Source organism: Psittacula echo (assembly GCF_963264785.1).
Source record: "Psittacula echo genome assembly, chromosome: 2".
Lineage (NCBI taxonomy): Eukaryota > Metazoa > Chordata > Aves > Psittaciformes > Psittacidae > Psittacula > Psittacula echo.
Window position 1 is genome coordinate 790,429 of NC_137737.1, and position 143,568 is coordinate 933,996.

A 143,568-nucleotide genomic window follows, 5' to 3' on the forward strand; every position below is an offset into this window, starting at 1 on the left:
ACCCAAGCCCAAAACTTAAAACCCAAGCCCAAAACTTAAAACCCAAGCCCAAAACTTAAAACCCAAGCCCAAAACGTAGAACCCAAGCCCAAAACTTAGAACCCAAGCCCAAAACTTAGAACCCAAGCCCAAAACTTAGAACCCAAGCCCAAAACTTAGAACCCAAGCCCAAAACTTAGAACCCAAGCCCAAAACCTCAGACCCCAAGACCAAACCTCAGACCCCAAGCCCAAAACCTCAGACCCCAAGCCCAAACCTCAGACCCCAAGCCCAAACCTCAGACCCCAAGCCCAAAACTCAGACCCCAAGCCCAAAACTCAGACCCCAAGCCCAAAACTCAGACCCCAAGCCCAAAACTCAGACCCCAAGCCCAAAACTCAAACCCCAAGCCCAAAACTCAAACCCCAAGCCCAAAACTTAAAACCCAAGCCCAAAACCTAAAACCCAAGCCCAAAACTTCAAACCCAAGCCCAAAACTTCAAACCCAAGCCCAAAATTCAGACCCCAAGCGCAGAACTAAAAACTCAAGCCCAAAACTTAAAACCCAAGCCCAAAACTTCAAACCCAAGCCCAAAACTTCAAACCCAAGCCCAAAACTTAAAACCCAAGCCCAAAACTTAAAACCCAAGCCCAAAACTCAGACCCCAAGCCCAAAACTCAGACCCCAAGCCCAAAACTCAGACCCCAAGCCCAAAACTCAAACCCCAAGCCCAAAACTCAAACCCCAAGCCCAAAACTTAAAACCCAAGCCCAAAACCTAAAACCCAAGCCCAAAACTTAAAACCCAAGCCCAAAACTTAAAACCCAAGCCCAAAATTCAGACCCCAAGCGCAGATCTAAAAACCCAAGCCCAAAACTTAAAACCCAAGCCCAAAACTTAAAACCCAAGCCCAAAACCTAAAACCCAAGCCCAAAACTTAAAACCCAAGCCCAAAACTTAAAACCCAAGCCCAAAACTTAAAACCCAAGCCCAAAATTCAGACCCCAAGCGCAGATCTAAAAACCCAAGCCCAAAACTTAAAACCCAACCCCAAAACTTAAACCCCAAGCCCAAAACTTAGAACCCAAGCCTAAAACTTAACCCCAAGCCCAAAACTCAGATCCCAAGCCCAAAACTCAGACCCCAAGCCCAAAACTCAGACCCCAAGCCCAAAACTCAGACCCCAAGCCCAAACCTCAGACCCCAAGCCCAAACCTCAGACCCCAAGCCCAAACCTCAGACCCCAAGCCCAAAACCTAAAACCCAAGCCCAAAACCTAAAACCCAAGCCCAAAACCTAAAACCCAAGCCCAAAACCTAAAACCCAAGCCCAAAACCTAAAACCCAAGCCCAAAACTTAAACCCAAGCCCAAAACTTAAACCCAAGCCCAAAACCTAAAACCCAAGCCCAAAACTTAAACCCAAGCCCAAATCTTCAAACCCAAGCCCAAAACTTCAAACCCAAGCCCAAAACTGAAAACCCAAGCCCAAAACTTCAAACCCAAGCCCAAACCTCAGACCCCAAGCCCAAACCTCAGACCCCAAGCCCAAACCTCAGACCCCAAGCCCAAACCTCAGACCCCAAGCCCAAAACCTAAAACCCAAGCCCAAAACCTAAAACCCAAGCCCAAAACTTAAACCCAAGCCCAAAACTTAAAACCCAAGCCAAAACTTAAAACCCAAGCCCAAAACTTCAAACCCAAGCCCAAAACTTCAAACCCAAGCCCAAAACTTCAAACCCAAGCCCAAAACTCAGACTCCAAGCCCAAAACTTAAAACCCAAGCCCAAAACGTAGACCCCAAGCCCAAAACTTAAAACCCAAGCCCAAAACTCAGACCCCAAGCCCAAAACTAAAAACCCAAGCCCAAAACTCAGACCCCAAGCCCAAAACTCAGACCCCAAGCCCAAACCTCAGACCCCAAGCCCAAACTCAGACCCCAAGCCCAAACCTCAGACCCCAAGCCCAAACCTCAGACCCCAAGCCCAAACCTCAGACCCCAAGCCCAAACCTCAGACCCCAAGCCCAAACCTCAGACCCCAAGCCCAAACCTCAGACCCCAAGCCCAAACCTCAGACCCCAAGCCCAGAACTCAGACCCCAAGCCCAAAACTCAGACCCCAAGCCCAAAACTCAAACCCCAAGCCCAAAACTTAAAACCCAAGCCCAAAACCTAAAACCCAAGCCCAAAACTTAAAACCCAAGCCCAAAATTCAGACCCCAAGCGCAGAACTAAAAACCCAAGCCCAAAACTTAAAACCCAAGCCCAAAACTTAAAACCCAAGCCCAAAACTTAGAACCCAAGCCCAAAACTTAAAACCCAAGCCCAAAACTTAAAACCCAAGCCCAAAACTTCAAACCCAAGCCCAAAACTTCAAACCCAAGCCCAAAACTTCAAACCCAAGCCCAAAACTTCAAACCCAAGCCCAAAACTCAGACCCCAAGCCCAAAACTCAGACCCCAAGCCCAAAACTCAGACCCCAAGCCCAAAACTCAGACCCCAAGCCCAAAACTTAAAACCCAAGCCCAAAACTTAAAACCCAAGCCCAAAACTTAGAACCCAAGCCCAAAACTTAGAACCCAAGCCCAAAACTCAGATCCCAAGCCCAAAACTTAAAACCCAAGCCCAAAACTTAAAACCCAAGCCCAAAACTTAAAACCCAAGCCCAAAACTTAAAACCCAAGCCCAAAACTTAAAACCCAAGCCCAAAACTTAAAACCCAAGCCCAAAACTTAAAACACAAGCCCAAAACTTAGAACCCAAGCTCAAAACTTAGAACCCAAGCCCAAAACTTAGAACCCCAAGCCCAAAACTTAGAACCCAAGATCAAAACGTAGAACCCAAGCCCAAAACGTAGAACCCAAGCCCAAAACGCAGAACCCAAGCCCAAAACGTAGAACCCAAGCCCAAAACTTAGAACCCAAGCCCAAACCTCAGACCCCAAGCCCAAACCTCAGACCCCAAGCCCAAACCTCAGACCCCAAGCCCAAACGTCAGACCCCAAGCCCAAACCTCAGACCCCAAGCCCAAACCTCAGACCCCAAGCCCAAACCTCAGACCCCAAGCCCAAACCTCAGACCCCAAGCCCAAAACTCAGACCTCAAGCCCAAACCTCAAACCCCAAGCCCAAAACTTAAACCCCAAGCCCAAAACTTAAAACCCAAGCCCAAAACTTAAACCCCAAGCCCAAAACTTAGAACCCAAGCTCAAAACGTAGAACCCAAGCCCAAAACGTAGAACCCAAGCCCAAAACGTAGAACCCAAGCCCAAAACGTAGAACCCAAGCCCAAAACGTAGAACCCAAGCCCAAAACGTAGAACCCAAGCCCAAACCTCAGACCCCAAGCCCAAACCTCAGACCCCAAGCCCAAAACTCAGACCCCAAGCCCAAACCTCAGACCCCAAGCCCAAACCTCAGACCCCAAGCCCAAACCTCAGACCCCAAGCCCAAACCTCAGACCTCAAGCCCAAACCTCAGACCCCAAGCCCAAACCTCAGACCCCAAGCCCAAAACTCAGACCCCAAGCCCAAACCTCAAACCCCAAGCCCAAAACTTAAACCCCAAGCCCAAAACTTAAAACCCAAGCCCAAAACTTAAAACCCAAGCCCAAAACTTAAAACCCAAGCCCAAAACTTAGAACCCCAAGCCCAAAACTTAAAACCCAAGCCCAAAACATAGAACCCAAGCCCAAAACGTAGAACCCAAGCCCAAAACTTAGAACCCCAAGCCCAAAACTTAAAACCCAAGCCCAAAACGTAGAACCCAAGCCCAAAACGTAGAACCCAAGCCCAAAACTTAGAACCCAAGCCCAAAACTTAGAACCCAAGCCCAAAACTTAGAACCCAAGCCCAAAACTTAGAACCCAAGCCCAAAACTTAGAACCCAAGCCCAAAACTTAGAACCCAAGCCCAAAACTTAGAACCCAAGCCCAAAACTTAGAACCCAAGCCCAAAACTTAGAACCCAAGCCCAAAACTTAGAACCCAAGCCCAAAACTTAGAACCCAAGCCCAAACCTCAGACCCCAAGCCCAAACCTCAGACCCCAAGCCCAAACCTCAGACCCCAAGCCCAAAACTCAAACCCCAAGCCCAAAAGTTAAAACCCAAGCCCAAAACCTAAAACCCAAGCGCAAAACCTAAAACCCAAGCCCAAAACTTAAAACCCAAGCCCAAAACTTAAAACCCAAGCCCAAAACTCAGACCCCAAGCCCAAAACTCAGACCCCAAGCCCAAAACTCAGACCCCAAGCCCAAAACTCAGACCCCAAGCCCAAAACTCAGACCCCAAGCCCAAAACTCAGACCCCAAGCCCAAACCTCAGACCCCAAGCCCAAACCTCAGACCCCAAGCCCAAACCTCAGACCCCAAGCCCAAACCTCAGACCCCAAGCCCAAAACTCAGACCCCAAGCCCAAAACTCAGACCCCAAGCCCAAAACTCAAACCCCAAGCCCAAAACTTAAACCCCAAGCCCAAAACTTAAACCCCAAGCCCAAAACTTAAACCCCAAGCCAAAACTTAGAACCCAAGCCCAAAACGTAAAACCCAAGCCCAAAACGTAGAACCCAAGCCCAAAACTCAGACCCCAAGCCCAAACCTCAGACCCCAAGCCCAAACCTCAGACCCCAAGCCCAAACCTCAGACCCCAAGCCCAAAACTCAAACCCCAAGCCCAAAAGTTAAAACCCAAGCCCAAAACCTAAAACCCAAGCGCAAAACCTAAAACCCAAGCCCAAAACTTAAAACCCAAGCCCAAAACTTAAAACCCAAGCCCAAAACTCAGACCCCAAGCCCAAAACTCAGACCCCAAGCCCAAAACTCAGACCCCAAGCCCAAAACTCAGACCCCAAGCCCAAAACTCAGACCCCAAGCCCAAAACTCAGACCCCAAGCCCAAACCTCAGACCCCAAGCCCAAACCTCAGACCCCAAGCCCAAACCTCAGACCCCAAGCCCAAACCTCAGACCCCAAGCCCAAACCTCAGACCCCAAGCCCAAACCTCAGACCCCAAGCCCAAAACTCAGACCCCAAGCCCAAAACTCAAACCCCAAGCCCAAAACTTAAACCCCAAGCCCAAAACTTAAACCCCAAGCCCAAAACTTAAACCCCAAGCCCAAAACTTAGAACCCAAGCCCAAAACGTAAAACCCAAGCCCAAAACGTAGAACCCAAGCCCAAAACTTAGACCCCAAGCCCAAACCTCAGACCCCAAGCCCAAACCTCAGACCCCAAGCCCAAACCTCAGACCCCAAGCCCAAACCTCAGACCCCAAGCCCAAACCTCAGACCCCAAGCCCAAACCTCAGACCCCAAGCCCAAAACTCAGACCCCAAGCCCAAAACTCAGACCCCAAGCCCAAAACTCAGACCCCAAGCCCAAAACTCAGACCCCAAGCCCAAAACTTAAAACCCAAGCCCAAAACTTAAAACCCAAGCCCAAAACTTAGAACCCAAGCCCAAAACTCAAACCCCAAGCCCAAAACTTAAAACCCAAGCCCAAAACCTAAAACCCAAGCCCAAAACTTAAAACCCAAGCCCAAAATTCAGACCCCAAGCGCAGAACTAAAAACCCAAGCCCAAAACTTAAAACCCAAGCCCAAAACTTAAAACCCAAGCCCAAAACTTAAAACCCAAGCCCAAAACTTAAAACCCAAGCCCAAAACTTAAAACCCAAGCCCAAAACGTAGAACCCAAGCCCAAAACTTAGAACCCAAGCCCAAAACTTAAAACCCAAGCCCAAAACTTAGAACCCAAGCCCAAAACTTAGAACCCAAGCCCAAAACTTAGAACCCAAGCCCAAAACTTAGAACCCAAGCCCAAAACTTAGAACCCAAGCCCAAAACCTCAGACCCCAAGACCAAACCTCAGACCCCAAGCCCAAAACCTCAGACCCCAAGCCCAAAACTCAGACCCCAAGCCCAAAACTCAGACCCCAAGCCCAAAACTCAGACCCCAAGCCCAAAACTCAGACCCCAAGCCCAAAACTCAGACCCCAAGCCCAAAACTCAGACCCCAAGCCCAAAACTCAGACCCCAAGCCCAAAACTCAAACCCCAAGCCCAAAACTCAAACCCCAAGCCCAAAACTTAAAACCCAAGCCCAAAACCTAAAACCCAAGCCCAAAACTTCAAACCCAAGCCCAAAACTTCAAACCCAAGCCCAAAATTCAGACCCCAAGCGCAGAACTAAAAACTCAAGCCCAAAACTTAAAACCCAAGCCCAAAACTTAAAACCCAAGCCCAAAACTTAAAACCCAAGCCCAAAACTTAAAACCCAAGCCCAAAACTTAAAACCCAAGCCCAAAACTTAAAACCCAAGCCCAAAACTTAAAACCCAAGCCCAAAACTCAGACCCCAAGCCCAAAACTCAGACCCCAAGCCCAAAACTCAGACCCCAAGCCCAAAACTCAGACCCCAAGCCCAAAACTCAGACCTCAAGCCCAAAACTCAGACCCCAAGCCCAAAACTCAGACCCCAAGCCCAAAACTCAGACCCCAAGCCCAAACCTCAGACCCCAAGCCCAAAACTCAGACCCCAAGCCCAAAACTCAGACCCCAAGCCCAAAACTTAAAACCCAAGCCCAAAACTTAAAACCCAAGCCAAAAACTTAAAACCCAAGCCCAAAACTTAAAACCCAAGCCCAAAACTTAAAACCCAAGCCCAAAACATAGAACCCAAGCCCAAAACTTAGAACCCAAGCCCAAAACTTAAAACCCAAGCCCAAAACTTAGAACCCAAGCCCAAAACGTAGAACCCAAGCCCAAAACTTAGAACCCAAGCCCAAAACTTAGAACCCAAGCCCAAAACTTAGAACCCAAGCCCAAAACTCAGACCCCAAGCCCAAAACTCAGACCCCAAGCCCAAAACTCAGACCCCAAGCCCAAAACTCAGACCCCAAGCCCAAAACTCAGACCCCAAGCCCAAAACTCAAACCCCAAGCCCAAAACTTAAAACCCAAGCCCAAAACCTAAAACCCAAGCCCAAAACTTAAAACCCAAGCCCAAAACTTAAAACCCAAGCCCAAAATTCAGACCCCAAGCGCAGAACTAAAAACTCAAGCCCAAAACTTAAAACCCAAGCCCAAAACTTAAAACCCAAACCCAAAACTTAAAACCCAAGCCCAAAACTTAAAACCCAAGCCCAAAACTCAGACCCCAAGCCCAAAACTCAGACCCCAAGCCCAAACCTCAGACCCCAAGCCCAAACCTCAGACCCCAAGCCCAAACCTCAGACCCCAAGCCCAAACCTCAGACCCCAAGCCCAAACCTCAGACCCCAAGCCCAAACCTCAGACCCCAAGCCCAAACCTCAGACCCCAAGCCCAAAACTCAGACCCCAAGCCCAAAACTCAGACCCCAAGCCCAAAACTTAAAACCCAAGCCCAAAACTTAAAACCCAAGCCCAAAACTTAAAACCCAAGCCCAAAACTTAAAACCCAAGCCCAAAACTTAAAACCCAAGCCCAAAACTTAAAACCCAAGCCCAAAACTTAGAACCCAAGCTCAAAACTTAGAACCCAAGCCCAAAACTTAGAACCCAAGCCCAAAACTTAGAACCCAAGCCCAAAACTTAGAACCTAAGCCCAAAACTTAGAACCCAAGCCCAAAACTTAGAACCCAAGCCCAAAACTTAGAACCCAAGCCCAAACCTCAGACCCCAAGCCCAAACCTCAGACCCCAAGCCCAAACCTCAGACCCCAAGCCCAAACCTCAGACCCCAAGCCCAAACCTCAGACCCCAAGCCCAAAACTCAGACCCCAAGCCCAAAACTCAGACCCCAAGCCCAAAACTCAGACCCCAAGCCCAAAACTCAGACCCCAAGCCCAAAACTCAGACCCCAAGCCCAAAACTTAAAACCCAAGCCCAAAACTTAGAACCCAAGCCCAAAACTCAAACCCCAAGCCCAAAACTTAAAACCCAAGCCCAAAACCTAAAACCCAAGCCCAAAACTTAAAACACAAGCCCAAAACTTAAAACCCAAGCCCAAAATTCAGACCCCAAGCGCAGAACTAAAAACCCAAGCCCAAAACTTAGACCCCAAGCCGAAAACTCAGACCCCAAGCCTAAACCTCAGACCCCAAGCCCAAACCTCAGACCCCAAGCCCAAACCTCAGACCCCAAGCCCAAACCTCAGACCCCAAGCCCAAACCTCAGACCCCAAGCCCAAACCTCAGACCCCAAGCCCAAACCTCAGACCCCAAGCCCAAACCTCAGACCCCAAGCCCAAAACTCAGACCCCAAGCCCAAAACTCAGATCCCAAGCCCAAAACTCAGACCCCAAGCCCAAAACTCAAACCCCAAGCCCAAAACTTAAAACCCAAGCCCAAAACTTAAAACCCAAGCCCAAAACTTAAAACCCAAGCTCAAAACTTAAAACCCAAGCCCAAAACTTAGAACCCAAGCTCAAAACGTAGAACCCAAGCCCAAAACCTAGAACCCCAAGCCCAAAACTTAGAACCCAAGCTCAAAACGTAGAACCCAAGCCCAAAACTTAGAACCCAAGCCCAAAACTTAGAACCCAAGCCCAAAACTTAGAACCCAAGCCCAAAACTTAGAACCCAAGCCCAAAACTTAGAACCCAAGCCCAAAACTCAGACCCCAAGCCCAAAACGTAAAACCCAAGCCCAAAACCTAAAACCCAAGCCCAAAACTTAAAACCCAAGCCCAAAACTTAAAACCCAAGCCCAAAACTTAAAACCCAAGCCCAAAACTTAAAACCCAAGCCCAAACCTCAGACCCCAAGCCCAAACCTCAGACCCCAAGCCCAAACCTCAGACCCCAAGCCCAAACCTCAGACCCCAAGCCCAAACGTCAGACCCCAAGCCCAAACCTCAGACCCCAAGCCCAAACCTCAGACCCCAAGCCCAAACCTCAGACCCCAAGCCCAAACCTCAGACCCCAAGCCCAAACCTCAGACCTCAAGCCCAAACCTCAGACCCCAAGCCCAAACCTCAGACCCCAAGCCCAAAACTCAGACCCCAAGCCCAAACCTCAAACCCCAAGCCCAAAACTTAAACCCCAAGCCCAAAACTTAAAACCCAAGCCCAAAACTTAAACCCCAAGCCCAAAACTTAGAACCCCAAGCCCAAAACTTAGAACCCAAGCTCAAAACGTAGAACCCAAGCCCAAAACGTAGAACCCAAGCCCAAAACTTAGAACCCAAGCCCAAAACTTAGAACCCAACCCAAAACTTAGAACCCAAGCCCAAAACTCAGACCCCAAGCCCAAAACTCAGACCTCAAGCCCAAACCTCAGACCCCAAGCCCAAAACTTAAACCCCAAGCCCAAAACTTAAAACCCAAGCCCAAAACTTAAACCCCAAGCCCAAAACTTAGAACCCCAAGCCCAAAACTTAGAACCCAAGCTCAAAACGTAGAACCCAAGCCCAAAACGTAGAACCCAAGCCCAAAACTTAGAACCCAAGCCCAAAACTTAGAACCCAACCCAAAACTTAGAACCCAAGCCCAAACCTCAGACCCCAAGCCCAAACCTCAGACCCCAAGCCCAAACCTCAGACCCCAAGCCCAAACCTCAGACCCCAAGCCCAAACCTCAGACCCCAAGCCCAAACCTCAGACCTCAAGCCCAAACCTCAGACCCCAAGCCCAAACCTCAGACCCCAAGCCCAAAACTCAGACCCCAAGCCCAAACCTCAAACCCCAAGCCCAAAACTTAAACCCCAAGCCCAAAACTTAAACCCCAAGCCCAAAACTTAAAACCCAAGCCCAAAACATAGAACCCAAGCCCAAAACGTAGAACCCAAGCCCAAAACTTAGAACCCCAAGCCCAAAACTTAAAACCCAAGCCCAAAACGTAGAACCCAAGCCCAAAACGTAGAACCCAAGCCCAAAACTTAGAACCCAAGCCCAAAACTTAGAACCCAAGCCCAAAACTTAGAACCCAAGCCCAAAACTTAGAACCCAAGCCCAAAACTTAGAACCCAAGCCCAAAACTTAGAACCCAAGCCCAAAACTTAGAACCCAAGCCCAAAACTTAGAACCCAAGCCCAAAACTTAGAACCCAAGCCCAAAACTTAGAACCCAAGCCCAAAACTTAGAACCCAAGCCCAAACCTCAGACCCCAAGCCCAAACCTCAGACCCCAAGCCCAAACCTCAGACCCCAAGCCCAAAACTCAAACCCCAAGCCCAAAAGTTAAAACCCAAGCCCAAAACCTAAAACCCAAGCGCAAAACCTAAAACCCAAGCCCAAAACTTAAAACCCAAGCCCAAAACTTAAAACCCAAGCCCAAAACTCAGACCCCAAGCCCAAAACTCAGACCCCAAGCCCAAAACTCAGACCCCAAGCCCAAAACTCAGACCCCAAGCCCAAAACTCAGACCCCAAGCCCAAACCTCAGACCCCAAGCCCAAACCTCAGACCCCAAGCCCAAACCTCAGACCCCAAGCCCAAACCTCAGACCCCAAGCCCAAACCTCAGACCCCAAGCCCAAACCTCAGACCCCAAGCCCAAAACTCAGACCCCAAGCCCAAAACTCAGACCCCAAGCCCAAAACTCAAACCCCAAGCCCAAAACTTAAACCCCAAGCCCAAAACTTAAACCCCAAGCCCAAAACTTAAACCCCAAGCCCAAAACTTAGAACCCAAGCCCAAAACGTAAAACCCAAGCCCAAAACGTAGAACCCAAGCCCAAAACTTAGACCCCAAGCCCAAACCTCAGACCCCAAGCCCAAACCTCAGACCCCAAGCCCAAACCTCAGACCCCAAGCCCAAACCTCAGACCCCAAGCCCAAACCTCAGACCCCAAGCCCAAACCTCAGACCCCAAGCCCAAACCTCAGACCCCAAGCCCAAACCTCAGACCCCAAGCCCAAAACTCAGACCCCAAGCCCAAAACTCAGACCCCAAGCCCAAAACTTAAAACCCAAGCCCAAAACTTAAAACCCAAGCCCAAAACTTAGAACCCAAGCCCAAAACTCAAACCCCAAGCCCAAAACTTAAAACCCAAGCCCAAAACCTAAAACCCAAGCCCAAAACTTAAAACCCAAGCCCAAAATTCAGACCCCAAGCGCAGAACTAAAAACCCAAGCCCAAAACTTAAAACCCAAGCCCAAAACTTAAAACCCAAGCCCAAAACTTAAAACCCAAGCCCAAAACTTAGAACCCAAGCCCAAAACTTAGAACCCAAGCCCAAAACTTCAAACCCAAGCCCAAAACTTCAAACCCAAGCCCAAAACTTCAAACCCAAGCCCAAAACTTCAAACCCAAGCCCAAAACTTCAAACCCAAGCCCAAAACTTCAAACCCAAGCCCAAAACTTAAAACCCAAGCCCAAAACTTAAAACCCAAGCCCAAAACTTAAAACCCAAGCCCAAAACTTAAAACCCAAGCCCAAAACGTAGAACCCAAGCCCAAAACTTAGAACCCAAGCCCAAAACTTAAAACCCAAGCCCAAAACTTAGAACCCAAGCCCAAAACTTAGAACCCAAGCCCAAAACTTAGAACCCAAGCCCAAAACTTAGAACCCAAGCCCAAAACTCAGACCCCAAGCCCAAAACTCAGACCCCAAGCCCAAAACTCAGACCCCAAGCCCAAAACTCAGACCCCAAGCCCAAAACTCAGACCCCAAGCCCAAAACTCAAACCCCAAGCCCAAAACTTAAAACCCAAGCCCAAAACCTAAAACCCAAGCCCAAAACTTCAAACCCAAGCCCAAAACTTCAAACCCAAGCCCAAAATTCAGACCCCAAGCGCAGAACTAAAAACTCAAGCCCAAAACTTAAAACCCAAGCCCAAAACTTAAAACCCAAGCCCAAAACTTAAAACCCAAGCCCAAAACTTAAAACCCAAGCCCAAAACTTAAAACCCAAGCCCAAAACTTAAAACCCAAGCCCAAAACTCAGACCCCAAGCCCAAAACTCAGACCCCAAGCCCAAAACTCAGACCCCAAGCCCAAAACTCAGACCCCAAGCCCAAAACTCAGACCTCAAGCCCAAAACTCAGACCCCAAGCCCAAAACTCAGACCCCAAGCCCAAAACTCAGACCCCAAGCCCAAACCTCAGACCCCAAGCCCAAAACTCAGACCCCAAGCCCAAAACTCAGACCCCAAGCCCAAAACTTAAAACCCAAGCCCAAAACTTAAAACCCAAGCCAAAAACTTAAAACCCAAGCCCAAAACTTAAAACCCAAGCCCAAAACTTAAAACCCAAGCCCAAAACATAGAACCCAAGCCCAAAACTTAGAACCCAAGCCCAAAACTTAAAACCCAAGCCCAAAACTTAGAACCCAAGCCCAAAACGTAGAACCCAAGCCCAAAACTTAGAACCCAAGCCCAAAACTTAGAACCCAAGCCCAAAACTTAGAACCCAAGCCCAAAACTCAGACCCCAAGCCCAAAACTCAGACCCCAAGCCCAAAACTCAGACCCCAAGCCCAAAACTCAGACCCCAAGCCCAAAACTCAGACCCCAAGCCCAAAACTCAAACCCCAAGCCCAAAACTTAAAACCCAAGCCCAAAACCTAAAACCCAAGCCCAAAACTTAAAACCCAAGCCCAAAACTTAAAACCCAAGCCCAAAATTCAGACCCCAAGCGCAGAACTAAAAACTCAAGCCCAAAACTTAAAACCCAAGCCCAAAACTTAAAACCCAAACCCAAAACTTAAAACCCAAGCCCAAAACTTAAAACCCAAGCCCAAAACTCAGACCCCAAGCCCAAAACTCAGACCCCAAGCCCAAAACTCAGACCCCAAGCCCAAAACTCAGACCCCAAGCCCAAAACTCAGACCCCAAGCCCAAAACTCAGACCCCAAGCCCAAAACTCAGACCCCAAGCCCAAACCTCAGACCCCAAGCCCAAACCTCAGACCCCAAGCCCAAACCTCAGACCCCAAGCCCAAAACTCAGACCCCAAGCCCAAAACTCAGACCCCAAGCCCAAAACTTAAAACCCAAGCCCAAAACTTAAAACCCAAGCCCAAAACTTAAAACCCAAGCCCAAAACTTAAAACCCAAGCCCAAAACTTAAAACCCAAGCCCAAAACTTAAAACCCAAGCCCAAAACTTAGAACCCAAGCCCAAAACTTAGAACCTAAGCCCAAAACTTAGAACCCAAGCCCAAAACTTAGAACCCAAGCCCAAAACTTAGAACCCAAGCCCAAACCTCAGACCCCAAGCCCAAACCTCAGACCCCAAGCCCAAACCTCAGACCCCAAGCCCAAACCTCAGACCCCAAGCCCAAACCTCAGACCCCAAGCCCAAACCTCAGACCCCAAGCCCAAACCTCAGACCCCAAGCCCAAAACTCAGACCCCAAGCCCAAAACTCAGACCCCAAGCCCAAAACTCAGACCCCAAGCCCAAAACTCAGACCCCAAGCCCAAAACTTAAAACCCAAGCCCAAAACTTAGAACCCAAGCCCAAAACTCAAACCCCAAGCCCAAAACTTAAAACCCAAGCCCAAAACCTAAAACCCAAGCCCAAAACTTAAAACCCAAGCCCAAAATTCAGACCCCAAGCGCAGAACTAAAAACCCAAGCCCAAAACTTAGACCCCAAGCCGAAAACTCAGACCCCAAGCCTAAACCTCAGACCCCAAGCCCAAACCTCAGACCCCAAGCCCAAACCTCAGACCCCAAGCCCAAACCTCAGACCCCAAGCCCAAACCTCAGACCCCAAGCCCAAACCTCAGACCCCAAGCCCAAACCTCAGACCCCAAGCCCAAACCTCAGACCCCAAGCCCAAAACTCAGACCCCAAGCCCAAAACTCAGATCCCAAGCCCAAAACTCAGACCCCAAGCCCAAAACTCAAACCCCAAGCCCAAAACTTAAAACCCAAGCCCAAAACTTAAAACCCAAGCCCAAAACTTAAAACCCAAGCTCAAAACTTAAAACCCAAGCCCAAAACTTAGAACCCAAGCTCAAAACGTAGAACCCAAGCCCAAAACCTAGAACCCCAAGCCCAAAACTTAGAACCCAAGCTCAAAACGTAGAACCCAAGCCCAAAACTTAGAACCCAAGCCCAAAACTTAGAACCCAAGCCCAAAACTTAGAACCCAAGCCCAAAACTTAGAACCCAAGCCCAAAACTTAGAACCCAAGCCCAAAACTCAGACCCCAAGCCCAAAACGTAAAACCCAAGCCCAAAACCTAAAACCCAAGCCCAAAACTTAAAACCCAAGCCCAAAACTTAAAACCCAAGCCCAAAACTTAAAACCCAAGCCCAAAACTTAAAACCCAAGCCCAAAACTCAGACCCCAAGCCCAAACCTCAGACCCCAAGCCCAAACCTCAGACCCCAAGCCCAAACCTCAGACCCCAAGCCCAAACCTCAGACCCCAAGCCCAAACCTCAGACCCCAAGCCCAAACCTCAGACCCCAAGCCCAAACCTCAGACCCCAAGCCCAAAACTCAGACCCCAAGCCCAAAACTCAGACCCCAAGCCCAAAACTCAGACCCCAAGCCCAAAACTCAGACCCCAAGCCCAAAACTCAGACCCCAAGCCCAAACCTCAGACCCCAAGCCCAAACCTCAGACCCCAAGCCCAAACCTCAGACCCCAAGCCCAAAACTCAGACCCCAAGCCCAAAACTCAGACCCCAAGCCCAAAACTTAAAACCCAAGCCCAAAACTTAAAACCCAAGCCCAAAACTTAAAACCCAAGCCCAAAACTTAAAACCCAAGCCCAAAACTTAAAACCCAAGCCCAAAACTTAGAACCCAAGCTCAAAACTTAGAACCCAAGCCCAAAACTTAGAACCCAAGCCCAAAACTTAGAACCCAAGCCCAAAACTTAGAACCTAAGCCCAAAACTTAGAACCCAAGCCCAAAACTTAGAACCCAAGCCCAAAACTTAGAACCCAAGCCCAAACCTCAGACCCCAAGCCCAAACCTCAGACCCCAAGCCCAAACCTCAGACCCCAAGCCCAAACCTCAGACCCCAAGCCCAAACCTCAGACCCCAAGCCCAAACCTCAGACCCCAAGCCCAAACCTCAGACCCCAAGCCCAAAACTCAGACCCCAAGCCCAAAACTCAGACCCCAAGCCCAAAACTCAGACCCCAAGCCCAAAACTCAGACCCCAAGCCCAAAACTTAAAACCCAAGCCCAAAACTTAGAACCCAAGCCCAAAACTCAAACCCCAAGCCCAAAACTCAGACCCCAAGCCCAAAACCTAAAACCCAAGCCCAAAACTTAAAACACAAGCCCAAAACTTAGAACCCAAGCCCAAAATTCAGACCCCAAGCGCAGAACTAAAAACCCAAGCCCAAAACTTAGACCCCAAGCCGAAAACTCAGACCCCAAGCCTAAACCTCAGACCCCAAGCCCAAACCTCAGACCCCAAGCCCAAACCTCAGACCCCAAGCCCAAACCTCAGACCCCAAGCCCAAACCTCAGACCCCAAGCCCAAACCTCAGACCCCAAGCCCAAACCTCAGACCCCAAGCCCAAACCTCAGACCCCAAGCCCAAACCTCAGACCCCAAGCCCAAAACTCAGACCCCAAGCCCAAAACTCAGACCCCAAGCCCAAAACTCAGACCCCAAGCCCAAAACTCAAACCCCAAGCCCAAAACTTAAAACCCAAGCCCAAAACTTAAAACCCAAGCCCAAAACTTAAAACCCAAGCTCAAAACTTAAAACCCAAGCCCAAAACTTAGAACCCAAGCTCAAAACGTAGAACCCAAGCCCAAAACCTAGAACCCCAAGCCCAAAACTTAGAACCCAAGCTCAAAACGTAGAACCCAAGCCCAAAACTTAGAACCCAAGCCCAAAACTTAGAACCCAAGCCCAAAACTTAGAACCCAAGCCCAAAACTTAGAACCCAAGCCCAAAACTTAGAACCCAAGCCCAAAACTCAGACCCCAAGCCCAAAACGTAAAACCCAAGCCCAAAACCTAAAACCCAAGCCCAAAACTTAAAACCCAAGCCCAAAACTTAAAACCCAAGCCCAAAACTTAAAACCCAAGCCCAAAACTCAGACCCCAAGCCCAAACCTCAGACCCCAAGCCCAAACCTCAGACCCCAAGCCCAAACCTCAGACCCCAAGCCCAAACCTCAGACCCCAAGCCCAAACCTCAGACCCCAAGCCCAAACCTCAGACCCCAAGCCCAAACCTCAGACCCCAAGCCCAAACCTCAGACCCCAAGCCCAAAACTCAGACCCCAAGCCCAAAACTCAGACCCCAAGCCCAAAACTCAGACCCCAAGCCCAAAACTCAGACCCCAAGCCCAAAACTCAGACCCCAAGCCCAAAACTCAGACCCCAAGCCCAAAACTCAGACCCCAAGCCCAAAACTCAGACCCCAAGCCCAAAACTTAAAACCCAAGCCCAAAACTTAAAACCCAAGCCCAAAACTTAAAACCCAAGCCCAAAACCTAAAACCCAAGCCCAAAACCTAAAACCCAAGCCCAAAACTTAAAACCCAAGCCCAAAACTCAGACCCCAAGCCCAAAACTCAGACCCCAAGCCCAAAACTCAGACCCCAAGCTCAAAACTTAAAACCCAAGCCCAAAACTTAAAACCCAAGCCCAAAACCTAAAACCCAAGCCCAAAACTTCAAACCCAAGCCCAAAACTTAGAACCCAACCTCAAAACATAGAACCCAAGCCCAAAAATTAGAACCCCAAGCCCAAAACTTAGAACCCAAGCTCAAAACATAGAACCCAAGCCCAAAAATTAGAACCCCAAGCCCAAAACTCAGACCCCAAGCCCAAAACTCAGACCTCAAGCCCAAAACTCAGACCCCAAGCCCAAAACTCAGACCCCAAGCCCAAAACTCAGACCCCAAGCCCAAACCTCAGACCCCAAGCCCAAAACTCAGACCCCAAGCCCAAAACTCAGACCCCAAGCCCAAAACTTAAAACCCAAGCCCAAAACTTAAAACCCAAGCCCAAAACTTAAAACCCAAGCCCAAAACTTAAAACCCAAGCCCAAAACTTAAAACCCAAGCCCAAAACATAGAACCCAAGCCCAAAACTTAGAACCCAAGCCCAAAACTTAAAACCCAAGCCCAAAACTTAGAACCCAAGCCCAAAACTTAGAACCCAAGCCCAAAACTTAGAACCCAAGCCCAAAACTTAGAACCCAAGCCCAAAACTTAGAACCCAAGCCCAAAACTCAGACCCCAAGCCCAAAACTCAGACCCCAAGCCCAAAACTCAGACCCCAAGCCCAAAACTCAGACCCCAAGCCCAAAACTCAAACCCCAAGCCCAAAACTTAAAACCCAAGCCCAAAACCTAAAACCCAAGCCCAAAACTTAAAACCCAAGCCCAAAATTCAGACCCCAAGCGCAGAACTAAAAACTCAAGCCCAAAACTTAAAACCCAAGCCCAAAACTTAAAACCCAAGCCCAAAACTTAGAACCCAAGCCCAAAACTCAGACCCCAAGCCCAAAACTCAGACCCCAAGCCCAAAACTCAGACCCCAAGCCCAAAACTCAGACCCCAAGCCCAAAACTCAGACCCCAAGCCCAAAACTCAGACCCCAAGCCCAAACCTCAGACCCCAAGCCCAAACCTCAGACCCCAAGCCCAAACCTCAGACCCCAAGCCCAAAACTCAGACCCCAAGCCCAAAACTCAGACCCCAAGCCCAAACCTCAGACCCCAAGCCCAAAACTCAGACCCCAAGCCCAAAACTTAAAACCCAAGCCCAAAACTTAAAACCCAAGCCCAAAACTTAAAACCCAAGCCCAAAACTTAAAACCCAAGCCCAAAACTTAGAACCCAAGCTCAAAACTTAGAACCCAAGCCCAAAACTTAGAACCCAAGCCCAAAACGTAGAACCCAAGCCCAAAACGTAGAACCCAAGCCCAAAACTTAGAACCCAAGACCAAAACTTAGAACCCAAGCCCAAACCTCAGACCCCAAGCCCAAACCTCAGACCCCAAGCCCAAACCTCAGACCCCAAGCCCAAACCTCAGACCCCAAGCCCAAACCTCAGACCCCAAGCCCAAACCTCAGACCCCAAGCCCAAAACTCAGACCCCAAGCCCAAAACTCAAAACCCAAGCCCAAAACTTAAAACCCAAGCCCAAAACTTAGAACCCAAGCCCAAAACTCAAACCCCAAGCCCAAAACTTAAAACCCAAGCCCAAAACCTAAAACCCAAGCCCAAAACTTAAAACACAAGCCCAAAATTCAGACCCCAAGCGCAGAACTAAAAACCCAAGCCCAAAACTTAGACCCCAAGCCGAAAACTCAGACCCCAAGCCCAAACCTCAGACCCCAAGCCCAAACCTCAGACCCCAAGCCCAAACCTCAGACCCCAAGCCCAAACCTCAGACCCCAAGCCCAAACCTCAGACCCCAAGCCCAAACCTCAGACCCCAAGCCCAAACCTCAGACCCCAAGCCCAAACCTCAGACCCCAAGCCCAAACCTCAGACCCCAAGCCCAAACCTCAGACCCCAAGCCCAAACCTCAGACCCCAAGCCCAAACCTCAGACCCCAAGCCCAAAACTCAGACCTCAAGCCCAAAACTCAGACCCCAAGCCCAAAACTCAGACCCCAAGCCCAAAACTCAGACCCCAAGCCCAAAACTCAGACCCCAAGCCCAAAACTCAGATCCCAAGCCCAAAACTCAGACCCCAAGCCCAAAACTCAAACCCCAAGCCCAAAACTTAAAACCCAAGCCCAAAACTTAAAACCCAAGCCCAAAACTTAAAACCCAAGCTCAAAACTTAAAACCCAAGCCCAAAACTTAGAACCCAAGCTCAAAACGTAGAACCCAAGCCCAAAACCTAGAACCCCAAGCCCAAAACTTAGAACCCAAGCTCAAAACGTAGAACCCAAGCCCAAAACTTAGAACCCAAGCCCAAAACTTAGAACCCAAGCCCAAAACTTAGAACCCAAGCCCAAACCTCAGACCCCAAGCCCAAACCTCAGACCCCAAGCCCAAACCTCAGACCCCAAGCCCAAACCTCAGACCCCAAGCCCAAACCTCAGACCCCAAGCCCAAACCTCAGACCCCAAGCCCAAACCTCAGACCCCAAGCCCAAACCTCAGACCCCAAGCCCAAACCTCAGACCCCAAGCCCAAAACTCAGACCCCAAGCCCAAAACTCAGACCCCAAGCCCAAAACTTAAAACCCAAGCCCAAAACCTAAAACCCAAGCCCAAAACTTAAAACCCAAGCCCAAAACTTAAAACCCAAGCCCAAAATTCAGACCCCAAGCGTAGAACTAAAAACTCAAGCCCAAAACTTAAAACCCAAGCCCAAAACTTAAAACCCAAGCCCAAAACTTAAAACCCAAGCCCAAAACTTAAAACCCAAGCCCAAAACTCACACCCCAAGCCCAAAACTCAGACCCCAAGCCCAAAACTCAGACCCCAAGCCCAAAACTCAGACCCCAAGCCCAAAACTCAGACCCCAAGCCCAAAACTCAGACCCCAAGCCCAAAACTCAGACCCCAAGCCCAAAACTCAGACCCCAAGCCCAAACCTCAGACCCCAAGCCCAAACCTCAGACCCCAAGCCCAAAACTCAGACCCCAAGCCCAAAACTCAGACCCCAAGCCCAAAACTCAGACCCCAAGCCCAAACCTCAGACCCCAAGCCCAAACCTCAGACCCCAAGCCCAAACCTCAGACCCCAAGCCCAAAACTCAGACCCCAAGCCCAAAACTCAGACCCCAAGCCCAAAACTTAGAACCCAAGCCCAAAACTTAAAACCCAAGCCCAAAACTTAAAACCCAAGCCCAAAACTTAAAACCCAAGCCCAAAACTTAAAACCCAAGCCCAAAACTTAAAACCCAAGCCCAAAACTTAAAACCCAAGCCCAAAACTTAGAACCCAAGCTCAAAACTTAGAACCCAAGCTCAAAACGTAGAACCCAAGCCCAAAACTTAGAACCCAAGCCCAAAACTTAGAACCCAAGCCCAAAACTTAGAACCCAAGCCCAAAACTTAGAACCCAAGCCCAAACCTCAGACCCCAAGCCCAAACCTCAGACCCCAAGCCCAAACCTCAGACCCCAAGCCCAAACCTCAGACCCCAAGCCCAAACCTCAGACCCCAAGCCCAAACCTCAGACCCCAAGCCCAAAACTCAGACCCCAAGCCCAAAACTCAGACCCCAAGCCCAAAACTCAGACCCCAAGCCCAAAACTTAAAACCCAAGCCCAAAACTTAAAACCCAAGCTCAAAACTTAAAACCCAAGCCCAAAACTTAGAACCCAAGCTCAAAACGTAGAACCCAAGCCCAAAACTTAGAACCCCAAGCCCAAAACTTAGAACCCAAGCTCAAAACTTAGAACCCAAGCCCAAAACGTAGAACCCAAGCCCAAAACTTAGAACCCAAGCCCAAAACTTAGAACCCAAGCCCAAAACTTAGAACCCAAGCCCAAAACTTAGAACCCAAGCCCAAACCTCAGACCCCAAGCCCAAACCTCAGACCCCAAGCCCAAACCTCAGACCCCAAGCCCAAACCTCAGACCCCAAGCCCAAACCTCAGACCCCAAGCCCAAACCTCAGACCCCAAGCCCAAACCTCAGACCCCAAGCCCAAACCTCAGACCCCAAGCCCAAACCTCAGACCCCAAGCCCAAACCTCAGACCCCAAGCCCAAACCTCAGACCCCAAGCCCAAACCTCAGACCCCAAGCCCAAACCTCAGACCCCAAGCCCAAACCTCAGACCCCAAGCCCAAACCTCAGACCCCAAGCCCAAACCTCAAACCCCAAGCCCAAAACTCAGACCCCAAGCCCAAAACTTAAAACCCAAGCCCAAAACTTAAAACCCAAGCTCAAAACTTAAAACCCAAGCCCAAAACTTAGAACCCAAGCTCAAAACGTAGAACCCAAGCCCAAAACTTAGAACCCCAAGCCCAAAACTTAGAACCCAAGCCCAAAACTCAGACTCCAAGCCCAAAACTCAGACCCCAAGCCCAAAACTCAGACCCCAAGCCCAAAACTCAGACCCCAAGCCCAAAACTCAGACCCCAAGCCCAAAACTCAGACCCCAAGCCCAAAACTCAGACCCCAAGCCCAAAACTCAGACCCCAAGCCCAAAACTCAGACCCCAAGCCCAAAACTCAGACCCCAAGCCCAAAACTCAGACCCCAAGCCCAAAACTCAGACCCCAAGCCCAAAACTCAGACCCCAAGCCCAAAACTTAAAACCCAAGCCCAAAACTTAAAACCCAAGCCCAAAACTTAAAACCCAAGCCAAAACCTAAAACCCAAGCCCAAAACCTAAAACCCAAGCCCAAAACTTAAAACCCAAGCCCAAAACTCAGACCCCAAGCCCAAAACTCAGACCCCAAGCTCAAAACTTAAAACCCAAGCCCAAAACTTAAAACCCAAGCCCAAAACTTAAAACCCAAGCCCAAAACCTAAAACCCAAGCCCAAAACTTCAAACCCAAGCCCAAAACTTAGAACCCAACCTCAAAACATAGAACCCAAGCCCAAAAATTAGAACCCCAAGCCCAAAACTTAGAACCCAAGCTCAAAACATAGAACCCAAGCCCAAAACTTAGAACCCAAGCCCAAAACTTAGAACCCAAGCCCAAAACTTAGAACCCAAGCCCAAAACTTAGAACCCAAGCCCAAAACTTAGAACCCAAGCCCAAAACTTAGAACCCAAGCCCAAAACTTAGAACCCAAGCCCAAAACTTAGAACCCAAGCCCAAAACTTAGAACCCAAGCCCAAAACCTAAACCCCAAGCCCAAAACCTAAACCCCAAGCCCAAAACCTAAACCCCAAGCCCAAAACCTAAACCCCAAACCCAAAACCTAAACCCCAAGCCCAAAACCTAAACCCCAAGCCCAAAACCTAAACCCCAAGCCCAAAACCTAAACCCCAGGCCCAAAACCTAAAACCCAAGCCCAAAACTTAAAACCCAAGCCCAAAACCTGAAACCCAAGCCCAAAACTCAGTCCTCAGGCCCAAAACCTAAAACCCAAGCCCAAAACCTAAAACCCAAGCCCAAAACCTAAAACCCTAGCCCAAAACCTAAAACCCTAGCCCAAAACCTAAACCCCAAGCCCAAAACCTAAACCCCAAGCCCAAAACCTAAACCCCAAGCCCAAAACCTAAACCCCAAGCCCAAAACCTAAAACCCAAGCCCAAAACTTAAAACCCTAGCCCAAAACCTAAACCCCAAGCCCAAAACCTAAACCCCAAGCCCAAAACCTAAACCCCAAGCCCAAAACCTAAACCCCAAGCCCAAAATCTAAACCCCAAGCCCAAACCTCAAACCCCAAGCCCAAACCTCAGACCCCAAGCCCAAAACTCAGACCCCAAGCCCAAAACTCAGACCTCAAGCCCAAAACTCAGACCTCAAGCCCAAAACTCAGACCTCAAGCCCAAAACTCAGACCTCAAGCCCAAAACTCAGACCTCAAGCCCAAAACTCAGACCTCAAGCCCAAAACTCAGACCTCAAGCCCAAAACTCAGACCTCAAGCCCAAAACTCAGACCTCAAGCCCAAAACTCAGACCTCAAGCCCAAAACCTAAAACCCAAGCCCAAAACTTAAAACCCAAGCCCAAAACTCAGTCCTCAGGCCCAAAACCAAAAACCCAAGCCCAAAACTCAAACCTCAAGCCCAAAACTCAGACCTCAAGCCCAAAACTCAGACCTCAAGCCCAAAACCTAAAACCCAAGCCCAAAACTCAGTCCTCAGGCCCAAAACCAAAAACCCAAGCCCAAACCTCAGACCTCAAGCCCAAACCTCAGACCCCAAGCCCAAACCTCAGACCTCAAGCCCAAACCTCAGACCTCAAGCCCAAACCTCAGACCTCAAGCCCAAACCTCAGACCTCAAGCCCAAACCTCAGACCTCAAGCCCAAACCTCAGACCTCAAGCCCAAACCTCAGACCTCAAGCCCAAACCTCAGACCTCAAGCCCAAAACTCAGACCCCAAGCCCAAAACCTAAAACCCAAGCCCAAAACTCAGACCCCAAGCCCAAAACCTAAAACCGAAGCCCAAAACTCAGACCTCAAGCCCAAAACTCAGACCTCAAGCCCAAAACTCAGACCTCAAGCCCAAAACTCAGACCTCAAGCCCAAAACTCAGACCTCAAGCCCAAAACTCAGACCTCAAGCCCAAAACTCAGACCTCAAGCCCAAAACTCAGACCTCAAGCCCAAAACTCAGACCTCAAGCCCAAAACTCAGACCTCAAGCCCAAAACTCAGACCTCAAGCCCAAAACTCAGACCTCAAGCCCAAAACTCAGACCTCAAGCCCAAAACTCAGACCTCAAGCCCAAAACTCAGACCTCAAGCCCAAAACTCAGACCTCAAGCCCAAAACTCAGACCTCAAGCCCAAAACTCAGACCTCAAGCCCAAAACTCAGACCTCAAGCCCAAAACTCAGACCTCAAGCCCAAAACTCAGACCTCAAGCCCAAAACTCAGACCTCAAGCCCAAAACTCAGACCTCAAGCCCAAAACTCAGACCTCAAGCCCAAACCTCAGACCCCAAGCCCAAACCTCAGACCCCAAGCCCAAACCTCAGACCCCAAGCCCAAAAGCTAAAACCCAAGCCCAAAACCTAAAACCCAAGCCCAAAAGCTAAAACCCAAGCCCAAAAGCTAAAACCCAAGCCCAAAAGCTAAAACCCAAACCCAAAACCTAAAACCCAAGCCCAAAACCTAAAACCCAAGCCCAAAACCTAAAACCCAAGCCCAAAACCTAAAACCCAAGCCCAAACCTCAGACCCCAAGCCCAAACCTCAGACCCCAAGCCCAAACCTCAGACCCCAAGCCCAAACCTCAGACCCCAAGCCCAAACCTCAGACCTCAAGCCCAAAACTCAGACCTCAAGCCCAAAACTCAGACCTCAAGCCCAAAACTCAGACCTCAAGCCCAAAACTCAGACCTCAAGCCCAAACCTCAGACCCCAAGCCCAAAACTCAGACCTCAAGCCCAAAACTCAGACCTCAAGCCCAAAACCTAAACCCCAAGACCAAAACTTAAAACCCAAGCCCAAAACTCAGTCCTCAGGCCCAAAACCAAAAACCCAAGCCCAAAACTCAGACCTCAAGCCCAAAACTCAGACCTCAAGCCCAAAACTCAGACCTCAAGCCCAAAACTCAGACCTCTAGCCCAAAACTCAGACCTCAAGCCCAAAACTCAGACCTCAAGCCCAAAACTCAGACCTCAAGCCCAAAACTCAGACCTCAAGCCCAAAACTCAGACCCCAAGCCCAAAACTCAGACCCCAAGCCCAAAACTCAGACCTCAAGCCCAAAACTCAGACCTCAAGCCCAAAACTCAGACCTCAAGCCCAAAACTCAGACCTCAAGCCCAAAACTCAGACCTCAAGCCCAAAACTCAGACCTCAAGCCCAAAACTCAGACCTCAAGCCCAAAACCTAAAACCCAAGCCCAAAACTTAAAACCCAAGCCCAAAACTCAGTCCTCAGGCCCAAAACCAAAAACCCAAGCCCAAAACTCAGACCTCAAGCCCAAAACTCAGACCTCAAGCCCAAAACTCAGACCTCAAGCCCAAAACTCAGACCTCAAGCCCAAAACTCAGACCTCAAGCCCAAAACTCAGACCTCAAGCCCAAAACTCAGACCTCAAGCCCAAAACTCAGACCTCAAGCCCAAAACTCAGACCTCAAGCCCAAAACTCAGACCTCAAGCCCAAAACTCAGACCTCAAGCCCAAAACTCAGACCTCAAGCCCAAAACTCAGACCTCAAGCCCAAAACTCAGACCTCAAGCCCAAAACTCAGACCTCAAGCCCAAAACTCAGACCTCAAGCCCAAAACTCAGACCTCAAGCCCAAAACTCAGACCTCAAGCCCAAAACTCAGACCTCAAGCCCAAAACTCAGACCCCAAGCCCAAAACTCAGACCCCAAGCCCAAAACTCAGACCTCAAGCCCAAAACTCAGACCTCAAGCCCAAAACTCAGACCTCAAGCCCAAAACTCAGACCTCAAGCCCAAAACTCAGACCTCAAGCCCAAAACTCAGACCTCAAGCCCAAAACTCAGACCTCAAGCCCAAAACCTAAAACCCAAGCCCAAAACTTAAAACCCAAGCCCAAAACTCAGTCCTCAGGCCCAAAACCAAAAACCCAAGCCCAAAACTCAGACCTCAAGCCCAAAACTCAGACCTCAAGCCCAAAACTCAGACCTCAAGCCCAAAACTCAGACCTCAAGCCCAAAACTCAGACCTCAAGCCCAAAACTCAGACCTCAAGCCCAAAACTCAGACCTCAAGCCCAAAACTCAGACCTCAAGCCCAAAACTCAGACCTCAAGCCCAAAACTCAGACCCCAAGCCCAAAACCTAAAACCCAAGCCCAAAACTTAAAACCCAAGCCCAAAACTCAGTCCTCAGGACCAAAACATCAAATCCAGGCCCAAAACCAAAAACCCAAGCCCAAAACTCAGACCTCAAGCCCAAAACTCAGACCTCAAGCCCAAAACTCAGACCTCAAGCCCAAAACTCAGACCTCAAGCCCAAAACTCAGACCTCAAGCCCAAAACTCAGACCTCAAGCCCAAAACTCAGACCTCAAGCCCAAAACTCAGACCTCAAGCCCAAAACTCAGACCTCAAGCCCAAAACTCAGACCTCAAGCCCAAAACTCAGACCTCAAGCCCAAAACTCAGACCTCAAGCCCAAAACTCAGACCTCAAGCCCAAAACTCAGACCTCAAGCCCAAAACTCAGACCTCAAGCCCAAAACTCAGACCTCAAGCCCAAAACTCAGACCTCAAGCCCAAAACTCAGACCTCAAGCCCAAAACTCAGACCTCAAGCCCAAAACTCAGACCTCAAGCCCAAAACTCAGACCTCAAGCCCAAAACTCAGACCTCAGGCCCAAAACCTAAAACCCAAGCCCAAAACTTAAAACCCAAGCCCAAAACTCACTCCTCAGGCCCAAAACCTAAAACCCAAGCCCAAAACTTAAAACCCAAGCCCAAAACTCAGTCCTCAGGCCCAAAACATAAAATCCAGGCCCAAAACCAAAAACCAAAGCCCAAAACTCAGACCTCAAGCCCAAAACTCAGACCCCAAGCCCAAAACTCAGACCTCAAGCCCAAAACTCAGACCTCAAGCCCAAAACTCAGACCCCAAGCCCAAAACCTAAAAAACCCAAGCCCAAAACTTAAAACCCAAGCCCAAAACTCAGTCCTCAGGCCCAAAACCTAAAACCCAAGCCCAAAACTTAAAACCCAAGCCCAAAACTCAGTCCTCAGGCCCAAAACATAAAATCCAGGCCCAAAACCAAAAACCCAAGCCCAAAACTCAGACCTCAAGCCCAAAACTCAGACCTCAAGCCCAAAACTCAGACCTCAAGCCCAAAACTCAGACCTCAAGCCCAAAACTCAGACCTCAAGCCCAAAACTCAGACCTCAAGCCCAAAACTCAGACCTCAAGCCCAAAACTCAGACCTCAAGCCCAAAACTCAGACCTCAAGCCCAAAACTCAGACCTCAAGCCCAAAACTCAGACCTCAAGCCCAAAACTCAGACCTCAAGCCCAAAACTCAGACCTCAAGCCCAAAACTCAGACCTCAAGCCCAAAACTCAGACCTCAAGCCCAAAACTCAGACCTCAAGCCCAAAACTCAGACCTCAAGCCCAAAACTCAGACCTCAAGCCCAAAACTCAGACCTCAAGCCCAAAACTCAGACCTCAAGCCCAAAACTCAGACCTCAAGCCCAAAACTCAGACCTCAAGCCCAAAACTCAGACCTCAAGCCCAAAACTCAGACCTCAAGCCCAAAACTCAGACCTCAAGCCCAAAACTCAGACCCCAAGCCCAAAACTCAGACCCCAAGCCCAAAACTCAGACCCCAAGCCCAAAACTCAGACCTCAAGCCCAAAACTCAGACCTCAAGCCCAAAACTCAGACCTCAAGCCCAAAACTCAGACCTCAAGCCCAAAACTCAGACCTCAAGCCCAAAACTCAGACCTCAAGCCCAAAACCTAAAACCCAAGCCCAAAACTTAAAACCCAAGCCCAAAACTCAGTCCTCAGGCCCAAAACCAAAAACCCAAGCCCAAAACTCAGACCTCAAGCCCAAAACTCAGACCTCAAGCCCAAAACTCAGACCTCAAGCCCAAAACTCAGACCTCAAGCCCAAAACTCAGACCTCAAGCCCAAAACTCAGACCTCAAGCTCAAACCTCAGACCTCAAGCCCAAACCTCAGACCTCAAGCCCAAAACTCAGACCTCAAGCCCAAACCTCAGACCCCAAGCCCAAAACTCAGACCTCAAGCCCAAAACTCAGACCTCAAGCCCAAAACTCAGACCTCAAGCCCAAAACTCAGACCTCAAGCCCAAAACTCAGACCTCAAGCCCAAAACTCAGACCCCAAGCCCAAAACTTAAAACCCAAGCCCAAAACTTAAAACCCAAGCCCAAAACTTAAAACCCAAGCCCAAAACTCAGACCTCAAGCCCAAAACTCAGACCTCAAGCCCAAAACTCAGACCTCAAGCCCAAAACTCAGACCTCAAGCCCAAAACTCAGACCTCAAGCCCAAAACTCAGACCTCAAGCCCAAAACTCAGACCTCAAGCCCAAAACTCAGACCTCAAGCCCAAAACTCAGACCTCAAGCCCAAAACTCAGACCTCAAGCCCAAAACTCAGACCTCAAGCCCAAAACTCAGACCTCAAGCCCAAAACTCAGACCTCAAGCCCAAAACTCAGACCTCAAGCCCAAAACTCAGACCTCAAGCCCAAAACTCAGACCTCAAGCCCAAAACTCAGACCTCAAGCCCAAAACTCAGACCTCAAGCCCAAAACTCAGACCTCAAGCCCAAAACTCAGACCTCAAGCCCAAAACTCAGACCTCAAGCCCAAACCTCAGACCCCAAGCCCAAACCTCAGACCCCAAGCCCAAACCTCAGACCCCAAGCCCAAAAGCTAAAACCCAAGCCCAAAACCTAAAACCCAAGCCCAAAAGCTAAAACCCAAGCCCAAAACCTAAAACCGAAGCCCAAAACTCAGACCTCAAGCCCAAAACTCAGACCTCAAGCCCAAAACTCAGACCTCAAGCCCAAAACTCAGACCTCAAGCCCAAAACTCAGACCTCAAGCCCAAAACTCAGACCTCAAGCCCAAAACTCAGACCTCAAGCCCAAAACTCAGACCTCAAGCCCAAAACTCAGACCTCAAGCCCAAAACTCAGACCTCAAGCCCAAAACTCAGACCTCAAGCCCAAAACTCAGACCTCAAGCCCAAAACTCAGACCTCAAGCCCAAAACTCAGACCTCAAGCCCAAAACTCAGACCTCAAGCCCAAAACTCAGACCTCAAGCCCAAAACTCAGACCTCAAGCCCAAAACTCAGACCTCAAGCCCAAAACTCAGACCTCAAGCCCAAAACTCAGACCTCAAGCCCAAAACTCAGACCTCAAGCCCAAAACTCAGACCTCAAGCCCAAAACTCAGACCTCAAGCCCAAAACTCAGACCTCAAGCCCAAACCTCAGACCCCAAGCCCAAACCTCAGACCCCAAGCCCAAACCTCAGACCCCAAGCCCAAAAGCTAAAACCCAAGCCCAAAACCTAAAACCCAAGCCCAAAAGCTAAAACCCAAGCCCAAAAGCTAAAACCCAAGCCCAAAAGCTAAAACCCAAACCCAAAACCTAAAACCCAAGCCCAAAACCTAAAACCCAAGCCCAAAACCTAAAACCCAAGCCCAAAACCTAAAACCCAAGCCCAAACCTCAGACCCCAAGCCCAAACCTCAGACCCCAAGCCCAAACCTCAGACCCCAAGCCCAAACCTCAGACCCCAAGCCCAAACCTCAGACCTCAAGCCCAAAACTCAGACCTCAAGCCCAAAACTCAGACCTCAAGCCCAAAACTCAGACCTCAAGCCCAAAACTCAGACCTCAAGCCCAAACCTCAGACCCCAAGCCCAAAACTCAGACCTCAAGCCCAAAACTCAGACCTCAAGCCCAAAACCTAAACCCCAAGACCAAAACTTAAAACCCAAGCCCAAAACTCAGTCCTCAGGCCCAAAACCAAAAACCCAAGCCCAAAACTCAGACCTCAAGCCCAAAACTCAGACCTCAAGCCCAAAACTCAGACCTCAAGCCCAAAACTCAGACCTCTAGCCCAAAACTCAGACCTCAAGCCCAAAACTCAGACCTCAAGCCCAAAACTCAGACCTCAAGCCCAAAACTCAGACCTCAAGCCCAAAACTCAGACCCCAAGCCCAAAACTCAGACCCCAAGCCCAAAACTCAGACCTCAAGCCCAAAACTCAGACCTCAAGCCCAAAACTCAGACCTCAAGCCCAAAACTCAGACCTCAAGCCCAAAACTCAGACCTCAAGCCCAAAACTCAGACCTCAAGCCCAAAACTCAGACCTCAAGCCCAAAACCTAAAACCCAAGCCCAAAACTTAAAACCCAAGCCCAAAACTCAGTCCTCAGGCCCAAAACCAAAAACCCAAGCCCAAAACTCAGACCTCAAGCCCAAAACTCAGACCTCAAGCCCAAAACTCAGACCTCAAGCCCAAAACTCAGACCTCAAGCCCAAAACTCAGACCTCAAGCCCAAAACTCAGACCTCAAGCCCAAAACTCAGACCTCAAGCCCAAAACTCAGACCTCAAGCCCAAAACTCAGACCTCAAGCCCAAAACTCAGACCTCAAGCCCAAAACTCAGACCTCAAGCCCAAAACTCAGACCTCAAGCCCAAAACTCAGACCTCAAGCCCAAAACTCAGACCTCAAGCCCAAAACTCAGACCTCAAGCCCAAAACTCAGACCTCAAGCCCAAAACTCAGACCTCAAGCCCAAAACTCAGACCTCAAGCCCAAAACTCAGACCTCAAGCCCAAAACTCAGACCCCAAGCCCAAAACTCAGACCCCAAGCCCAAAACTCAGACCTCAAGCCCAAAACTCAGACCTCAAGCCCAAAACTCAGACCTCAAGCCCAAAACTCAGACCTCAAGCCCAAAACTCAGACCTCAAGCCCAAAACTCAGACCTCAAGCCCAAAACTCAGACCTCAAGCCCAAAACCTAAAACCCAAGCCCAAAACTTAAAACCCAAGCCCAAAACTCAGTCCTCAGGCCCAAAACCAAAAACCCAAGCCCAAAACTCAGACCTCAAGCCCAAAACTCAGACCTCAAGCCCAAAACTCAGACCTCAAGCCCAAAACTCAGACCTCAAGCCCAAAACTCAGACCTCAAGCCCAAAACTCAGACCTCAAGCCCAAAACTCAGACCTCAAGCCCAAAACTCAGACCTCAAGCCCAAAACTCAGACCTCAAGCCCAAAACTCAGACCCCAAGCCCAAAACCTAAAACCCAAGCCCAAAACTTAAAACCCAAGCCCAAAACTCAGTCCTCAGGACCAAAACATCAAATCCAGGCCCAAAACCAAAAACCCAAGCCCAAAACTCAGACCTCAAGCCCAAAACTCAGACCTCAAGCCCAAAACTCAGACCTCAAGCCCAAAACTCAGACCTCAAGCCCAAAACTCAGACCTCAAGCCCAAAACTCAGACCTCAAGCCCAAAACTCAGACCTCAAGCCCAAAACTCAGACCTCAAGCCCAAAACTCAGACCTCAAGCCCAAAACTCAGACCTCAAGCCCAAAACTCAGACCTCAAGCCCAAAACTCAGACCTCAAGCCCAAAACTCAGACCTCAAGCCCAAAACTCAGACCTCAAGCCCAAAACTCAGACCTCAAGCCCAAAACTCAGACCTCAAGCCCAAAACTCAGACCTCAAGCCCAAAACTCAGACCTCAAGCCCAAAACTCAGACCTCAAGCCCAAAACTCAGACCTCAAGCCCAAAACTCAGACCTCAAGCCCAAAACTCAGACCTCAGGCCCAAAACCTAAAACCCAAGCCCAAAACTTAAAACCCAAGCCCAAAACTCACTCCTCAGGCCCAAAACCTAAAACCCAAGCCCAAAACTTAAAACCCAAGCCCAAAACTCAGTCCTCAGGCCCAAAACATAAAATCCAGGCCCAAAACCAAAAACCAAAGCCCAAAACTCAGACCTCAAGCCCAAAACTCAGACCCCAAGCCCAAAACTCAGACCTCAAGCCCAAAACTCAGACCTCAAGCCCAAAACTCAGACCCCAAGCCCAAAACCTAAAAAACCCAAGCCCAAAACTTAAAACCCAAGCCCAAAACTCAGTCCTCAGGCCCAAAACCTAAAACCCAAGCCCAAAACTTAAAACCCAAGCCCAAAACTCAGTCCTCAGGCCCAAAACATAAAATCCAGGCCCAAAACCAAAAACCCAAGCCCAAAACTCAGACCTCAAGCCCAAAACTCAGACCTCAAGCCCAAAACTCAGACCTCAAGCCCAAAACTCAGACCTCAAGCCCAAAACTCAGACCTCAAGCCCAAAACTCAGACCTCAAGCCCAAAACTCAGACCTCAAGCCCAAAACTCAGACCTCAAGCCCAAAACTCAGACCTCAAGCCCAAAACTCAGACCTCAAGCCCAAAACTCAGACCTCAAGCCCAAAACTCAGACCTCAAGCCCAAAACTCAGACCTCAAGCCCAAAACTCAGACCTCAAGCCCAAAACTCAGACCTCAAGCCCAAAACTCAGACCTCAAGCCCAAAACTCAGACCTCAAGCCCAAAACTCAGACCTCAAGCCCAAAACTCAGACCTCAAGCCCAAAACTCAGACCTCAAGCCCAAAACTCAGACCTCAAGCCCAAAACTCAGACCTCAAGCCCAAAACTCAGACCTCAAGCCCAAAACTCAGACCTCAAGCCCAAAACTCAGACCTCAAGCCCAAAACTCAGACCCCAAGCCCAAAACTCAGACCCCAAGCCCAAAACTCAGACCCCAAGCCCAAAACTCAGACCTCAAGCCCAAAACTCAGACCTCAAGCCCAAAACTCAGACCTCAAGCCCAAAACTCAGACCTCAAGCCCAAAACTCAGACCTCAAGCCCAAAACTCAGACCTCAAGCCCAAAACCTAAAACCCAAGCCCAAAACTTAAAACCCAAGCCCAAAACTCAGTCCTCAGGCCCAAAACCAAAAACCCAAGCCCAAAACTCAGACCTCAAGCCCAAAACTCAGACCTCAAGCCCAAAACTCAGACCTCAAGCCCAAAACTCAGACCTCAAGCCCAAAACTCAGACCTCAAGCCCAAAACTCAGACCTCAAGCTCAAACCTCAGACCTCAAGCCCAAACCTCAGACCTCAAGCCCAAAACTCAGACCTCAAGCCCAAACCTCAGACCCCAAGCCCAAAACTCAGACCTCAAGCCCAAAACTCAGACCTCAAGCCCAAAACTCAGACCTCAAGCCCAAAACTCAGACCTCAAGCCCAAAACTCAGACCTCAAGCCCAAAACTCAGACCCCAAGCCCAAAACTTAAAACCCAAGCCCAAAACTTAAAACCCAAGCCCAAAACTTAAAACCCAAGCCCAAAACTCAGACCTCAAGCCCAAAACTCAGACCTCAAGCCCAAAACTCAGACCTCAAGCCCAAAACTCAGACCTCAAGCCCAAAACTCAGACCTCAAGCCCAAAACTCAGACCTCAAGCCCAAAACTCAGACCCCAAGCCCAAAACTCAGACCCCAAGCCCAAAACCTAAAACCCAAGCCCAAAACTTAAAACCCAAGCCCAAAACTCAGTCCTCAGGCCCAAAACATAAAATCCAGGCCCAAAACCAAAAACCCAAGCCCAAAACTCAGACCTCAAGCCCAAAACTCAGACCTCAAGCCCAAAACTCAGACCTCAAGCCCAAAACTCAGACCTCAAGCCCAAAACCTAAAACCCAAGCCCAAAACCTAAAACCCAAGCCCAAAATTTAAAACCCAAGCCCAAAACTCAGTCCTCAGGCCCAAAACCAAAAACCCAAGCCCAAAACTCAGACCTCAAGCCCAAAACTCAGACCTCAAGCCCAAAACTCAGACCTCAAGCCCAAAACTCAGACCTCAAGCCCAAAACTCAGACCTCAAGCCCAAAACTCAGACCTCAAGCCCAAAACTCAGACCTCAAGCCCAAAACTCAGACCTCAAGCCCAAAACTCAGACCTCAAGCCCAAAACTCAGACCTCAAGCCCAAAACTCAGACCTCAAGCCCAAAACTCAGACCTCAAGCCCAAAACTCAGACCTCAAGCCCAAAACTCAGACCTCAAGCCCAAAACTCAGACCTCAAGCCCAAAACCTAAAACCCAAGCCCAAAACTTAAAACCCAAGCCCAAAACTCAGTCCTCAGGCCCAAAACATAAAATCCAGGCCCAAAACCAAAAACCCAAGCCCAAAACTCAGACCTCAAGCCCAAAACTCAGACCTCAAGCCCAAAACTCAGACCTCAAGCCCAAAACTCAGACCTCAAGCCCAAAACTCAGACCTCAAGCCCAAAACTCAGACCTCAAGCCCAAAACTCAGACCTCAAGCCCAAAACTCAGACCTCAAGCCCAAAACTCAGACCCCAAGCCCAAAACCTAAAACCCAAGCCCAAAACTTAAAACCCAAGCCCAAAACTCAGTCCTCAGGCCCAAAACATAAAATCCAGGCCCAAAACCAAAAACCCAAGCCCAAAACTCAGACCTCAAGCCCAAAACTCAGACCTCAAGCCCAAAACTCAGTCCTCAGGCCCAAAACTCAGACCTCAAGCCCAAAACTCAGACCTCAAGCCCAAAACTCAGACCTCAAGCCCAAAACTCAGACCTCAAGCCCAAAACTCAGACCTCAAGCCCAAAACTCAGACCTCAAGCCCAAAACTCAGACCTCAAGCCCAAAACTCAGACCTCAAGCCCAAAACTCAGACCTCAAGCCCAAAACTCAGACCTCAAGCCCAAAACTCAGACCTCAAGCCCAAAACTCAGACCTCAAGCCCAAAACTCAGACCTCAAGCCCAAAACTCAGACCTCAAGCCCAAAACTCAGACCTCAAGCCCAAAACTCAGACCTCAAGCCCAAAACTCAGACCTCAAGCCCAAAACCCAGACCTCAAGCCCAAAACCTAAAACCCAAGCCCAAAACTTAAAACCCAATCCCAAAACTCAGTCCTCAGGCCCAAAACCAAAAACCCAAGCCCAAAACTCAGACCTCAAGCCCAAAACTCAGACCTCAAGCCCAAAACTCAGACCTCAAGCCCAAAACTCAGACCTCAAGCCCAAAACTCAGACCTCAAGCCCAAAACTCAGACCCCAAGCCCAAAACTCAGACCTCAAGCCCAAAACTCAGACCTCAAGCCCAAAACTCAGACCTCAAGCCCAAAACTCAGACCTCAAGCCCAAAACTCAGACCTCAAGCCCAAAACTCAGACCTCAAGCCCAAAACTCAGACCTCAAGCCCAAAACTCAGACCTCAAGCCCAAAACTCAGACCCCAAGCCCAAAACTTAAAACCCAAGCCCAAAACTTAAAACCCAAGCCCAAAACTTAAAACCCAAGCCCAAAACTTAAAACCCAAGCCCAAAACTCAGACCTCAAGCCCAAAACTCAGACCTCAAGCCCAAAACTCAGACCTCAAGCCCAAAACTCAGACCTCAAGCCCAAAACTCAGACCTCAAGCCCAAAACTCAGACCTCAAGCCCAAAACTCAGACCTCAAGCCCAAAACTCAGACCCCAAGCCCAAAACTCAGACCCCAAGCCCAAAACTCAGACCCCAAGCCCAAAACTCAGACCCCAAGCCCAAAACCTAAAACCCAAGCCCAAAACTTAAAACCCAAGCCCAAAACTCAGTCCTCAGGCCCAAAACATAAAATCCAGGCCCAAAACCAAAAACCCAAGCCCAAAACTCAGACCTCAAGCCCAAAACTCAGACCTCAAGCCCAAAACTCAGACCTCAAGCCCAAAACTCAGACCTCAAGCCCAAAACCTAAAACCCAAGCCCAAAACTTAAAACCCAAGCCCAAAACTCAGTCCTCAGGCCCAAAACCAAAAACCCAAGCCCAAAACTCAGACCTCAAGCCCAAAACTCAGTCCTCAGGCCCAAAACTCAGACCTCAAGCCCAAAACTCAGACCCCAAGCCCAAAACTTAAAACCCAAGCCCAAAACTTAAAACCCAAGCCCAAAACTTAAAACCCAAGCCCAAAACTCAGACCTCAAGCCCAAAACTCAGACCTCAAGCCCAAAACTCAGACCTCAAGCCCAAAACTCAGACCTCAAGCCCAAAACTCAGACCTCAAGCCCAAAACTCAGACCCCAAGCCCAAAACTCAGACCCCAAGCCCAAAACTCAGACCCCAAGCCCAAAACCTAAAACCCAAGCCCAAAACTTAAAACCCAAGCCCAAAACTCAGTCCTCAGGCCCAAAACATAAAATCCAGGCCCAAAACCAAAAACCCAAGCCCAAAACTCAGACCTCAAGCCCAAAACTCAGACCTCAAGCCCAAAACTCAGACCTCAAGCCCAAAACTCAGACCTCAAGCCCAAAACCTAAAACCCAAGCCCAAAACTTAAAACCCAAGCCCAAAACTCAGTCCTCAGGCCCAAAACCAAAAACCCAAGCCCAAAACTCAGACCTCAAGCCCAAAACTCAGTCCTCAGGCCCAAAACTCAGACCTCAAGCCCAAAACTCAGACCTCAAGCCCAAAACCTAAAACCCAAGACCAAAACTTAAAACCCAAGCCCAAAACTCAGTCCTCAGGCCCAAAACCAAAAACCCAAGCCCAAAACTCAGACCTCAAGCCCAAAACTCAGACCTCAAGCCCAAAACTCAGACCTCAAGCCCAAAACTCAGACCTCAAGCCCAAAACTCAGACCTCAAGCCCAAAACTCAGACCCCAAGCCCAAAACTCAGACCTCAAGCCCAAAACTCAGACCCCAAGCCCAAAACTCAGACCCCAAGCCCAAAACTCAGACCTCAAGCCCAAAACTCAGACCTCAAGCCCAAAACTCAGACCTCAAGCCCAAAACTCAGACCTCAAGCCCAAAACTCAGACCTCAAGCCCAAAACTCAGACCTCAAGCCCAAAACTCAGACCTCAAGCCCAAAACTCAGACCCCAAGCCCAAAACTCAGACCCCAAGCCCAAAACTCAGACCTCAAGCCCAAAACTCAGACCCCAAGCCCAAAACTCAGACCCCAAGCCCAAAACCTAAAGAACCCAAGCCCAAAACTTAAAACCCAAGCCCAAAACTCAGTCCTCAGGCCCAAAACCTAAAACCCAAGCCCAAAACTCAGTCCTCAGGCCCAAAACATAAAATCCAGGCCCAAAACCAAAAACCAAAGCCCAAAACTCAGACCTCAAGCCCAAAACTCAGACCCCAAGCCCAAAACTCAGACCTCAAGCCCAAAACTCAGACCTCAAGCCCAAAACTCAGACCCCAAGCCCAAAACTCAGACCCCAAGCCCAAAACCTAAAAAACCCAAGCCCAAAACTTAAAACCCAAGCCCAAAACTCAGTCCTCAGGCCCAAAACCTAAAACCCAAGCCCAAAACTTAAAACCCAAGCCCAAAACTCAGTCCTCAGGCCCAAAACATAAAATCCAGGCCCAAAACCAAAAACCAAAGCCCAAAACTCAGACCTCAAGCCCAAAACTCAGACCTCAAGCCCAAAACTCAGACCTCAAGCCCAAAACTCAGACCTCAAGCCCAAAACTCAGACCTCAAGCCCAAAACTCAGACCTCAAGCCCAAAACCTAAAACCCAAGCCCAAAACTTAAAACCCAAGCCCAAAACTCAGTCCTCAGGCCCAAAACATAAAATCCAGGCCCAAAACCAAAAACCCAAGCCCAAAACTCAGACCTCAAGCCCAAAACTCAGACCTCAAGCCCAAAACTCAGACCTCAAGCCCAAAACTCAGACCTCAAGCCCAAAACTCAGACCTCAAGCCCAAAACTCAGACCTCAAGCCCAAAACTCAGACCTCAAGCCCAAAACTCAGACCTCAAGCCCAAAACTCAGACCTCAAGCCCAAAACTCAGACCTCAAGCCCAAAACTCAGACCTCAAGCCCAAAACTCAGACCTCAAGCCCAAAACTCAGACCTCAAGCCCAAAACTCAGACCTCAAGCCCAAAACTCAGACCTCAAGCCCAAAACTCAGACCTCAAGCCCAAAACTCAGACCTCAAGCCCAAAACTCAGACCTCAAGCCCAAAACTCAGACCTCAAGCCCAAAACTCAGACCTCAAGCCCAAAACTCAGACCTCAAGCCCAAAACTCAGACCTCAAGCCCAAAACTCAGACCTCAAGCCCAAAACTCAGACCTCAAGCCCAAAACTCAGACCCCAAGCCCAAAACCTAAAACCCAAGCCCAAAACCTAAAACCCAAGCCCAAAACTCAGACCTCAAGCCCAAAACTCAGACCTCAAGCCCAAAACTCAGACCTCAAGCCCAAAACTCAGACCTCAAGCCCAAAACTCAGACCTCAAGCCCAAAACCAAAAACCCAAGCCCAAAACTCAGACCTCAAGCCCAAAACTCAGACCTCAAGCCCAAAACTCAGACCTCAAGCCCAAAACTCAGACCTCAAGCCCAAAACTCAGACCCCAAGCCCAAAACTCAGACCCCAAGCCCAAAACCTAAAAAACCCAAGCCCAAAACTTAAAACCCAAGCCCAAAACTCAGTCCTCAGGCCCAAAACCTAAAACCCAAGCCCAAAACTTAAAACCCAAGCCCAAAACTCAGTCCTCAGGCCCAAAACATAAAATCCAGGCCCAAAACCAAAAACCAAAGCCCAAAACTCAGACCTCAAGCCCAAAACTCAGACCCCAAGCCCAAAACTCAGACCTCAAGCCCAAAACTCAGACCTCAAGCCCAAAACTCAGACCTCAAGCCCAAAACTCAGACCTCAAGCCCAAAACTCAGACCCCAAGCCCAAAACTCAGACCCCAAGCCCAAAACTCAGACCCCAAGCCCAAAACTCAGACCCCAAGCCCAAAACTCAGACCCCAAGCCCAAAACTCAGACCTCAAGCCCAAAACTCAGACCTCAAGCCCAAAACTCAGACCTCAAGCCCAAAACTCAGACCTCAAGCCCAAAACTCAGACCTCAAGCCCAAAACTCAGACCTCAAGCCCAAAACTCAGACCTCAAGCCCAAAACTCAGACCTCAAGCCCAAAACTCAGACCTCAAGCCCAAAACTCAGACCTCAAGCCCAAAACTCAGACCTCAAGCCCAAAACTCAGACCTCAAGCCCAAAACTCAGACCTCAAGCCCAAAACTCAGACCTCAAGCCCAAAACTCAGACCTCAAGCCCAAAACTCAGACCTCAAGCCCAAAACTCAGACCTCAAGCCCAAAACTCAGACCTCAAGCCCAAAACTCAGACCTCAAGCCCAAAACTCAGACCTCAAGCCCAAAACTCAGACCCCAAGCCCAAAACCTAAAACCCAAGCCCAAAACCTAAAACCCAAGCCCAAAACTTAAAACCCAAGCCCAAAACTCAGACCTCAAGCCCAAAACTCAGACCTCAAGCCCAAAACTCAGACCTCAAGCCCAAAACTCAGACCTCAAGCCCAAAACCAAAAACCCAAGCCCAAAACTCAGACCTCAAGCCCAAAACTCAGACCTCAAGCCCAAAACTCAGACCTCAAGCCCAAAACTCAGACCTCAAGCCCAAAACTCAGACCTCAAGCCCAAAACTCAGACCCCAAGCCCAAAACTCAGACCCCAAGCCCAAAACCTAAAAAACCCAAGCCCAAAACTTAAAACCCAAGCCCAAAACTCAGTCCTCAGGCCCAAAACCTAAAACCCAAGCCCAAAACTTAAAACCCAAGCCCAAAACTCAGTCCTCAGGCCCAAAACATAAAATCCAGGCCCAAAACCAAAAACCAAAGCCCAAAACTCAGACCTCAAGCCCAAAACTCAGACCCCAAGCCCAAAACTCAGACCTCAAGCCCAAAACTCAGACCTCAAGCCCAAAACTCAGACCTCAAGCCCAAAACTCAGACCCCAAGCCCAAAACTCAGACCTCAAGCCCAAAACTCAGACCTCAAGCCCAAAACTCAGACCTCAAGCCCAAAACTCAGACCTCAAGCCCAAAACTCAGACCTCAAGCCCAAAACTCAGACCTCAAGCCCAAAACTCAGACCTCAAGCCCAAAACTCAGACCCCAAGCCCAAAACTCAGACCCCAAGCCCAAAACTCAGACCTCAAGCCCAAAACTCAGACCTCAAGCCCAAAACTCAGACCTCAAGCCCAAAACCTAAAACCCAAGCCCAAAACTTAAAACCCAAGCCCAAAACTCAGTCCTCAGGCCCAAAACATAAAATCCAGGCCCAAAACCAAAAACCCAAGCCCAAAACTCAGACCTCAAGCCCAAAACTCAGACCTCAAGCCCAAAACTCAGACCTCAAGCCCAAAACTCAGACCTCAAGCCCAAAACTCAGACCTCAAGCCCAAAACTCAGACCTCAAGCCCAAAACTCAGACCTCAAGCCCAAAACTCAGACCTCAAGCCCAAAACTCAGACCTCAAGCCCAAAACTCAGACCTCAAGCCCAAAACTCAGACCTCAAGCCCAAAACTCAGACCTCAAGCCCAAAACTCAGACCTCAAGCCCAAAACTCAGACCTCAAGCCCAAAACTCAGACCTCAAGCCCAAAACTCAGACCTCAAGCCCAAAACTCAGACCTCAAGCCCAAAACTCAGACCTCAAGCCCAAAACTCAGACCCCAAGCCCAAAACCTAAAACCCAAGCCCAAAACTTAAAACCCAAGCCCAAAACTCAGTCCTCAGGCCCAAAACATAAAATCCAGGCCCAAAACCAAAAACCCAAGCCCAAAACTCAGACCTCAAGCCCAAAACTCAGACCTCAAGCCCAAAACTCAGTCCTCAGGCCCAAAACTCAGACCTCAAGCCCAAAACTCAGACCTCAAGCCCAAAACTCAGACCTCAAGCCCAAAACTCAGACCTCAAGCCCAAAACTCAGACCTCAAGCCCAAAACTCAGACCTCAAGCCCAAAACTCAGACCTCAAGCCCAAAACTCAGACCTCAAGCCCAAAACTCAGACCTCAAGCCCAAAACTCAGACCTCAAGCCCAAAACTCAGACCTCAAGCCCAAAACTCAGACCTCAAGCCCAAAACTCAGACCTCAAGCCCAAAACTCAGACCTCAAGCCCAAAACTCAGACCTCAAGCCCAAAACTCAGACCTCAAGCCCAAAACTCAGACCTCAAGCCCAAAACTCAGACCTCAAGCCCAAAACTCAGACCTCAAGCCCAAAACCTAAAACCCAAGCCCAAAACTTAAAACCCAAGCCCAAAACTCAGTCCTCAGGCCCAAAACCAAAAACCCAAGCCCAAAACTCAGACCTCAAGCCCAAAACTCAGACCTCAAGCCCAAAACTCAGACCTCAAGCCCAAAACTCAGACCTCAAGCCCAAAACTCAGACCTCAAGCCCAAAACTCAGACCTCAAGCCCAAAACTCAGACCTCAAGCCCAAAACCTAAAACCCAAGCCCAAAACCTAAAACCCAAGCCCAAAACTTAAAACCCAAGCCCAAAACTCAGTCCTCAGGCCCAAAACCAAAAACCCAAGCCCAAAACTCAGACCTCAAGCCCAAAACTCAGACCTCAAGCCCAAAACTCAGACCTCAAGCCCAAAACTCAGACCTCAAGCCCAAAACTCAGACCCCAAGCCCAAAACCTAAAACCCAAGCCCAAAACTTAAAACCCAAGCCCAAAACTCAGTCCTCAGGCCCAAAACATAAAATCCAGGCCCAAAACCAAAAACCCAAGCCCAAAACTCAGACCTCAAGCCCAAAACTCAGACCTCAAGCCCAAAACTCAGACCTCAAGCCCAAAACTCAGTCCTCAGGCCCAAAACTCAGACCTCAAGCCCAAAACTCAGACCTCAAGCCCAAAACTCAGACCTCAAGCCCAAAACTCAGACCTCAAGCCCAAAACTCAGACCTCAAGCCCAAAACTCAGACCTCAAGCCCAAAACTCAGACCTCAAGCCCAAAACTCAGACCTCAAGCCCAAAACTCAGACCTCAAGCCCAAAACTCAGACCTCAAGCCCAAAACTCAGACCTCAAGCCCAAAACTCAGACCTCAAGCCCAAAACTCAGACCTCAAGCCCAAAACTCAGACCTCAAGCCCAAAACTCAGACCTCAAGCCCAAAACTCAGACCCCAAGCCCAAAACCTAAAACCCAAGCCCAAAACCTAAAACCCAAGCCCAAAACCTAAAACCCAAGCCCAAAACCTAAAACCCAAGCCCAAAACTTAAAACCCAAGCCCAAAACTCAGACCTCAAGCCCAAAACTCAGACCTCAAGCCCAAAACTCAGACCTCAAGCCCAAAACTCAGACCTCAAGCCCAAAACTCAGACCTCAAGCCCAAAACTCAGACCTCAAGCCCAAAACTCAGACCTCAAGCCCAAAACTCAGACCTCAAGCCCAAAACTCAGACCTCAAGCCCAAAACTCAGACCCCAAGCCCAAAACTCAGACCCCAAGCCCAAAACTCAGACCCCAAGCCCAAAACTCAGACCTCAAGCCCAAAACTCAGACCTCAAGCCCAAAACTCAGACCTCAAGCCCAAAACTCAGACCTCAAGCCCAAAACTCAGACCTCAAGCCCAAAACTCAGACCTCAAGCCCAAAACTCAGACCTCAAGCCCAAAACTCAGACCTCAAGCCCAAAACTCAGACCTCAAGCCCAAAACTCAGACCTCAAGCCCAAAACTCAGACCTCAAGCCCAAAACTCAGACCTCAAGCCCAAAACTCAGACCTCAGGCCCAAAACATAAAATCCAGGCCCAAAACCAAAAACCCAAGCCCAAAACTCAGACCTCAAGCCCAAAACTCAGACCTCAAGCCCAAAACTCAGACCTCAAGCCCAAAACTCAGACCTCAAGCCCAAAACTCAGACCTCAAGCCCAAAACTCAGACCTCAAGCCCAAAACTCAGACCTCAAGCCCAAAACTCAGACCTCAAGCCCAAAACTCAGACCTCAAGCCCAAAACTCAGACCTCAAGCCCAAAACTCAGACCTCAAGCCCAAAACTCAGACCTCAAGCCCAAAACTCAGACCTCAAGCCCAAAACTCAGACCTCAAGCCCAAAACTCAGACCTCAAGCCCAAAACTCAGACCCCAAGCCCAAAACTCAGACCCCAAGCCCAAAACCTAAAACCCAAGCCCAAAACTTAAAACCCAAGCCCAAAACTCAGTCCTCAGGCCCAAAACCTAAAATCCAGGCCCAAAACCAAAAACCCAAGCCCAAAACTCAGACCTCAAGCCCAAAACTCAGACCTCAAGCCCAAAACTCAGACCTCAAGCCCAAAACTCAGACCTCAAGCCCAAAACTCAGACCTCAAGCCCAAAACTCAGACCTCAAGCCCAAAACTCAGACCTCAAGCCCAAAACTCAGACCTCAAGCCCAAAACTCAGACCTCAAGCCCAAAACTCAGACCTCAAGCCCAAAACTCAGACCTCAAGCCCAAAACTCAGACCTCAAGCCCAAAACTCAGACCTCAAGCCCAAAACTCAGACCTCAAGCCCAAAACTCAGACCTCAAGCCCAAAACTCAGACCTCAAGCCCAAAACTCAGACCTCAAGCCCAAAACTCAGACCTCAAGCCCAAAACTCAGACCTCAAGCCCAAAACTCTGACCTCAAGCCCAAAACTCTGACCTCAAGCCCAAAACTCAGACCCCAAGCCCAAAACTCAGACCCCAAGCCCAAAACCTAAAACCCAAGCCCAAAACTTAAAACTCAAGCCCAAAACTCAGTCCTCAGGCCCAAAACCTAAAATCCAAGCCCAAAACCAAAAACCCAAGCCCAAAACTCAGACCTCAAGCCCAAAACTCAGACCTCAAGCCCAAAACTCAGACCTCAAGCCCAAAACTCAGACCTCAAGCCCAAAACTCAGACCTCAAGCCCAAAACTCAGACCTCAAGCCCAAAACTCAGACCTCAAGCCCAAAACTCAGACCTCAAGCCCAAAACTCAGACCTCAAGCCCAAAACTCAGACCTCAAGCCCAAAACTCAGACCTCAAGCCCAAAACTCAGACCTCAAGCCCAAAACTCAGACCTCAAGCCCAAAACTCAGACCTCAAGCCCAAAACTCAGACCTCAAGCCCAAAACTCAGACCTCAAGCCCAAAACTCAGACCTCAAGCCCAAAACTCAGACCTCAAGCCCAAAACTCAGACCTCAAGCCCAAAACTCAGACCTCAAGCCCAAAACTCAGACCTCAAGCCCAAAACTCAGACCTCAAGCCCAAAACCTAAAACCCAAGCCCAAAACTTAAAACCCAAGCCCAAAACTCAGTCCTCAGGCCCAAAACCTAAAATCCAGGCCCAAAACCAAAAACCCAAGCCCAAAACTCAGACCTCAAGCCCAAAACTCAGACCTCAAGCCCAAAACTCAGACCTCAAGCCCAAAACTCAGACCTCAAGCCCAAAACTCAGACCTCAAGCCCAAAACTCAGACCTCAAGCCCAAAACTCAGACCTCAAGCCCAAAACTCAGACCTCAAGCCCAAAACTCAGACCTCAAGCCCAAAACTCAGACCTCAAGCCCAAAACTCAGACCTCAAGCCCAAAACTCAGACCTCAAGCCCAAAACTCAGACCTCAAGCCCAAAACTCAGACCTCAAGCCCAAAACTCAGACCCCAAGCCCAAAACTCAGACCCCAAGCCCAAAACCTAAAACCCAAGCCCAAAACTTAAAACCCAAGCCCAAAACTCAGTCCTCAGGCCCAAAACCAAAAACCCAAGCCCAAAACTCAGACCTCAAGCCCAAAACTCAGACCTCAAGCCCAAAACTCAGACCTCAAGCCCAAAACTCAGACCTCAAGCCCAAAACTCAGACCTCAAGCCCAAAACTCAGACCTCAAGCCCAAAACTCAGACCTCAAGCCCAAAACTCAGACCTCAAGCCCAAAACTCAGACCTCAAGCCCAAAACTCAGACCTCAAGCCCAAAACTCAGACCTCAAGCCCAAAACTCAGACCTCAAGCCCAAAACTCAGACCTCAAGCCCAAAACTCAGACCTCAAGCCCAAAACTCAGACCTCAAGCCCAAAACTCAGACCTCAAGCCCAAAACTCAGACCCCAAGCCCAAAACTCAGACCTCAAGCCCAAAACTCAGACCTCAAGCCCAAAACTCAGACCTCAAGCCCAAAACTCAGACCCCAAGCCCAAAACCTAAAACCCAAGCCCAAAACTCAGTCCTCAGGCCCAAAACCAAAAACCCAAGCCCAAAACTCAGACCTCAAGCCCAAAACTCAGACCTCAAGCCCAAAACTCAGACCTCAAGCCCAAAACTCAGACCTCAAGCCCAAAACTCAGACCTCAAGCCCAAAACTCAGACCTCAAGCCCAAAACTCAGACCTCAAGCCCAAAACTCAGACCTCAAGCCCAAAACTCAGACCTCAAGCCCAAAACTCAGACCTCAAGCCCAAAACTCAGACCTCAAGCCCAAAACTCAGACCTCAAGCCCAAAACTCAGACCTCAAGCCCAAAACTCAGACCTCAAGCCCAAAACTCAGACCTCAAGCCCAAAACTCAGACCTCAAGCCCAAAACCTAAAACCCAAGCCCAAAACTTAAAACCCAAGCCCAAAACTCAGTCCTCAGGCCCAAAACATAAAATCCAGGCCCAAAACCAAAAACCCAAGCCCAAAACTCAGACCTCAAGCCCAAAACTCAGACCTCAAGCCCAAAACTCAGACCTCAAGCCCAAAACTCAGACCTCAAGCCCAAAACTCAGACCTCAAGCCCAAAACTCAGACCTCAAGCCCAAAACTCAGACCTCAAGCCCAAAACTCAGACCTCAAGCCCAAAACTCAGACCTCAAGCCCAAAACTCAGACCTCAAGCCCAAAACTCAGACCTCAAGCCCAAAACTCAGACCTCAAGCCCAAAACTCAGACCTCAAGCCCAAAACTCAGACCTCAAGCCCAAAACTCAGACCTCAAGCCCAAAACTCAGACCTCAAGCCCAAAACTCAAGACCTCAAGCCCAAAACTCAGACCTCAAGCCCAAAACTCAGACCTCAAGCCCAAAACTCAGACCTCAAGCCCAAAACTCAGACCTCAAGCCCAAAACTCAGACCTCAAGCCCAAAACTCAGACCTCAAGCCCAAAACTCAGACCTCAAGCCCAAAACTCAGACCTCAAGCCCAAAACTCAGACCTCAAGCCCAAAACTCAGACCTCAAGCCCAAAACTCAGACCTCAAGCCCAAAACTCAGACCTCAAGCCCAAAACTCAGACCTCAAGCCCAAAACTCAGACCTCAAGCCCAAAACTCAGACCTCAAGCCCAAAACTCAGACCCCAAGCCCAAAACCTAAAACCCAAGCCCAAAACTTAAAACCCAAGCCCAAAACTCAGTCCTCAGGCCCAAAACATAAAATCCAGGCCCAAAACCAAAAACCCAAGCCCAAAACTCAGACCTCAAGCCCAAAACTCAGTCCTCAGGCCCAAAACTCAGTCCTCAGGCCCAAAACTCAGTCCTCAGGCCCAAAACTCAGTCCTCAGGCCCAAAACTCAGACCTCAAGCCCAAAACTCAGACCTCAAGCCCAAAACTCAGACCTCAAGCCCAAAACTCAGACCTCAAGCCCAAAACTCAGACCTCAAGCCCAAAACTCAGACCTCAAGCCCAAAACTCAGACCTCAAGCCCAAAACTCAGACCTCAAGCCCAAAACTCAGACCCCAAGCCCAAAACCTAAAACCCAAGCCCAAAACTCAGTCCTCAGGCCCAAAACATAAAATCCAGGCCCAAAACCAAAAACCCAAGCCCAAAACTCAGACCTCAAGCCCAAAACTCAGACCTCAAGCCCAAAACTCAGACCTCAAGCCCAAAACTCAGACCTCAAGCCCAAAACTCAGACCTCAAGCCCAAAACTCAGACCTCAAGCCCAAAACTCAGACCTCAAGCCCAAAACTCAGACCTCAAGCCCAAAACTCAGACCTCAAGCCCAAAACTCAGACCTCAAGCCCAAAACTCAGACCTCAAGCCCAAAACCTAAAACCCAAGCCCAAAACTTAAAACCCAAGCCCAAAACTCAGTCCTCAGGCCCAAAACCAAAAACCCAAGCCCAAAACTCAGACCTCAAGCCCAAAACTCAGACCTCAAGCCCAAAACTCAGACCTCAAGCCCAAAACTCAGACCTCAAGCCCAAAACTCAGACCTCAAGCCCAAAACTCAGACCTCAAGCCCAAAACTCAGACCTCAAGCCCAAAACTCAGACCTCAAGCCCAAAACTCAGACCTCAAGCCCAAAACTCAGACCTCAAGCCCAAAACTCAGACCTCAAGCCCAAAACTCAGACCTCAAGCCCAAAACTCAGACCTCAAGCCCAAAACTCAGACCTCAAGCCCAAAACTCAGACCTCAAGCCCAAAACTCAGACCCCAAGCCCAAAACTCAGACCCCAAGCCCAAAACCTAAAACCCAAGCCCAAAACTTAAAACCCAAGCCCAAAACTCAGTCCTCAGGCCCAAAACCTAAAATCCAGGCCCAAAACCAAAAACCCAAGCCCAAAACTCAGACCTCAAGCCCAAAACTCAGACCTCAAGCCCAAAACTCAGACCTCAAGCCCAAAACTCAGACCTCAAGCCCAAAACTCAGACCTCAAGCCCAAAACTCAGACCTCAAGCCCAAAACTCAGACCTCAAGCCCAAAACTCAGACCTCAAGCCCAAAACTCAGACCTCAAGCCCAAAACTCAGACCTCAAGCCCAAAACTCAGACCTCAAGCCCAAAACTCAGACCTCAAGCCCAAAACTCAGACCTCAAGCCCAAAACTCAGACCTCAAGCCCAAAACTCAGACCCCAAGCCCAAAACTCAGACCCCAAGCCCAAAACTCAGACCCCAAGCCCAAAACCTAAAACCCAAGCCCAAAACTTAAAACCCAAGCCCAAAACTCAGTCCTCAGGCCCAAAACATAAAATCCAGGCCCAAAACCAAAAACCCAAGCCCAAAACTCAGACCTCAAGCCCAAAACTCAGACCTCAAGCCCAAAACTCAGACCTCAAGCCCAAAACTCAGACCTCAAGCCCAAAACTCAGACCTCAAGCCCAAAACTCAGACCTCAAGCCCAAAACTCAGACCTCAAGCCCAAAACTCAGACCTCAAGCCCAAAACTCAGACCCCAAGCCCAAAACTCAGACCCCAAGCCCAAAACTCAGACCCCAAGCCCAAAACCTAAAACCCAAGCCCAAAACTTAAAACCCAAGCCCAAAACTCAGTCCTCAGGCCCAAAACCTAAAATCCAGGCCCAAAACCAAAAACCCAAGCCCAAAACTCAGACCTCAAGCCCAAAACTCAGACCTCAAGCCCAAAACTCAGACCTCAAGCCCAAAACTCAGACCTCAAGCCCAAAACTCAGACCTCAAGCCCAAAACTCAGACCTCAAGCCCAAAACTCAGACCTCAAGCCCAAAACTCAGACCTCAAGCCCAAAACTCAGTCCTCAGGCCCAAAACCAAAAACCCAAGCCCAAAACTCAGACCTCAAGCCCAAAACTCAGACCTCAAGCCCAAAACTCAGACCTCAAGCCCAAAACTCAGACCTCAAGCCCAAAACTCAGACCTCAAGCCCAAAACTCAGACCTCAAGCCCAAAACTCAGACCTCAAGCCCAAAACTCAGACCTCAAGCCCAAAACTCAGACCTCAAGCCCAAAACTCAGACCTCAAGCCCAAAACTCAGACCTCAAGCCCAAAACTCAGACCTCAAGCCCAAAACTCAGTCCTCAGGCCCAAAACCAAAAACCCAAGCCCAAAACTCAGACCTCAAGCCCAAAACTCAGACCTCAAGCCCAAAACTCAGACCTCAAGCCCAAAACTCAGACCTCAAGCCCAAAACTCAGACCTCAAGCCCAAAACTCAGACCTCAAGCCCAAAACTCAGACCTCAAGCCCAAAACTCAGACCTCAAGCCCAAAACTCAGACCTCAAGCCCAAAACTCAGACCTCAAGCCCAAAACTCAGACCTCAAGCCCAAAACTCAGACCTCAAGCCCAAAACTCAGACCTCAAGCCCAAAACTCAGACCTCAAGCCCAAAACTCAGACCTCAAGCCCAAAACTCAGACCTCAAGCCCAAAACTCAGACCTCAAGCCCAAAACTCAGACCTCAAGCCCAAAACTCAGACCTCAAGCCCAAAACTCAGACCTCAAGCCCAAAACTCAGACCTCAAGCCCAAAACTCAGACCTCAAGCCCAAAACTCAGACCTCAAGCCCAAAACTCAGACCTCAAGCCCAAAACTCAGACCTCAAGCCCAAAACTCAGACCTCAAGCCCAAAACTCAGACCTCAAGCCCAAAACTCAGACCTCAAGCCCAAAACTCAGACCTCAAGCCCAAAACTCAGACCTCAAGCCCAAAACTCAGACCTCAAGCCCAAAACTCAGACCTCAAGCCCAAAACTCAGACCTCAAGCCCAAAACTCAGACCTCAAGCCCAAAACTCAGACCTCAAGCCCAAAACTCAGACCTCAAGCCCAAAACTCAGACCCCAAGCCCAAAACTCAGACCTCAAGCCCAAAACTCAGACCTCAAGCCCAAAACTCAGACCTCAAGCCCAAAACTCAGACCTCAAGCCCAAAACTCAGACCTCAAGCCCAAAACTCAGACCTCAAGCCCAAAACTCAGACCTCAAGCCCAAAACTCAGACCTCAAGCCCAAAACTCAGACCTCAAGCCCAAAACTCAGACCTCAAGCCCAAAACTCAGACCTCAAGCCCAAAACTCAGACCTCAAGCCCAAAACTCAGACCTCAAGCCCAAAACTCAGACCTCAAGCCCAAAACTCAGACCTCAAGCCCAAAACTCAGACCTCAAGCCCAAAACTCAGACCTCAAGCCCAAAACTCAGACCTCAAGCCCAAAACTCAGACCTCAAGCCCAAAACTCAGACCTCAAGCCCAAAACTCAGACCCCAAGCCCAAAACTCAGACCCCAAGCCCAAAACTCAGACCCCAAGCCCAAAACCTAAAACCCAAGCCCAAAACTTAAAACCCAAGCCCAAAACTCAGTCCTCAGGCCCAAAACATAAAATCCAGGCCCAAAACCAAAAACCCAAGCCCAAAACTCAGACCTCAAGCCCAAAACTCAGACCTCAAGCCCAAAACTCAGACCTCAAGCCCAAAACTCAGACCTCAAGCCCAAAACTCAGACCTCAAGCCCAAAACTCAGACCTCAAGCCCAAAACTCAGACCTCAAGCCCAAAACTCAGACCCCAAGCCCAAAACTCAGACCCCAAGCCCAAAACTCAGACCCCAAGCCCAAAACCTAAAACCCAAGCCCAAAACTTAAAACCCAAGCCCAAAACTCAGTCCTCAGGCCCAAAACCTAAAATCCAGGCCCAAAACCAAAAACCCAAGCCCAAAACTCAGACCTCAAGCCCAAAACTCAGACCTCAAGCCCAAAACTCAGACCTCAAGCCCAAAACTCAGACCTCAAGCCCAAAACTCAGACCTCAAGCCCAAAACTCAGACCTCAAGCCCAAAACTCAGACCTCAAGCCCAAAACTCAGACCTCAAGCCCAAAACTCAGACCTCAAGCCCAAAACTCAGACCTCAAGCCCAAAACTCAGACCTCAAGCCCAAAACTCAGACCTCAAGCCCAAAACTCAGTCCTCAGGCCCAAAACCAAAAACCCAAGCCCAAAACTCAGACCTCAAGCCCAAAACTCAGACCTCAAGCCCAAAACTCAGACCTCAAGCCCAAAACTCAGACCTCAAGCCCAAAACTCAGACCTCAAGCCCAAAACTCAGACCTCAAGCCCAAAACTCAGACCTCAAGCCCAAAACTCAGACCCCAAGCCCAAAACTCAGACCCCAAGCCCAAAACTCAGACCCCAAGCCCAAAACCTAAAACCCAAGCCCAAAACTTAAAACCCAAGCCCAAAACTCAGTCCTCAGGCCCAAAACATAAAATCCAGGCCCAAAACCAAAAACCCAAGCCCAAAACTCAGACCTCAAGCCCAAAACTCAGACCTCAAGCCCAAAACTCAGACCTCAAGCCCAAAACTCAGACCTCAAGCCCAAAACTCAGACCTCAAGCCCAAAACTCAGACCTCAAGCCCAAAACTCAGACCTCAAGCCCAAAACTCAGACCTCAAGCCCAAAACTCAGACCCCAAGCCCAAAACTCAGACCCCAAGCCCAAAACTCAGACCCCAAGCCCAAAACCTAAAACCCAAGCCCAAAACTTAAAACCCAAGCCCAAAACTCAGTCCTCAGGCCCAAAACCTAAAATCCAGGCCCAAAACCAAAAACCCAAGCCCAAAACTCAGACCTCAAGCCCAAAACTCAGACCTCAAGCCCAAAACTCAGACCTCAAGCCCAAAACTCAGACCTCAAGCCCAAAACTCAGACCTCAAGCCCAAAACTCAGACCTCAAGCCCAAAACTCAGACCTCAAGCCCAAAACTCAGACCTCAAGCCCAAAACTCAGTCCTCAGGCCCAAAACCAAAAACCCAAGCCCAAAACTCAGACCTCAAGCCCAAAACTCAGACCTCAAGCCCAAAACTCAGACCTCAAGCCCAAAACTCAGACCTCAAGCCCAAAACTCAGACCTCAAGCCCAAAACTCAGACCTCAAGCCCAAAACTCAGACCTCAAGCCCAAAACTCAGACCTCAAGCCCAAAACTCAGACCTCAAGCCCAAAACTCAGACCTCAAGCCCAAAACTCAGACCTCAAGCCCAAAACTCAGACCTCAAGCCCAAAACTCAGACCTCAAGCCCAAAACTCAGACCTCAAGCCCAAAACTCAGACCTCAAGCCCAAAACTCAGACCTCAAGCCCAAAACTCAGACCTCAAGCCCAAAACTCAGACCTCAAGCCCAAAACTCAGACCTCAAGCCCAAAACTCAGACCTCAAGCCCAAAACTCAGACCTCAAGCCCAAAACTCAGACCTCAAGCCCAAAACTCAGACCTCAAGCCCAAAACTCAGACCTCAAGCCCAAAACTCAGACCTCAAGCCCAAAACTCAGACCTCAAGCCCAAAACTCAGACCTCAAGCCCAAAACTCAGACCTCAAGCCCAAAACTCAGACCTCAAGCCCAAAACTCAGACCTCAAGCCCAAAACTCAGACCTCAAGCCCAAAACTCAGACCTCAAGCCCAAAACTCAGACCTCAAGCCCAAAACTCAGACCTCAAGCCCAAAACTCAGACCTCAAGCCCAAAACTCAGACCTCAAGCCCAAAACTCAGACCTCAAGCCCAAAACTCAGACCTCAAGCCCAAAACTCAGACCTCAAGCCCAAAACTCAGACCTCAAGCCCAAAACTCAGACCTCAAGCCCAAAACTCAGACCTCAAGCCCAAAACTCAGACCTCAAGCCCAAAACTCAGACCTCAAGCCCAAAACTCAGACCTCAAGCCCAAAACTCAGACCTCAAGCCCAAAACTCAGACCTCAAGCCCAAAACTCAGACCTCAAGCCCAAAACTCAGACCTCAAGCCCAAAACTCAGACCCCAAGCCCAAAACTCAGACCTCAAGCCCAAAACTCAGACCTCAAGCCCAAAACTCAGACCTCAAGCCCAAAACTCAGACCTCAAGCCCAAAACTCAGACCTCAAGCCCAAAACTCAGACCTCAAGCCCAAAACTCAGACCTCAAGCCCAAAACTCAGACCTCAAGCCCAAAACTCAGACCTCAAGCCCAAAACTCAGACCTCAAGCCCAAAACTCAGACCTCAAGCCCAAAACTCAGACCTCAAGCCCAAAACTCAGACCTCAAGCCCAAAACTCAGACCTCAAGCCCAAAACTCAGACCTCAAGCCCAAAACTCAGACCTCAAGCCCAAAACTCAGACCTCAAGCCCAAAACTCAGACCTCAAGCCCAAAACTCAGACCTCAAGCCCAAAACTCAGACCTCAAGCCCAAAACTCAGACCTCAAGCCCAAAACTCAGACCCCAAGCCCAAAACTCAGACCCCAAGCCCAAAACTCAGACCCCAAGCCCAAAACCTAAAACCCAAGCCCAAAACTTAAAACCCAAGCCCAAAACTCAGTCCTCAGGCCCAAAACATAAAATCCAGGCCCAAAACCAAAAACCCAAGCCCAAAACTCAGACCTCAAGCCCAAAACTCAGACCTCAAGCCCAAAACTCAGACCTCAAGCCCAAAACTCAGACCTCAAGCCCAAAACTCAGACCTCAAGCCCAAAACTCAGACCTCAAGCCCAAAACTCAGACCTCAAGCCCAAAACTCAGACCTCAAGCCCAAAACTCAGACCCCAAGCCCAAAACTCAGACCCCAAGCCCAAAACTCAGACCCCAAGCCCAAAACCTAAAACCCAAGCCCAAAACTTAAAACCCAAGCCCAAAACTCAGTCCTCAGGCCCAAAACCTAAAATCCAGGCCCAAAACCAAAAACCCAAGCCCAAAACTCAGACCTCAAGCCCAAAACTCAGACCTCAAGCCCAAAACTCAGACCTCAAGCCCAAAACTCAGACCTCAAGCCCAAAACTCAGACCTCAAGCCCAAAACTCAGACCTCAAGCCCAAAACTCAGACCTCAAGCCCAAAACTCAGACCTCAAGCCCAAAACTCAGACCTCAAGCCCAAAACTCAGACCTCAAGCCCAAAACTCAGTCCTCAGGCCCAAAACCAAAAACCCAAGCCCAAAACTCAGACCTCAAGCCCAAAACTCAGACCTCAAGCCCAAAACTCAGACCTCAAGCCCAAAACTCAGACCTCAAGCCCAAAACTCAGACCTCAAGCCCAAAACTCAGACCTCAAGCCCAAAACTCAGACCTCAAGCCCAAAACTCAGACCTCAAGCCCAAAACTCAGACCTCAAGCCCAAAACTCAGACCTCAAGCCCAAAACTCAGACCTCAAGCCCAAAACTCAGACCTCAAGCCCAAAACTCAGACCTCAAGCCCAAAACTCAGACCTCAAGCCCAAAACTCAGTCCTCAGGCCCAAAACCAAAAACCCAAGCCCAAAACTCAGACCTCAAGCCCAAAACTCAGACCTCAAGCCCAAAACTCAGACCTCAAGCCCAAAACTCAGACCTCAAGCCCAAAACTCAGACCTCAAGCCCAAAACTCAGACCTCAAGCCCAAAACTCAGACCTCAAGCCCAAAACTCAGACCTCAAGCCCAAAACTCAGACCTCAAGCCCAAAACTCAGACCTCAAGCCCAAAACTCAGACCTCAAGCCCAAAACTCAGACCTCAAGCCCAAAACTCAGACCTCAAGCCCAAAACTCAGACCTCAAGCCCAAAACTCAGACCTCAAGCCCAAAACTCAGACCTCAAGCCCAAAACTCAGACCTCAAGCCCAAAACTCAGACCTCAAGCCCAAAACTCAGACCTCAAGCCCAAAACTCAGACCTCAAGCCCAAAACTCAGACCTCAAGCCCAAAACTCAGACCTCAAGCCCAAAACTCAGACCTCAAGCCCAAAACTCAGACCTCAAGCCCAAAACTCAGACCTCAAGCCCAAAACTCAGACCTCAAGCCCAAAACTCAGACCTCAAGCCCAAAACTCAGACCTCAAGCCCAAAACTCAGACCTCAAGCCCAAAACTCAGACCTCAAGCCCAAAACTCAGACCTCAAGCCCAAAACTCAGACCCCAAGCCCAAAACTCAGACCTCAAGCCCAAAACTCAGACCTCAAGCCCAAAACTCAGACCTCAAGCCCAAAACTCAGACCTCAAGCCCAAAACTCAGACCTCAAGCCCAAAACTCAGACCCCAAGCCCAAAACCTAAAACCCAAGCCCAAAACTCAGTCCTCAGGCCCAAAACCAAAAACCCAAGCCCAAAACTCAGACCTCAAGCCCAAAACTCAGACCTCAAGCCCAAAACTCAGACCCCAAGCCCAAAACCTAAAACCCAAGCCCAAAACTCAGTCCTCAGGCCCAAAACCAAAAACCCAAGCCCAAAACTCAGACCTCAAGCCCAAAACTCAGACCTCAAGCCCAAAACTCAGACCTCAAGCCCAAAACTCAGACCTCAAGCCCAAAACTCAGACCTCAAGCCCAAAACTCAGACCTCAAGCCCAAAACTCAGACCTCAAGCCCAAAACTCAGACCTCAAGCCCAAAACTCAGACCTCAAGCCCAAAACTCAGACCTCAAGCCCAAAACTCAGACCTCAAGCCCAAAACTCAGACCTCAAGCCCAAAACTCAGACCTCAAGCCCAAAACTCAGACCTCAAGCCCAAAACTCAGACCTCAAGCCCAAAACTCAGACCTCAAGCCCAAAACTCAGACCTCAAGCCCAAAACTCAGACCTCAAGCCCAAAACTCAGACCTCAAGCCCAAAACTCAGACCTCAAGCCCAAAACTCAGACCTCAAGCCCAAAACTCAGACCTCAAGCCCAAAACTCAGACCTCAAGCCCAAAACTCAGACCTCAAGCCCAAAACTCAGACCTCAAGCCCAAAACCTAAAACCCAAGCCCAAAACTTAAAACCCAAGCCCAAAACTCAGTCCTCAGGCCCAAAACATAAAATCCAGGCCCAAAACTCAGACCTCAAGCCCAAAACTCAGACCTCAAGCCCAAAACTCAGACCTCAAGCCCAAAACTCAGACCTCAAGCCCAAAACTCAGACCTCAAGCCCAAAACTCAGACCTCAAGCCCAAAACTCAGACCTCAAGCCCAAAACTCAGACCTCAAGCCCAAAACTCAGACCTCAAGCCCAAAACTCAGACCTCAAGCCCAAAACTCAGACCTCAAGCCCAAAACTCAGACCTCAAGCCCAAAACTCAGACCTCAAGCCCAAAACTCAGACCTCAAGCCCAAAACTCAGACCTCAAGCCCAAAACTCAGACCTCAAGCCCAAAACTCAGACCTCAAGCCCAAAACTCAGACCTCAAGCCCAAAACTCAGACCTCAAGCCCAAAACTCAGACCTCAAGCCCAAAACTCAGACCTCAAGCCCAAAACTCAGACCTCAAGCCCAAAACTCAGACCTCAAGCCCAAAACTCAGACCCCAAGCCCAAAACTCAGACCTCAAGCCCAAAACTCAGACCCCAAGCCCAAAACCTAAAACCCAAGCCCAAAACCTAAAACCCAAGCCCAAAACTCAGACCTCAAGCCCAAAACTCAGACCTCAAGCCCAAAACTCAGACCTCAAGCCCAAAACTCAGACCTCAAGCCCAAAACTCAGACCTCAAGCCCAAAACTCAGACCTCAAGCCCAAAACTCAGACCTCAAGCCCAAAACTCAGACCTCAAGCCCAAAACTCAGACCCCAAGCCCAAAACTCAGACCTCAAGCCCAAAACTCAGACCCCAAGCCCAAAACTCAGACCTCAAGCCCAAAACTCAGACCTCAAGCCCAAAACTCAGACCTCAAGCCCAAAACTCAGACCTCAAGCCCAAAACTCAGACCTCAAGCCCAAAACTCAGACCTCAAGCCCAAAACTCAGACCTCAAGCCCAAAACTCAGACCTCAAGCCCAAAACTCAGACCTCAAGCCCAAAACTCAGACCTCAAGCCCAAAACTCAGACCTCAAGCCCAAAACTCAGACCTCAAGCCCAAAACTCAGACCTCAAGCCCAAAACTCAGACCTCAAGCCCAAAACTCAGACCTCAAGCCCAAAACTCAGACCTCAAGCCCAAAACTCAGACCTCAAGCCCAAAACCTAAAACCCAAGCCCAAAACTTAAAACCCAAGCCCAAAACTCAGTCCTCAGGCCCAAAACCAAAAACCCAAGCCCAAAACTCAGACCTCAAGCCCAAAACTCAGACCTCAAGCCCAAAACTCAGACCTCAAGCCCAAAACTCAGACCTCAAGCCCAAAACTCAGACCTCAAGCCCAAAACTCAGACCTCAAGCCCAAAACTCAGACCTCAAGCCCAAAACTCAGACCTCAAGCCCAAAACTCAGACCCCAAGCCCAAAACTCAGACCCCAAGCCCAAAACCTAAAACCCAAGCCCAAAACTTAAAACCCAAGCCCAAAACTCAGTCCTCAGGCCCAAAACCTAAAATCCAGGCCCAAAACCAAAAACCCAAGCCCAAAACTCAGACCTCAAGCCCAAAACTCAGACCTCAAGCCCAAAACTCAGACCTCAAGCCCAAAACTCAGACCTCAAGCCCAAAACTCAGACCTCAAGCCCAAAACTCAGACCTCAAGCCCAAAACTCAGACCTCAAGCCCAAAACTCAGACCTCAAGCCCAAAACTCAGACCTCAAGCCCAAAACTCAGACCTCAAGCCCAAAACTCAGACCTCAAGCCCAAAACTCAGACCTCAAGCCCAAAACTCAGACCTCAAGCCCAAAACTCAGACCTCAAGCCCAAAACTCAGACCTCAAGCCCAAAACTCAGACCTCAAGCCCAAAACTCAGACCTCAAGCCCAAAACTCAGACCCCAAGCCCAAAACCTAAAACCCAAGCCCAAAACTTAAAACCCAAGCCCAAAACTCAGTCCTCAGGCCCAAAACCAAAAACCCAAGCCCAAAACTCAGACCTCAAGCCCAAAACTCAGTCCTCAGGCCCAAAACTCAGTCCTCAGGCCCAAAACTCAGACCTCAAGCCCAAAACTCAGACCCCAAGCCCAAAACTCAGACCCCAAGCCCAAAACTCAGACCTCAAGCCCAAAACTCAGACCTCAAGCCCAAAACTCAGACCTCAAGCCCAAAACTCAGACCTCAAGCCCAAAACTCAGACCTCAAGCCCAAAACTCAGACCTCAAGCCCAAAACTCAGACCTCAAGCCCAAAACTCAGACCTCAAGCCCAAAACTCAGACCTCAAGCCCAAAACTCAGACCTCAAGCCCAAAACTCAGACCTCAAGCCCAAAACTCAGACCTCAAGCCCAAAACTCAGACCTCAAGCCCAAAACTCAGACCTCAAGCCCAAAACTCAGACCTCAAGCCCAAAACTCAGACCCCAAGCCCAAAACTCAGACCTCAAGCCCAAAACTCAGACCCCAAGCCCAAAACCTAAAACCCAAGCCCAAAACCTAAAACCCAAGCCCAAAACTTAAAACCCAAGCCCAAAACTCAGACCTCAAGCCCAAAACTCAGACCTCAAGCCCAAAACTCAGACCTCAAGCCCAAAACTCAGACCTCAAGCCCAAAACTCAGACCTCAAGCCCAAAACTCAGACCTCAAGCCCAAAACTCAGACCTCAAGCCCAAAACTCAGACCTCAAGCCCAAAACTCAGACCTCAAGCCCAAAACTCAGACCTCAAGCCCAAAACTCAGACCTCAAGCCCAAAACTCAGACCTCAAGCCCAAAACTCAGACCTCAAGCCCAAAACTCAGACCTCAAGCCCAAAACTCAGACCTCAAGCCCAAAACTCAGACCTCAAGCCCAAAACTCAGACCTCAAGCCCAAAACTCAGACCTCAAGCCCAAAACTCAGACCTCAAGCCCAAAACTCAGACCTCAAGCCCAAAACTCAGACCTCAAGCCCAAAACTCAGACCTCAAGCCCAAAACTCAGACCTCAAGCCCAAAACTCAGACCTCAAGCCCAAAACTCAGACCTCAAGCCCAAAACTCAGACCTCAAGCCCAAAACTCAGACCTCAAGCCCAAAACTCAGACCTCAAGCCCAAAACTCAGACCTCAAGCCCAAAACTCAGACCCCAAGCCCAAAACTCAGACCTCAAGCCCAAAACTCAGACCTCAAGCCCAAAACTCAGACCTCAAGCCCAAAACTCAGACCTCAAGCCCAAAACTCAGACCTCAAGCCCAAAACTCAGACCCCAAGCCCAAAACTCAGACCTCAAGCCCAAAACTCAGACCTCAAGCCCAAAACTCAGACCTCAAGCCCAAAACTCAGACCTCAAGCCCAAAACTCAGACCTCAAGCCCAAAACTCAGACCTCAAGCCCAAAACTCAGACCTCAAGCCCAAAACTCAGACCTCAAGCCCAAAACTCAGACCTCAAGCCCAAAACTCAGACCTCAAGCCCAAAACTCAGACCTCAAGCCCAAAACCTAAAACCCAAGCCCAAAACTTAAAACCCAAGCCCAAAACTCAGTCCTCAGGCCCAAAACATAAAATCCAGGCCCAAAACTCAGACCTCAAGCCCAAAACTCAGACCTCAAGCCCAAAACTCAGACCTCAAGCCCAAAACTCAGACCTCAAGCCCAAAACTCAGACCTCAAGCCCAAAACTCAGACCTCAAGCCCAAAACTCAGACCTCAAGCCCAAAACTCAGACCTCAAGCCCAAAACTCAGACCTCAAGCCCAAAACTCAGACCTCAAGCCCAAAACTCAGACCTCAAGCCCAAAACTCAGACCTCAAGCCCAAAACTCAGACCTCAAGCCCAAAACTCAGACCTCAAGCCCAAAACTCAGACCTCAAGCCCAAAACTCAGACCTCAAGCCCAAAACTCAGACCTCAAGCCCAAAACTCAGACCTCAAGCCCAAAACTCAGACCTCAAGCCCAAAACTCAGACCCCAAGCCCAAAACCTAAACCCAAGCCCAAAACATAAAATCCAGGCCCAAAACCAAAAACCCAAGCCCAAAACGCAGACCTCAAGCCCAAAACTCAGTCCTCAGGCCCAAAACTCAGTCCTCAGGCCCAAAACTCAGTCCTCAGGCCCAAAACTCAGACCTCAAGCCCAAAACTCAGACCTCAAGCCCAAAACTCAGACCTCAAGCCCAAAACTCAGACCTCAAGCCCAAAACTCAGACCTCAAGCCCAAAACTCAGACCTCAAGCCCAAAACTCAGACCTCAAGCCCAAAACTCAGACCTCAAGCCCAAAACTCAGACCTCAAGCCCAAAACTCAGACCTCAAGCCCAAAACTCAGACCTCAAGCCCAAAACTCAGACCTCAAGCCCAAAACTCAGACCTCAAGCCCAAAACTCAGACCTCAAGCCCAAAACTCAGACCTCAAGCCCAAAACTCAGACCTCAAGCCCAAAACTCAGACCTCAAGCCCAAAACTCAGACCTCAAGCCCAAAACTCAGACCTCAAGCCCAAAACTCAGACCTCAAGCCCAAAACTCAGACCTCAAGCCCAAAACTCAGACCTCAAGCCCAAAACTCAGACCTCAAGCCCAAAACTCAGACCTCAAGCCCAAAACTCAGACCTCAAGCCCAAAACTCAGACCTCAAGCCCAAAACTCAGACCTCAAGCCCAAAACTCAGACCTCAAGCCCAAAACTCAGACCTCAAGCCCAAAACTCAGACCTCAAGCCCAAAACTCAGACCTCAAGCCCAAAACTCAGACCCCAAGCCCAAAACTCAGACCCCAAGCCCAAAACTCAGACCCCAAGCCCAAAACCTAAAACCCAAGCCCAAAACCTAAAACCCAAGCCCAAAACTCAGACCTCAAGCCCAAAACTCAGACCTCAAGCCCAAAACTCAGACCTCAAGCCCAAAACTCAGACCTCAAGCCCAAAACTCAGACCTCAAGCCCAAAACTCAGACCTCAAGCCCAAAACTCAGACCTCAAGCCCAAAACTCAGACCTCAAGCCCAAAACTCAGACCTCAAGCCCAAAACTCAGACCTCAAGCCCAAAACTCAGACCTCAAGCCCAAAACTCAGACCTCAAGCCCAAAACTCAGACCTCAAGCCCAAAACTCAGACCTCAAGCCCAAAACTCAGACCTCAAGCCCAAAACTCAGACCTCAAGCCCAAAACTCAGACCTCAAGCCCAAAACTCAGACCTCAAGCCCAAAACTCAGACCTCAAGCCCAAAACTCAGACCCCAAGCCCAAAACTCAGACCTCAAGCCCAAAACTCAGACCTCAAGCCCAAAACTCAGACCTCAAGCCCAAAACTCAGACCTCAAGCCCAAAACTCAGACCTCAAGCCCAAAACTCAGACCCCAAGCCCAAAACTCAGACCTCAAGCCCAAAACTCAGACCTCAAGCCCAAAACTCAGACCTCAAGCCCAAAACTCAGACCTCAAGCCCAAAACTCAGACCTCAAGCCCAAAACTCAGACCTCAAGCCCAAAACTCAGACCTCAAGCCCAAAACTCAGACCTCAAGCCCAAAACTCAGACCTCAAGCCCAAAACTCAGACCTCAAGCCCAAAACTCAGACCTCAAGCCCAAAACCTAAAACCCAAGCCCAAAACTTAAAACCCAAGCCCAAAACTCAGTCCTCAGGCCCAAAACATAAAATCCAGGCCCAAAACTCAGACCTCAAGCCCAAAACTCAGACCTCAAGCCCAAAACTCAGACCTCAAGCCCAAAACTCAGACCTCAAGCCCAAAACTCAGACCTCAAGCCCAAAACTCAGACCTCAAGCCCAAAACTCAGACCTCAAGCCCAAAACTCAGACCTCAAGCCCAAAACTCAGACCTCAAGCCCAAAACTCAGACCTCAAGCCCAAAACTCAGACCTCAAGCCCAAAACTCAGACCTCAAGCCCAAAACTCAGACCTCAAGCCCAAAACTCAGACCTCAAGCCCAAAACTCAGACCTCAAGCCCAAAACTCAGACCTCAAGCCCAAAACTCAGACCTCAAGCCCAAAACTCAGACCTCAAGCCCAAAACTCAGACCTCAAGCCCAAAACTCAGACCCCAAGCCCAAAACCTAAACCCAAGCCCAAAACATAAAATCCAGGCCCAAAACCAAAAACCCAAGCCCAAAACGCAGACCTCAAGCCCAAAACTCAGTCCTCAGGCCCAAAACTCAGTCCTCAGGCCCAAAACTCAGTCCTCAGGCCCAAAACTCAGACCTCAAGCCCAAAACTCAGACCTCAAGCCCAAAACTCAGACCTCAAGCCCAAAACTCAGACCTCAAGCCCAAAACTCAGACCTCAAGCCCAAAACTCAGACCTCAAGCCCAAAACTCAGACCTCAAGCCCAAAACTCAGACCTCAAGCCCAAAACTCAGACCTCAAGCCCAAAACTCAGACCTCAAGCCCAAAACTCAGACCTCAAGCCCAAAACTCAGACCTCAAGCCCAAAACTCAGACCTCAAGCCCAAAACTCAGACCTCAAGCCCAAAACTCAGACCTCAAGCCCAAAACTCAGACCTCAAGCCCAAAACTCAGACCTCAAGCCCAAAACTCAGACCTCAAGCCCAAAACTCAGACCTCAAGCCCAAAACTCAGACCTCAAGCCCAAAACTCAGACCTCAAGCCCAAAACTCAGACCTCAAGCCCAAAACTCAGACCTCAAGCCCAAAACTCAGACCTCAAGCCCAAAACTCAGACCTCAAGCCCAAAACTCAGACCTCAAGCCCAAAACTCAGACCTCAAGCCCAAAACTCAGACCTCAAGCCCAAAACTCAGACCCCAAGCCCAAAACTCAGACCCCAAGCCCAAAACTCAGACCCCAAGCCCAAAACCTAAAACCCAAGCCCAAAACCTAAAACCCAAGCCCAAAACTCAGACCTCAAGCCCAAAACTCAGACCTCAAGCCCAAAACTCAGACCTCAAGCCCAAAACTCAGACCTCAAGCCCAAAACTCAGACCTCAAGCCCAAAACTCAGACCTCAAGCCCAAAACTCAGACCTCAAGCCCAAAACTCAGACCTCAAGCCCAAAACTCAGACCTCAAGCCCAAAACTCAGACCTCAAGCCCAAAACTCAGACCTCAAGCCCAAAACTCAGACCTCAAGCCCAAAACTCAGACCTCAAGCCCAAAACTCAGACCTCAAGCCCAAAACTCAGACCTCAAGCCCAAAACTCAGACCTCAAGCCCAAAACTCAGACCTCAAGCCCAAAACTCAGACCTCAAGCCCAAAACTCAGACCTCAAGCCCAAAACTCAGACCTCAAGCCCAAAACTCAGACCTCAAGCCCAAAACTCAGACCTCAAGCCCAAAACTCAGACCTCAAGCCCAAAACTCAGACCTCAAGCCCAAAACTCAGACCTCAAGCCCAAAACTCAGACCTCAAGCCCAAAACTCAGACCTCAAGCCCAAAACTCAGACCCCAAGCCCAAAACTCAGACCCCAAGCCCAAAACTCAGACCTCAAGCCCAAAACTCAGACCTCAAGCCCAAAACTCAGACCTCAAGCCCAAAACTCAGACCTCAAGCCCAAAACTCAGACCTCAAGCCCAAAACTCAGACCTCAAGCCCAAAACTCAGACCTCAAGGCCAAAACTCAGACCTCAAGCCCAAAACTCAGACCTCAAGCCCAAAACTCAGACCTCAAGCCCAAAACTCAGACCTCAAGCCCAAAACTCAGACCTCAAGCCCAAAACTCAGACCTCAAGCCCAAAACTCAGACCTCAAGCCCAAAACTCAGACCTCAAGCCCAAAACTCAGACCTCAAGCCCAAAACCTAAAACCCAAGCCCAAAACTTAAAACCCAAGCCCAAAACTCAGTCCTCAGGCCCAAAACATAAAATCCAGGCCCAAAACTCAGACCTCAAGCCCAAAACTCAGACCTCAAGCCCAAAACTCAGACCTCAAGCCCAAAACTCAGACCTCAAGCCCAAAACTCAGACCTCAAGCCCAAAACTCAGACCTCAAGCCCAAAACTCAGACCTCAAGCCCAAAACTCAGACCTCAAGCCCAAAACTCAGACCTCAAGCCCAAAACTCAGACCTCAAGCCCAAAACTCAGACCTCAAGCCCAAAACTCAGACCTCAAGCCCAAAACTCAGACCTCAAGCCCAAAACTCAGACCTCAAGCCCAAAACTCAGACCTCAAGCCCAAAACTCAGACCTCAAGCCCAAAACTCAGACCTCAAGCCCAAAACTCAGACCCCAAGCCCAAAACCTAAAACCCAAGCCCAAAACTTAAAACCCAAGCCCAAAACTTAAAACCCAAGCCCAAAACTCAGTCCTCAGGCCCAAAACATAAAATCCAGGCCCAAAACCAAAAACCCAAGCCCAAAACTCAGACCTCAAGCCCAAAACTCAGTCCTCAGGCCCAAAACTCAGTCCTCAGGCCCAAAACTCAGTCCTCAGGCCCAAAACTCAGACCTCAAGCCCAAAACTCAGACCTCAAGCCCAAAACTCAGACCTCAAGCCCAAAACTCAGACCTCAAGCCCAAAACTCAGACCTCAAGCCCAAAACTCAGACCTCAAGCCCAAAACTCAGACCTCAAGCCCAAAACTCAGACCTCAAGCCCAAAACTCAGACCTCAAGCCCAAAACTCAGACCTCAAGCCCAAAACTCTGACCTCAAGCCCAAAACTCAGACCTCAAGCCCAAAACTCAGACCTCAAGCCCAAAACTCAGACCTCAAGCCCAAAACTCAGACCTCAAGCCCAAAACTCAGACCTCAAGCCCAAAACTCAGACCTCAAGCCCAAAACTCAGACCTCAAGCCCAAAACTCAGACCTCAAGCCCAAAACTCAGACCTCAAGCCCAAAACTCAGACCCCAAGCCCAAAACCTAAAACCCAAGCCCAAAACCTAAAACCCAAGCCCAAAACTTAAAACCCAAGCCCAAAACTCAGACCTCAAGCCCAAAACTCAGACCTCAAGCCCAAAACTCAGACCTCAAGCCCAAAACTCAGACCTCAAGCCCAAAACTCAGACCTCAAGCCCAAAACTCAGACCTCAAGCCCAAAACTCAGACCTCAAGCCCAAAACTCAGACCTCAAGCCCAAAACTCAGACCTCAAGCCCAAAACTCAGACCCCAAGCCCAAAACTCAGACCTCAAGCCCAAAACTCAGACCCCAAGCCCAAAACTCAGACCTCAAGCCCAAAACTCAGACCCCAAGCCCAAAACTCAGACCTCAAGCCCAAAACTCAGACCTCAAGCCCAAAACTCAGACCTCAAGCCCAAAACTCAGACCTCAAGCCCAAAACTCAGACCTCAAGCCCAAAACTCAGACCTCAAGCCCAAAACTCAGACCTCAAGCCCAAAACTCAGACCTCAAGCCCAAAACTCAGACCTCAAGCCCAAAACTCAGACCTCAAGCCCAAAACTCAGACCTCAAGCCCAAAACTCAGACCTCAAGCCCAAAACTCAGACCTCAAGCCCAAAACTCAGACCTCAAGCCCAAAACTCAGACCTCAAGCCCAAAACTCAGACCTCAAGCCCAAAACTCAGACCCCAAGCCCAAAACTCAGACCTCAAGCCCAAAACTCAGACCCCAAGCCCAAAACTCAGACCTCAAGCCCAAAACTCAGACCTCAAGCCCAAAACTCAGACCTCAAGCCCAAAACTCAGACCTCAAGCCCAAAACTCAGACCTCAAGCCCAAAACTCAGACCTCAAGCCCAAAACCTAAAACCCAAGCCCAAAACTTAAAACCCAAGCCCAAAACTCAGTCCTCAGGCCCAAAACCAAAAACCCAAGCCCAAAACTCAGACCTCAAGCCCAAAACTCAGACCTCAAGCCCAAAACTCAGACCTCAAGCCCAAAACTCAGACCTCAAGCCCAAAACTCAGACCTCAAGCCCAAAACTCAGACCTCAAGCCCAAAACTCAGACCTCAAGCCCAAAACTCAGACCTCAAGCCCAAAACTCAGACCTCAAGCCCAAAACTCAGACCTCAAGCCCAAAACTCAGACCTCAAGCCCAAAACTCAGACCTCAAGCCCAAAACTCAGACCTCAAGCCCAAAACTCAGACCTCAAGCCCAAAACTCAGACCTCAAGCCCAAAACTCAGACCTCAAGCCCAAAACCTAAAACCCAAGCCCAAAACTTAAAACCCAAGCCCAAAACTCAGTCCTCAGGCCCAAAACCAAAAACCCAAGCCCAAAACTCAGACCTCAAGCCCAAAACTCAGACCTCAAGCCCAAAACTCAGACCTCAAGCCCAAAACTCAGACCTCAAGCCCAAAACTCAGACCTCAAGCCCAAAACTCAGACCTCAAGCCCAAAACTCAGACCTCAAGCCCAAAACTCAGACCTCAAGCCCAAAACTCAGACCTCAAGCCCAAAACTCAGACCTCAAGCCCAAAACTCAGACCTCAAGCCCAAAACTCAGACCTCAAGCCCAAAACTCAGACCTCAAGCCCAAAACTCAGACCTCAAGCCCAAAACTCAGACCTCAAGCCCAAAACTCAGACCTCAAGCCCAAAACTCAGACCTCAAGCCCAAAACTCAGACCTCAAGCCCAAAACTCAGACCTCAAGCCCAAAACTCAGACCTCAAGCCCAAAACTCAGACCTCAAGCCCAAAACTCAGACCCCAAGCCCAAAACTCAGACCCCAAGCCCAAAACCTAAAACCCAAGCCCAAAACTTAAAACCCAAGCCCAAAACTCAGTCCTCAGGCCCAAAACCTAAAATCCAGGCCCAAAACCAAAAACCCAAGCCCAAAACTCAGACCTCAAGCCCAAAACTCAGACCTCAAGCCCAAAACTCAGACCTCAAGCCCAAAACTCAGACCTCAAGCCCAAAACTCAGACCTCAAGCCCAAAACTCAGACCTCAAGCCCAAAACTCAGACCTCAAGCCCAAAACTCAGACCTCAAGCCCAAAACTCAGACCTCAAGCCCAAAACTCAGACCTCAAGCCCAAAACTCAGACCTCAAGCCCAAAACTCAGACCTCAAGCCCAAAACTCAGACCTCAAGCCCAAAACTCAGACCTCAAGCCCAAAACTCAGACCTCAAGCCCAAAACTCAGACCTCAAGCCCAAAACTCAGACCCCAAGCCCAAAACCTAAAACCCAAGCCCAAAACTTAAAACCCAAGCCCAAAACTCAGTCCTCAGGCCCAAAACCAAAAACCCAAGCCCAAAACTCAGACCTCAAGCCCAAAACTCAGTCCTCAGGCCCAAAACTCAGTCCTCAGGCCCAAAACTCAGTCCTCAGGCCCAAAACTCAGTCCTCAGGCCCAAAACTCAGACCTCAAGCCCAAAACTCAGACCTCAAGCCCAAAACTCAGACCTCAAGCCCAAAACTCAGACCTCAAGCCCAAAACTCAGACCTCAAGCCCAAAACTCAGACCTCAAGCCCAAAACTCAGACCTCAAGCCCAAAACTCAGACCTCAAGCCCAAAACTCAGACCTCAAGCCCAAAACTCAGACCCCAAGCCCAAAACCTAAAACCCAAGCCCAAAACCTAAAACCCAAGCCCAAAACTTAAAACCCAAGCCCAAAACTCAGACCTCAAGCCCAAAACTCAGACCTCAAGCCCAAAACTCAGACCTCAAGCCCAAAACTCAGACCTCAAGCCCAAAACTCAGACCCCAAGCCCAAAACTCAGACCTCAAGCCCAAAACTCAGACCCCAAGCCCAAAACTCAGACCTCAAGCCCAAAACTCAGACCTCAAGCCCAAAACTCAGACCTCAAGCCCAAAACTCAGACCTCAAGCCCAAAACTCAGACCTCAAGCCCAAAACTCAGACCTCAAGCCCAAAACCTAAAACCCAAGCCCAAAACTTAAAACCCAAGCCCAAAACTCAGTCCTCAGGCCCAAAACCAAAAACCCAAGCCCAAAACTCAGACCTCAAGCCCAAAACTCAGACCTCAAGCCCAAAACTCAGACCTCAAGCCCAAAACTCAGACCTCAAGCCCAAAACTCAGACCTCAAGCCCAAAACTCAGACCTCAAGCCCAAAACTCAGACCTCAAGCCCAAAACTCAGACCTCAAGCCCAAAACTCAGACCTCAAGCCCAAAACTCAGACCTCAAGCCCAAAACTCAGACCTCAAGCCCAAAACTCAGACCCCAAGCCCAAAACCTAAAACCCAAGCCCAAAACCTAAAACCCAAGCCCAAAACTTAAAACCCAAGCCCAAAACTCAGACCTCAAGCCCAAAACTCAGACCTCAAGCCCAAAACTCAGACCTCAAGCCCAAAACTCAGACCTCAAGCCCAAAACTCAGACCTCAAGCCCAAAACTCAGACCTCAAGCCCAAAACTCAGACCTCAAGCCCAAAACTCAGACCTCAAGCCCAAAACTCAGACCTCAAGCCCAAAACTCAGACCTCAAGCCCAAAACTCAGACCTCAAGCCCAAAACTCAGACCTCAAGCCCAAAACTCAGACCTCAAGCCCAAAACTCAGACCTCAAGCCCAAAACTCAGACCTCAAGCCCAAAACCTAAAACCCAAGCCCAAAACTTAAAACCCAAGCCCAAAACTCAGTCCTCAGGCCCAAAACCAAAAACCCAAGCCCAAAACTCAGACCTCAAGCCCAAAACTCAGACCTCAAGCCCAAAACTCAGACCTCAAGCCCAAAACTCAGACCTCAAGCCCAAAACTCAGACCTCAAGCCCAAAACTCAGACCTCAAGCCCAAAACTCAGACCTCAAGCCCAAAACTCAGACCTCAAGCCCAAAACTCAGACCTCAAGCCCAAAACTCAGACCTCAAGCCCAAAACTCAGACCTCAAGCCCAAAACTCAGACCTCAAGCCCAAAACTCAGACCTCAAGCCCAAAACTCAGACCTCAAGCCCAAAACTCAGACCTCAAGCCCAAAACTCAGACCTCAAGCCCAAAACCTAAAACCCAAGCCCAAAACTTAAAACCCAAGCCCAAAACTCAGTCCTCAGGCCCAAAACCAAAAACCCAAGCCCAAAACTCAGACCTCAAGCCCAAAACTCAGACCTCAAGCCCAAAACTCAGACCTCAAGCCCAAAACTCAGACCTCAAGCCCAAAACTCAGACCTCAAGCCCAAAACTCAGACCTCAAGCCCAAAACTCAGACCTCAAGCCCAAAACTCAGACCTCAAGCCCAAAACTCAGACCTCAAGCCCAAAACTCAGACCTCAAGCCCAAAACTCAGACCTCAAGCCCAAAACTCAGACCTCAAGCCCAAAACTCAGACCTCAAGCCCAAAACTCAGACCTCAAGCCCAAAACTCAGACCTCAAGCCCAAAACTCAGACCTCAAGCCCAAAACTCAGACCTCAAGCCCAAAACTCAGACCTCAAGCCCAAAACTCAGACCTCAAGCCCAAAACTCAGACCTCAAGCCCAAAACTCAGACCTCAAGCCCAAAACTCAGACCTCAAGCCCAAAACTCAGACCTCAAGCCCAAAACTCAGACCTCAAGCCCAAAACTCAGACCTCAAGCCCAAAACTCAGACCTCAAGCCCAAAACTCAGACCTCAAGCCCAAAACTCAGACCTCAAGCCCAAAACCTAAAACCCAAGCCCAAAACTTAAAACCCAAGCCCAAAACTCAGTCCTCAGGCCCAAAACATAAAATCCAGGCCCAAAACCAAAAACCCAAGCCCAAAACTCAGACCTCAAGCCCAAAACTCAGACCTCAAGCCCAAAACTCAGACCTCAAGCCCAAAACTCAGACCTCAAGCCCAAAACTCAGACCTCAAGCCCAAAACTCAGACCTCAAGCCCAAAACTCAGACCTCAAGCCCAAAACTCAGACCTCAAGCCCAAAACTCAGACCTCAAGCCCAAAACTCAGACCTCAAGCCCAAAACTCAGACCTCAAGCCCAAAACTCAGACCTCAAGCCCAAAACTCAGACCTCAAGCCCAAAACTCAGACCTCAAGCCCAAAACTCAGACCTCAAGCCCAAAACCTAAAACCCAAGCCCAAAACTTAAAACCCAAGCCCAAAACTCAGTCCTCAGGCCCAAAACCAAAAACCCAAGCCCAAAACTCAGACCTCAAGCCCAAAACTCAGACCTCAAGCCCAAAACTCAGACCTCAAGCCCAAAACTCAGACCTCAAGCCCAAAACTCAGACCTCAAGCCCAAAACTCAGACCTCAAGCCCAAAACTCAGACCTCAAGCCCAAAACTCAGACCTCAAGCCCAAAACTCAGACCTCAAGCCCAAAACTCAGACCTCAATCCCAAAACTCAGACCTCAAGCCCAAAACTCAGACCTCAAGCCCAAAACTCAGACCTCAAGCCCAAAACTCAGACCTCAAGCCCAAAACTCAGACCTCAAGCCCAAAACTCAGACCTCAAGCCCAAAACTCAGACCTCAAGCCCAAAACTCAGACCTCAAGCCCAAAACTCAGACCCCAAGCCCAAAACATAAAACCCAAGCCCAAAACTCAGTCCTCAGGCCCAAAACATAAAATCCAGGCCCAAAACCAAAAACCCAAGCCCAAAACTCAGACCTCAAGCCCAAAACTCAGACCTCAAGCCCAAAACTCAGACCTCAAGCCCAAAACTCAGACCTCAAGCCCAAAACTCAGACCTCAAGCCCAAAACTCAGACCTCAAGCCCAAAACTCAGACCTCAAGCCCAAAACTCAGACCTCAAGCCCAAAACTCAGACCTCAAGCCCAAAACTCAGACCCCAAGCCCAAAACTCAGACCCCAAGCCCAAAACCTAAAACCCAAGCCCAAAACTTAAAACCCAAGCCCAAAACTCAGTCCTCAGGCCCAAAACATAAAATCCAGGCCCAAAACCAAAAACCCAAGCCCAAAACTCAGACCTCAAGCCCAAAACTCAGACCTCAAGCCCAAAACTCAGACCTCAAGCCCAAAACTCAGACCTCAAGCCCAAAACTCAGACCTCAAGCCCAAAACTCAGACCTCAAGCCCAAAACTCAGACCTCAAGCCCAAAACTCAGACCTCAAGCCCAAAACTCAGACCTCAAGCCCAAAACTCAGACCTCAAGCCCAAAACTCAGACCTCAAGCCCAAAACTCAGACCCCAAGCCCAAAACTCAGACCTCAAGCCCAAAACTCAGACCCCAAGCCCAAAACTCAGACCCCAAGCCCAAAACCTAAAAAACCCAAGCCCAAAACTTAAAACCCAAGCCCAAAACTCAGTCCTCAGGCCCAAAACCTAAAACCCAAGCCCAAAACTTAAAACCCAAGCCCAAAACTCAGTCCTCAGGCCCAAAACATAAAATCCAGGCCCAAAACCAAAAACCAAAGCCCAAAACTCAGACCTCAAGCCCAAAACTCAGACCCCAAGCCCAAAACTCAGACCTCAAGCCCAAAACTCAGACCTCAAGCCCAAAACTCAGACCTCAAGCCCAAAACTCAGACCCCAAGCCCAAAACCTAAAAAACCCAAGCCCAAAACTTAAAACCCAAGCCCAAAACTCAGTCCTCAGGCCCAAAACCTAAAACCCAAGCCCAAAACTTAAAACCCAAGCCCAAAACTCAGTCCTCAGGCCCAAAACATAAAATCCAGGCCCAAAACCAAAAACCAAAGCCCAAAACTCAGACCTCAAGCCCAAAACTCAGACCTCAAGCCCAAAACTCAGACCTCAAGCCCAAAACTCAGACCTCAAGCCCAAAACTCAGACCTCAAGCCCAAAACTCAGACCCCAAGCCCAAAACTCAGACCTCAAGCCCAAAACTCAGACCTCAAGCCCAAAACTCAGACCTCAAGCCCAAAACTCAGACCTCAAGCCCAAAACTCAGACCTCAAGCCCAAAACTCAGACCTCAAGCCCAAAACTCAGACCTCAAGCCCAAAACTCAGACCTCAAGCCCAAAACTCAGACCTCAAGCCCAAAACTCAGACCTCAAGCCCAAAACTCAGACCTCAAGCCCAAAACTCAGACCTCAAGCCCAAAACTCAGACCTCAAGCCCAAAACTCAGACCTCAAGCCCAAAACTCAGACCCCAAGCCCAAAACTCAGACCCCAAGCCCAAAACTCAGACCCCAAGCCCAAAACCTAAAACCCAGGCCCAAAACATAAAATCCAGGCCCAAAACCAAAAACCCAAGCCCAAAACTCAGACCTCAAGCCCAAAACTCAGACCTCAAGCCCAAAACTCAGACCTCAAGCCCAAAACTCAGACCTCAAGCCCAAAACTCAGACCTCAAGCCCAAAACTCAGACCTCAAGCCCAAAACTCAGACCTCAAGCCCAAAACTCAGACCTCAAGCCCAAAACTCAGACCTCAAGCCCAAAACTCAGACCTCAAGCCCAAAACTCAGACCTCAAGCCCAAAACTCAGACCTCAAGCCCAAAACTCAGACCCCAAGCCCAAAACCTAAAACCCAAGCCCAAAACCTAAAACCCAAGCCCAAAACCTAAAACCCAAGCCCAAAACTCAGACCTCAAGCCCAAAACTCAGACCTCAAGCCCAAAACTCAGACCTCAAGCCCAAAACTCAGACCTCAAGCCCAAAACTCAGACCTCAAGCCCAAAACTCAGACCTCAAGCCCAAAACTCAGACCTCAAGCCCAAAACTCAGACCTCAAGCCCAAAACTCAGACCTCAAGCCCAAAACTCAGACCTCAAGCCCAAAACTCAGACCTCAAGCCCAAAACTCAGACCTCAAGCCCAAAACTCAGACCTCAAGCCCAAAACTCAGACCTCAAGCCCAAAACTCAGACCTCAAGCCCAAAACTCAGACCTCAAGCCCAAAACCTAAAACCCAAGCCCAAAACTTAAAACCCAAGCCCAAAACTCAGTCCTCAGGCCCAAAACCAAAAACCCAAGCCCAAAACTCAGACCTCAAGCCCAAAACTCAGACCTCAAGCCCAAAACTCAGACCTCAAGCCCAAAACTCAGACCTCAAGCCCAAAACTCAGACCTCAAGCCCAAAACTCAGACCTCAAGCCCAAAACTCAGACCTCAAGCCCAAAACTCAGACCTCAAGCCCAAAACTCAGACCTCAAGCCCAAAACTCAGACCTCAAGCCCAAAACTCAGACCTCAAGCCCAAAACTCAGACCTCAAGCCCAAAACTCAGACCTCAAGCCCAAAACTCAGACCTCAAGCCCAAAACTCAGACCTCAAGCCCAAAACTCAGACCTCAAGCCCAAAACTCAGACCTCAAGCCCAAAACTCAGACCTCAAGCCCAAAACTCAGACCTCAAGCCCAAAACTCAGACCTCAAGCCCAAAACTCAGACCTCAAGCCCAAAACTCAGACCTCAAGCCCAAAACCTAAAACCCAAGCCCAAAACTTAAAACCCAAGCCCAAAACTCAGACCTCAAGCCCAAAACTCAGACCTCAAGCCCAAAACTCAGACCTCAAGCCCAAAACTCAGACCTCAAGCCCAAAACTCAGACCTCAAGCCCAAAACTCAGACCTCAAGCCCAAAACTCAGACCTCAAGCCCAAAACTCAGACCTCAAGCCCAAAACTCAGACCTCAAGCCCAAAACTCAGACCTCAAGCCCAAAACTCAGACCTCAAGCCCAAAACTCAGACCTCAAGCCCAAAACTCAGACCTCAAGCCCAAAACTCAGACCTCAAGCCCAAAACTCAGACCTCAAGCCCAAAACTCAGACCTCAAGCCCAAAACTCAGACCTCAAGCCCAAAACTCAGACCTCAAGCCCAAAACTCAGACCTCAAGCCCAAAACTCAGACCCCAAGCCCAAAACCTAAAACCCAAGCCCAAAACTTAAAACCCAAGCCCAAAACTCAGTCCTCAGGCCCAAAACTCAGACCTCAAGCCCAAAACTCAGACCTCAAGCCCAAAACTCAGACCTCAAGCCCAAAACTCAGACCTCAAGCCCAAAACTCAGACCCCAAGCCCAAAACCTAAAACCCAAGCCCAAAACTTAAAACCCAAGCCCAAAACTCAGTCCTCAGGCCCAAAACATCAAATCCAGGCCCAAAACCAAAAACCCAAGCCCAAAACTCAGACCTCAAGCCCAAAACTCAGACCTCAAGCCCAAAACTCAGACCTCAAGCCCAAAACTCAGACCTCAAGCCCAAAACTCAGACCTCAAGCCCAAAACTCAGACCTCAAGCCCAAAACTCAGACCTCAAGCCCAAAACTCAGACCTCAAGCCCAAAACTCAGACCTCAAGCCCAAAACTCAGACCTCAAGCCCAAAACTCAGACCTCAAGCCCAAAACTCAGACCTCAAGCCCAAAACTCAGACCTCAAGCCCAAAACTCAGACCTCAAGCCCAAAACTCAGACCTCAAGCCCAAAACTCAGACCTCAAGCCCAAAACTCAGACCTCAAGCCCAAAACTCAGACCCCAAGCCCAAAACCTAAAACCCAAGCCCAAAACTTAAAACCCAAGCCCAAAACTCAGTCCTCAGGCCCAAAACATCAAATCCAGGCCCAAAACCAAAAACCCAAGCCCAAAACTCAGACCTCAAGCCCAAAACTCAGACCTCAAGCCCAAAACTCAGACCTCAAGCCCAAAACTCAGACCTCAAGCCCAAAACTCAGACCTCAAGCCCAAAACTCAGACCTCAAGCCCAAAACTCAGACCTCAAGCCCAAAACTCAGACCTCAAGCCCAAAACCTAAAACCCAAGCCCAAAACTTAAAACCCAAGCCCAAAACTCAGTCCTCAGGCCCAAAACCAAAAACCCAAGCCCAAAACTCAGACCTCAAGCCCAAAACTCAGACCTCAAGCCCAAAACTCAGACCTCAAGCCCAAAACTCAGACCTCAAGCCCAAAACCTAAAACCCAAGACCAAAACTTAAAACCGAAGCCCAAAACTCAGTCCTCAGGCCCAAAACCAAAAACCCAAGCCCAAAACTCAGACCTCAAGCCCAAAACTCAGACCTCAAGCCCAAAACTCAGACCTCAAGCCCAAAACTCAGACCTCAAGCCCAAAACTCAGACCTCAAGCCCAAAACTCAGACCTCAAGCCCAAAACTCAGACCTCAAGCCCAAAACTCAGACCTCAAGCCCAAAACTCAGACCTCAAGCCCAAAACTCAGACCTCAAGCCCAAAACTCAGACCTCAAGCCCAAAACTCAGACCTCAAGCCCAAAACTCAGACCTCAAGCCCAAAACTCAGACCTCAAGCCCAAAACTCAGACCTCAAGCCCAAAACTCAGACCTCAAGCCCAAAACTCAGACCTCAAGCCCAAAACTCAGACCTCAAGCCCAAAACTCAGACCCCAAGCCCAAAACTCAGACCCCAAGCCCAAAACCTAAAACCCAAGCCCAAAACTTAAAACCCAAGCCCAAAACTCAGTCCTCAGGCCCAAAACCTAAAATCCAGGCCCAAAACCAAAAACCCAAGCCCAAAACTCAGACCTCAAGCCCAAAACTCAGACCTCAAGCCCAAAACTCAGACCTCAAGCCCAAAACTCAGACCTCAAGCCCAAAACTCAGACCTCAAGCCCAAAACTCAGACCTCAAGCCCAAAACTCAGACCTCAAGCCCAAAACTCAGACCTCAAGCCCAAAACTCAGACCTCAAGCCCAAAACTCAGACCTCAAGCCCAAAACTCAGACCTCAAGCCCAAAACTCAGACCTCAAGCCCAAAACTCAGACCTCAAGCCCAAAACTCAGACCTCAAGCCCAAAACTCAGACCTCAAGCCCAAAACTCAGACCTCAAGCCCAAAACTTAAAACCCAAGCCCAAAACTTAAAACCCAAGCCCAAAACTCAGTCCTCAGGCCCAAAACCAAAAACCCAAGCCCAAAACTCAGACCTCAAGCCCAAAACTCAGACCTCAAGCCCAAAACTCAGACCTCAAGCCCAAAACTCAGACCTCAAGCCCAAAACTCAGACCTCAAGCCCAAAACTCAGACCTCAAGCCCAAAACTCAGACCTCAAGCCCAAAACTCAGACCTCAAGCCCAAAACTCAGACCTCAAGCCCAAAACTCAGACCTCAAGCCCAAAACTCAGACCTCAAGCCCAAAACTCAGACCTCAAGCCCAAAACTCAGACCTCAAGCCCAAAACTCAGACCTCAAGCCCAAAACTCAGACCTCAAGCCCAAAACTCAGACCTCAAGCCCAAAACTCAGACCTCAAGCCCAAAACTCAGACCTCAAGCCCAAAACTCAGACCTCAAGCCCAAAACTCAGACCTCAAGCCCAAAACTCAGACCTCAAGCCCAAAACTCAGACCTCAAGCCCAAAACTCAGACCTCAAGCCCAAAACTCAGACCTCAAGCCCAAAACTCAGACCTCAAGCCCAAAACTCAGACCTCAAGCCCAAAACTCAGACCTCAAGCCCAAAACTCAGACCTCAAGCCCAAAACTCAGACCTCAAGCCCAAAACTCAGACCTCAAGCCCAAAACTCAGACCTCAAGCCCAAAACTCAGACCTCAAGCCCAAAACTCAGACCTCAAGCCCAAAACTCAGACCTCAAGCCCAAAACTCAGACCTCAAGCCCAAAACTCAGACCTCAAGCCCAAAACTCAGACCTCAAGCCCAAAACTCAGACCTCAAGCCCAAAACTCAGACCTCAAGCCCAAAACTCAGACCCCAAGCCCAAAACTCAGACCTCAAGCCCAAAACTCAGACCTCAAGCCCAAAACTCAGACCTCAAGCCCAAAACTCAGACCTCAAGCCCAAAACTCAGACCTCAAGCCCAAAACTCAGACCTCAAGCCCAAAACTCAGACCTCAAGCCCAAAACTCAGACCCCAAGCCCAAAACCTAAAACCCAAGCCCAAAACTCAGTCCTCAGGCCCAAAACCAAAAACCCAAGCCCAAAACTCAGACCTCAAGCCCAAAACTCAGACCTCAAGCCCAAAATTCAGACCTCAAGCCCAAAACTCAGACCTCAAGCCCAAAACTCAGACCTCAAGCCCAAAACTCAGACCTCAAGCCCAAAACTCAGACCTCAAGCCCAAAACTCAGACCTCAAGCCCAAAACTCAGACCTCAAGCCCAAAACTCAGACCTCAAGCCCAAAACTCAGACCTCAAGCCCAAAACTCAGACCTCAAGCCCAAAACTCAGACCTCAAGCCCAAAACTCAGACCTCAAGCCCAAAACTCAGACCTCAAGCCCAAAACTCAGACCTCAAGCCCAAAACTCAGACCTCAAGCCCAAAACTCAGACCTCAAGCCCAAAACTCAGACCTCAAGCCCAAAACTCAGACCTCAAGCCCAAAACTCAGACCTCAAGCCCAAAACTCAGACCTCAAGCCCAAAACTCAGACCTCAAGCCCAAAACTCAGACCTCAAGCCCAAAACTCAGACCTCAAGCCCAAAACTCAGACCTCAAGCCCAAAACTCAGACCTCAAGCCCAAAACTCAGACCTCAAGCCCAAAACTCAGACCTCAAGGCCAAAACTCAGACCTCAAGGCCAAAACTCAGACCTCAAGCCCAAAACTCAGACCTCAAGCCCAAAACTCAGACCCCAAGCCCAAAACTTAAAACCCAAGCCCAAAACTCAGTCCTCAGGCCCAAAACCAAAAACCCAAGCCCAAAACTCAGACCTCAAGCCCAAAACTCAGTCCTCAGGCCCAAAACTCAGTCCTCAGGCCCAAAACTCAGTCCTCAGGCCCAAAACTCAGTCCTCAGGCCCAAAACTCAGTCCTCAGGCCCAAAACTCAGACCTCAGGCCCAAAACTCAGACCTCAAGCCCAAAACTCAGACCTCAAGCCCAAAACTCAGACCTCAAGCCCAAAACTCAGACCTCAAGCCCAAAACTCAGACCTCAAGCCCAAAACTCAGACCTCAAGCCCAAAACTCAGACCTCAAGCCCAAAACTCAGACCTCAAGCCCAAAACTCAGACCTCAAGCCCAAAACTCAGACCTCAAGCCCAAAACTCAGACCTCAAGCCCAAAACTCAGACCTCAAGCCCAAAACTCAGACCTCAAGCCCAAAACTCAGACCTCAAGCCCAAAACTCAGACCTCAAGCCCAAAACTCAGACCTCAAGCCCAAAACTCAGACCTCAAGCCCAAAACTCAGACCTCAAGCCCAAAACTCAGACCTCAAGCCCAAAACTCAGACCCCAAGCCCAAAACTCAGACCCCAAGCCCAAAACCTAAAACCCAAGCCCAAAACCTAAAACCCAAGCCCAAAACGTAAAACCCAAGCCCAAAACCTAAAACCCAAGCCCAAAACTTAAAACCCAAGCCCAAAACTCAGACCTCAAGCCCAAAACTCAGACCTCAAGCCCAAAACTCAGACCTCAAGCCCAAAACTCAGACCTCAAGCCCAAAACTCAGACCTCAAGCCCAAAACTCAGACCTCAAGCCCAAAACTCAGACCTCAAGCCCAAAACTCAGACCTCAAGCCCAAAACTCAGACCTCAAGCCCAAAACTCAGACCTCAAGCCCAAAACTCAGACCTCAAGCCCAAAACTCAGACCTCAAGCCCAAAACTCAGACCTCAAGCCCAAAACTCAGACCTCAAGCCCAAAACTCAGACCTCAAGCCCAAAACTCAGACCTCAAGCCCAAAACTCAGACCTCAAGCCCAAAACTCAGACCTCAAGCCCAAAACTCAGACCTCAAGCCCAAAACTCAGACCTCAAGCCCAAAACTCAGACCTCAAGCCCAAAACTCAGACCTCAAGCCCAAAACTCAGACCTCAAGCCCAAAACTCAGACCTCAAGCCCAAAACTCAGACCTCAAGCCCAAAACTCAGACCTCAAGCCCAAAACTCAGACCTCAAGCCCAAAACTCAGACCTCAAGCCCAAAACTCAGACCTCAAGCCCAAAACTCAGACCTCAAGCCCAAAACTCAGACCTCAAGCCCAAAACTCAGACCTCAAGCCCAAAACTCAGACCTCAAGCCCAAAACTCAGACCTCAAGCCCAAAACTCAGACCTCAAGCCCAAAACTCAGACCTCAAGCCCAAAACTCAGACCTCAAGCCCAAAACTCAGACCTCAAGCCCAAAACTCAGACCTCAAGCCCAAAACTCAGACCTCAAGCCCAAAACTCAGACCCCAAGCCCAAAACTCAGACCTCAAGCCCAAAACTCAGACCCCAAGCCCAAAACTCAGACCTCAAGCCCAAAACTCAGACCTCAAGCCCAAAACTCAGACCCCAAGCCCAAAACTCAGACCCCAAGCCCAAAACCTAAAACCCAAGCCCAAAACCTAAAACCCAAGCCCAAAACTTAAAACCCAAGCCCAAAACTCAGACCTCAAGCCCAAAACTCAGACCTCAAGCCCAAAACTCAGACCTCAAGCCCAAAACTCAGACCTCAAGCCCAAAACTCAGACCTCAAGCCCAAAACTCAGACCTCAAGCCCAAAACTCAGACCTCAAGCCCAAAACTCAGACCTCAAGCCCAAAACTCAGACCTCAAGCCCAAAACTCAGACCTCAAGCCCAAAACTCAGACCTCAAGCCCAAAACTCAGACCTCAAGCCCAAAACTCAGACCTCAAGCCCAAAACTCAGACCTCAAGCCCAAAACTCAGACCTCAAGCCCAAAACTCAGACCTCAAGCCCAAAACTCAGACCCCAAGCCCAAAACTCAGACCTCAAGCCCAAAACTCAGACCCCAAGCCCAAAACTCAGACCTCAAGCCCAAAACTCAGACCTCAAGCCCAAAACTCAGACCTCAAGCCCAAAACTCAGACCTCAAGCCCAAAACTCAGACCTCAAGCCCAAAACCTAAAACCCAAGCCCAAAACTCAGACCTCAAGCCCAAAACTCAGACCTCAAGCCCAAAACTCAGACCTCAAGCCCAAAACCTAAAACCCAAGCCCAAAACTCAGACCCCAAGCCCAAAACCAAAAACCCAAGCCCAAAACTCAGACCTCAAGCCCAAAACTCAGACCTCAAGCCCAAAACTCAGACCTCAAGCCCAAAACTCAGACCTCAAGCCCAAAACTCAGACCTCAAGCCCAAAACTCAGACCTCAAGCCCAAAACTCAGACCTCAAGCCCAAAACTCAGACCTCAAGCCCAAAACTCAGACCTCAAGCCCAAAACTCAGACCTCAAGCCCAAAACTCAGACCTCAAGCCCAAAACTCAGACCTCAAGCCCAAAACTCAGACCTCAAGCCCAAAACTCAGACCTCAAGCCCAAAACTCAGACCTCAAGCCCAAAACTCAGACCTCAAGCCCAAAACTCAGACCTCAAGCCCAAAACTCAGACCTCAAGCCCAAAACTCAGACCTCAAGCCCAAAACTCAGACCTCAAGCCCAAAACTCAGACCTCAAGCCCAAAACTCAGACCTCAAGCCCAAAACTCAGACCTCAAGCCCAAAACCTAAAACCCAAGCCCAAAACTTAAAACCCAAGCCCAAAACTCAGTCCTCAGGCCCAAAACCAAAAACCCAAGCCCAAAACTCAGACCTCAAGCCCAAAACTCAGACCTCAAGCCCAAAACTCAGACCTCAAGCCCAAAACTCAGACCTCAAGCCCAAAACTCAGACCTCAAGCCCAAAACTCAGACCTCAAGCCCAAAACTCAGACCTCAAGCCCAAAACTCAGACCTCAAGCCCAAAACTCAGACCTCAAGCCCAAAACTCAGACCTCAAGCCCAAAACTCAGACCTCAAGCCCAAAACTCAGACCTCAAGCCCAAAACTCAGACCTCAAGCCCAAAACTCAGACCTCAAGCCCAAAACTCAGACCTCAAGCCCAAAACTCAGACCTCAAGCCCAAAACTCAGACCTCAAGCCCAAAACTCAGACCTCAAGCCCAAAACTCAGTCCTCAGACCCAAAACATAAAACCCAGGCCCAAAACCTAAAACCCAAGCCCAAAACTCAGTCCTCAGGCCCAAAACCTAAAACCCAAGCCCAAAACCTAAAACCCAAGCCCAAAACCTAAAACCCAAGCCCAAAACCTAAAACCCAAGCCCAAAACCTAAAACCCAAGCCCAAAACCTAAAACCCAAGCCCAAAACCTAAAACCCAAGCCCAAAACCTAAAACCCAAGCCCAAAACCTAAAACCCAAGCCCAAAACTCAGTCCTCAGGCCCAAAACCTAAACCCCAAGCCCAAACCTCAGACCCCAAGCCCAAACCTCAGACCCCAAGCCCAAACCTCAGACCCCAAGCCCAAACCTCAGACCCCAAGCCCAAACCTCAGACCCCAAGCCCAAACCTCAGACCCCAAGCCCAAACCTCAGACCCCAAGCCCAAACCTCAGACCCCAAGCCCAAACCTCAGACCCCAAGCCCAAACCTCAGACCTCAAGCCCAAAACTCAGACCTCAAGCCCAAACCTCAGACCCCAAGCCCAAACCTCAGACCTCAAGCCCAAAACTCAGACCTCAAGCCCAAAACTCAGACCTCAAGCTCAAACCTCAGACCTCAAGCCCAAACCTCAGACCTCAAGCCCAAAACTCAGACCTCAAGCCCAAACCTCAGACCCCAAGCCCAAACCTCAGACCTCAAGCCCAAACCTCAGACCTCAAGCCCAAACCTCAGACCTCAAGCCCAAACCTCAGACCTCAAGCCCAAACCTCAGACCTCAAGCCCAAATCTCAGACCCCAAGCCCAAACCTCAGACCCCAAGCCCAAACCTCAGACCCCAAGCCCAAAACTCAGACCCCAAGCCCAAAACTCAGACCCCAAGCCCAAAACTCAGACCTCAAGCCCAAAACTCAGACCTCAAGCCCAAAACTCAGACCTCAAGCCCAAAACTCAGACCTCAAGCCCAAAACTCAGACCTCAAGCCCAAAACTCAGACCTCAAGCCCAAAACTCAGACCTCAAGCCCAAAACTCAGACCCCAAGCCCAAAACCTAAAACCCAAGCCCAAAACTTAAAACCCAAGCCCAAAACTCAGTCCTCAGGCCCAAAACCAAAAACCCAAGCCCAAAACTCAGACCTCAAGCCCAAAACTCAGACCTCAAGCCCAAAACTCAGACCTCAAGCCCAAAACTCAGACCTCAAGCCCAAAACTCAGACCTCAAGCCCAAAACTCAGACCTCAAGCCCAAAACTCAGACCTCAAGCCCAAAACTCAGACCTCAAGCCCAAAACTCAGACCTCAAGCCCAAAACTCAGACCTCAAGCCCAAAACTCAGACCTCAAGCCCAAAACTCAGACCTCAAGCCCAAAACTCAGACCTCAAGCCCAAAACTCAGACCTCAAGCCCAAAACTCAGACCTCAAGCCCAAAACTCAGACCTCAAGCCCAAAACTCAGACCTCAAGCCCAAAACTCAGACCTCAAGCCCAAAACTCAGACCTCAAGCCCAAAACTCAGACCCCAAGCCCAAAACCTAAAACCCAAGCCCAAAACTTAAAACCCAAGCCCAAAACTCAGTCCTCAGGCCCAAAACCAAAAACCCAAGCCCAAAACTCAGACCTCAAGCCCAAAACTCAGACCTCAAGCCCAAAACTCAGACCTCAAGCCCAAAACTCAGACCTCAAGCCCAAAACTCAGACCTCAAGCCCAAAACTCAGACCTCAAGGCCAAAACTCAGACCTCAAGCCCAAAACTCAGACCTCCAGCCCAAAACTCAGACCCCAAGCCCAAAACTTAAAACCCAAGCCCAAAACTCAGTCCTCAGGCCCAAAACATAAAATCCAGGCCCAAAACCAAAAACCCAAGCCCAAAACTCAGACCTCAAGCCCAAAACTCAGTCCTCAGGCCCAAAACTCAGTCCTCAGGCCCAAAACTCAGTCCTCAGGCCCAAAACTCAGTCCTCAGGCCCAAAACTCAGTCCTCAGGCCCAAAACTCAGACCTCAGGCCCAAAACTCAGACCTCAAGCCCAAAACTCAGACCTCAAGCCCAAAACTCAGACCTCAAGCCCAAAACTCAGACCTCAAGCCCAAAACTCAGACCTCAAGCCCAAAACTCAGACCTCAAGCCCAAAACTCAGACCTCAAGCCCAAAACTCAGACCTCAAGCCCAAAACTCAGACCTCAAGCCCAAAACTCAGACCTCAAGCCCAAAACTCAGACCTCAAGCCCAAAACTCAGACCTCAAGCCCAAAACTCAGACCTCAAGCCCAAAACTCAGACCTCAAGCCCAAAACTCAGACCTCAAGCCCAAAACTCAGACCTCAAGCCCAAAACTCAGACCTCAAGCCCAAAACTCAGACCCCAAGCCCAAAACTCAGACCCCAAGCCCAAAACTCAGACCTCAAGCCCAAAACTCAGACCTCAAGCCCAAAACTCAGACCTCAAGCCCAAAACTCAGACCCCAAGCCCAAAACTCAGACCTCAAGCCCAAAACTCAGACCTCAAGCCCAAAACTCAGACCTCAAGCCCAAAACTCAGACCTCAAGCCCAAAACTCAGACCTCAAGCCCAAAACTCAGACCTCAAGCCCAAAACTCAGACCTCAAGCCCAAAACTCAGACCTCAAGCCCAAAACTCAGACCTCAAGCCCAAAACTCAGACCTCAAGCCCAAAACTCAGACCTCAAGCCCAAAACTCAGACCTCAAGCCCAAAACTCAGACCTCAAGCCCAAAACTCAGACCTCAAGCCCAAAACTCAGACCTCAAGCCCAAAACTCAGACCTCAAGCCCAAAACTCAGACCTCAAGCCCAAAACTCAGACCTCAAGCCCAAAACTCAGACCTCAAGCCCAAAACTCAGACCTCAAGCCCAAAACTCAGACCCCAAGCCCAAAACTCAGACCCCAAGCCCAAAACTCAGACCCCAAGCCCAAAACTCAGACCTCAAGCCCAAAACTCAGACCTCAAGCCCAAAACTCAGACCTCAAGCCCAAAACTCAGACCCCAAGCCCAAAACTCAGACCTCAAGCCCAAAACTCAGACCTCAAGCCCAAAACTCAGACCTCAAGCCCAAAACTCAGACCTCAAGCCCAAAACTCAGACCTCAAGCCCAAAACTCAGACCTCAAGCCCAAAACTCAGACCTCAAGCCCAAAACTCAGACCTCAAGCCCAAAACTCAGACCTCAAGCCCAAAACTCAGACCTCAAGCCCAAAACTCAGACCTCAAGCCCAAAACTCAGACCCCAAGCCCAAAACTCAGACCCCAAGCCCAAAACCTAAAACCCAAGCCCAAAACCTAAAACCCAAGCCCAAAACCTAAAACCCAAGCCCAAAACTTAAAACCCAAGCCCAAAACTCAGACCTCAAGCCCAAAACTCAGACCTCAAGCCCAAAACTCAGACCTCAAGCCCAAAACTCAGACCTCAAGCCCAAAACTCAGACCTCAAGCCCAAAACTCAGACCTCAAGCCCAAAACTCAGACCTCAAGCCCAAAACTCAGACCTCAAGCCCAAAACTCAGACCTCAAGCCCAAAACTCAGACCTCAAGCCCAAAACTCAGACCTCAAGCCCAAAACTCAGACCTCAAGCCCAAAACTCAGACCTCAAGCCCAAAACTCAGACCTCAAGCCCAAAACTCAGACCTCAAGCCCAAAACTCAGACCTCAAGCCCAAAACTCAGACCTCAAGCCCAAAACTCAGACCTCAAGCCCAAAACTCAGACCTCAAGCCCAAAACTCAGACCTCAAGCCCAAAACTCAGACCTCAAGCCCAAAACTCAGACCTCAAGCCCAAAACTCAGACCTCAAGCCCAAAACTCAGACCCCAAGCCCAAAACTCAGACCTCAAGCCCAAAACTCAGACCCCAAGCCCAAAACTCAGACCTCAAGCCCAAAACTCAGACCTCAAGCCCAAAACTCAGACCCCAAGCCCAAAACTCAGACCCCAAGCCCAAAACCTAAAACCCAAGCCCAAAACCTAAAACCCAAGCCCAAAACTTAAAACCCAAGCCCAAAACTCAGACCTCAAGCCCAAAACTCAGACCTCAAGCCCAAAACTCAGACCTCAAGCCCAAAACTCAGACCTCAAGCCCAAAACTCAGACCTCAAGCCCAAAACTCAGACCTCAAGCCCAAAACTCAGACCTCAAGCCCAAAACTCAGACCTCAAGCCCAAAACTCAGACCTCAAGCCCAAAACTCAGACCTCAAGCCCAAAACTCAGACCTCAAGCCCAAAACTCAGACCTCAAGCCCAAAACTCAGACCTCAAGCCCAAAACTCAGACCCCAAGCCCAAAACTCAGACCTCAAGCCCAAAACTCAGACCCCAAGCCCAAAACTCAGACCTCAAGCCCAAAACTCAGACCTCAAGCCCAAAACTCAGACCTCAAGCCCAAAACTCAGACCCCAAGCCCAAAACTCAGACCCCAAGCCCAAAACTCAGACCCCAAGCCCAAAACCTAAAACCCAAGCCCAAAACTCAGTCCTCAGGCCCAAAACATAAAATCCAGGCCCAAAACCAAAAACCCAAGCCCAAAACTCAGACCTCAAGCCCAAAACTCAGACCTCAAGCCCAAAACTCAGACCTCAAGCCCAAAACTCAGACCTCAAGCCCAAAACTCAGACCTCAAGCCCAAAACTCAGACCTCAAGCCCAAAACTCAGACCTCAAGCCCAAAACTCAGACCTCAAGCCCAAAACTCAGACCTCAAGCCCAAAACTCAGACCTCAAGCCCAAAACTCAGACCCCAAGCCCAAAACCTAAAACCCAAGCCCAAAACTTAAAACCCAAGCCCAAAACTCAGTCCTCAGGCCCAAAACATAAAATCCAGGCCCAAAACCAAAAACCCAAGCCCAAAACTCAGACCTCAAGCCCAAAACTCAGACCTCAAGCCCAAAACTCAGACCTCAAGCCCAAAACTCAGACCTCAAGCCCAAAACTCAGACCTCAAGCCCAAAACTCAGACCTCAAGCCCAAAACTCAGACCTCAAGCCCAAAACTCAGACCTCAAGCCCAAAACTCAGACCCCAAGCCCAAAACTCAGACCCCAAGCCCAAAACTCAGACCTCAAGCCCAAAACTCAGACCTCAAGCCCAAAACTCAGACCTCAAGCCCAAAACTCAGACCCCAAGCCCAAAACTCAGACCCCAAGCCCAAAACTCAGACCTCAAGCCCAAAACTCAGACCTCAAGCCCAAAACTCAGACCTCAAGCCCAAAACTCAGACCTCAAGCCCAAAACTCAGACCTCAAGCCCAAAACTCAGACCTCAAGCCCAAAACTCAGACCTCAAGCCCAAAACTCAGACCTCAAGCCCAAAACTCAGACCTCAAGCCCAAAACTCAGACCTCAAGCCCAAAACTCAGACCTCAAGCCCAAAACTCAGACCTCAAGCCCAAAACTCAGACCTCAAGCCCAAAACTCAGACCCCAAGCCCAAAACTCAGACCCCAAGCCCAAAACCTAAAACCCAAGCCCAAAACCTAAAACCCAAGCCCAAAACGTAAAACCCAAGCCCAAAACCTAAAACCCAAGCCCAAAACTTAAAACCCAAGCCCAAAACTCAGACCTCAAGCCCAAAACTCAGACCTCAAGCCCAAAACTCAGACCTCAAGCCCAAAACTCAGACCTCAAGCCCAAAACTCAGACCTCAAGCCCAAAACTCAGACCCCAAGCCCAAAACTCAGACCCCAAGCCCAAAACTCAGACCTCAAGCCCAAAACTCAGACCTCAAGCCCAAAACTCAGACCTCAAGCCCAAAACTCAGACCTCAAGCCCAAAACTCAGACCTCAAGCCCAAAACTCAGACCTCAAGCCCAAAACTCAGACCTCAAGCCCAAAACTCAGACCTCAAGCCCAAAACTCAGACCTCAAGCCCAAAACTCAGACCTCAAGCCCAAAACTCAGACCTCAAGCCCAAAACTCAGACCTCAAGCCCAAAACTCAGACCTCAAGCCCAAAACTCAGACCTCAAGCCCAAAACTCAGACCTCAAGCCCAAAACTCAGACCTCAAGCCCAAAACTCAGACCTCAAGCCCAAAACTCAGACCTCAAGCCCAAAACTCAGACCTCAAGCCCAAAACTCAGACCTCAAGCCCAAAACTCAGACCTCAAGCCCAAAACTCAGACCTCAAGCCCAAAACTCAGACCTCAAGCCCAAAACTCAGACCTCAAGCCCAAAACTCAGACCTCAAGCCCAAAACTCAGACCTCAAGCCCAAAACTCAGACCTCAAGCCCAAAACTCAGACCTCAAGCCCAAAACTCAGACCTCAAGCCCAAAACTCAGACCTCAAGCCCAAAACTCAGACCTCAAGCCCAAAACTCAGACCTCAAGCCCAAAACTCAGACCTCAAGCCCAAAACTCAGACCTCAAGCCCAAAACTCAGACCTCAAGCCCAAAACTCAGACCTCAAGCCCAAAACTCAGACCTCAAGCCCAAAACTCAGACCTCAAGCCCAAAACTCAGACCTCAAGCCCAAAACTCAGACCTCAAGCCCAAAACTCAGACCTCAAGCCCAAAACTCAGACCTCAAGCCCAAAACTCAGACCTCAAGCCCAAAACTCAGACCTCAAGCCCAAAACTCAGACCTCAAGCCCAAAACTCAGACCTCAAGCCCAAAACTCAGACCTCAAGCCCAAAACTCAGACCTCAAGCCCAAAACTCAGACCTCAAGCCCAAAACTCAGACCTCAAGCCCAAAACTCAGACCTCAAGCCCAAAACTCAGACCTCAAGCCCAAAACTCAGACCTCAAGCCCAAAACTCAGACCTCAAGCCCAAAACTCAGACCTCAAGCCCAAAACTCAGACCTCAAGCCCAAAACTCAGACCTCAAGCCCAAAACTCAGACCTCAAGCCCAAAACTCAGACCTCAAGCCCAAAACTCAGACCTCAAGCCCAAAACTCAGACCTCAAGCCCAAAACTCAGACCCCAAGCCCAAAACTCAGACCTCAAGCCCAAAACTCAGACCCCAAGCCCAAAACTCAGACCTCAAGCCCAAAACTCAGACCTCAAGCCCAAAACTCAGACCCCAAGCCCAAAACCTAAAACCCAAGCCCAAAACCTAAAACCCAAGCCCAAAACTTAAAACCCAAGCCCAAAACTCAGACCTCAAGCCCAAAACTCAGACCTCAAGCCCAAAACTCAGACCTCAAGCCCAAAACTCAGACCTCAAGCCCAAAACTCAGACCTCAAGCCCAAAACTCAGACCTCAAGCCCAAAACTCAGACCTCAAGCCCAAAACTCAGACCTCAAGCCCAAAACTCAGACCTCAAGCCCAAAACTCAGACCTCAAGCCCAAAACTCAGACCTCAAGCCCAAAACTCAGACCTCAAGCCCAAAACTCAGACCTCAAGCCCAAAACTCAGACCTCAAGCCCAAAACTCAGACCTCAAGCCCAAAACTCAGACCTCAAGCCCAAAACTCAGACCCCAAGCCCAAAACTCAGACCTCAAGCCCAAAACTCAGACCCCAAGCCCAAAACTCAGACCTCAAGCCCAAAACTCAGACCTCAAGCCCAAAACTCAGACCTCAAGCCCAAAACTCAGACCTCAAGCCCAAAACTCAGACCTCAAGCCCAAAACTCAGACCTCAAGCCCAAAACCTAAAACCCAAGCCCAAAACTTAAAACCCAAGCCCAAAACTCAGTCCTCAGGCCCAAAACCAAAAACCCAAGCCCAAAACTCAGACCTCAAGCCCAAAACTCAGACCTCAAGCCCAAAACTCAGACCTCAAGCCCAAAACTCAGACCTCAAGCCCAAAACTCAGACCTCAAGCCCAAAACTCAGACCTCAAGCCCAAAACTCAGACCTCAAGCCCAAAACTCAGACCTCAAGCCCAAAACTCAGACCTCAAGCCCAAAACTCAGACCTCAAGCCCAAAACTCAGACCTCAAGCCCAAAACTCAGACCTCAAGCCCAAAACTCAGACCTCAAGCCCAAAACTCAGACCTCAAGCCCAAAACTCAGACCTCAAGCCCAAAACTCAGTCCTCAGACCCAAAACATAAAACCCAGGCCCAAAACCTAAAACCCAAGCCCAAAACTCAGTCCTCAGGCCCAAAACCTAAAACCCAAGCCCAAAACCTAAAACCCAAGCCCAAAACCTAAAACCCAAGCCCAAAACCTAAAACCCAAGCCCAAAACCTAAAACCCAAGCCCAAAACCTAAAACCCAAGCCCAAAACCTAAAACCCAAGCCCAAAACCTAAAACCCAAGCCCAAAACCTAAAACCCAAGCCCAAAACTCAGTCCTCAGGCCCAAAACCTAAACCCCAAGCCCAAACCTCAGACCCCAAGCCCAAACCTCAGACCCCAAGCCCAAACCTCAGACCCCAAGCCCAAACCTCAGACCCCAAGCCCAAACCTCAGACCCCAAGCCCAAACCTCAGACCCCAAGCCCAAACCTCAGACCCCAAGCCCAAACCTCAGACCCCAAGCCCAAACCTCAGACCCCAAGCCCAAACCTCAGACCCCAAGCCCAAACCTCAGACCTCAAGCCCAAAACTCAGACCTCAAGCCCAAACCTCAGACCCCAAGCCCAAACCTCAGACCTCAAGCCTAAAACTCAGACCTCAAGCCCAAAACTCAGACCTCAAGCTCAAACCTCAGACCTCAAGCCCAAACCTCAGACCTCAAGCCCAAAACTCAGACCTCAAGCCCAAACCTCAGACCCCAAGCCCAAACCTCAGACCTCAAGCCCAAACCTCAGACCTCAAGCCCAAACCTCAGACCTCAAGCCCAAACCTCAGACCTCAAGCCCAAACCTCAGACCTCAAGCCCAAACCTCAGACCCCAAGCCCAAACCTCAGACCCCAAGCCCAAACCTCAGACCCCAAGCCCAAAACTCAGACCCCAAGCCCAAAACTCAGACCCCAAGCCCAAAACTCAGACCTCAAGCCCAAAACTCAGACCTCAAGCCCAAAACTCAGACCTCAAGCCCAAAACTCAGACCTCAAGCCCAAAACTCAGACCTCAAGCCCAAAACTCAGACCTCAAGCCCAAAACTCAGACCTCAAGCCCAAAACTCAGACCTCAAGCCCAAAACTCAGACCTCAAGCCCAAAACTCAGACCTCAAGCCCAAAACTCAGACCCCAAGCCCAAAACCTAAAACCCAAGCCCAAAACTTAAAACCCAAGCCCAAAACTCAGTCCTCAGGCCCAAAACATAAAATCCAGGCCCAAAACCAAAAACCCAAGCCCAAAACTCAGACCTCAAGCCCAAAACTCAGACCTCAAGCCCAAAACTCAGACCTCAAGCCCAAAACTCAGACCTCAAGCCCAAAACTCAGACCTCAAGCCCAAAACTCAGACCTCAAGCCCAAAACTCAGACCTCAAGCCCAAAACTCAGACCTCAAGCCCAAAACTCAGACCTCAAGCCCAAAACTCAGACCTCAAGCCCAAAACTCAGACCTCAAGCCCAAAACTCAGACCTCAAGCCCAAAACTCAGACCTCAAGCCCAAAACTCAGACCTCAAGCCCAAAACTCAGACCTCAAGCCCAAAACTCAGACCTCAAGCCCAAAACTCAGACCTCAAGCCCAAAACTCAGACCTCAAGCCCAAAACTCAGACCCCAAGCCCAAAACCTAAAACCCAAGCCCAAAACTTAAAACCCAAGCCCAAAACTCAGTCCTCAGGCCCAAAACCAAAAACCCAAGCCCAAAACTCAGACCTCAAGCCCAAAACTCAGACCTCAAGCCCAAAACTCAGACCTCAAGCCCAAAACTCAGACCTCAAGCCCAAAACTCAGACCTCAAGCCCAAAACTCAGACCTCAAGCCCAAAACTCAGACCTCAAGCCCAAAACTCAGACCTCAAGCCCAAAACTCAGACCTCAAGCCCAAAACTCAGACCTCAGACCCAAAACATAAAACCCAGGCCCAAAACCTAAAACCCAAGCCCAAAACTCAGTCCTCAGGCCCAAAACCAAAAACCCAAGCCCAAAACCTAAAACTCAAGCCCAAAACCTAAAACCCAAGCCCAAAACGTAAAACCCAAGCCCAAAACGTAAAACCCAAGCCCAAAACGTAAAACCCAAGCCCAAAACCTAAAACCCAAGCCCAAAACCTAAAACCCAAGCCCAAAACCTAAAACCCAAGCCCAAAACCTAAAACCCAAGCCCAAAACTCAGTCCTCAGGCCCAAAACATAAAACCCAGGCCCAAAACCTAAAACCCAAGCCCAAAACTCAGACCTCAAGCCCAAAACTCAGACCTCAAGCCCAAAACTCAGTCCTCAAGCCCAAAACCTAAACCCCAAGCCCAAACCTCAGACCCCAAGCCCAAACCTCAGACCCCAAGACCAAACCTCAGACCCCAAGCCCAAACCTCAGACCCCAAGCCCAAACCTCAGACCCCAAGCCCAAACCTCAGACCTCAAGCCCAAAACTCAGACCCCAAGCCCAAACCTCAGACCTCAAGCCCAAACCTCAGACCTCAAGCCCAAACCTCAGACCTCAAGCCCAAACCTCAGACCTCAAGCCCAAACCTCAGACCTCAAGCCCAAACCTCAGACCTCAAGCCCAAACCTCAGACCTCAAGCCCAAACCTCAGACCTCAAGCCCAAACCTCAGACCTCAAGCCCAAAACTCAGACCTCAAGCCCAAAACTCAGACCTCAAGCCCAAACCTCAGACTTCAAGCCCAAACCTCAGACCTCAAGCCCAAACCTCAGACCTCAAGCCCAAACCTCAGACCTCAAGCCCAAAACTCAGACCTCAAGCCCAAAACTCAGACCTCAAGCCCAAAACTCAGACCTCAAGCCCAAAACTCAGACCTCAAGCCCAAAACTCAGACCTCAAGCCCAAAACTCAGACCTCAAGCCCAAAACTCAGACCTCAAGCCCAAAACTCAGACCTCAAGCCCAAAACTCAGACCTCAAGCCCAAAACTCAGACCTCAAGCCCAAAACTCAGACCTCAAGCCCAAAACTCAGACCTCAAGCCCAAAACTCAGACCTCAAGCCCAAAACTCAGACCCCAAGCCCAAAACCTAAAACCCAAGCCCAAAACTTAAAACTCAAGCCCAAAATTCAGTCCTCAGGCCCAAAACTCAGTCCTCAGGCCCAAAACTCAGACCTCAAGCCCAAAACTCAGACCTCAAGCCCAAAACTCAGACCTCAAGCCCAAAACTCAGACCTCAAGCCCAAAACTCAGACCTCAAGCCCAAAACTCAGACCTCAAGCCCAAAACTCAGACCTCAAGCCCAAAACTCAGACCTCAAGCCCAAAACTCAGACCTCAAGCCCAAAACTCAGACCTCAAGCCCAAAACTCAGACCTCAAGCCCAAAACTCAGACCTCAAGCCCAAAACTCAGACCTCAAGCCCAAAACTCAGACCTCAAGCCCAAAACTCAGACCTCAAGCCCAAAACTCAGACCTCAAGCCCAAAACTCAGACCTCAAGCCCAAAACTCAGACCTCAAGCCCAAAACTCAGACCTCAAGCCCAAAACTCAGACCCCAAGCCCAAAACCTAAAACCCAAGCCCAAAACTTAAAACCCAAGCCCAAAACTCAGACCTCAAGCCCAAAACTCAGACCTCAAGCCCAAAACTCAGACCTCAAGCCCAAAACTCAGACCTCAAGCCCAAAACTCAGACCTCAAGCCCAAAACTCAGACCTCAAGCCCAAAACTCAGACCCCAAGCCCAAAACTCAGACCCCAAGCCCAAAACTCAGACCCCAAGCCCAAAACTCAGACCTCAAGCCCAAAACTCAGACCTCAAGCCCAAAACTCAGACCTCAAGCCCAAAACTCAGACCTCAAGCCCAAAACTCAGACCTCAAGCCCAAAACTCAGACCCCAAGCCCAAACCTCAGACCTCAAGCCCAAACCTCAGACCTCAAGCCCAAACCTCAGACCTCAAGCCCAAACCTCAGACCCCAAGCCCAAACCTCAGACCCCAAGCCCAAAACTCAGACCTCAAGCCCAAAACTCAGACCTCAAGCCCAAAACTCAGACCTCAAGCCCAAAACTCAGACCTCAAGCCCAAAACTCAGACCTCAAGCCCAAAACTCAGACCTCAAGCCCAAAACTCAGACCTCAAGCCCAAAACTCAGACCTCAAGCCCAAAACTCAGACCTCAAGCCCAAAACTCAGACCCCAAGCCCAAAACTCAGACCCCAAGCCCAAAACTCAGACCTCAAGCCCAAAACTCAGACCTCAAGCCCAAAACCTAAAACCCAAGCCCAAAACTTAAAACTCAAGCCCAAAACTCAGTCCTCAGGCCCAAAACATAAAATCCAGGCCCAAAACCAAAAACCCAAGCCCAAAACTCAGACCTCAAGCCCAAAACTCAGACCTCAGGCCCAAAACTCAGACCTCAGGCCCAAAACTCAGACCTCAGGCCCAAAACTCAGACCTCAGGCCCAAAACTCAGACCTCAGGCCCAAAACTCAGACCTCAGGCCCAAAACTCAGACCTCAAGCCCAAAACTCAGACCTCAAGCCCAAAACTCAGACCTCAAGCCCAAAACTCAGACCTCAAGCCCAAAACTCAGACCTCAAGCCCAAAACTCAGACCTCAAGCCCAAAACTCAGACCTCAAGCCCAAAACTCAGACCTCAAGCCCAAAACTCAGACCTCAAGCCCAAAACTCAGACCTCAAGCCCAAAACTCAGACCTCAAGCCCAAAACTCAGACCTCAAGCCCAAAACTCAGACCTCAAGCCCAAAACTCAGACCTCAAGCCCAAAACTCAGACCTCAAGCCCAAAACTCAGACCTCAAGCCCAAAACTCAGACCCCAAGCCCAAAACTCAGACCCCAAGCCCAAAACCTAAAACCCAAGCCCAAAACCTAAAACCCAAGCCCAAAACCTAAAACCCAAGCCCAAAACTTAAAACCCAAGCCCAAAACTCAGACCTCAAGCCCAAAACTCAGACCTCAAGCCCAAAACTCAGACCTCAAGCCCAAAACTCAGACCTCAAGCCCAAAACTCAGACCTCAAGCCCAAAACTCAGACCTCAAGCCCAAAACTCAGACCTCAAGCCCAAAACTCAGACCTCAAGCCCAAAACTCAGACCTCAAGCCCAAAACTCAGACCTCAAGCCCAAAACTCAGACCTCAAGCCCAAAACTCAGACCTCAAGCCCAAAACTCAGACCTCAAGCCCAAAACTCAGACCTCAAGCCCAAAACTCAGACCTCAAGCCCAAAACTCAGACCTCAAGCCCAAAACTCAGACCTCAAGCCCAAAACTCAGACCTCAAGCCCAAAACTCAGACCTCAAGCCCAAAACTCAGACCTCAAGCCCAAAACTCAGACCTCAAGCCCAAAACTCAGACCTCAAGCCCAAAACTCAGACCTCAAGCCCAAAACTCAGACCTCAAGCCCAAAACTCAGACCTCAAGCCCAAAACTCAGACCTCAAGCCCAAAACTCAGACCCCAAGCCCAAAACTCAGACCTCAAGCCCAAAACTCAGACCCCAAGCCCAAAACTCAGACCTCAAGCCCAAAACTCAGACCTCAAGCCCAAAACTCAGACCTCAAGCCCAAAACTCAGACCCCAAGCCCAAAACTCAGACCCCAAGCCCAAAACCTAAAACCCAAGCCCAAAACCTAAAACCCAAGCCCAAAACCTAAAACCCAAGCCCAAAACCTAAAACCCAAGCCCAAAACCTAAAACCCAAGCCCAAAACTCAGTCCTCAGGCCCAAAACCTAAACCCCAAGCCCAAACCTCAGACCCCAAGCCCAAACCTCAGACCCCAAGCCCAAACCTCAGACCCCAAGCCCAAACCTCAGACCCCAAGCCCAAACCTCAGACCCCAAGCCCAAACCTCAGACCCCAAGCCCAAACCTCAGACCCCAAGCCCAAACCTCAGACCCCAAGCCCAAACCTCAGACCCCAAGCCCAAACCTCAGACCCCAAGCCCAAACCTCAGACCCCAAGCCCAAACCTCAGACCCCAAGCCCAAACCTCAGACCTCAAGCCCAAACCTCAGACCCCAAGCCCAAACCTCAGACCTCAAGCCCAAAACTCAGACCTCAAGCCCAAACCTCAGACCCCAAGCCCAAACCTCAGACCTCAAGCCCAAAACTCAGACCTCAAGCCCAAACCTCAGACCTCAAGCCCAAACCTCAGACCTCAAGCCCAAAACTCAGACCTCAAGCCCAAACCTCAGACCCCAAGCCCAAACCTCAGACCTCAAGCCCAAACCTCAGACCTCAAGCCCAAACCTCAGACCTCAAGCCCAAACCTCAGACCCCAAGCCCAAACCTCAGACCTCAAGCCCAAACCTCAGACCTCAAGCCCAAACCTCAGACCCCAAGTCCAAAACTCAGACCCCAAGCCCAAAACTCAGACCCCAAGCCCAAAACTCAGACCCCAAGCCCAAAACTCAGACCCCAAGCCCAAAACTCAGACCTCAAGCCCAAAACTCAGACCTCAAGCCCAAAACTCAGACCTCAAGCCCAAAACTCAGACCTCAAGCCCAAAACTCAGACCTCAAGCCCAAAACTCAGACCTCAAGCCCAAAACTCAGACCTCAAGCCCAAAACTCAGACCTCAAGCCCAAAACTCAGACCTCAAGCCCAAAACTCAGACCTCAAGCCCAAAACTCAGACCTCAAGCCCAAAACTCAGACCTCAAGCCCAAAACTCAGACCTCAAGCCCAAAACTCAGACCTCAAGCCCAAAACTCAGACCTCAAGCCCAAAACTCAGACCTCAAGCCCAAAACTCAGACCTCAAGCCCAAAACTCAGACCTCAAGCCCAAAACTCAGACCTCAAGCCCAAAACTCAGACCTCAAGCCCAAAACTCAGACCTCAAGCCCAAAACTCAGACCTCAAGCCCAAAACTCAGACCTCAAGCCCAAAACTCAGACCTCAAGCCCAAAACTCAGACCCCAAGCCCAAAACCTAAAACCCAAGCCCAAAACTTAAAACCCAAGCCCAAAACTCAGTCCTCAGGCCCAAAACCAAAAACCCAAGCCCAAAACTCAGACCTCAAGCCCAAAACTCAGACCTCAAGCCCAAAACTCAGACCTCAAGCCCAAAACTCAGACCTCAAGCCCAAAACTCAGACCTCAAGCCCAAAACTCAGACCTCAAGCCCAAAACTCAGACCTCAAGCCCAAAACTCAGACCTCAAGCCCAAAACTCAGACCTCAAGCCCAAAACTCAGACCTCAAGCCCAAAACTCAGACCTCAAGCCCAAAACTCAGACCTCAAGCCCAAAACTCAGACCTCAGACCCAAAACATAAAACCCAGGCCCAAAACCTAAAACCCAAGCCCAAAACTCAGTCCTCAGACCCAAAACCAAAAACCCAAGCCCAAAACCTAAAACCCAAGCCCAAAACCTAAAACCCAAGCCCAAAACCTAAAACCCAAGCCCAAAACGTAAAACCCAAGCCCAAAACGTAAAACCCAAGCCCAAAACGTAAAACCCAAGCCCAAAACCTAAAACCCAAGCCCAAAACCTAAAACCCAAGCCCAAAACCTAAAACCCAAGCCCAAAACCTAAAACCCAAGCCCAAAACTCAGTCCTCAGGCCCAAAACATAAAACCCAGGCCCAAAACCTAAAACCCAAGTCCAAAACTCAGTCCTCAAGCCCAAAACCTAAACCCCAAGCCCAAACCTCAGACCCCAAGCCCAAACCTCAGACCCCAAGACCAAACCTCAGACCCCAAGCCCAAACCTCAGACCCCAAGCCCAAACCTCAGACCCCAAGCCCAAACCTCAGACCCCAAGCCCAAACCTCAGACCCCAAGCCCAAACCTCAGACCCCAAGCCCAAACCTCAGACCTCAAGCCCAAAACTCAGACCTCAAGCCCAAAACTCAGACCTCAAGCCCAAAACTCAGACCCCAAGCCCAAAACTCAGACCCCAAGCCCAAAACCTAAAACCCAAGCCCAAAACTTAAAACTCAAGCCCAAAACTCAGTCCTCAGGCCCAAAACCAAAAACCCAAGCCCAAAACTCAGACCTCAAGCCCAAAACTCAGACCTCAAGCCCAAAACTCAGACCTCAAGCCCAAAACTCAGACCTCAAGCCCAAAACTCAGACCTCAAGCCCAAAACTCAGACCTCAAGCCCAAAACTCAGACCTCAAGCCCAAAACTCAGACCTCAAGCCCAAAACTCAGACCTCAAGCCCAAAACTCAGACCTCAAGCCCAAAACTCAGACCTCAAGCCCAAAACTCAGACCTCAAGCCCAAAACTCAGACCTCAAGCCCAAAACTCAGACCTCAAGCCCAAAACTCAGACCTCAAGCCCAAAACTCAGACCTCAAGCCCAAAACTCAGACCTCAAGCCCAAAACTCAGACCTCAAGCCCAAAACTCAGACCTCAAGCCCAAAACTCAGACCTCAAGCCCAAAACTCAGACCTCAAGCCCAAAACTCAGACCTCAAGCCCAAAACTCAGACCTCAAGCCCAAAACTCAGACCCCAAGCCCAAAACTCAGACCCCAAGCCCAAAACTCAGACCCCAAGCCCAAAACTCAGACCCCAAGCCCAAAACTCAGACCTCAAGCCCAAAACTCAGACCTCAAGCCCAAAACTCAGACCTCAAGCCCAAAACTCAGACCTCAAGCCCAAAACTCAGACCTCAAGCCCAAAACTCAGACCTCAAGCCCAAAACTCAGACCTCAAGCCCAAAACTCAGACCTCAAGCCCAAAACTCAGACCTCAAGCCCAAAACTCAGACCTCAAGCCCAAAACTCAGACCTCAAGCCCAAAACTCAGACCTCAAGCCCAAAACTCAGACCTCAAGCCCAAAACTCAGACCTCAAGCCCAAAACTCAGACCTCAAGCCCAAAACTCAGACCTCAAGCCCAAAACTCAGACCTCAAGCCCAAAACTCAGACCCCAAGCCCAAAACCTAAAACCCAAGCCCAAAACTTAAAACTCAAGCCCAAAACTCAGTCCTCAGGCCCAAAACCAAAAACCCAAGCCCAAAACTCAGACCTCAAGCCCAAAACTCAGACCTCAAGCCCAAAACTCAGACCTCAAGCCCAAAACTCAGACCTCAAGCCCAAAACTCAGACCTCAAGCCCAAAACTCAGACCTCAAGCCCAAAACTCAGACCTCAAGCCCAAAACTCAGACCTCAAGCCCAAAACTCAGACCTCAAGCCCAAAACTCAGACCTCAAGCCCAAAACTCAGACCTCAAGCCCAAAACTCAGACCTCAAGCCCAAAACTCAGACCTCAAGCCCAAAACTCAGACCTCAAGCCCAAAACTCAGACCTCAAGCCCAAAACTCAGACCTCAAGCCCAAAACTCAGACCTCAAGCCCAAAACTCAGACCTCAAGCCCAAAACTCAGACCTCAAGCCCAAAACTCAGACCTCAAGCCCAAAACTCAGACCTCAAGCCCAAAACTCAGACCTCAAGCCCAAAACCTAAAACCCAAGCCCAAAACGTAAAACCCAAGCCCAAAACGTAAAACCCAAGCCCAAAACCTAAAACCCAAGCCCAAAACCTAAAACCCAAGCCCAAAACCTAAAACCCAAGCCCAAAACCTAAAACCCAAGCCCAAAACCTAAAACCCAAGCCCAAAACCTAAAACCCAAGCCCAAAACCTAAAACCCAAGCCCAAAACCTAAAACCCAAGCCCAAAACATAAAACCCAGGCCCAAAACCTAAAACCCAAGTCCAAAACTCAGTCCTCAAGCCCAAAACCTAAACCCCAAGCCCAAAACTCAGACCCCAAGCCCAAACCTCAGACCCCAAGCCCAAACCTCAGACGTCAAGCCCAAAACTCAGACCCCAAGCCCAAACCTCAGACCCCAAGCCCAAACCTCAGACCTCAAGCCCAAACCTCAGACCCCAAGCCCAAACCTCAGACCCCAAGCCCAAACCTCAGACCTCAAGCCCAAACCTCAGACCCCAAGCCCAAACCTCAGACCCCAAGCCCAAACCTCAGACCCCAAGCCCAAAACTCAGACCTCAAGCCCAAAACTCAGACCCCAAGCCCAAACCTCAGACCCCAAGCCCAAAACTCAGACCTCAAGCCCAAAACTCAGACCTCAAGCCCAAAACTCAGACCTCAAGCCCAAAACTCAGACCTCAAGCCCAAAACTCAGACCTCAAGCCCAAAACTCAGACCTCAAGCCCAAAACTCAGACCTCAAGCCCAAAACTCAGACCTCAAGCCCAAAACTCAGACCTCAAGCCCAAAACTCAGACCTCAAGCCCAAAACTCAGACCTCAAGCCCAAAACTCAGACCTCAAGCCCAAAACTCAGACCTCAAGCCCAAAACTCAGACCTCAAGCCCAAAACTCAGACCCCAAGCCCAAAACCTAAAACCCAAGCCCAAAACTTAAAACTCAAGCCCAAAACTCAGTCCTCAAGCCCAAAACTCAGACCTCAAGCCCAAAACTCAGACCTCAAGCCCAAAACTCAGACCTCAAGCCCAAAACTCAGACCTCAAGCCCAAAACTCAGACCTCAAGCCCAAAACTCAGACCTCAAGCCCAAAACCTAAAACCCAAGCCCAAAACCTAAAACCCAAGCCCAAAACCTAAAACCCAAGCCCAAAACGTAAAACCCAAGCCCAAAACCTAAAACCCAAGCCCAAAACCTAAAACCCAAGCCCAAAACCTAAAACCCAAGCCCAAAACCTAAAACCCAAGCCCAAAACCTAAAACCCAAGCCCAAAACCTAAAACCCAAGCCCAAAACCTAAAACCCAAGCCCAAAACCTAAAACCCAAGCCCAAAACCTAAAACCCAGGCCCAAAACCTAAAACCCAAGTCCAAAACTCAGTCCTCAAGCCCAAAACCTAAACCCCAAGCCCAAACCTCAGACCCCAAGCCCAAACCTCAGACCCCAAGCCCAAACCTCAGACCCCAAGCCCAAACCTCAGACCCCAAGCCCAAACCTCAGACCCCAAGCCCAAACCTCAGACCCCAAGCCCAAACCTCAGACCCCAAGCCCAAACCTCAGACCTCAAGCCCAAACCTCAGACCCCAAGCCCAAAACTCAGACCCCAAGCCCAAACCTCAGACCTCAAGCCCAAACCTCAGACCCCAAGCCCAAAACTCAGACCCCAAGCCCAAACCTCAGACCTCAAGCCCAAACCTCAGACCCCAAGCCCAAACCTCAGACCCCAAGCCCAAACCTCAGACCCCAAGCCCAAAACTCAGACCTCAAGCCCAAAACTCAGACCCCAAGCCCAAACCTCAGACCCCAAGCCCAAAACTCAGACCTCAAGCCCAAAACTCAGACCTCAAGCCCAAAACTCAGACCTCAAGCCCAAAACTCAGACCTCAAGCCCAAAACTCAGACCTCAAGCCCAAAACTCAGACCTCAAGCCCAAAACTCAGACCTCAAGCCCAAAACTCAGACCTCAAGCCCAAAACTCAGACCTCAAGCCCAAAACTCAGACCTCAAGCCCAAAACTCAGACCTCAAGCCCAAAACTCAGACCTCAAGCCCAAAACTCAGACCTCAAGCCCAAAACTCAGACCTCAAGCCCAAAACTCAGACCTCAAGCCCAAAACTCAGACCTCAAGCCCAAAACTCAGACCTCAAGCCCAAAACTCAGACCTCAAGCCCAAAACTCAGACCCCAAGCCCAAAACCTAAAACCCAAGCCCAAAACCTAAAACCCAAGCCCAAAACCTAAAACCCAAGCCCAAAACATAAAACCCAAGCCCAAAACCTAAAACCCAAGCCCAAAACCTAAAACCCAAGCCCAAAACCTAAAACCCAAGCCCAAAACCTAAAACCCAAGCCCAAAACCAAAAACCCAAGCCCAAAACTCAGTCCTCAGGCCCAAAACATAAAACCCAGGCCCAAAACCTAAACCCCAAGCCCAAACCTCAGACCCCAAGCCCAAACCTCAGACCCCAAGCCCAAACCTCAGACCCCAAGCCCAAACCTCAGACCCCAAGCCCAAACCTCAGACCCCAAGCCCAAACCTCAGACCCCAAGCCCAAACCTCAGACCCCAAGCCCAAACCTCAGACCCCAAGCCCAAACCTCAGACCCCAAGCCCAAACCTCAGACCCCAAGCCCAAACCTCAGACCCCAAGCCCAAACCTCAGACCCCAAGCCCAAACCTCAGACCCCAAGCCCAAACCTCAGACCCCAAGCCCAAACCTCAGACCCCAAGCCCAAACCTCAGACCCCAAGCCCAAACCTCAGACCCCAAGCCCAAAACTCAGACCTCAAGCCCAAAACTCAGACCCCAAGCCCAAAACTCAGACCCCAAGCCCAAAACTCAGACCTCAAGCCCAAAACTCAGACCTCAAGCCCAAAACTCAGACCTCAAGCCCAAAACTCAGACCTCAAGCCCAAAACTCAGACCTCAAGCCCAAAACTCAGACCTCAAGCCCAAAACTCAGACCTCAAGCCCAAAACTCAGACCTCAAGCCCAAAACTCAGACCCCAAGCCCAAAACCTAAAACCCAAGCCCAAAACTTAAAACCCAAGCCCAAAACTCAGTCCTCAGGCCCAAAACATAAAACCCAAGCCCAAAACTCAGACCTCAAGCCCAAAACTCAGACCTCAAGCCCAAAACTCAGACCTCAAGCCCAAAACTCAGACCTCAAGCCCAAAACTCAGACCTCAAGCCCAAAACTCAGACCTCAAGCCCAAAACCTAAAACCCAAGCCCAAAACTCAGTCCTCAGGCCCAAAACATAAAACCCAAGCCCAAAACTCAGACCTCAAGCCCAAAACTCAGACCTCAAGCCCAAAACTCAGACCTCAAGCCCAAAACTCAGACCTCAAGCCCAAAACTCAGACCTCAAGCCCAAAACTCAGACCTCAAGCCCAAAACTCAGACCTCAAGCCCAAAACTCAGACCTCAAGCCCAAAACTCAGACCTCAAGCCCAAAACTCAGACCTCAAGCCCAAAACTCAGACCTCAAGCCCAAAACTCAGACCTCAAGCCCAAAACTCAGACCTCAAGCCCAAAACTCAGACCTCAAGCCCAAAACTCAGACCTCAAGCCCAAAACTCAGACCTCAAGCCCAAAACTCAGACCCCAAGCCCAAAACTCAGACCTCAAGCCCAAAACTCAGACCCCAAGCCCAAAACTCAGACCTCAAGCCCAAAACTCAGACCTCAAGCCCAAAACTCAGACCTCAAGCCCAAAACTCAGACCCCAAGCCCAAAACTCAGACCCCAAGCCCAAAACCTAAAACCCAAGCCCAAAACCTAAAACCCAAGCCCAAAACCTAAAACCCAAGCCCAAAACCTAAAACCCAAGCCCAAAACCTAAAACCCAAGCCCAAAACTCAGTCCTCAGGCCCAAAACCTAAACCCCAAGCCCAAACCTCAGACCCCAAGCCCAAACCTCAGACCCCAAGCCCAAACCTCAGACCCCAAGCCCAAACCTCAGACCCCAAGCCCAAACCTCAGACCCCAAGCCCAAACCTCAGACCCCAAGCCCAAACCTCAGACCCCAAGCCCAAACCTCAGACCCCAAGCCCAAACCTCAGACCCCAAGCCCAAACCTCAGACCCCAAGCCCAAACCTCAGACCCCAAGCCCAAACCTCAGACCCCAAGCCCAAACCTCAGACCCCAAGCCCAAACCTCAGACCCCAAGCCCAAACCTCAGACCCCAAGCCCAAACCTCAGACCCCAAGCCCAAACCTCAGACCTCAAGCCCAAACCTCAGACCCCAAGCCCAAACCTCAGACCTCAAGCCCAAAACTCAGACCTCAAGCCCAAACCTCAGACCCCAAGCCCAAACCTCAGACCTCAAGCCCAAAACTCAGACCTCAAGCCCAAACCTCAGACCTCAAGCCCAAACCTCAGACCTCAAGCCCAAAACTCAGACCTCAAGCCCAAACCTCAGACCCCAAGCCCAAACCTCAGACCTCAAGCCCAAACCTCAGACCTCAAGCCCAAACCTCAGACCTCAAGCCCAAACCTCAGACCCCAAGCCCAAACCTCAGACCTCAAGCCCAAACCTCAGACCTCAAGCCCAAACCTCAGACCCCAAGTCCAAAACTCAGACCCCAAGCCCAAAACTCAGACCCCAAGCCCAAAACTCAGACCCCAAGCCCAAAACTCAGACCCCAAGCCCAAAACTCAGACCCCAAGCCCAAAACTCAGACCTCAAGCCCAAAACTCAGACCTCAAGCCCAAAACTCAGACCTCAAGCCCAAAACTCAGACCTCAAGCCCAAAACTCAGACCTCAAGCCCAAAACTCAGACCTCAAGCCCAAAACTCAGACCTCAAGCCCAAAACTCAGACCTCAAGCCCAAAACTCAGACCTCAAGCCCAAAACTCAGACCTCAAGCCCAAAACTCAGACCTCAAGCCCAAAACTCAGACCTCAAGCCCAAAACTCAGACCTCAAGCCCAAAACTCAGACCTCAAGCCCAAAACTCAGACCTCAAGCCCAAAACTCAGACCCCAAGCCCAAAACCTAAAACCCAAGCCCAAAACTTAAAACCCAAGCCCAAAACTCAGTCCTCAGGCCCAAAACCAAAAACCCAAGCCCAAAACTCAGACCTCAAGCCCAAAACTCAGACCTCAAGCCCAAAACTCAGACCTCAAGCCCAAAACTCAGACCTCAAGCCCAAAACTCAGACCTCAAGCCCAAAACTCAGACCTCAAGCCCAAAACTCAGACCTCAAGCCCAAAACTCAGACCTCAAGCCCAAAACTCAGACCTCAAGCCCAAAACTCAGACCTCAAGCCCAAAACTCAGACCTCAAGCCCAAAACTCAGACCTCAAGCCCAAAACTCAGACCTCAAGCCCAAAACTCAGACCTCAGACCCAAAACATAAAACCCAGGCCCAAAACCTAAAACCCAAGCCCAAAACTCAGTCCTCAGACCCAAAACCAAAAACCCAAGCCCAAAACCTAAAACCCAAGCCCAAAACCTAAAACCCAAGCCCAAAACCTAAAACCCAAGCCCAAAACGTAAAACCCAAGCCCAAAACGTAAAACCCAAGCCCAAAACGTAAAACCCAAGCCCAAAACCTAAAACCCAAGCCCAAAACCTAAAACCCAAGCCCAAAACCTAAAACCCAAGCCCAAAACCTAAAACCCAAGCCCAAAACTCAGTCCTCAGGCCCAAAACATAAAACCCAGGCCCAAAACCTAAAACCCAAGTCCAAAACTCAGTCCTCAAGCCCAAAACCTAAACCCCAAGCCCAAACCTCAGACCCCAAGCCCAAACCTCAGACCCCAAGACCAAACCTCAGACCCCAAGCCCAAACCTCAGACCCCAAGCCCAAACCTCAGACCCCAAGCCCAAACCTCAGACCCCAAGCCCAAACCTCAGACCCCAAGCCCAAACCTCAGACCCCAAGCCCAAACCTCAGACCTCAAGCCCAAAACTCAGACCTCAAGCCCAAAACTCAGACCTCAAGCCCAAAACTCAGACCCCAAGCCCAAAACTCAGACCCCAAGCCCAAAACCTAAAACCCAAGCCCAAAACTTAAAACTCAAGCCCAAAACTCAGTCCTCAGGCCCAAAACCAAAAACCCAAGCCCAAAACCAAAAACCCAAGCCCAAAACTCAGACCTCAAGCCCAAAACTCAGACCTCAAGCCCAAAACTCAGACCTCAAGCCCAAAACTCAGACCTCAAGCCCAAAACTCAGACCTCAAGCCCAAAACTCAGACCTCAAGCCCAAAACTCAGACCTCAAGCCCAAAACTCAGACCTCAAGCCCAAAACTCAGACCTCAAGCCCAAAACTCAGACCTCAAGCCCAAAACTCAGACCTCAAGCCCAAAACTCAGACCTCAAGCCCAAAACTCAGACCTCAAGCCCAAAACTCAGACCTCAAGCCCAAAACTCAGACCTCAAGCCCAAAACTCAGACCTCAAGCCCAAAACTCAGACCTCAAGCCCAAAACTCAGACCTCAAGCCCAAAACTCAGACCTCAAGCCCAAAACTCAGACCTCAAGCCCAAAACTCAGACCTCAAGCCCAAAACTCAGACCTCAAGCCCAAAACTCAGACCTCAAGCCCAAAACTCAGACCTCAAGCCCAAAACTCAGACCTCAAGCCCAAAACTCAGACCTCAAGCCCAAAACTCAGACCCCAAGCCCAAAACTCAGACCCCAAGCCCAAAACTCAGACCCCAAGCCCAAAACTCAGACCCCAAGCCCAAAACTCAGACCCCAAGCCCAAAACTCAGACCTCAAGCCCAAAACTCAGACCTCAAGCCCAAAACTCAGACCTCAAGCCCAAAACTCAGACCTCAAGCCCAAAACTCAGACCTCAAGCCCAAAACTCAGACCTCAAGCCCAAAACTCAGACCTCAAGCCCAAAACTCAGACCTCAAGCCCAAAACTCAGACCTCAAGCCCAAAACTCAGACCTCAAGCCCAAAACTCAGACCTCAAGCCCAAAACTCAGACCTCAAGCCCAAAACTCAGACCTCAAGCCCAAAACTCAGACCTCAAGCCCAAAACTCAGACCTCAAGCCCAAAACTCAGACCTCAAGCCCAAAACTCAGACCTCAAGCCCAAAACTCAGACCCCAAGCCCAAAACCTAAAACCCAAGCCCAAAACTTAAAACTCAAGCCCAAAACTCAGTCCTCAGGCCCAAAACCAAAAACCCAAGCCCAAAACTCAGACCTCAAGCCCAAAACTCAGACCTCAAGCCCAAAACTCAGACCTCAAGCCCAAAACTCAGACCTCAAGCCCAAAACTCAGACCTCAAGCCCAAAACTCAGACCTCAAGCCCAAAACTCAGACCTCAAGCCCAAAACTCAGACCTCAAGCCCAAAACTCAGACCTCAAGCCCAAAACTCAGACCTCAAGCCCAAAACTCAGACCTCAAGCCCAAAACTCAGACCTCAAGCCCAAAACTCAGACCTCAAGCCCAAAACTCAGACCTCAAGCCCAAAACTCAGACCTCAAGCCCAAAACTCAGACCTCAAGCCCAAAACTCAGACCTCAAGCCCAAAACTCAGACCTCAAGCCCAAAACTCAGACCTCAAGCCCAAAACTCAGACCTCAAGCCCAAAACTCAGACCTCAAGCCCAAAACCTAAAACCCAAGCCCAAAACGTAAAACCCAAGCCCAAAACGTAAAACCCAAGCCCAAAACCTAAAACCCAAGCCCAAAACCTAAAACCCAAGCCCAAAACCTAAAACCCAAGCCCAAAACCTAAAACCCAAGCCCAAAACCTAAAACCCAAGCCCAAAACCTAAAACCCAAGCCCAAAACCTAAAACCCAAGCCCAAAACCTAAAACCCAAGCCCAAAACATAAAACCCAGGCCCAAAACCTAAAACCCAAGTCCAAAACTCAGTCCTCAAGCCCAAAACCTAAACCCCAAGCCCAAAACTCAGACCCCAAGCCCAAACCTCAGACCCCAAGCCCAAACCTCAGACGTCAAGCCCAAAACTCAGACCCCAAGCCCAAACCTCAGACCCCAAGCCCAAACCTCAGACCTCAAGCCCAAACCTCAGACCCCAAGCCCAAAACTCAGACCCCAAGCCCAAACCTCAGACCTCAAGCCCAAACCTCAGACCCCAAGCCCAAACCTCAGACCCCAAGAACAAACCTCAGACCCCAAGCCCAAAACTCAGACCTCAAGCCCAAAACTCAGACCCCAAGCCCAAACCTCAGACCCCAAGCCCAAAACTCAGACCTCAAGCCCAAAACTCAGACCTCAAGCCCAAAACTCAGACCTCAAGCCCAAAACTCAGACCTCAAGCCCAAAACTCAGACCTCAAGCCCAAAACTCAGACCTCAAGCCCAAAACTCAGACCTCAAGCCCAAAACTCAGACCTCAAGCCCAAAACTCAGACCTCAAGCCCAAAACTCAGACCTCAAGCCCAAAACTCAGACCTCAAGCCCAAAACTCAGACCCCAAGCCCAAAACCTAAAACCCAAGCCCAAAACTTAAAACTCAAGCCCAAAACTCAGTCCTCAAGCCCAAAACTCAGACCTCAAGCCCAAAACTCAGACCTCAAGCCCAAAACTCAGACCTCAAGCCCAAAACTCAGACCTCAAGCCCAAAACTCAGACCTCAAGCCCAAAACTCAGACCTCAAGCCCAAAACCTAAAACCCAAGCCCAAAACCTAAAACCCAAGCCCAAAACCTAAAACCCAAGCCCAAAACGTAAAACCCAAGCCCAAAACCTAAAACCCAAGCCCAAAACCTAAAACCCAAGCCCAAAACCTAAAACCCAAGCCCAAAACCTAAAACCCAAGCCCAAAACCTAAAACCCAAGCCCAAAACCTAAAACCCAAGCCCAAAACCTAAAACCCAAGCCCAAAACCTAAAACCCAAGCCCAAAACCTAAAACCCAGGCCCAAAACCTAAAACCCAAGTCCAAAACTCAGTCCTCAAGCCCAAAACCTAAACCCCAAGCCCAAACCTCAGACCCCAAGCCCAAACCTCAGACCCCAAGCCCAAACCTCAGACCCCAAGCCCAAACCTCAGACCCCAAGCCCAAACCTCAGACCCCAAGCCCAAACCTCAGACCCCAAGCCCAAACCTCAGACCCCAAGCCCAAACCTCAGACCCCAAGCCCAAAACTCAGACCCCAAGCCCAAACCTCAGACCTCAAGCCCAAACCTCAGACCCCAAGCCCAAACCTCAGACCCCAAGCCCAAACCTCAGACCCCAAGCCCAAAACTCAGACCTCAAGCCCAAAACTCAGACCCCAAGCCCAAACCTCAGACCCCAAGCCCAAAACTCAGACCTCAAGCCCAAAACTCAGACCTCAAGCCCAAAACTCAGACCTCAAGCCCAAAACTCAGACCTCAAGCCCAAAACTCAGACCTCAAGCCCAAAACTCAGACCTCAAGCCCAAAACTCAGACCTCAAGCCCAAAACTCAGACCTCAAGCCCAAAACTCAGACCTCAAGCCCAAAACTCAGACCTCAAGCCCAAAACTCAGACCTCAAGCCCAAAACTCAGACCTCAAGCCCAAAACTCAGACCTCAAGCCCAAAACTCAGACCTCAAGCCCAAAACTCAGACCTCAAGCCCAAAACTCAGACCTCAAGCCCAAAACTCAGACCTCAAGCCCAAAACTCAGACCTCAAGCCCAAAACTCAGACCCCAAGCCCAAAACCTAAAACCCAAGCCCAAAACCTAAAACCCAAGCCCAAAACCTAAAACCCAAGCCCAAAACATAAAACCCAAGCCCAAAACCTAAAACCCAAGCCCAAAACCTAAAACCCAAGCCCAAAACCTAAAACCCAAGCCCAAAACCTAAAACCCAAGCCCAAAACCAAAAACCCAAGCCCAAAACTCAGTCCTCAGGCCCAAAACATAAAACCCAGGCCCAAAACCTAAAACCCAAGTCCAAAACTCAGTCCTCAGGCCCAAAACCTAAACCCCAAGCCCAAACCTCAGACCCCAAGCCCAAACCTCAGACCCCAAGCCCAAACCTCAGACCCCAAGCCCAAACCTCAGACCCCAAGCCCAAACCTCAGACCCCAAGCCCAAACCTCAGACCCCAAGCCCAAACCTCAGACCCCAAGCCCAAACCTCAGACCCCAAGCCCAAACCTCAGACCCCAAGCCCAAACCTCAGACCCCAAGCCCAAACCTCAGACCCCAAGCCCAAACCTCAGACCCCAAGCCCAAACCTCAGACCCCAAGCCCAAACCTCAGACCCCAAGCCCAAACCTCAGACCCCAAGCCCAAACCTCAGACCTCAAGCCCAAACCTCAGACCCCAAGCCCAAACCTCAGACCCCAAGCCCAAAACTCAGACCTCAAGCCCAAAACTCAGACCCCAAGCCCAAAACTCAGACCCCAAGCCCAAAACTCAGACCTCAAGCCCAAAACTCAGACCTCAAGCCCAAAACTCAGACCTCAAGCCCAAAACTCAGACCTCAAGCCCAAAACTCAGACCTCAAGCCCAAAACTCAGACCTCAAGCCCAAAACTCAGACCTCAAGCCCAAAACTCAGACCTCAAGCCCAAAACTCAGACCTCAAGCCCAAAACTCAGACCTCAAGCCCAAAACTCAGACCCCAAGCCCAAAACTCAGACCTCAAGCCCAAAACTCAGACCTCAAGCCCAAAACTCAGACCCCAAGCCCAAAACTCAGACCCCAAGCCCAAAACCTAAAACCCAAGCCCAAAACTTAAAACCCAAGCCCAAAACTTAAAACCCAAGCCCAAAACTTAAAACCCAAGCCCAAAACTCAGACCTCAAGCCCAAAACTCAGACCTCAAGCCCAAAACTCAGACCTCAAGCCCAAAACTCAGACCTCAAGCCCAAAACTCAGACCTCAAGCCCAAAACTCAGACCTCAAGCCCAAAACTCAGACCTCAAGCCCAAAACTCAGACCTCAAGCCCAAAACTCAGACCTCAAGCCCAAAACTCAGACCTCAAGCCCAAAACTCAGACCTCAAGCCCAAAACCTAAAACCCAAGCCCAAAACTTAAAACCCAAGCCCAAAACTCAGACCTCAAGCCCAAAACTCAGACCTCAAGCCCAAAACTCAGACCTCAAGCCCAAAACTCAGACCTCAAGCCCAAAACTCAGACCTCAAGCCCAAAACTCAGACCTCAAGCCCAAAACTCAGACCTCAAGCCCAAAACTCAGACCTCAAGCCCAAAACTCAGACCTCAAGCCCAAAACTCAGACCTCAAGCCCAAAACTCAGACCTCAAGCCCAAAACTCAGACCTCAAGCCCAAAACTCAGACCTCAAGCCCAAAACTCAGACCTCAAGCCCAAAACTCAGACCTCAAGCCCAAAACTCAGACCTCAAGCCCAAAACTCAGACCTCAAGCCCAAAACTCAGACCTCAAGCCCAAAACTCAGACCTCAAGCCCAAAACTCAGACCTCAAGCCCAAAACTCAGACCTCAAGCCCAAAACTCAGACCTCAAGCCCAAAACTCAGACCTCAAGCCCAAAACTCAGACCTCAAGCCCAAAACTCAGACCTCAAGGCCAAAACTCAGACCTCAAGGCCAAAACTCAGACCTCAAGGCCAAAACTCAGACCTCAAGGCCAAAACTCAGACCTCAAGGCCAAAACTCAGACCTCAAGGCCAAAACTCAGACCTCAAGGCCAAAACTCAGACCTCAAGGCCAAAACTCAGACCTCAAGGCCAAAACTCAGACCTCAAGGCCAAAACTCAGACCTCAAGGCCAAAACTCAGACCCCAAGCCCAAAACTCAGACCCCAAGCCGAAAACTCAGACCCCAAGCCCAAAACCTAAAACCCAAGCCCAAAACCTAAAACCCAAGCCCAAAACCTAAAACCCAAGCCCAAAACCTAAAACCCAAGCCCAAAACCTAAAACCCAAGCCCAAAACCAAAAACCCAAGCCCAAAACTCAGACCTCAAGCCCAAAACTCAGACCTCAAGCCCAAAACTCAGACCTCAAGCCCAAAACTCAGACCTCAAGCCCAAAACTCAGACCTCAAGCCCAAAACTCAGACCTCAAGCCCAAAACTCAGACCTCAAGCCCAAAACTCAGACCTCAAGCCCAAAACTCAGACCTCAAGCCCAAAACTCAGACCTCAAGCCCAAAACTCAGACCTCAAGCCCAAAACTCAGACCCCAAGCCCAAAACCTAAAACCCAAGCCCAAAACCAAAAACCCAAGCCCAAAACCCAGACCTCAAGCCCAAAACCCAGACCTCAAGCCCAAAACTCAGACCTCAAGCCCAAAACCCAGACCTCAAGCCCAAAACTCAGACCTCAAGCCCAAAACTCAGACCTCAAGCCCAAAACTCAGACCTCAAGCCCAAAACTCAGACCTCAAGCCCAAAACTCAGACCTCAAGCCCAAAACTCAGACCTCAAGCCCAAAACTCAGACCTCAAGCCCAAAACTCAGACCTCAAGCCCAAAACTCAGACCTCAAGCCCAAAACTCAGACCTCAAGCCCAAAACTCAGACCTCAAGCCCAAAACTCAGACCTCAAGCCCAAAACTCAGACCTCAAGCCCAAAACTCAGACCTCAAGCCCAAAACTCAGACCTCAAGCCCAAAACTCAGACCTCAAGCCCAAAACTCAGACCTCAAGCCCAAAACTCAGACCTCAAGCCCAAAACTCAGACCTCAAGCCCAAAACTCAGACCTCAAGCCCAAAACTCAGACCTCAAGCCCAAAACTCAGACCTCAAGCCCAAAACTCAGACCTCAAGCCCAAAACTCAGACCTCAAGCCCAAAACTCAGACCTCAAGCCCAAAACTCAGACCTCAAGCCCAAAACTCAGACCTCAAGCCCAAAACTCAGACCTCAAGCCCAAAACTCAGACCCCAAGCCCAAAACTCAGACCCCAAGCCCAAAACCTAAAACCCAAGCCCAAAACTTAAAACCCAAGCCCAAAACTCAGTCCTCAGGCCCAAAACATAAAATCCAGGCCCAAAACCAAAAACCCAAGCCCAAAACTCAGACCTCAAGCCCAAAACTCAGACCTCAAGCCCAAAACTCAGACCTCAAGCCCAAAACTCAGACCTCAAGCCCAAAACTCAGACCTCAAGCCCAAAACTCAGACCTCAAGCCCAAAACTCAGACCTCAAGCCCAAAACTCAGACCTCAAGCCCAAAACTCAGACCTCAAGCCCAAAACTCAGACCTCAAGCCCAAAACTCAGACCTCAAGCCCAAAACTCAGACCTCAAGCCCAAAACTCAGACCTCAAGCCCAAAACTCAGACCTCAAGCCCAAAACTCAGACCTCAAGCCCAAAACTCAGACCTCAAGCCCAAAACTCAGACCTCAAGCCCAAAACTCAGACCTCAAGCCCAAAACTCAGACCTCAAGCCCAAAACTCAGACCTCAAGCCCAAAACTCAGACCTCAAGCCCAAAACTCAGACCTCAAGCCCAAAACTCAGACCTCAAGCCCAAAACTCAGACCTCAAGCCCAAAACTCAGACCTCAAGCCCAAAACTCAGACCTCAAGCCCAAAACTCAGACCTCAAGCCCAAAACTCAGACCTCAAGCCCAAAACTCAGACCTCAAGCCCAAAACTCAGACCTCAAGCCCAAAACTCAGACCTCAAGCCCAAAACTCAGACCTCAAGCCCAAAACTCAGACCTCAAGCCCAAAACTCAGACCTCAAGCCCAAAACTCAGACCCCAAGCCCAAAACTCAGACCCCAAGCCCAAAACTCAGACCCCAAGCCCAAAACTCAGACCCCAAGCCCAAAACCTAAAACCCAAGCCCAAAACTTAAAACCCAAGCCCAAAACTCAGTCCTCAGGCCCAAAACCAAAAACCTAAGCCCAAAACTCAGACCTCAAGCCCAAAACTCAGACCTCAAGCCCAAAACTCAGACCTCAAGCCCAAAACTCAGACCTCAAGCCCAAAACTCAGACCTCAAGCCCAAAACTCAGACCTCAAGCCCAAAACTCAGACCTCAAGCCCAAAACTCAGACCTCAAGCCCAAAACTCAGACCCCAAGCCCAAAACTCAGACCCCAAGCCCAAAACTCAGACCCCAAGCCCAAAACTCAGACCTCAAGCCCAAAACTCAGACCTCAAGCCCAAAACTCAGACCTCAAGCCCAAAACTCAGACCTCAAGCCCAAAACTCAGACCTCAAGCCCAAAACTCAGACCTCAAGCCCAAAACTCAGACCTCAAGCCCAAAACCTAAAACCCAAGCCCAAAACTTAAAACCCAAGCCCAAAACTCAGTCCTCAGGCCCAAAACATAAAGCCCAAGCCCAAAACTCAGACCTCAAGCCCAAAACTCAGACCTCAAGCCCAAAACTCAGACCTCAAGCCCAAAACTCAGACCTCAAGCCCAAAACTCAGACCTCAAGCCCAAAACTCAGACCTCAAGCCCAAAACTCAGACCTCAAGCCCAAAACTCAGACCTCAAGCCCAAAACTCAGACCTCAAGCCCAAAACTCAGACCTCAAGCCCAAAACTCAGACCTCAAGCCCAAAACTCAGACCTCAAGCCCAAAACTCAGACCTCAAGCCCAAAACTCAGACCTCAAGCCCAAAACTCAGACCTCAAGCCCAAAACTCAGACCTCAAGCCCAAAACTCAGACCTCAAGCCCAAAACTCAGACCTCAAGCCCAAAACTCAGACCTCAAGCCCAAAACTCAGACCTCAAGCCCAAAACTCAGACCTCAAGCCCAAAACTCAGACCTCAAGCCCAAAACTCAGACCCCAAGCCCAAAACTCAGACCTCAAGCCCAAAACTCAGACCCCAAGCCCAAAACTCAGACCCCAAGCCCAAAACCTAAAACCCAAGCCCAAAACTTAAAACCCAAGCCCAAAACTTAAAACCCAAGCCCAAAACTTAAAACCCAAGCCCAAAACTCAGACCTCAAGCCCAAAACTCAGACCTCAAGCCCAAAACTCAGACCTCAAGCCCAAAACTCAGACCTCAAGCCCAAAACTCAGACCTCAAGCCCAAAACTCAGACCTCAAGCCCAAAACTCAGACCTCAAGCCCAAAACTCAGACCTCAAGCCCAAAACTCAGACCTCAAGCCCAAAACTCAGACCTCAAGCCCAAAACCTAAAACCCAAGCCCAAAACTTAAAACCCAAGCCCAAAACTCAGACCTCAAGCCCAAAACTCAGACCTCAAGCCCAAAACTCAGACCTCAAGCCCAAAACTCAGACCTCAAGCCCAAAACTCAGACCTCAAGCCCAAAACTCAGACCTCAAGCCCAAAACTCAGACCTCAAGCCCAAAACTCAGACCTCAAGCCCAAAACTCAGACCTCAAGCCCAAAACTCAGACCTCAAGCCCAAAACTCAGACCTCAAGCCCAAAACTCAGACCTCAAGCCCAAAACTCAGACCTCAAGCCCAAAACTCAGACCTCAAGCCCAAAACTCAGACCTCAAGGCCAAAACTCAGACCTCAAGGCCAAAACTCAGACCTCAAGGCCAAAACTCAGACCTCAAGCCCAAAACTCAGACCTCAAGCCCAAAACTCAGACCTCAAGCCCAAAACTCAGACCTCAAGCCCAAAACTCAGACCTCAAGGCCAAAACTCAGACCTCAAGCCCAAAACTCAGACCTCAAGCCCAAAACTCAGACCTCAAGCCCAAAACTCAGACCCCAAGCCCAAAACTCAGACCCCAAGCCCAAAACTCAGACCCCAAGCCCAAAACTCAGACCCCAAGCCCAAAACTCAGACCTCAAGCCCAAAACCTAAAACCCAAGCCCAAAACTTAAAACCCAAGCCCAAAACTCAGTCCTCAGGCCCAAAACCAAAAACCTAAGCCCAAAACTCAGACCTCAAGCCCAAAACTCAGACCTCAAGCCCAAAACTCAGACCTCAAGCCCAAAACTCAGACCTCAAGCCCAAAACTCAGACCTCAAGCCCAAAACTCAGACCTCAAGCCCAAAACTCAGACCTCAAGCCCAAAACTCAGACCTCAAGCCCAAAACTCAGACCTCAAGCCCAAAACTCAGACCTCAAGCCCAAAACTCAGACCTCAAGCCCAAAACTCAGACCCCAAGCCCAAAACCTAAAACCCAAGCCCAAAACCCAAAACCCAAGCCCAAAACCCAGACCTCAAGCCCAAAACTCAGACCTCAAGCCCAAAACTCAGACCTCAAGCCCAAAACTCAGACCTCAAGCCCAAAACTCAGACCTCAAGCCCAAAACTCAGACCTCAAGCCCAAAACTCAGACCTCAAGCCCAAAACTCAGACCCCAAGCCCAAAACCTAAAACCCAAGCCCAAAACCCAAAACCCAAGCCCAAAACCCAGACCTCAAGCCCAAAACTCAGACCTCAAGCCCAAAACTCAGACCTCAAGCCCAAAACTCAGACCTCAAGCCCAAAACTCAGACCTCAAGCCCAAAACTCAGACCTCAAGCCCAAAACTCAGACCTCAAGCCCAAAACTCAGACCTCAAGCCCAAAACTCAGACCTCAAGGCCAAAACTCAGACCTCAAGGCCAAAACTCAGACCTCAAGGCCAAAACTCAGACCTCAAGGCCAAAACTCAGACCTCAAGGCCAAAACTCAGACCTCAAGGCCAAAACTCAGACCTCAAGGCCAAAACTCAGACCTCAAGGCCAAAACTCAGACCTCAAGCCCAAAACTCAGACCTCAAGCCCAAAACTCAGACCTCAAGCCCAAAACTCAGACCTCAAGCCCAAAACTCAGACCTCAAGCCCAAAACTCAGACCTCAAGGCCAAAACTCAGACCTCAAGGCCAAAACTCAGACCTCAAGCCCAAAACTCAGACCTCAAGCCCAAAACTCAGACCTCAAGGCCAAAACTCAGACCTCAAGCCCAAAACTCAGACCTCAAGCCCAAAACTCAGACCTCAAGCCCAAAACTCAGACCTCAAGCCCAAAACTCAGACCTCAAGCCCAAAACTCAGACCTCAAGCCCAAAACTCAGACCCCAAGCCCAAAACTCAGACCCCAAGCCCAAAACTCAGACCCCAAGCCCAAAACTCAGACCCCAAGCCCAAAACTCAGACCCCAAGCCCAAAACCTAAAACCCAAGCCCAAAACTTAAAACCCAAGCCCAAAACTCAGTCCTCAGGCCCAAAACCAAAAACCTAAGCCCAAAACTCAGACCTCAAGCCCAAAACTCAGACCTCAAGCCCAAAACTCAGACCTCAAGCCCAAAACTCAGACCTCAAGCCCAAAACTCAGACCTCAAGCCCAAAACTCAGACCTCAAGCCCAAAACTCAGACCTCAAGCCCAAAACTCAGACCTCAAGCCCAAAACTCAGACCTCAAGCCCAAAACTCAGACCTCAAGCCCAAAACTCAGACCTCAAGCCCAAAACTCAGACCCCAAGCCCAAAACTCAGACCTCAAGCCCAAAACTCAGACCTCAAGCCCAAAACTCAGACCTCAAGCCCAAAACTCAGACCTCAAGCCCAAAACTCAGACCTCAAGCCCAAAACTCAGACCTCAAGCCCAAAACTCAGACCTCAAGCCCAAAACTCAGACCTCAAGCCCAAAACTCAGACCTCAAGCCCAAAACTCAGACCTCAAGCCCAAAACTCAGACCTCAAGCCCAAAACTCAGACCTCAAGCCCAAAACTCAGACCTCAAGCCCAAAACTCAGACCTCAAGCCCAAAACTCAGACCTCAAGCCCAAAACTCAGACCCCAAGCCCAAAACTCAGACCCCAAGCCCAAAACTCAGACCCCAAGCCCAAAACTCAGACCCCAAGCCCAAAACTCAGACCCCAAGCCCAAAACTTAAAACCCAAGCCCAAAACTCAGACCTCAAGCCCAAAACTCAGACCTCAAGCCCAAAACTCAGACCTCAAGCCCAAAACTCAGACCTCAAGCCCAAAACTCAGACCTCAAGCCCAAAACTCAGACCTCAAGCCCAAAACTCAGACCTCAAGCCCAAAACTCAGACCTCAAGCCCAAAACTCAGACCTCAAGCCCAAAACTCAGACCCCAAGCCCAAAACTCAGACCCCAAGCCCAAAACCTAAAACCCAAGCCCAAAACTTAAAACCCAAGCCCAAAACTCAGACCTCAAGCCCAAAACTCAGACCTCAAGCCCAAAACTCAGACCTCAAGCCCAAAACTCAGACCTCAAGCCCAAAACTCAGACCTCAAGCCCAAAACTCAGACCTCAAGCCCAAAACTCAGACCTCAAGCCCAAAACTCAGACCTCAAGCCCAAAACTCAGACCTCAAGCCCAAAACTCAGACCTCAAGCCCAAAACTCAGACCCCAAGCCCAAAACCTAAAACCCAAGCCCAAAACCAAAAACCCAAGCCCAAAACCCAGACCTCAAGCCCAAAACCCAGACCTCAAGCCCAAAACTCAGACCTCAAGCCCAAAACTCAGACCTCAAGCCCAAAACTCAGACCTCAAGCCCAAAACTCAGACCTCAAGCCCAAAACTCAGACCTCAAGCCCAAAACTCAGACCTCAAGCCCAAAACTCAGACCTCAAGCCCAAAACTCAGACCTCAAGCCCAAAACTCAGACCTCAAGCCCAAAACTCAGACCTCAAGCCCAAAACTCAGACCTCAAGCCCAAAACTCAGACCTCAAGCCCAAAACTCAGACCTCAAGCCCAAAACTCAGACCTCAAGCCCAAAACTCAGACCTCAAGCCCAAAACTCAGACCTCAAGCCCAAAACTCAGACCTCAAGCCCAAAACTCAGACCTCAAGCCCAAAACTCAGACCTCAAGCCCAAAACTCAGACCTCAAGCCCAAAACTCAGACCTCAAGCCCAAAACTCAGACCTCAAGCCCAAAACTCAGACCTCAAGCCCAAAACTCAGACCTCAAGGCCAAAACTCAGACCTCAAGGCCAAAACTCAGACCTCAAGGCCAAAACTCAGACCTCAAGGCCAAAACTCAGACCTCAAGGCCAAAACTCAGACCTCAAGGCCAAAACTCAGACCTCAAGGCCAAAACTCAGACCTCAAGGCCAAAACTCAGACCTCAAGGCCAAAACTCAGACCTCAAGGCCAAAACTCAGACCTCAAGGCCAAAACTCAGACCTCAAGGCCAAAACTCAGACCTCAAGGCCAAAACTCAGACCTCAAGGCCAAAACTCAGACCTCAAGGCCAAAACTCAGACCTCAAGGCCAAAACTCAGACCTCAAGGCCAAAACTCAGACCCCAAGCCCAAAACTCAGACCCCAAGCCCAAAACTCAGACCCCAAGCCCAAAACTCAGACCCCAAGCCCAAAACCTAAAACCCAAGCCCAAAACCAAAAACCTAAGCCCAAAACTCAGACCTCAAGCCCAAAACTCAGACCTCAAGCCCAAAACTCAGACCTCAAGCCCAAAACTCAGACCTCAAGCCCAAAACTCAGACCTCAAGCCCAAAACTCAGACCTCAAGCCCAAAACTCAGACCTCAAGCCCAAAACTCAGACCTCAAGCCCAAAACTCAGACCTCAAGCCCAAAACTCAGACCTCAAGCCCAAAACTCAGACCTCAAGCCCAAAACTCAGACCTCAAGCCCAAAACTCAGACCTCAAGCCCAAAACTCAGACCTCAAGCCCAAAACTCAGACCTCAAGCCCAAAACTCAGACCTCAAGCCCAAAACTCAGACCTCAAGCCCAAAACTCAGACCTCAAGCCCAAAACTCAGACCTCAAGCCCAAAACTCAGACCTCAAGCCCAAAACTCAGACCTCAAGCCCAAAACTCAGACCTCAAGCCCAAAACTCAGACCTCAAGCCCAAAACTCAGACCTCAAGCCCAAAACTCAGACCTCAAGCCCAAAACTCAGACCTCAAGCCCAAAACTCAGACCTCAAGCCCAAAACTCAGACCTCAAGCCCAAAACTCAGACCTCAAGCCCAAAACTCAGACCTCAAGCCCAAAACTCAGACCTCAAGCCCAAAACTCAGACCTCAAGCCCAAAACTCAGACCTCAAGCCCAAAACTCAGACCTCAAGCCCAAAACTCAGACCTCAAGCCCAAAACTCAGACCTCAAGCCCAAAACTCAGACCTCAAGCCCAAAACTCAGACCTCAAGCCCAAAACTCAGACCTCAAGCCCAAAACTCAGACCTCAAGCCCAAAACTCAGACCTCAAGCCCAAAACTCAGACCTCAAGCCCAAAACTCAGACCTCAAGCCCAAAACTCAGACCTCAAGCCCAAAACTCAGACCTCAAGCCCAAAACTCAGACCTCAAGCCCAAAACTCAGACCTCAAGCCCAAAACTCAGACCTCAAGCCCAAAACTCAGACCTCAAGCCCAAAACTCAGACCTCAAGCCCAAAACTCAGACCTCAAGCCCAAAACTCAGACCTCAAGCCCAAAACTCAGACCTCAAGCCCAAAACTCAGACCTCAAGCCCAAAACCTAAAACCCAAGCCCAAAACTTAAAACCCAAGCCCAAAACTCAAAACCCAAGCCCAAAACTCAGACCTCAAGCCCAAAACTCAGACCCCAAGCCCAAAACTCAGACCCCAAGCCCAAAACTCAGACCCCAAGCCCAAAACCTAAAACCCAAGCCCAAAACTTAAAACCCAAGCCCAAAACTCAGTCCTCAGGCCCAAAACATAAAATCCAGGCCCAAAACCAAAAACCCAAGCCCAAAACTCAGACCTCAAGCCCAAAACTCAGACCTCAAGCCCAAAACTCAGACCTCAAGCCCAAAACTCAGACCTCAAGCCCAAAACTCAGACCTCAAGCCCAAAACTCAGACCTCAAGCCCAAAACTCAGACCTCAAGCCCAAAACTCAGACCTCAAGCCCAAAACTCAGACCTCAAGCCCAAAACTCAGACCTCAAGCCCAAAACTCAGACCTCAAGCCCAAAACTCAGACCTCAAGCCCAAAACTCAGACCTCAAGCCCAAAACTCAGACCTCAAGCCCAAAACTCAGACCTCAAGCCCAAAACTCAGACCTCAAGCCCAAAACTCAGACCTCAAGCCCAAAACTCAGACCTCAAGCCCAAAACTCAGACCTCAAGCCCAAAACTCAGACCTCAAGCCCAAAACTCAGACCTCAAGCCCAAAACTCAGACCTCAAGCCCAAAACTCAGACCTCAAGCCCAAAACTCAGACCTCAAGCCCAAAACTCAGACCTCAAGCCCAAAACTCAGACCTCAAGCCCAAAACTCAGACCTCAAGCCCAAAACTCAGACCTCAAGCCCAAAACTCAGACCTCAAGGCCAAAACTCAGACCTCAAGGCCAAAACTCAGACCTCAAGGCCAAAACTCAGACCTCAAGGCCAAAACTCAGACCTCAAGGCCAAAACTCAGACCTCAAGGCCAAAACTCAGACCTCAAGGCCAAAACTCAGACCTCAAGCCCAAAACTCAGACCTCAAGCCCAAAACTCAGACCTCAAGCCCAAAACTCAGACCCCAAGCCCAAAACTCAGACCCCAAGCCCAAAACTCAGACCCCAAGCCCAAAACTCAGACCCCAAGCCCAAAACCTAAAACCCAAGCCCAAAACTTAAAACCCAAGCCCAAAACTCAGTCCTCAGGCCAAAAACCAAAAACCTAAGCCCAAAACTCAGACCTCAAGCCCAAAACTCAGACCTCAAGCCCAAAACTCAGACCTCAAGCCCAAAACTCAGACCTCAAGCCCAAAACTCAGACCTCAAGCCCAAAACTCAGACCTCAAGCCCAAAACTCAGACCTCAAGCCCAAAACTCAGACCTCAAGCCCAAAACTCAGACCTCAAGCCCAAAACTCAGACCTCAAGCCCAAAACTCAGACCTCAAGCCCAAAACTCAGACCTCAAGCCCAAAACTCAGACCTCAAGCCCAAAACTCAGACCTCAAGCCCAAAACTCAGACCTCAAGCCCAAAACTTAAAACCCAAGCCCAAAACTCAGTCCTCAGGCCCAAAACTCAGACCTCAAGCCCAAAACTCAGACCTCAAGCCCAAAACTCAGACCTCAAGCCCAAAACTCAGACCTCAAGCCCAAAACTCAGACCTCAAGCCCAAAACTCAGACCTCAAGCCCAAAACTCAGACCTCAAGCCCAAAACTCAGACCTCAAGCCCAAAACTCAGACCTCAAGCCCAAAACTCAGTCCTCAAGCCCAAAACTCAGTCCTCAAGCCCAAAACTCAGTCCTCAGGCCCAAAACTCAGACCTCAAGCCCAAAACTCAGACCTCAAGCCCAAAACTCAGACCTCAAGCCCAAAACTCAGACCTCAAGCCCAAAACTCAGACCTCAAGCCCAAAACTCAGACCTCAAGCCCAAAACTCAGACCTCAAGCCCAAAACTCAGACCTCAAGCCCAAAACTCAGACCTCAAGCCCAAAACTCAGACCTCAAGCCCAAAACTCAGACCTCAAGCCCAAAACTCAGACCTCAAGCCCAAAACTCAGACCTCAAGCCCAAAACTCAGACCTCAAGCCCAAAACTCAGACCTCAAGCCCAAAACTCAGACCTCAAGCCCAAAACTCAGACCTCAAGCCCAAAACTCAGACCTCAAGCCCAAAACTCAGACCTCAAGCCCAAAACTCAGACCTCAAGCCCAAAACTCAGACCTCAAGCCCAAAACTCAGACCTCAAGCCCAAAACTCAGACCTCAAGCCCAAAACTCAGACCTCAAGCCCAAAACTCAGACCTCAAGCCCAAAACTCAGACCTCAAGCCCAAAACTCAGACCTCAAGCCCAAAACTCAGACCTCAAGCCCAAAACTCAGACCTCAAGCCCAAAACTCAGACCTCAAGCCCAAAACTCAGACCTCAAGCCCAAAACTCAGACCTCAAGCCCAAAACTCAGACCTCAAGCCCAAAACTCAGACCTCAAGCCCAAAACTCAGACCTCAAGCCCAAAACTCAGACCTCAAGCCCAAAACTCAGACCTCAAGCCCAAAACTCAGACCTCAAGCCCAAAACTCAGACCTCAAGCCCAAAACTCAGACCCCAAGCCCAAAACTCAGACCCCAAGCCCAAAACTCAGACCCCAAGCCCAAAACTCAGACCCCAAGCCCAAAACCTAAAACCCAAGCCCAAAACTTAAAACCCAAGCCCAAAACTCAAAACCCAAGCCCAAAACCTAAAACCCAAGCCCAAAACCTAAAACCCAAGCCCAAAACCTAAAACCCAAGCCCAAAACCTAAAACCCAAGCCCAAAACCTAAAACCCAAGCCCAAAACCTAAAACCCAAGCCCAAAACCTAAAACCCAAGCCCAAAACATAAAACCCAAGCCCAAAACCTAAAACCCAAGCTCAAAACCTAAAACCCAAGCCCAAAACCTAAAACCCAAGCCCAAAACCTAAAACCCAAGCCCAAAACTCAGTCCTCAGGCCCAAAACATAAAACCCAGGCCCAAAACCTAAACCCCAAGCCCAAACCTCAGACCCCAAGCCCAAACCTCAGACCCCAAGCCCAAACCTCAGACCCCAAGCCCAAACCTCAGACCCCAAGCCCAAACCTCAGACCCCAAGCCCAAACCTCAGACCCCAAGCCCAAACCTCAGACCCCAAGCCCAAACCTCAGACCCCAAGCCCAAACCTCAGACCCCAAGCCCAAACCTCAGACCCCAAGCCCAAACCTCAGACCCCAAGCCCAAACCTCAGACCCCAAGCCCAAACCTCAGACCCCAAGCCCAAACCTCAGACCCCAAGCCCAAACCTCAGACCCCAAGCCCAAACCTCAGACCCCAAGCCCAAACCTCAGACCCCAAGCCCAAACCTCAGACCCCAAGCCCAAACCTCAGACCCCAAGCCCAAACCTCAGACCCCAAGCCCAAAACTCAGACCTCAAGCCCAAAACTCAGACCCCAAGCCCAAAACTCAGACCTCAAGCCCAAAACTCAGACCTCAAGCCCAAAACTCAGACCCCAAGCCCAAAACTCAGACCCCAAACCCAAAACCTAAAACCCAAGCCCAAAACTTAAAACCCAAGCCCAAAACTCAGTCCTCAGGCCCAAAACATAAAATCCAGGCCCAAAACCAAAAACCCAAGCCCAAAACTCAGACCTCAAGCCCAAAACTCAGACCTCAAGCCCAAAACTCAGACCGCAAGCCCAAAACTCAGACCGCAAGCCCAAAACTCAGACCGCAAGCCCAAAACTCAGACCGCAAGCCCAAAACTCAGACCGCAAGCCCAAAACTCAGACCTCAAGCCCAAAACTCAGACCTCAAGCCCAAAACTCAGACCTCAAGCCCAAAACTCAGACCTCAAGCCCAAAACTCAGACCCCAAGCCCAAAACTCAGACCCCAAGCCCAAAACTCAGACCCCAAGCCCAAAACTCAGACCCCAAGCCCAAAACTCAGACCCCAAGCCCAAAACTCAGACCCCAAGCCCAAAACTCAGACCCCAAGCCCAAAACTCAGACCCCAAGCCCAAAACTCAGACCTCAAGCCCAAAACTCAGACCTCAAGCCCAAAACTCAGACCTCAAGCCCAAAACTCAGACCTCAAGCCCAAAACTCAGACCTCAAGCCCAAAACTCAGACCTCAAGCCCAAAACTCAGACCTCAAGCCCAAAACTCAGACCTCAAGCCCAAAACTCAGACCTCAAGCCCAAAACTCAGACCTCAAGCCCAAAACTCAGACCTCAAGCCCAAAACTCAGACCTCAAGCCCAAAACTCAGACCTCAAGCCCAAAACTCAGACCTCAAGCCCAAAACTCAGACCTCAAGCCCAAAACTCAGACCTCAAGCCCAAAACTCAGACCTCAAGCCCAAAACTCAGACCTCAAGCCCAAAACTCAGACCTCAAGCCCAAAACTCAGACCTCAAGCCCAAAACTCAGACCTCAAGCCCAAAACTCAGACCTCAAGCCCAAAACTCAGACCTCAAGCCCAAAACTCAGACCTCAAGCCCAAAACTCAGACCTCAAGCCCAAAACTCAGACCTCAAGCCCAAAACTCAGACCTCAAGCCCAAAACTCAGACCTCAAGCCCAAAACTCAGACCTCAAGCCCAAAACTCAGACCTCAAGCCCAAAACTCAGACCTCAAGCCCAAAACTCAGACCTCAAGCCCAAAACTCAGACCTCAAGCCCAAAACTCAGACCTCAAGCCCAAAACTCAGACCTCAAGCCCAAAACTCAGACCTCAAGCCCAAAACTCAGACCTCAAGCCCAAAACTCAGACCTCAAGCCCAAAACTCAGACCTCAAGCCCAAAACTCAGACCTCAAGCCCAAAACTCAGACCTCAAGCCCAAAACTCAGACCTCAAGCCCAAAACTCAGACCTCAAGCCCAAAACTCAGACCCCAAGCCCAAAACTCAGACCCCAAGCCCAAAACTCAGACCCCAAGCCCAAAACTCAGACCCCAAGCCCAAAACCTAAAACCCAAGCCCAAAACTTAAAACCCAAGCCCAAAACTCAGTCCTCAGGCCCAAAACATAAAATCCAGGCCCAAAACCAAAAACCCAAGCCCAAAACTCAGACCTCAAGCCCAAAACTCAGACCTCAAGCCCAAAACTCAGACCTCAAGCCCAAAACTCAGACCTCAAGCCCAAAACTCAGACCTCAAGCCCAAAACTCAGACCTCAAGCCCAAAACTCAGACCTCAAGCCCAAAACTCAGACCTCAAGCCCAAAACTCAGACCTCAAGCCCAAAACTCAGACCTCAAGCCCAAAACTCAGACCTCAAGCCCAAAACTCAGACCTCAAGCCCAAAACTCAGACCCCAAGCCCAAAACCTAAAACCCAATCCCAAAACCAAAAACCCAAGCCCAAAACCCAGACCTCAAGCCCAAAACCCAGACCTCAAGCCCAAAACCCAGACCTCAAGCCCAAAACTCAGACCTCAAGCCCAAAACTCAGACCTCAAGCCCAAAACTCAGACCTCAAGCCCAAAACTCAGACCTCAAGCCCAAAACTCAGACCTCAAGCCCAAAACTCAGACCTCAAGCCCAAAACTCAGACCTCAAGCCCAAAACTCAGACCTCAAGCCCAAAACTCAGACCTCAAGCCCAAAACTCAGACCCCAAGCCCAAAACTCAGACCCCAAGCCCAAAACCTAAAACCCAAGCCCAAAACTTAAAACCCAAGCCCAAAACTCAGTCCTCAGGCCCAAAACCAAAAACCTAAGCCCAAAACTCAGACCTCAAGCCCAAAACTCAGACCTCAAGCCCAAAACTCAGACCTCAAGCCCAAAACTCAGACCTCAAGCCCAAAACTCAGACCTCAAGCCCAAAACTCAGACCTCAAGCCCAAAACTCAGACCTCAAGCCCAAAACTCAGACCTCAAGCCCAAAACTCAGACCTCAAGCCCAAAACTCAGACCTCAAGCCCAAAACTCAGACCTCAAGCCCAAAACTCAGACCTCAAGCCCAAAACTCAGACCTCAAGCCCAAAACTCAGACCTCAAGCCCAAAACTCAGACCTCAAGCCCAAAACTCAGACCTCACGCCCAAAACTCAGACCTCACGCCCAAAACTCAGACCTCACGCCCAAAACTCAGACCTCACGCCCAAAACTCAGACCTCACGCCCAAAACTCAGACCTCACGCCCAAAACTCAGACCTCACGCCCAAAACTCAGACCTCACGCCCAAAACTCAGACCTCACGCCCAAAACTCAGACCTCACGCCCAAAACTCAGACCCCAAGCCCAAAACCTAAAACCCAAGCCCAAAACCTAAAACCCAAGCCCAAAACTTAAAACCCAAGCCCAAAACATAAAATCCAGGCCCAAAACCAAAAACCCAAGCCCAAAACTCAGACCTCAAGCCCAAAACTCAGACCTCAAGCCCAAAACTCAGACCTCAAGCCCAAAACTCAGACCTCAAGCCCAAAACTCAGACCTCAAGCCCAAAACTCAGACCTCAAGCCCAAAACTCAGACCTCAAGCCCAAAACTCAGACCTCAAGCCCAAAACTCAGACCTCAAGCCCAAAACTCAGACCTCAAGCCCAAAACTCAGACCTCAAGCCCAAAACTCAGACCTCAAGCCCAAAACTCAGACCTCAAGCCCAAAACCTAAAACCCAAGCCCAAAACTTAAAACCCAAGCCCAAAACTCAGTCCTCAGGCCCAAAACATAAAATCCAGGCTCAAAACCAAAAACCCAAGCCCAAAACTCAGACCTCAAGCCCAAAACTCAGACCTCAAGCCCAAAACTCAGACCTCAAGCCCAAAACTCAGACCTCAAGCCCAAAACTCAGACCTCAAGCCCAAAACTCAGACCTCAAGCCCAAAACTCAGACCTCAAGCCCAAAACTCAGACCTCAAGCCCAAAACTCAGACCTCAAGCCCAAAACTCAGACCTCAAGCCCAAAACTCAGACCTCAAGCCCAAAACTCAGACCTCAAGCCCAAAACTCAGACCTCAAGCCCAAAACTCAGACCTCAAGCCCAAAACTCAGACCTCAAGCCCAAAACTCAGACCTCAAGCCCAAAACTCAGACCTCAAGCCCAAAACTCAGACCTCAAGCCCAAAACTCAGACCTCAAGCCCAAAACTCAGACCTCAAGCCCAAAACTCAGACCTCAAGCCCAAAACTCAGACCTCAAGCCCAAAACTCAGACCTCAAGCCCAAAACTCAGACCTCAAGCCCAAAACTCAGACCTCAAGCCCAAAACTCAGACCTCAAGCCCAAAACTCAGACCTCAAGCCCAAAACTCAGACCTCAAGCCCAAAACTCAGACCTCAAGCCCAAAACTCAGACCTCAAGCCCAAAACTCAGACCTCAAGCCCAAAACTCAGACCTCAAGCCCAAAACTCAGACCTCAAGCCCAAAACTCAGACCTCAAGCCCAAAACTCAGACCTCAAGCCCAAAACTCAGACCTCAAGCCCAAAACTCAGACCTCAAGCCCAAAACTCAGACCTCAGGCCCAAAACTCAGACCTCAAGCCCAAAACTCAGACCTCAGGCCCAAAACTCAGACCTCAGGCCCAAAACTCAGACCTCAGGCCCAAAACTCAGACCTCAGGCCCAAAACTCAGACCTCAGGCCCAAAACTCAGTCCTCAGGCCCAAAACTCAGTCCTCAGGCCCAAAACTCAGTCCTCAGGCCCAAAACTCAGTCCTCAGGCCCAAAACTCAGTCCTCAGGCCCAAAACTCAGTCCTCAGGCCCAAAACTCAGTCCTCAGGCCCAAAACTCAGACCTCAAGCCCAAAACTCAGACCTCAAGCCCAAAACTCAGACCTCAAGCCCAAAACTCAGACCTCAAGCCCAAAACTCAGACCTCAAGCCCAAAACTCAGACCTCAAGCCCAAAACTCAGACCTCAAGCCCAAAACTCAGACCTCAAGCCCAAAACTCAGACCTCAAGCCCAAAACTCAGACCTCAAGCCCAAAACTCAGACCTCAAGCCCAAAACTCAGACCTCAAGCCCAAAACTCAGACCTCAAGCCCAAAACTTAAAACCCAAGCCCAAAACTCAGTCCTCAAGCCCAAAACTCAGACCTCAAGCCCAAAACTCAGACCTCAAGCCCAAAACTCAGACCTCAAGCCCAAAACTCAGACCTCAAGCCCAAAACTCAGACCTCAAGCCCAAAACTCAGACCTCAAGCCCAAAACTCAGACCTCAAGCCCAAAACTCAGACCTCAAGCCCAAAACTCAGACCTCAAGCCCAAAACTCAGACCTCAAGCCCAAAACTCAGACCTCAAGCCCAAAACTCAGACCTCAAGCCCAAAACTCAGACCTCAAGCCCAAAACTCAGACCTCAAGCCCAAAACTCAGACCTCAAGCCCAAAACTCAGACCTCAAGCCCAAAACTCAGACCTCAAGCCCAAAACTCAGACCTCAAGCCCAAAACTCAGACCCCAAGCCCAAAACTCAGACCCCAAGCCCAAAACTCAGACCCCAAGCCCAAAACCTAAAACCCAAGCCCAAAACTTAAAACCCAAGCCCAAAACTCAGTCCTCAGGCCCAAAACATAAAATCCAGGCCCAAAACCAAAAACCCAAGCCCAAACCTCAGACCTCAAGCCCAAACCTCAGACCTCAAGCCCAAACCTCAGACCTCAAGCCCAAACCTCAGACCTCAAGCCCAAACCTCAGACCTCAAGCCCAAACCTCAGACCTCAAGCCCAAACCTCAGACCTCAAGCCCAAACCTCAGACCTCAAGCCCAAACCTCAGACCTCAAGCCCAAACCTCAGACCTCAAGCCCAAACCTCAGACCTCAAGCCCAAACCTCAGACCTCAAGCCCAAACCTCAGACCTCAAGCCCAAACCTCAGACCTCAAGCCCAAACCTCAGACCTCAAGCCCAAACCTCAGACCTCAAGCCCAAACCTCAGACCTCAAGCCCAAACCTCAGACCTCAAGCCCAAACCTCAGACCTCAAGCCCAAACCTCAGACCTCAAGCCCAAACCTCAGACCTCAAGCCCAAAACTCAGACCTCAAGCCCAAAACTCAGACCTCAAGCCCAAAACTCAGACCTCAAGCCCAAAACTCAGACCTCAAGCCCAAAACTCAGACCTCAAGCCCAAAACTCAGACCTCAAGCCCAAAACTCAGACCTCAAGCCCAAAACCTAAAACCCAAGCCCAAAACCTAAAACCCAAGCCCAAAACTTAAAACCCAAGCCCAAAACTCAGTCCTCAGACCCAAAACATAAAACCCAGGCCCAAAACCTAAAACCCAAGCCCAAAACCTAAAACCCAAGCCCAAAACCTAAAACCCAAGCCCAAAACTCAGTCCTCAGGCCCAAAACCTAAAACCCAAGCCCAAAACCTAAAACCCAAGCCCAAAACCTAAAACCCAAGCCCAAAACCTAAAACCCAAGCCCAAAACCTAAAACCCAAGCCCAAAACCTAAAACCCAAGCCCAAAACCTAAAACCCAAGCCCAAAACCTAAAACCCAAGCCCAAAACCTAAAACCCAAGCCCAAAACCTAAAACCCAAGCCCAAAACCTAAAACCCAAGCCCAAAACTCAGTCCTCAGGCCCAAAACATAAAACCCAGGCCCAAAACCCAAAACCCAAGTCCAAAACTCAGTCCTCAGGCCCAAAACCTAAACCCCAAGCCCAAACCTCAGACCCCAAGCCCAAACCTCAGACCCCAAGCCCAAACCTCAGACCCCAAGCCCAAAACTCAGACCCCAAGCCCAAACCTCAGACCCCAAGCCCAAACCTCAGACCCCAAGCCCAAACCTCAGACCCCAAGCCCAAACCTCAGACCCCAAGCCCAAACCTCAGACCCCAAGCCCAAACCTCAGACCCCAAGCCCAAACCTCAGACCTCAAGCCCAAAACTCAGACCTCAAGCCCAAAACTCAGACCTCAAGCCCAAAACTCAGACCTCAAGCCCAAAACTCAGACCCCAAGCCCAAAACTCAGACCCCAAGCCCAAAACTCAGACCCCAAGCCCAAAACTCAGACCCCAAGCCCAAAACCTAAAACCCAAGCCCAAAACTTAAAACCCAAGCCCAAAACTCAGACCTCAGGCCCAAAACATAAAATCCAGGCCCAAAACCAAAAACCCAAGCCCAAAACTCAGACCTCAAGCCCAAAACTCAGACCTCAAGCCCAAAACTCAGACCTCAAGCCCAAAACTCAGACCTCAAGCCCAAAACTCAGACCTCAAGCCCAAAACTCAGACCTCAAGCCCAAAACTCAGACCTCAAGCCCAAAACTCAGACCTCAAGCCCAAAACTCAGACCTCAAGCCCAAAACTCAGACCTCAAGCCCAAAACTCAGACCTCAAGCCCAAAACTCAGACCTCAAGCCCAAAACTCAGACCTCAAGCCCAAAACTCAGACCTCAAGCCCAAAACTCAGACCTCAAGCCCAAAACTCAGACCTCAAGCCCAAAACTCAGACCTCAAGCCCAAAACTCAGACCTCAAGCCCAAAACTCAGACCTCAAGCCCAAAACTCAGACCTCAAGCCCAAAACTCAGACCTCAAGCCCAAAACTCAGACCTCAAGCCCAAAACTCAGACCTCAAGCCCAAAACTCAGACCTCAAGCCCAAAACTCAGACCTCAAGCCCAAAACTCAGACCTCAAGCCCAAAACTCAGACCTCAAGCCCAAAACTCAGACCTCAAGCCCAAAACTCAGACCTCAAGCCCAAAACCTAAAACCCAAGCCCAAAACCTAAAACCCAAGCCCAAAACTTAAAACCCAAGCCCAAAACTCAGTCCTCAGGCCCAAAACTCAGTCCTCAGGCCCAAAACTCAGACCTCAAGCCCAAAACTCAGACCTCAAGCCCAAAACTCAGACCTCAAGCCCAAAACTCAGACCTCAAGCCCAAAACTCAGACCTCAAGCCCAAAACTCAGACCTCAAGCCCAAAACTCAGACCTCAAGCCCAAAACTCAGACCTCAAGCCCAAAACTCAGACCTCAAGCCCAAAACTCAGACCTCAAGCCCAAAACTCAGACCTCAAGCCCAAAACTCAGACCTCAAGCCCAAAACTCAGACCTCAAGCCCAAAACTCAGACCTCAAGCCCAAAACTCAGACCTCAAGCCCAAAACTCAGACCTCAAGCCCAAAACTCAGACCTCAAGCCCAAAACTCAGACCTCAAGCCCAAAACTCAGACCTCAAGCCCAAAACTCAGACCTCAAGCCCAAAACTCAGACCTCAAGCCCAAAACTCAGACCTCAAGCCCAAAACTCAGACCTCAAGCCCAAAACCTAAAACCCAAGCCCAAAACTTAAAACCCAAGCCCAAAACTCAGTCCTCAAGCCCAAAACCTAAAACCCAAGCCCAAAACTTAAAACCCAAGCCCAAAACTCAGTCCTCAGGCCCAAAACCAAAAACCCAAGCCCAAAACTCAGACCTCAAGCCCAAAACTCAGACCTCAAGCCCAAAACTCAGACCTCAAGCCCAAAACTCAGACCTCAAGCCCAAAACTCAGACCTCAAGCCCAAAACTCAGACCTCAAGCCCAAAACTCAGACCTCAAGCCCAAAACTCAGACCTCAAGCCCAAAACTCAGACCTCAAGCCCAAAACTCAGACCTCAAGCCCAAAACTCAGACCTCAAGCCCAAAACTCAGACCTCAAGCCCAAAACTCAGACCTCAAGCCCAAAACTCAGACCTCAAGCCCAAAACTCAGACCTCAAGCCCAAAACTCAGACCTCAAGCCCAAAACTCAGACCTCAAGCCCAAAACTCAGACCTCAAGCCCAAAACTCAGACCTCAAGCCCAAAACTCAGACCTCAAGCCCAAAACTCAGACCTCAAGCCCAAAACTCAGACCTCAAGCCCAAAACTCAGACCTCAAGCCCAAAACTCAGACCTCAAGCCCAAAACTCAGACCTCAAGCCCAAAACTCAGACCTCAAGCCCAAAACTCAGACCTCAAGCCCAAAACTCAGACCTCAAGCCCAAAACTCAGACCTCAAGCCCAAAACTCAGACCTCAAGCCCAAAACTCAGACCTCAAGCCCAAAACTCAGACCTCAAGCCCAAAACTCAGACCTCAAGCCCAAAACTCAGACCTCAAGCCCAAAACTCAGACCTCAAGCCCAAAACTCAGACCTCAAGCCCAAAACTCAGACCTCAAGCCCAAAACTCAGACCTCAAGCCCAAAACCTAAAACCCAAGCCCAAAACCTAAAACCCAAGCCCAAAACTTAAAACCCAAGCCCAAAACTCAGTCCTCAGGCCCAAAACTCAGTCCTCAGGCCCAAAACTCAGTCCTCAGGCCCAAAACTCAGTCCTCAGGCCCAAAACTCAGACCTCAAGCCCAAAACTCAGTCCTCAAGCCCAAAACTCAGACCTCAAGCCCAAAACTCAGACCTCAAGCCCAAAACTCAGACCTCAAGCCCAAAACTCAGACCTCAAGCCCAAAACTCAGACCTCAAGCCCAAAACTCAGACCTCAAGCCCAAAACTCAGACCTCAAGCCCAAAACTCAGACCTCAAGCCCAAAACTCAGACCTCAAGCCCAAAACTCAGACCTCAAGCCCAAAACTCAGACCTCAAGCCCAAAACTCAGACCTCAAGCCCAAAACTCAGACCTCAAGCCCAAAACTCAGACCTCAAGCCCAAAACTCAGACCTCAAGCCCAAAACTCAGACCTCAAGCCCAAAACCTAAAACCCAAGCCCAAAACTTAAAACCCAAGCCCAAAACTCAGTCCTCAGGCCCAAAACCAAAAACCCAAGCCCAAAACCTCAGACCTCAAGCCCAAAACTCAGACCTCAAGCCCAAAACTCAGACCTCAAGCCCAAAACTCAGACCTCAAGCCCAAAACTCAGACCTCAAGCCCAAAACTCAGACCTCAAGCCCAAAACTCAGACCTCAAGCCCAAAACTCAGACCTCAAGCCCAAAACTCAGACCTCAAGCCCAAAACTCAGACCTCAAGCCCAAAACTCAGACCTCAAGCCCAAAACTCAGACCTCAAGCCCAAAACTCAGACCTCAAGCCCAAAACTCAGACCTCAAGCCCAAAACTCAGACCTCAAGCCCAAAACTCAGACCTCAAGCCCAAAACTCAGACCTCAAGCCCAAAACTCAGACCTCAAGCCCAAAACCTAAAACCCAAGCCCAAAACTTAAAACCCAAGCCCAAAACTCAGTCCTCAGGCCCAAAACCAAAAACCCAAGCCCAAAACTCAGACCTCAAGCCCAAAACTCAGACCTCAAGCCCAAAACTCAGACCTCAAGCCCAAAACTCAGACCTCAAGCCCAAAACTCAGACCTCAAGCCCAAAACTCAGACCTCAAGCCCAAAACTCAGACCTCAAGCCCAAAACCTCAGACCTCAAGCCCAAAACTCAGACCTCAAGCCCAAAACTCAGACCTCAAGCCCAAAACTCAGACCTCAAGCCCAAAACTCAGACCTCAAGCCCAAAACTCAGACCTCAAGCCCAAAACTCAGACCTCAAGCCCAAAACTCAGACCTCAAGCCCAAAACTCAGACCTCAAGCCCAAAACTCAGACCTCAAGCCCAAAACTCAGACCTCAAGCCCAAAACTCAGACCTCAAGCCCAAAACTCAGACCTCAAGCCCAAAACTCAGACCTCAAGCCCAAAACTCAGACCTCAAGCCCAAAACTCAGACCTCAAGCCCAAAACTCAGACCTCAAGCCCAAAACTCAGACCTCAAGCCCAAAACTCAGACCTCAAGCCCAAAACTCAGACCTCAAGCCCAAAACTCAGACCTCAAGCCCAAAACTCAGACCTCAAGCCCAAAACTCAGACCTCAAGCCCAAAACTCAGACCTCAAGCCCAAAACTCAGACCTCAAGCCCAAAACTCAGACCTCAAGCCCAAAACTCAGACCTCAAGCCCAAAACTCAGACCTCAAGCCCAAAACTCAGACCTCAAGCCCAAAACTCAGACCTCAAGCCCAAAACTCAGACCCCAAGCCCAAAACTCAGACCCCAAGCCCAAAACCTAAAACCCAAGCCCAAAACTTAAAACCCAAGCCCAAAACTCAGTCCTCAGGCCCAAAACCAAAAACCCAAGCCCAAAACTCAGACCTCAAGCCCAAAACTCAGACCTCAAGCCCAAAACTCAGACCTCAAGCCCAAAACTCAGACCTCAAGCCCAAAACTCAGACCTCAAGCCCAAAACTCAGACCTCAAGCCCAAAACTCAGACCTCAAGCCCAAAACTCAGACCTCAAGCCCAAAACTCAGACCTCAAGCCCAAAACTCAGACCTCAAGCCCAAAACTCAGACCTCAAGCCCAAAACTCAGACCTCAAGCCCAAAACTCAGACCTCAAGCCCAAAACTCAGACCTCAAGCCCAAAACTCAGACCTCAAGCCCAAAACTCAGACCTCAAGCCCAAAACTCAGACCTCAAGCCCAAAACTCAGACCTCAAGCCCAAAACTCAGACCTCAAGCCCAAAACTCAGACCTCAAGCCCAAAACTCAGACCTCAAGCCCAAAACTCAGACCTCAAGCCCAAAACTCAGACCTCAAGCCCAAAACTCAGACCTCAAGCCCAAAACTCAGACCTCAAGCCCAAAACTCAGACCTCAAGCCCAAAACTCAGACCTCAAGCCCAAAACTCAGACCTCAAGCCCAAAACTCAGACCTCAAGCCCAAAACTCAGACCTCAAGCCCAAAACTCAGACCTCAAGCCCAAAACTCAGACCTCAAGCCCAAAACTCAGACCTCAAGCCCAAAACTCAGACCTCAAGCCCAAAACTCAGACCTCAAGCCCAAAACTCAGACCTCAAGCCCAAAACTCAGACCTCAAGCCCAAAACTCAGACCTCAAGCCCAAAACCTAAAACCCAAGCCCAAAACTTAAAACCCAAGCCCAAAACTCAGTCCTCAGGCCCAAAACCAAAAACCCAAGCCCAAAACTCAGACCTCAAGCCCAAAACTCAGACCTCAAGCCCAAAACTCAGACCTCAAGCCCAAAACTCAGACCTCAAGCCCAAAACTCAGACCTCAAGCCCAAAACTCAGACCTCAAGCCCAAAACTCAGACCTCAAGCCCAAAACTCAGACCTCAAGCCCAAAACTCAGACCTCAAGCCCAAAACTCAGACCTCAAGCCCAAAACTCAGACCTCAAGCCCAAAACTCAGACCTCAAGCCCAAAACTCAGACCTCAAGCCCAAAACTCAGACCTCAAGCCCAAAACTCAGACCTCAAGCCCAAAACTCAGACCTCAAGCCCAAAACTCAGACCTCAAGCCCAAAACTCAGACCTCAAGCCCAAAACTCAGACCTCAAGCCCAAAACTCAGACCTCAAGCCCAAAACTCAGACCTCAAGCCCAAAACTCAGACCTCAAGCCCAAAACTCAGACCTCAAGCCCAAAACTCAGACCTCAAGCCCAAAACTCAGACCTCAAGCCCAAAACTCAGACCTCAAGCCCAAAACTCAGACCTCAAGCCCAAAACTCAGACCTCAAGCCCAAAACTCAGACCTCAAGCCCAAAACTCAGACCTCAAGCCCAAAACTCAGACCTCAAGCCCAAAACTCAGACCTCAAGCCCAAAACTCAGACCTCAAGCCCAAAACTCAGACCTCAAGCCCAAAACTCAGACCTCAAGCCCAAAACTCAGACCTCAAGCCCAAAACTCAGACCTCAAGCCCAAAACTCAGACCTCAAGCCCAAAACTCAGACCTCAAGCCCAAAACTCAGACCTCAAGCCCAAAACTCAGACCTCAAGCCCAAAACTCAGACCTCAAGCCCAAAACTCAGACCTCAAGCCCAAAACTCAGACCTCAAGCCCAAAACTCAGACCTCAAGCCCAAAACTCAGACCTCAAGCCCAAAACTCAGACCTCAAGCCCAAAACTCAGACCTCAAGCCCAAAACTCAGACCTCAAGCCCAAAACTCAGACCTCAAGCCCAAAACTCAGACCTCAAGCCCAAAACTCAGACCTCAAGCCCAAAACTCAGACCTCAAGCCCAAAACTCAGACCTCAAGCCCAAAACTCAGACCTCAAGCCCAAAACTCAGACCTCAAGCCCAAAACTCAGACCTCAAGCCCAAAACTCAGACCTCAAGCCCAAAACTCAGACCTCAAGCCCAAAACTCAGACCTCAAGCCCAAAACTCAGACCTCAAGCCCAAAACTCAGACCCCAAGCCCAAAACTCAGACCCCAAGCCCAAAACCTAAAACCCAAGCCCAAAACTTAAAACCCAAGCCCAAAACTCAGTCCTCAGGCCCAAAACCAAAAACCCAAGCCCAAAACTCAGACCTCAAGCCCAAAACTCAGACCTCAAGCCCAAAACTCAGACCTCAAGCCCAAAACTCAGACCTCAAGCCCAAAACTCAGACCTCAAGCCCAAAACTCAGACCTCAAGCCCAAAACTCAGACCTCAAGCCCAAAACTCAGACCTCAAGCCCAAAACTCAGACCTCAAGCCCAAAACTCAGACCTCAAGCCCAAAACTCAGACCTCAAGCCCAAAACTCAGACCTCAAGCCCAAAACTCAGACCTCAAGCCCAAAACTCAGACCTCAAGCCCAAAACTCAGACCTCAAGCCCAAAACTCAGACCTCAAGCCCAAAACTCAGACCTCAAGCCCAAAACTCAGACCTCAAGCCCAAAACTCAGACCTCAAGCCCAAAACTCAGACCTCAAGCCCAAAACTCAGACCTCAAGCCCAAAACTCAGACCTCAAGCCCAAAACTCAGACCTCAAGCCCAAAACTCAGACCTCAAGCCCAAAACTCAGACCTCAAGCCCAAAACTCAGACCTCAAGCCCAAAACTCAGACCTCAAGCCCAAAACTCAGACCTCAAGCCCAAAACTCAGACCTCAAGCCCAAAACTCAGACCTCAAGCCCAAAACTCAGACCTCAAGCCCAAAACTCAGACCTCAAGCCCAAAACTCAGACCTCAAGCCCAAAACTCAGACCTCAAGCCCAAAACTCAGACCTCAAGCCCAAAACTCAGACCCCAAGCCCAAAACCTAAAACCCAAGCCCAAAACTTAAAACCCAAGCCCAAAACTCAGTCCTCAGGCCCAAAACCAAAAACCCAAGCCCAAAACTCAGACCTCAAGCCCAAAACTCAGACCTCAAGCCCAAAACTCAGACCTCAAGCCCAAAACTCAGACCTCAAGCCCAAAACTCAGACCTCAAGCCCAAAACTCAGACCTCAAGCCCAAAACTCAGACCTCAAGCCCAAAACTCAGACCTCAAGCCCAAAACTCAGACCTCAAGCCCAAAACTCAGACCTCAAGCCCAAAACTCAGACCTCAAGCCCAAAACTCAGACCTCAAGCCCAAAACTCAGACCTCAAGCCCAAAACTCAGACCTCAAGCCCAAACCTCAGACCCCAAGCCCAAACCTCAGACCCCAAGCCCAAACCTCAGACCCCAAGCCCAAACCTCAGACCCCAAGCCCAAACCTCAGACCTCAAGCCCAAAACTCAGACCTCAAGCCCAAAACTCAGACCTCAAGCCCAAAACTCAGACCTCAAGCCCAAAACTCAGACCTCAAGCCCAAAACTCAGACCTCAAGCCCAAAACTCAGACCTCAAGCCCAAAACTCAGACCTCAAGCCCAAAACTCAGACCTCAAGCCCAAAACTCAGACCTCAAGCCCAAAACTCAGACCTCAAGCCCAAAACTCAGACCTCAAGCCCAAAACTCAGACCTCAAGCCCAAAACTCAGACCTCAAGCCCAAAACTCAGACCTCAAGCCCAAAACTCAGACCTCAAGCCCAAAACTCAGACCTCAAGCCCAAAACTCAGACCTCAAGCCCAAAACTCAGACCTCAAGCCCAAAACTCAGACCTCAAGCCCAAAACTCAGACCTCAAGCCCAAAACTCAGACCTCAAGCCCAAAACTCAGACCTCAAGCCCAAAACTCAGACCTCAAGCCCAAAACTCAGACCTCAAGCCCAAAACTCAGACCTCAAGCCCAAAACTCAGACCTCAAGCCCAAAACTCAGACCTCAAGCCCAAAACTCAGACCTCAAGCCCAAAACTCAGACCTCAAGCCCAAAACTCAGACCTCAAGCCCAAAACTCAGACCTCAAGCCCAAAACTCAGACCTCAAGCCCAAAACTCAGACCTCAAGCCCAAAACTCAGACCTCAAGCCCAAAACTCAGACCTCAAGCCCAAAACTCAGACCTCAAGCCCAAAACTCAGACCTCAAGCCCAAAACTCAGACCTCAAGCCCAAAACTCAGACCCCAAGCCCAAAACTCAGACCCCAAGCCCAAAACTCAGACCCCAAGCCCAAAACTCAGACCCCAAGCCCAAAACTCAGACCCCAAGCCCAAAACTCAGACCCCAAGCCCAAAACTCAGACCCCAAGCCCAAAACTCAGACCCCAAGCCCAAAACTCAGACCCCAAGCCCAAAACTCAGACCCCAAGCCCAAAACTCAGACCCCAAGCCCAAAACTCAGACCCCAAGCCCAAAACTCAGACCCCAAGCCCAAAACTCAGACCCCAAGCCCAAAACTCAGACCCCAAGCCCAAAACTCAGACCCCAAGCCCAAAACTCAGACCCCAAGCCCAAAACTCAGACCCCAAGCCCAAAACTCAGACCCCAAGCCCAAAACTCAGACCCCAAGCCCAAAACTCAGACCCCAAGCCCAAAACTCAGACCCCAAGCCCAAAACTCAGACCCCAAGCCCAAAACTCAGACCTCAAGCCCAAAACTCAGACCTCAAGCCCAAAACTCAGACCTCAAGCCCAAAACTCAGACCTCAAGCCCAAAACTCAGACCTCAAGCCCAAAACTCAGACCCCAAGCCCAAAACCTAAAACCCAAGCCCAAAACCTAAAACCCAAGCCCAAAACTTAAAACCCAAGCCCAAAACTCAGTCCTCAGGCCCAAAACCAAAAACCCAAGCCCAAAACTCAGACCTCAAGCCCAAAACTCAGACCTCAAGCCCAAAACTCAGACCTCAAGCCCAAAACTCAGACCTCAAGCCCAAAACTCAGACCTCAAGCCCAAAACTCAGACCTCAAGCCCAAAACTCAGACCTCAAGCCCAAAACTCAGACCTCAAGCCCAAAACTCAGACCTCAAGCCCAAAACTCAGACCTCAAGCCCAAAACTCAGACCTCAAGCCCAAAACTCAGACCTCAAGCCCAAAACTCAGACCTCAAGCCCAAAACTCAGACCTCAAGCCCAAAACTCAGACCTCAAGCCCAAAACTCAGACCTCAAGCCCAAAACTCAGACCTCAAGCCCAAAACTCAGACCTCAAGCCCAAAACTCAGACCTCAAGCCCAAAACTCAGACCTCAAGCCCAAAACTCAGACCTCAAGCCCAAAACTCAGACCTCAAGCCCAAAACTCAGACCTCAAGCCCAAAACTCAGACCTCAAGCCCAAAACTCAGACCTCAAGCCCAAAACTCAGACCTCAAGCCCAAAACTCAGACCTCAAGCCCAAAACTCAGACCTCAAGCCCAAAACTCAGACCTCAAGCCCAAAACTCAGACCTCAAGCCCAAAACTCAGACCTCAAGCCCAAAACTCAGACCTCAAGCCCAAAACTCAGACCTCAAGCCCAAAACTCAGACCCCAAGCCCAAAACCTAAAACCCAAGCCCAAAACTTAAAACCCAAGCCCAAAACTCAGTCCTCAGGCCCAAAACCAAAAACCCAAGCCCAAAACTCAGACCTCAAGCCCAAAACTCAGACCTCAAGCCCAAAACTCAGACCTCAAGCCCAAAACTCAGACCTCAAGCCCAAAACTCAGACCTCAAGCCCAAAACTCAGACCTCAAGCCCAAAACTCAGACCTCAAGCCCAAAACTCAGACCTCAAGCCCAAAACTCAGACCTCAAGCCCAAAACTCAGACCTCAAGCCCAAAACTCAGACCTCAAGCCCAAAACTCAGACCTCAAGCCCAAAACTCAGACCTCAAGCCCAAAACTCAGACCTCAAGCCCAAAACTCAGACCTCAAGCCCAAAACTCAGACCTCAAGCCCAAAACTCAGACCTCAAGCCCAAAACTCAGACCTCAAGCCCAAAACTCAGACCTCAAGCCCAAAACTCAGACCTCAAGCCCAAAACTCAGACCCCAAGCCCAAAACTCAGACCCCAAGCCCAAAACTCAGACCCCAAGCCCAAAACTCAGACCCCAAGCCCAAAACTCAGACCCCAAGCCCAAACCTCAGACCCCAAGCCCAAACCTCAGACCCCAAGCCCAAAACTCAGACCTCAAGCCCAAAACTCAGACCTCAAGCCCAAAACTCAGACCCCAAGCCCAAAACTCAGACCCCAAGCCCAAAACTCAGACCCCAAGCCCAAACCTCAGACCCCAAGCCCAAACCTCAGACCCCAAGCCCAAACCTCAGACCTCAAGCCCAAAACTCAGACCTCAAGCCCAAAACTCAGACCTCAAGCCCAAAACTCAGACCTCAAGCCCAAAACTCAGACCTCAAGCCCAAAACTCAGACCTCAAGCCCAAAACTCAGACCTCAAGCCCAAAACTCAGACCTCAAGCCCAAAACTCAGACCTCAAGCCCAAAACTCAGACCTCAAGCCCAAAACTCAGACCTCAAGCCCAAAACTCAGACCTCAAGCCCAAAACTCAGACCTCAAGCCCAAAACTCAGACCTCAAGCCCAAAACTCAGACCTCAAGCCCAAAACTCAGACCTCAAGCCCAAAACTCAGACCTCAAGCCCAAAACTCAGACCTCAAGCCCAAAACTCAGACCTCAAGCCCAAAACTCAGACCTCAAGCCCAAAACTCAGACCTCAAGCCCAAAACTCAGACCTCAAGCCCAAAACTCAGACCTCAAGCCCAAAACTCAGACCTCAAGCCCAAAACTCAGACCTCAAGCCCAAAACTCAGACCTCAAGCCCAAAACTCAGACCTCAAGCCCAAAACTCAGACCTCAAGCCCAAAACTCAGACCCCAAGCCCAAAACTCAGACCCCAAGCCCAAAACTCAGACCCCAAGCCCAAAACTCAGACCCCAAGCCCAAAACTCAGACCCCAAGCCCAAAACTCAGACCCCAAGCCCAAAACTCAGACCCCAAGCCCAAAACTCAGACCCCAAGCCCAAAACTCAGACCCCAAGCCCAAAACTCAGACCCCAAGCCCAAAACTCAGACCCCAAGCCCAAAACTCAGACCCCAAGCCCAAAACTCAGACCCCAAGCCCAAAACTCAGACCCCAAGCCCAAAACTCAGACCCCAAGCCCAAAACTCAGACCCCAAGCCCAAAACTCAGACCCCAAGCCCAAAACTCAGACCCCAAGCCCAAAACTCAGACCCCAAGCCCAAAACTCAGACCCCAAGCCCAAAACTCAGACCCCAAGCCCAAAACTCAGACCCCAAGCCCAAAACTCAGACCCCAAGCCCAAAACTCAGACCCCAAGCCCAAAACTCAGACCCCAAGCCCAAAACTCAGACCCCAAGCCCAAAACTCAGACCCCAAGCCCAAAACTCAGACCCCAAGCCCAAAACTCAGACCCCAAGCCCAAAACTCAGACCCCAAGCCCAAAACTCAGACCCCAAGCCCAAAACTCAGACCCCAAGCCCAAAACTCAGACCCCAAGCCCAAAACTCAGACCCCAAGCCCAAAACTCAGACCCCAAGCCCAAAACTCAGACCCCAAGCCCAAAACTCAGACCCCAAGCCCAAAACTCAGACCCCAAGCCCAAAACTCAGACCCCAAGCCCAAAACTCAGACCCCAAGCCCAAAACTCAGACCCCAAGCCCAAAACTCAGACCCCAAGCCCAAAACTCAGACCCCAAGCCCAAAACTCAGACCCCAAGCCCAAAACTCAGACCCCAAGCCCAAAACTCAGACCCCAAGCCCAAAACTCAGACCCCAAGCCCAAAACTCAGACCCCAAGCCCAAAACTCAGACCCCAAGCCCAAAACTCAGACCCCAAGCCCAAAACTCAGACCCCAAGCCCAAAACTCAGACCCCAAGCCCAAAACTCAGACCCCAAGCCCAAAACTCAGACCCCAAGCCCAAAACTCAGACCCCAAGCCCAAAACTCAGACCCCAAGCCCAAAACTCAGACCCCAAGCCCAAAACTCAGACCCCAAGCCCAAAACTCAGACCCCAAGCCCAAAACTCAGACCCCAAGCCCAAAACTCAGACCCCAAGCCCAAAACTCAGACCCCAAGCCCAAAACTCAGACCCCAAGCCCAAAACTCAGACCCCAAGCCCAAAACTCAGACCCCAAGCCCAAAACTCAGACCCCAAGCCCAAAACTCAGACCCCAAGCCCAAAACTCAGACCCCAAGCCCAAAACTCAGACCCCAAGCCCAAAACTCAGACCCCAAGCCCAAAACTCAGACCCCAAGCCCAAAACTCAGACCCCAAGCCCAAAACTCAGACCCCAAGCCCAAAACTCAGACCCCAAGCCCAAAACTCAGACCCCAAGCCCAAAACTCAGACCCCAAGCCCAAAACTCAGACCCCAAGCCCAAAACTCAGACCCCAAGCCCAAAACTCAGACCCCAAGCCCAAAACTCAGACCCCAAGCCCAAAACTCAGACCCCAAGCCCAAAACTCAGACCCCAAGCCCAAAACTCAGACCCCAAGCCCAAAACTCAGACCCCAAGCCCAAAACTCAGACCCCAAGCCCAAAACTCAGACCCCAAGCCCAAAACTCAGACCCCAAGCCCAAAACTCAGACCTCAAGCCCAAAACTCAGACCTCAAGCCCAAAACTCAGACCTCAAGCCCAAAACTCAGACCTCAAGCCCAAAACTCAGACCTCAAGCCCAAAACTCAGACCTCAAGCCCAAAACTCAGACCTCAAGCCCAAAACTCAGACCTCAAGCCCAAAACTCAGACCCCAAGCCCAAAACCTAAAACCCAAGCCCAAAACTTAAAACCCAAGCCCAAAACTCAGTCCTCAGGCCCAAAACATAAAACCCAAGCCCAAAACTCAGACCTCAAGCCCAAAACTCAGACCTCAAGCCCAAAACTCAGACCTCAAGCCCAAAACTCAGACCTCAAGCCCAAAACTCAGACCTCAAGCCCAAAACTCAGACCTCAAGCCCAAAACTCAGACCTCAAGCCCAAAACTCAGACCTCAAGCCCAAAACCTAAAACCCAAGCCCAAAACTTAAAACCCAAGCCCAAAACTCAGTCCTCAGGCCCAAAACATAAAACCCAAGCCCAAAACTCAGACCTCAAGCCCAAAACTCAGACCTCAAGCCCAAAACTCAGACCTCAAGCCCAAAACTCAGACCTCAAGCCCAAAACTCAGACCTCAAGCCCAAAACTCAGACCTCAAGCCCAAAACTCAGACCTCAAGCCCAAAACTCAGACCTCAAGCCCAAAACTCAGACCTCAAGCCCAAAACTCAGACCTCAAGCCCAAAACTCAGACCTCAAGCCCAAAACTCAGACCTCAAGCCCAAAACTCAGACCTCAAGCCCAAAACTCAGACCTCAAGCCCAAAACTCAGACCTCAAGCCCAAAACTCAGACCTCAAGCCCAAAACTCAGACCTCAAGCCCAAAACTCAGACCTCAAGCCCAAAACTCAGACCTCAAGCCCAAAACTCAGACCTCAAGCCCAAAACTCAGACCTCAAGCCCAAAACTCAGACCTCAAGCCCAAAACTCAGACCTCAAGCCCAAAACTCAGACCTCAAGCCCAAAACTCAGACCTCAAGCCCAAAACTCAGACCTCAAGCCCAAAACTCAGACCTCAAGCCCAAAACTCAGACCTCAAGCCCAAAACTCAGACCTCAAGCCCAAAACTCAGACCTCAAGCCCAAAACTCAGACCTCAAGCCCAAAACTCAGACCTCAAGCCCAAAACTCAGACCTCAAGCCCAAAACCTAAAACCCAAGCCCAAAACTTAAAACCCAAGCCCAAAACTCAGTCCTCAGGCCCAAAACATAAAACCCAAGCCCAAAACTCAGACCTCAAGCCCAAAACTCAGACCTCAAGCCCAAAACTCAGACCTCAAGCCCAAAACTCAGACCTCAAGCCCAAAACTCAGACCTCAAGCCCAAAACTCAGACCTCAAGCCCAAAACTCAGACCTCAAGCCCAAAACTCAGACCTCAAGCCCAAAACTCAGACCTCAAGCCCAAAACTCAGACCTCAAGCCCAAAACTCAGACCTCAAGCCCAAAACTCAGACCTCAAGCCCAAAACTCAGACCTCAAGCCCAAAACTCAGACCTCAAGCCCAAAACTCAGACCTCAAGCCCAAAACTCAGACCTCAAGCCCAAAACTCAGACCTCAAGCCCAAAACTCAGACCTCAAGCCCAAAACTCAGACCTCAAGCCCAAAACTCAGACCTCAAGCCCAAAACTCAGACCCCAAGCCCAAAACCTAAAACCCAAGCCCAAAACTTAAAACCCAAGCCCAAAACTCAGTCCTCAGGCCCAAAACATAAAACCCAAGCCCAAAACTCAGACCTCAAGCCCAAAACTCAGACCTCAAGCCCAAAACTCAGACCTCAAGCCCAAAACTCAGACCTCAAGCCCAAAACTCAGACCTCAAGCCCAAAACTCAGACCTCAAGCCCAAAACTCAGACCTCAAGCCCAAAACTCAGACCTCAAGCCCAAAACTCAGACCTCAAGCCCAAAACCTAAAACCCAAGCCCAAAACTCAGTCCTCAGGCCCAAAACATAAAACCCAAGCCCAAAACTCAGACCTCAAGCCCAAAACTCAGACCTCAAGCCCAAAACTCAGACCTCAAGCCCAAAACTCAGACCTCAAGCCCAAAACTCAGACCTCAAGCCCAAAACTCAGACCTCAAGCCCAAAACTCAGACCTCAAGCCCAAAACTCAGACCTCAAGCCCAAAACTCAGACCTCAAGCCCAAAACTCAGACCTCAAGCCCAAAACTCAGACCTCAAGCCCAAAACTCAGACCTCAAGCCCAAAACTCAGACCTCAAGCCCAAAACTCAGACCTCAAGCCCAAAACTCAGACCTCAAGCCCAAAACTCAGACCTCAAGCCCAAAACTCAGACCTCAAGCCCAAAACTCAGACCCCAAGCCCAAAACCTAAAACCCAAGCCCAAAACTTAAAACCCAAGCCCAAAACTCAGTCCTCAGGCCCAAAACATAAAACCCAAGCCCAAAACTCAGACCTCAAGCCCAAAACTCAGACCTCAAGCCCAAAACTCAGACCTCAAGCCCAAAACTCAGACCTCAAGCCCAAAACTCAGACCTCAAGCCCAAAACTCAGACCTCAAGCCCAAAACCTAAAACCCAAGCCCAAAACTTAAAACCCAAGCCCAAAACTCAGTCCTCAGGCCCAAAACATAAAACCCAAGCCCAAAACTCAGACCTCAAGCCCAAAACTCAGACCTCAAGCCCAAAACTCAGACCTCAAGCCCAAAACTCAGACCTCAAGCCCAAAACTCAGACCTCAAGCCCAAAACTCAGACCTCAAGCCCAAAACTCAGACCTCAAGCCCAAAACTCAGACCTCAAGCCCAAAACTCAGACCTCAAGCCCAAAACTCAGACCTCAAGCCCAAAACTCAGACCTCAAGCCCAAAACTCAGACCTCAAGCCCAAAACTCAGACCTCAAGCCCAAAACTCAGACCTCAAGCCCAAAACTCAGACCTCAAGCCCAAAACTCAGACCTCAAGCCCAAAACTCAGACCTCAAGCCCAAAACTCAGACCTCAAGCCCAAAACTCAGACCTCAAGCCCAAAACTCAGACCCCAAGCCCAAAACCTAAAACCCAAGCCCAAAACTTAAAACCCAAGCCCAAAACTCAGTCCTCAGGCCCAAAACATAAAACCCAAGCCCAAAACTCAGACCTCAAGCCCAAAACTCAGACCTCAAGCCCAAAACTCAGACCTCAAGCCCAAAACTCAGACCTCAAGCCCAAAACTCAGACCTCAAGCCCAAAACTCAGACCTCAAGCCCAAAACTCAGACCTCAAGCCCAAAACCTAAAACCCAAGCCCAAAACTTAAAACCCAAGCCCAAAACTTAAAACCCAAGCCCAAAACTCAGACCTCAAGCCCAAAACTCAGACCTCAAGCCCAAAACTCAGACCTCAAGCCCAAAACTCAGACCTCAAGCCCAAAACTCAGACCTCAAGCCCAAAACTCAGACCTCAAGCCCAAAACTCAGACCTCAAGCCCAAAACTCAGACCTCAAGCCCAAAACTCAGACCTCAAGCCCAAAACTCAGACCTCAAGCCCAAAACTCAGACCTCAAGCCCAAAACTCAGACCTCAAGCCCAAAACTCAGACCTCAAGCCCAAAACTCAGACCTCAAGCCCAAAACTCAGACCTCAAGCCCAAAACTCAGACCTCAAGCCCAAAACTCAGACCTCAAGCCCAAAACTCAGACCTCAAGCCCAAAACTCAGACCTCAAGCCCAAAACTCAGACCTCAAGCCCAAAACTCAGACCTCAAGCCCAAAACTCAGACCTCAAGCCCAAAACTCAGACCTCAAGCCCAAAACTCAGACCTCAAGCCCAAAACTCAGACCTCAAGCCCAAAACTCAGACCTCAAGCCCAAAACTCAGACCTCAAGCCCAAAACTCAGACCTCAAGCCCAAAACTCAGACCTCAAGCCCAAAACTCAGACCCCAAGCCCAAAACCTAAAACCCAAGCCCAAAACTCAGTCCTCAGGCCCAAAACATAAAATCCAGGCCCAAAACTCAGACCTCAAGCCCAAAACTCAGACCTCAAGCCCAAAACTCAGACCTCAAGCCCAAAACTCAGACCTCAAGCCCAAAACTCAGACCTCAAGCCCAAAACTCAGACCTCAAGCCCAAAACTCAGACCTCAAGCCCAAAACTCAGACCTCAAGCCCAAAACTCAGACCTCAAGCCCAAAACTCAGACCTCAAGCCCAAAACTCAGACCTCAAGCCCAAAACTCAGACCTCAAGCCCAAAACTCAGACCTCAAGCCCAAAACTCAGACCTCAAGCCCAAAACTCAGACCTCAAGCCCAAAACTCAGACCTCAAGCCCAAAACTCAGACCTCAAGCCCAAAACTCAGACCTCAAGCCCAAAACTCAGACCTCAAGCCCAAAACTCAGACCTCAAGCCCAAAACTCAGACCTCAAGCCCAAAACTCAGACCTCAAGCCCAAAACTCAGACCTCAAGCCCAAAACTCAGACCTCAAGCCCAAAACTCAGACCTCAAGCCCAAAACTCAGACCTCAAGCCCAAAACTCAGACCTCAAGCCCAAAACTCAGACCTCAAGCCCAAAACTCAGACCTCAAGCCCAAAACTCAGACCTCAAGCCCAAAACTCAGACCTCAAGCCCAAAACTCAGACCTCAAGCCCAAAACTCAGACCTCAAGCCCAAAACTCAGACCTCAAGCCCAAAACTCAGACCTCAAGCCCAAAACTCAGACCTCAAGCCCAAAACTCAGACCTCAAGCCCAAAACTCAGACCTCAAGCCCAAAACTCAGACCTCAAGCCCAAAACTCAGACCTCAAGCCCAAAACTCAGACCCCAAGCCCAAAACCTAAAACCCAAGCCCAAAACTTAAAACCCAAGCCCAAAACTCAGTCCTCAGGCCCAAAACATAAAACCCAAGCCCAAAACTCAGACCTCAAGCCCAAAACTCAGACCTCAAGCCCAAAACTCAGACCTCAAGCCCAAAACTCAGACCTCAAGCCCAAAACTCAGACCTCAAGCCCAAAACCTAAAACCCAAGCCCAAAACTTAAAACCCAAGCCCAAAACTCAGTCCTCAGGCCCAAAACATAAAACCCAAGCCCAAAACTCAGACCTCAAGCCCAAAACTCAGACCTCAAGCCCAAAACTCAGACCTCAAGCCCAAAACTCAGACCT